Here is a 144,179-nt window from a genome sequence, read left to right on the forward strand (position 1 = left end):
GATTGGAGAAGAGAGAGCATTAGTGAGTATTGGAATAAAAAATATTTATCCTGTGTCTTGTGTTCCACTTTAAATATTAGTGATATAAGATTTACTAAATTTACAATTATAATCCTTATTAATGCGGGGTGGGAATGGGTGTAGGGTGGGGCGGGGCAGGATGGGGATAAAAAGCCTAAATGGCTAAATGCATCCACACCCCACCAACTTTGCGGGATAAGAAAACCAGCACAAGACTAGGCAGATTGAGTTGGCAAACTTGTATTAGTTCTCATTTGGATCTATTACTAACATCATTTATTTACCTACTGTAAGGACGCGTTTCGTGGCGGACCGTAACAGTGTCGGGTTCGCACGTGAAAATGCCCCTAACAATATCATTTGTAGAGCGTGGGTTTGGAAGGCTAGGCCTTGGTTGACAGGCGGTGGGTTTTTCACGGTATTCGTACCAGTTTAAGTTTTCCTACACCCCTGGAGTCTTTCTCCTGGAGGTGGGCTGGGAGGCTCAGGTTTCTGGCCATTTTTCCCAACCCCCCTTTTTAGGTTACTTATTTTTCCTTTTATATTTGCCTGCGTTCATTGTCCTTCGTCCACGTATTGGATCAACCTTTCCTAGATTGATACTTGTCCCATTAGCCCATATTCAAAGTCGTTGGGGGTGGTTGTAAAAGCCAAAGAATGCGGCTTTGTCAGGTTCAGAGCATTGAATGGCAGTAAGGGCAGCTTTCCCTGGATATTTTAGATCTTTTTTCCGAGTTTCAGTTTTATACCATTTTTACCCTTCTTTACGAGGGGGAACTTTGGGTCTGCCGAGGACTGAACTACCCTCGGCGGTACCCAAAGTCTATTTCGTTGAACTTGGGTCATAATCCTCCTCGGTTTGGCCCATAAATCATTTACACCCTACATTAGCCCCTCAAAACCCGGCTGTCCAACCTCTGGGCTGGACAGGGGGGTTTTGGTGACGCCAAACTTCTTCCTGTGGCCCAATCCATTCGGCCTATTAAACACGCTGGCGATTCCTCATATGCCCAAGAGATTCACCGGTCTACGAGATAGTTTTTAATTTCGCGCTTGAGGCGTTCTTATCGCTTGGGGTATCCAAAACGAGCTTTGAATAATCACTATTTACGAGACTACTTTAATTCGACGGTTTATTCTGATGGGGTGGAGAAGTGGAACCGGCGTGTTTGGGTTTGCTGATTCCTTTGGAGATCTGAACCTATTAAATGCCTCCCGCTCCGCCCTCTGTATAAGTAGGACAGGAGGAGGTTATTGTTTTTACCAAAAATCCCTTTTTCATCCCCCTGCGACTCTGGAATACTTAGCCTCCCTTAGGATTCGGTTTACTCGCTGGTTTATACGCTTAATCGTAAAATACTTTACCATAACAACAAGGGATGCAAAAGCCCCACCCCTCCCAAAAACGCCACGTTCCGATAAAGCTTATCATGGCTCGATCGGGACAAGGATGGCGAAGACTCAAAATCAACCTCATCTTTCTTTCAGTCAAAATCCGAAGCAGGGACTCGTCACGTCAAACTTTCGACGTGACGGAGTCGAGAACACCCAAGACCGTTACCACCTGGCTCCTCACGAGCGTACCTAATATGGCACCGGCGTGTTAGGAGTCAGGGCTGAGGCAGGGGCTAAGCGTTTCTGCTTCTCCCTCTTTTGCTCCTTGGTGCCCTCCCCCTCCCTCTTCTTATTGTCTTCCCAGCACCAGTTCCGCCCTGATGCTGTTTCTTTTCTATCTTTTGCTCCTCTCTTTGTCTCTTCATCCCTCTCTCTTCTTCTCCTCCTTCTTTACTCATGTCCTCCATTTTCTTTATTCATCCCCTTCGTCTTCGTCATTGATTTCTTCCTTACTATTTCCTTCTTCTTCATTCATTTTCTTTTTTAAAGTGAGTCCCTCTCTTAGTATGAGCAGCAATAAGGCAAAGATTGGAGAAACTTTGAAGACGAGTTTAAAAGACGCTTGACAGTTTACCTTTCTGTACTACAGATGTAATGGTTGCTTAGGCAGTTTACATTTTGTATAGGCTCGTTTGAGCCCCTTTTTGTATGTTGTAGCAATTTTTCATATCAATAAAGATTGTTGTCTACCTTGTTTCGCATATTATGTCTTTATGTTTTCATAAATTTGCAAGCACTGCTCGGCACAATGATATAATATCTAAATCAATGACGACTAAAACCAAAATACTCGATAATAAATAGATATCGCCATAACTTTAATAGAAATTCTTGGCCTAATAAGGCCGATCAATGAAGAGTAATACTTACCCCATGCTAGCCGAGGTGAAAAACGAAGGCTTGATGTCAGGTAAGGAATAGCCATTTGAAGATATGGCACCCACCAAATGAGCGGCCTTCTTATATGACTAAGCGCTGGGGCGTTCCACCCCTTTCCTTACACCTTTATTGGCCTTAACCCTTTATGGTGTTTAAGCCGTGGATGAAGTGACCTGGCATTTTTATCAAGTAACTCTTCTTATGAGATTCAAACCTTTTCTTATCCAAGTGTTTGGTTTTTCCATTGGCTTGGGTCCGAGGACCATACAAGGCCTTGGTTCTGTCCAAAAACTTGTAATTTTTATAATTCTTCGTGCTTGGTTTCCCCATAGGCTTGAGTCCGAGGACCATACAAGGCCTTGGTTCTGTCCAAAAACTTGTAATTTTTATAATTCTTCGTGTTTGGTTTCCCCATAGGCTTGAGTCCGAGGACCATACAAGGCCTTGGTTCTGTCCAAAAACTTGTAATTTTTATAATTTTTCGTGCTTGGTTTCCCCATAGGCTTGAGTCCGAGGACCATACAAGGCCTTGGTTCTGTCCCTGGGCCCTTGTGCTAAATCGGGCCTGGGCCGTGAGTTGACTGGGCCCAAAATTAGGGGGTATTTCCGTATTCTCAGGCCACGCGATACTTTTTGAGCGTCCCAGTATTCGAGGTGCGCCTTCTCGAGACTCCTCTAACTTCAGGGTTGCAGACGACGTTGGAAATCGAGCCAGAGACATTTTTTCTGTAGCGTTCTTTGGGACGCTGCGTGAATTAAATGCCACTATTTTATCTTTTGATATAAAACAGGAGAGAAAGTTACTTTTCCTACGCACAAATCCTTCAGCTTCCTCCTTTAGGAAATCATGTTTGAGGCGAGGGTTAGGGAAAAAGAACTTTCTCCACCGCGGAGGCGCCGTGTCCTCCCGAGACTCGAAGGAGTGATGCACGGGCCAAGAAAGCATAAATTTAAAGAGAAATTTACACTTCTACGGAGGGGGGAGGGTGTCTCCCCTCCTTTCAGTCAAAATCCGAAGCAGGTTCTGGTCATGCCAGATTTTTGGTATGTCCGAAGAAGGAATTTCCACCATCAGCACTGTCTACCTTGCAACCGGCAAATTCTTGCGGGGGCTTCCCAACTTCCGGCTCCCTGCGCCTTTTCTGTAGACGGTGTTAGCCTGAGGTCAGGTTCTTTTGCTGCCTGAGTTATGGGCATGCAGAAGTGTCGAGGAATAGTTTCCTTAAACAATAACTTGGCGCAGTAGCCAACCTCTCCTCTGAGCTGTCCCCACGGCCTTATCTCCACTCGCTTGTATTTTCCTTTACTTATGTAGTCAGCTTTAATGTAAGCTTGTTTCAGCTTTTCATTGTACACTGTACTGTTCTTTTGTCTTAATAAAATATGTGTCTGTTTCTCCATACATATCTTCCTTCTCCGTAACCACTACTTTATGCATGAATATTAAATGCAAGCTTGCCCTTAAGGATATTCCAGGCAGAAAAAATGCTTTAACACAGGTTCCTTCTAATTTAAACTCACAAATATTATCAAGTATAACAATGACAACTTTCAATAAATTAAATTCCTGGAACTAACCAGGATAAGCGCTGAGTATTACGCGATGCATGCTAGACCGATGTTCGAGAACGATAATCTCTAAATAATTCGTCTGAAAGGGTAGCTAAGTAGCGAGGGACCTTGGTTGTGCTTTTGGGGTAATATGTTGCGCCGTATTGCATCAACCCCTTTGATACTGGGGATCCGAGGGTAGACCGAGGAATCCGCGCAATCAAGGTATTAACCCGTCTGCTAACGCGGAATTCCCTTCGGAGGGATTTCGAGGTTTACGGGCCGTAGTTTTTTTTTTTTTTTTTTTTTTTTTTTTTTTTTTTTTTTTCTTTAAATGGTTGGTTCCTCATCCAAGTAGTTGGTTTCCCCTGAGGCTTGGGTCCGAGGACCATGCAATGCCTTAGTTCTGTCCAAAACCTAGTTTTCCACATCCAGGTAGTTGGTTTCCCCTGAGGCTTGGGTCCGAGGACCATGCAATGCCTTGGTTCTGTCCAAAACCTAGTTTTCAATACATCCAGGTAGTTGGTTTCCCCTGAGGCTTGGGTCCGAGGACCATGCAATGCCTTGGTTCTGTCCAAAACCTAGTTTTCACATCCAGGTAGTTGGTTTCCCCTGAGGCTTGGGTCCGAGGACCATGCAATGCCTTGGTTCTGTCCAAAACCTAGTTTTCATTACATCCAGGTAGTTGGTTTCCCCTAGGCTTGGGTCCGAGGACCATGCAATGCCTTGGTTCTGTCCAAAACCTAGTTTTCCTACATCCAGGTAGTTGGTTTCCCCTGAGGCTTGGGTCCGAGGACATGCAATGCCTTGGTTCTGTCCAAAACCTAGTTTTCCACATCCAGGTAGTTGGTTTCCCCTGAGGCTTGGGTCCGAGGACCATGCAATGCCTTGGTTCTGTCCAAAACCTAGTTTTCCACATCCAGGTAGTTGGTTTCCCCTGAGGCTTGGGTCCGAGGACCATGCAATGCCTTGGTTCTGTCCAAAACCTAGTTTTCTCCTTGTGCGGGATCTTGGCTTTAGGGGAGTTAGCTCCTCAGCCAAGCCCCTAGAGTTTATCCATACGGTTAACGTTGCAAGGTACCTAGTTTACTCTTTACAGGGGACCTTGGCTTTAAGGGAGTTGGCTCCTCAACCAAGCCCCTAATCAAGAAACGTAGTTCCTAACAGAACTTTATACTTAGAACTCTGTAACCAACGGCTAGACATATCGGAGAAACTCTATCGACCCACTTCCTATACCAACACACAAGCCCTTCCCACAGACGGCGCCAATTGTAAGGACGCGTTTCGTGGCGGACCGTAACAGTGTTGGGTTCGCACGTGAAAAGGCCCCTAACAATATCATTTGTAGAGCGTGGGTTTGGAAGGCTAGGCCTTGGTTGACAGGCGGTGGGTTTTTCACGGTATTCGTACCAGTTTAAGTTTTCCTACACCCCTGGAGTCTTTCTCCTGGAGGTGGGCTGGGAGGCTCAGGTTTCTGGCCATTTTTCCCAACCCCCCTTTTTAGGTTACTTATTTTTCCTTTTATATTTGCCTGCGTTCATTGTCCTTCGTCCACGTATTGGATCAACCTTTCCTAGATTGATACTTGTCCCATCAGCCCATATTCAAAGTCGTTGGGGGTGGTTGTAAAAGCCAAAGAATGCGGCTTTGTCAGGTTCAGAGCATTGAATGGCAGTAAGGGCAGCTTTCCCTGAATATTTTAGATCTTTTTTCCGAGTTTCAGTTTTATACCATTTTTACCCTTCTTTACGAGGGGGAACTTTGGGTCTGCCGAGGACTGAACTACCCTCGGCGGTACCCAAAGTCTATTTCGTTGAACTTGGGCCATAATCCTCCTCGGCTTGGCCCATAAATCATTTACACCCTACACCTACTATATTAGCATATGTCAAAAAATTTGTCAATTTTTTTTGTGTTCATAGACTTTCTCATGTCGAGTAAGTCTAGAAACATACCTAAGTATATTCTCAAATTCATAACATGTTTTAAGTGTTATCTTATAATTGCAATCCATAAGCAGGGGCGAAACTACCCTTGCATTGACCCCCCTAATTTTTTTTTTAAAATATATTATTATATATATGTGTATTAATTTTAGCAATTTTGTTCTATAAAATTACAATTTATTTCCCTTTAACAATATCATTGATTCTTTTAAGAGTAATGTTATACTCACAAACTTCTTTATAGCATTTTTACAAACCTTTTTGATAACAAATTCTTATTGGTTTGCATATGGGCACACTACTTAAATCATTTTTTTACTTACTAGTAACCACTTATTACATGAGTAATTTATAAAAAAAAACTTGCAGCTGTAGCATTTTCCTCATTTTCGTGAGTATTAAAAAATTTATAGATCTAAAATCTAAAACAAAATATACAAGCCCAAAAAAAATAGCTCAACAACAAAAATTACGAGTAAAATTAAAAACAAAATTAAGCTCAATTAATTAATTTTATCCAAAATAAATAACCCTACCCTTTAAAAAAAAATTCTAAACAAAAATAATTTTGTTCTTACCTTCAAAAAAAAAAAAAAAAAAAACTCAACAGCCAAGTAGCAGAATTAGAAGTTGAAATCACTATACACAGTTAACAGTAAAACCGTCCCTTCTAACTCAAAGTTCTGACTCCGCCCTTATCCATAAGTGTCTTAAAAAAATGATTAATACAAGGATTCAAATTAAATTAAGGTTTACACATTCTTTGGGACCTAGATTGAAGTCGAAGAGTCACTCAACCTATCCCTTAGCTTATTGCTTCTCTCTGGTGGAAATGAAAAAGACAAGTGCAAAATAGATGTGCCTATAGGAAGACTCGAAATTGACTTGGAAGTTGAAACACCTCAATTGAGACATTAGAGATTCCTGGCGTAAGAGTCAATATGGGTGAAAGTTCAAAATTGTTGGTGTGAATTGGGCCCTGACAGCCTTACAACTTTGACGGTCTGTTTCCCACTTTTTACCACGAATCCTCTCTAGGGAGCTTATGCTATGAGCCTATGAGGGAGGTGAGGACCCTTGGCATGAGTAATTGAGTATCACTTCCATAGAGTCAAAATTGACCCGCAAATCACGAGGATAAGAATGAGAGGCCTATAACAAGACATAACTAAGGTAGGCTGATAATACTTCACGTGCTGGCCCATGTCAGGCCCAGAGGAAACCTGTTGCTGTCTATTGAACAATGATACAAAATTTGACATTTTTTACTGAGTAGGTAAGATTGCACTGATAACTAAGGTAGGCTAATCATTAACACTGCCTCTTTACCTACATTAATAATCTATCATATTTGTAAGTGTCAAAAATTTTATCAAATTTGTTGTGTCTGGACTTTTCTCGTGTTGAGTAAGTCTAGAGAGTAGAGACACCCAAATACACATCTAAATTCATTACATACTTAAGTATTACCTTTGTGATTGGAATTCATAGGTGTCTTTAAAAATAATTAATACAAGTATTTGAATCAAATGAAGGTTTATACATTCTTATGTGCCTAAACTGAAGTCGAAGAAGAGTCACTCAACCTGTCCCTTAGCATTGCTTTTCTCTGGCTGATGTGATTTAATAATTATCTAATGTTAGAGCATTTCCAGCAGATTAGGTAAATTTTTGTACTGTTTGGAGAATGAACAGTAACTTTTACTTTTTAACTACCAACTTTTTCAAATACACTTTCCAACAGATTCTCTATCTCATTTAAATATTATTTCTTCATTCATTATTTATTCTTTTTTTTAACAACTACACATCTTCTAACATTTTTTTATTCAATACTTTATTATTATAATAGAAAAAAATATTTGAAGAATAAACAGTAGCCCATCAGACTTGATGAGCTACTGTTCATGAGCCAAAAAAAATTCAGGATATAAAGAGTCTATTGGAGAATGAACAGTTGTCTATTTTGTGAGTTTACTCTATAAAGTAGAAAGCATTTGGTGTTTAACTCTCCTGTTGGAGATGCTCCTAGTCATGCCAACAATTGGAATTTGGTTTTTGTACTATTTTTTCTTTTTAATGTCCTATGGCTTTGTAAGGAAATGCTCAATCACATACTAAAAAAATGTTTACGTGATATGATACTACTATTTCATTTCCACCCTCACCTACACATTAAAAAAAGGATGGTCAAGCTTATTCATTTTTAAGGTGCACCTATATTTTTACCTTTCTTTGATTATATCTTATGTTCTTTTGTCTTTTTTTATCCACCAAATGACTAAGTTTCTAGTCATCAATCCATCTGACGAACAGGTTAAATTATAACTATTATTGTCCTTTTCATTATAAAAATAAAAAAAAATAAAAAAAAAACTATTATTGTCCTTTCTTTAGCCAATGAAACCAAAAAAGGTTGAAAATATAATTCTAAAGGTCAATGTAGTGCGAGCGCAATACTAATTGAATAGAGAAATACAGAGTTTTTTTATATTAAAAAAAAAATGTGACAGATTTTTATTGCAGAAAAACAATATATACAAGGGGTATAAAAAATTGGTGAAAACTTTTTTTTTTCTGTTTCAAAGAAAAGAATTGCAAGCAATTAAAATTTTAGCAACAACCAAATGAAACAAACCAGAGAACGACAAGGAAGAAGAAAAAAAAAAGAAAAGAAAAGAAGAAGAGAGAAACGTCTAGGAATTAAGGAGATCAATAACAAAGCTACATTCATGCTCTCTGTGTCCCTCCTTCCTAGCTCAGCAGCCGCAAACAAAAACAAAAAGTATCCATACTGTAAGGACTTTGCTGCATTAAATTAATTTCTTTTACATTACTTGGTCAAGGGTTCAGCAAAATTATTATTCAATTATCGAATTACCTCAATTTATGTAATAAAAAATTATTATTATTGACCACAAATCAGGAATTCACCAAATCATAAAGCAAGATGAAAACACATGATTTGGTGATGAAGTGAAAAACTGATAGAGAACGTCTAGGAACAACTATGGGGTAACTCCATGCCTAGACTCTAGGATTAGTAGATAACTCATTGATGTCACCAAAACATATTCAGAAATTTAAACTTCCTATATATTGATCTCACACGAACGACACTCCCACTTCAACAAACCGAAACCTTTTAGTCAACTCCAAGTCACCTCCTTAAAGATTTAATCTACAGTAAACAAATTGGTATAACAATCTTTGTGGTTTCAAAAGCTGAATCACGCATTTGGTTCATGAAATAATATGATTTCTTAACTTAGCACAAGGAGGGTAGGCTATGATTTTTATTTTAATAGCTATGGTTTTTTTTTTTTTTTTTTTCCTCTAAAAAAATGTGTTTAAGGAGCTTAATAGCAATATGGATGGATCTATAATTTTTTCTTCGAGGGGACCTTTTTTTTAGACACACATGCTGCATGCACACACGCATAAGGGAGATAGGAGGAGACCTTTAGGATCATAATGAAATGAAATTGTATGAAACTCAAGTCACACACACACGCGCACTCTTTGTACAATTATGTATATGTTTGCTATTTTCCTTAAAATGTTAGTGAAAATTTCACATTTTGTTCTAAACTAAAATTATAGTGAAATTCTCAATTCAATTCTATTTTAGATTTGTTGACATCATATATTTTGTTTAAATATTGTGTTTAATATAATATAATAAGCCATGTATTATTAAGTAATTGAAATATCTATAAGTTTTTTTTATACAAATTTAAATAAAATTTGAGCATTTATATAGTATCAACTATCGATGATATATTTTAGTCTTTTATATATATATATAGAGAGAGAGAGTTTCAACCTATGACATCTACTTATGATAATTGTGCTCTTTATCATCAAACCAATGCACCGATCAATTTTTGAGAAAGACGCTAGGCGGAGATTGAATCCGAGATCACTTATTCAACCATAAAAAATTTTACCAATAGAACTAATTGGAACTAGTGCCTCCAGGTGGCGCTGGCATCGACAAGTATTTATTTTAGTCTTATTCACATGTTATGAGCTTATTTTTGTTTTATTGAAACTTTTACCCTCTTAAACATTTGATTTTTGATTTTTTTAAAACAAAAATCTTATTTACCACTTACAAATATGGAAATACCAACAAAACTTGTGGATTATACTAGATTCCTAGCATATATAACATTTGTCCCATAAATATCAAAGTATTATCATTCCAGACAATTTAAAAAAAAAAAAAACTTGATTTCATTTCAAGATTGACATCTCACGTAATTTTGCACTCTTTCAAGTTCAAAATCAATATAATACTTGGGAAAGGAAAAAAATTGTGTATTAAAAAAAAGAACAAGAACTAAGCATATTTAACACATAATTTGAAAAGTGCATTGATAGAATTGGGTTGATAAAACTTAAAGGTATGTTTGGTAACTGTTTTTGCTCTTATTTTCTGTTTTTAGAAACAATTTTATATTTTTGAGACTAAAAAACTTATTTGACAACCCAAAATAGACAGAAAACAAAAATGGTTCTCAAAACTCAATTTGTGAAGAAAAACATGTAAAATGCTTTTTTCAATTTATAATTTTCAAAAGTCAATAAAAACACGTATTTAATTTAATAAATCTGTCTCATTTAATGAGTTAGTATTAGAATTCAAATTCTAGTAATAACATATTTTAGTATTTTCTTTTTTTTTTTTCAAAAACTATTTTTTTAATTTCAACTAACCAAACATGTTTTTGATTTCAAAAATACAAGAAAATTGTTTTTTCTTTATATTCCCAAAAACAAGTTTTTGAAAATAGAAAACAAAAACTGTTACCAAACATAACCTAAAACTCTTTAAAAGAGTTTTATAAAAGAATTTTCTATAACAACATCCCTTAAATGGAACTTATTAGAATAACTATAAAATTATAATGAATTATTTTTCACAAAAAAAAAAAAAAAAAAAATTAGTGAGCTTTTATAAAATTTGTAACATTATTTTTTATTACAATCTACAATATTTTTTAAATTTTCTTTTCTTTTAAGTTCTGTAAGGACCAAATTTGAGTCCTAAGCCGAAGAGTCAAAAGAATCTTGGCCCAAAGAGCCCAATACAATGAATTTGTAGAGACCTGAAAGCAATTATGGTGGGTCTAGATGACCTGAAAGCAAAGATAAACAGGTTTTATCCAAAGAAAATCGTCATTGGCACAATCCGAGGAGACGTGTTCTTATATATATATATATATATATCTCTTTTGAATTTGATTACAAGTCTAGTTCCTATTGTTACAGTGTTTTTTCCTTAATTTCTCGATCCCCCCTCCTCAAGGTATTCTTTCTCTTTTATACTGTCTTCCTTCTTTCATCTCCACCCTCCACGTGTAGACTAGGTTTCTGGCGTTGATCCATATCCCATTAGCACCTTCTTGAAGTCTTTGGGAGTAGCTGTAAGGCTAAAAATTACTGTTCAGGTATCACTTCCACATTAATGCGGTCAGAGAGTTAGCTACAGAGTATTCAATGCAGTGATAGTAGCTTTCTCTTAGATATTTCATAGCTCCCCTTTGTCCTATGCTTTCATGATGTGTATCCTTATCAATAGAATCTCCTGGAACGTTACTCTAGATGGCAGACCACACCTTCTGACCTCTGCTTTGCTTAGTCGAGGATGCATTCCTCCTCAAACCACCTTCTTGGACCCTCATGACCAGACCCCATTTCTTCATTCACTAATGCGGACTTCCATGATAACGTTTACTCGTCCTCGAACTACTAGAGGTCCTCGGATTGAGCCCCCAGCCCAACATATATATAGATATATACTAATGGGCCTATCATTCCTACAAGTTCCTTAAAATAAATTTTTTTTTTTAGGAGGAAATTTATATATACATATAGACCAAACTCTTAAATTTTTTGTATTTATATATTTATAAATTATTAACGATTATTTGAATTTGTTGGAGCTAGAGGGCCATGGCCCCTCTAGTCCTAACGTAGTGCCCCCCACAGAGAGAGAGAGAGAGAGAGAGAGAGAGAGAGAGAGAGAGAGAGAGAGAGAGAGAGAGAGAGAGAGAGAGAGAGAGCAACTCGGTCTTATTGGATTTGAGTGTGTGTGCGTGTGTGAATCCAACTTGATTGGTTTTGTTGGATTAAGAATTTTTTGACCAACCAAACTCACATGGATTAGATAAGGTCTACAAGTTAGGCTTACATGTTTTATATCTTATCAGAAAAAGGATTTTATTATCTATTTAATCCATTTTTTTTAAGATTTTAAAATTCTCATAATATGCCAAAATTACTTTTAAAATTCATCCAATCAATCTTTTTTATTTTATTTTTAATAATGATAATAAAAATATAGTTATATATATCGGGTTAAGTTAGGTCAAATGATTTGAAAAACATATTGACTCGAACTTGACCCAGCCCAAGGCTCTAGAAGAATTCTAACTCAATACAACCCACCAACCCATGAAACCTAAGGCGTCAAAATGGGTTGGGTTGGTGATTTACTTTTTGATCCATAAACTTATATTATGTATATAATTATAAAGTTCAAAAAATTGAAATTTTGATATTTGATGGTTTTGATATTTTGTATGCATGTAGGGTATAAGAAGATAATGTGATCTAAGGGTGGATTTGTCAAAAATACACATCTAATAAAATATTATTAAATGATTTTAAATTGATAAAAATTATACTAGATCTAACTCTATCCCCACCCAATATATATACATATATATAGGAAAAGCTCAAAAAAAGTCCAATTAGAATTTCAAATTAGGGTCCAATTTTGTGCCATGTGTCTTAAATTATTTATTTTTAGAGAGTTTTATTCCCTAATTTTAGAATAAAATGTGGGACCATATCATAAATATTCATCTAAGTGAGTTATTGAATACAAAAACCAAAGAGTCTAGAATAAATGAATTGTAGTAAAAAAAAAAAAAGTGTTTCACAATAACAAAAATCAAGAAGTAATAAATAAATATAAACATATATAGTTTACATTTTATACCTAATAACATTCTTATAAGACTTTTTTAAAGAGAGCCTTAAAAAAAGACTTTTTAAAGAGTTAACTAAATATGAAAATGGCTATCAATAGTATTTAAATTATATACTAGCTTCTGAGCACGCGCGTGCTAAGAGGCTCTTCTATTTTTTTAGGTAAATGTTTAATAATTTGCAACAATTATAATTTGAAATTACTTTGCAGGGATAAGGGCCAAAAATTGTGTATTAGGCTTTAGGCTTTGGCCAAGGACGTTGTTTAGTCCGAGAATGAATAAATAATAGTGAGGGTGTTAAGTTCAAAGTCTCATAAGTAACATGCAAGTAGAAAGGTTAGGAATGGTGGTCCGAGGAGTAATGTCTCATCGGATAAACAAAGCACAGGTCAAACATATATTCTATTACTCAAAGTGACCTTCTAGGAAATTTCGCTGAGAAGGACATGCATCATGAACGTATTGGAAGAGTGGAAGTTAGGAAATATCTAAGGAAAAGCTGCTACCACCACATTAAATGCCTTGCAGCTAACTTTTTGGCCGCATTTATATAGAGAAGACCCCTGAACAGTGTTACCTTGGCTACCGCAACTCACAGAAAGCCAAAGAAGGTGTCTGATGGGACATGCACTCAAGTAGTGGCTCAAATGATCAACAAATGTAGGATCAAGATAAAAAGAAATGAACTATATAATGTAAGGGATCCTCCATAAATTAGAGATCGGAAGAAGGGAGAAGAAAGCACTGTAGTAAGCAAAATCATATTTGTAACTGTTTCCAATTAATATACATTAGAACTTACCTCCTCGGACAAGGGCGAGAGTGAATTTATTTAGGTTAATCCTTTTGGTTTTTGTTTGATTATCTTTTCAAATCTATTCTATCTGTTGTCCAACTCATTAGGACCTGATTCTCCAATCCACTCTCTACAAATTTATTGTGTTGGGCTCACTAGGCCCATATCCCTTTATATTTTGGGTTTGGGTTTCAAAACGTGTCCTTACAACTACATTTTTAGGTAAAGGTTTATTTTTTTGTGTTTCTTTTACACAATTTGATACTTGTCCAAATTGCACAGTTTGTGTTCTATATTCATTCAGTGTTCTATTGTAATAGTAATAAAAAAAAAAAATGCACCATACTATTGTAATCAAAGAAAAGCAATGAATAAGCTTTAACACACAAATGCACATTAAAAAAAAAAAAAGGATAATCATAAGAAAATAAAGAAATGAAGAAGATCCAAAGTCCAAATAATTAGAAGGTTGTTGATTTCTTTATAAAGAGCATTGTACATTGACAAACCTGTTGAACCGAAACAATTAGAACTGCACTTTTATTTTTGTAAGCAAAGTTTTCTCTTTTTTGGATTTTGAATTTAGAAAATATGACGATGATAGTGTAGAGAAAGAGAACATAGAACTGAGAAGAATTGAGGAAGAAATAAATTGAAGAAGTTGAGTAACTAATGTGACAGTTGTCCTATTTTGTAGACAGTGTTTTACATGGGAGTTAGAGATTATTTTTAGCATGTTATCCTCAAATTTTATTTCTACTTTTTAATTTTTCTTTCTTCAAAATCAAAACAAAGAGATTTGAGGGGAAAAAAAACCAAATGTGAGATGAGATTAAGGAGCAAGGGAAGCCAAGTATTCAAAAAAAAAAGTTAAGTCTTTTGTTATGCCAAAAAAGAAAAGAAAAGAGAGAGAGAGAGAGAGAGAGAGAGTTAAGTCTTGATAAAGGGAAAAGGGAAAAAGAAAAAAAGAAAAGAAAAGTGAAAACATTGAGTAATGCTTAGTTTGAAAATCAATTGGAGTTAAACGTGAGAGTTAAACATCGCTTATTTTGTAAGCATGGTTACATGTGGGAGTTAAAGATGCATTTTTACTATGTTGTCTTCAAACTTTACCTCCACTTAAATTTAGGCTGTAGGGGTATTTTGGAACAAAAAAAAAATGTCTAGTCCAAACAAGGGAAGCTCCTTAAATAATAGGATAGATAAATATCAAAATTTGATAACATTATGTGAATGCTTTTGTAAAAGTAACGTACAAATATTCAACAAAAACTAACTGTGAATTGCGAAACCCTCACCAAAAGACAAACGGCTAGTAGCTATGATAAAGAAGTCTTTTGCTTTTGTAAATAGAGTTTCTTCTTATTGGATTTTGATGATGGTGTATTGTATTAGACTCCAATGGCAACGCAATCCCACTCACAACCTATTCATAAAAATTAAATTAAAAAAGGAAGGAAAAAAAATCCATAATTAAATACATCAATCACTATTGTAAATTTCACGAGAAAAAAAAAAGAAAAAAAGAGAGAGACAGAGAGAGAGAGAATTTGATTCCTTTTGTAGAACACAATTTTGGCAACAGAGAGAAATGAGGATGGGAACAAATGGAGAGACAATATAAAAAACTATGCAGAGAAACTAACGTATGAGATATTTTCAAATAGATATAGTGTATGCTAATTTTTAGGAAAAAGATGTGTCAAACATGTATGAGATATATTTTTCTTTTTAGAAATTGTGTGAGATATATATAAATTAGAGATAGTGAGTTAGGAGAAGTGGTTAGTAGGCTATTATTTATACATGGGTTTTTTCTAAAGAAAAAAAAAAACTGTAATTAGAGTTTAGGAGAAGTTGTGGTTGGGCTATTAGAATCCTCTGCTAAACAAATTGTAAAAAGAAAAGATTTTAAAAGTTGTGAGTATTTTAAATTTTAAATTTTGAAGAGGTATGCTAAATTTTAGGAAAATGGGGTGAACATGGGATTTGATTTACATTTTTTTTTTTTTTTTAACTAAGATAAGTGAGAAATGTTGGTGGATAATTGAATATTCTTTTAACTACATTGGAAAATCTTATTAAAAAAAATTACATGAGATGATGGGATAATGAATAAGGATAAGGGTTTTTTCCCATAAAAAAATAAGGTATTTTCTATTAAAAAAAAAAAACCCAACTTAATGTGAAGGAGAGGGGGAAAAGGGAGATCTTGCAAAAGATTTTTTTTTTTTTTTTTTTTTTTTTTTGGTATGATGGGATAAAGATAATAATTATATATATATATATATCAAAAAAAATAGGGATAAGGATAAGGGTTTTTTCCCATTAAAAAAAAAAAAAAAAAACCAACTTAACGTGAAGGAGAGAGAAAAAAAAAAGAAAAAAAGGAAATCTTGCAAAAGAAATATATGTTTTTTAAAAAGAAGAATAAAAAAAGAAAAAAGAAGAGGAGTGTTGGTTGCCGTATTTTAATATGAGTGATTGTAGCAATTTTGAATTTTAGTAGTGGTTTAGCAGATATGAAGTTAGAAATGTAATTTTATTGGATTGTCTTCCAATTTTGTCCAAGTATAGGGGTATTTTGGAACAAAAAAAATGTCTAGTCCAAACAGGAGAAGCCCTTTAAATAGTAGTATAGATATAGAAATTATACTATGCATCTTATTGTATATCTTTAAGTGTATTCATGCATATGCACGAGGTTACAAGCTAGTATATATAACACAGAATAAATATACCTATGTTTTCATTGCATAGTTTTGTCAAATTATCAATTCAAAATCCTATAATACGCATTATCATTACATACACAAGAAGGTTTATAATATCTCATTACATAACAAGGGGCACGTTAATTTAAGATGAATCAATAGCTTAGCCAAAATAGGAAAATTTTCATATATCAAATCAAGAAGAAAAATTATGATGAATCAAATCAATTGTTCAAAAATTCCCATGACAATAACATCAAATGAAAAAATCACATTTCATATAAGGAAGATGGAAATTTTAAATATGGAGTAAGGACGAAGGAAAAAAAGTTGATATTTGGTTCATGTTCTAGATCAAAATTTAGCGGAATGGACTGAAAAAAAAAATTGAAATTTAGGATGAAGTGGAATATGAGAGTGATTTATACCCGTTAAGTAACATGTTCAAAATTTACCTTCCATTTCAACCTTAATGAACAAAATTTTAAACTTGGTCATTGTTGAGGGTCATTTGTGAGAATCCAAGTAGAAAGAAGAAAGCCCAATGACAAGGGCAGCAAAGAATTGGCAAACAGATGGCAAAACAATTAGGCCCAAGCAGCAGGAATAATGGATCACAGACCAATGAAATAAACATATGGGCCTTGAAGAGGCAAGTGGGCTTAAAGAAGCCCGGAAAAAGAGAAATAGCATACCCATAGGCAGTATATGATGTAGAAAAGTGAGAAAGGGCCACCGCAGGCCCAAAGTAATGCAAACAAAGAAAGTAAAGGGTTAATGGCAGGCCCTTAAACCCTAATGATGAGAATAAGGTAATTGGGCCAGGGAAGCCCAATAAAGTTAGTAAAAGCCCATGGAAATGCTGAGTTAGTAGAAGGGTCAAGGAAGCCTAAAGAAAGCAAGTGGACCAAGGATGCCCAAGAGGAAGACAAAAGGGACATAGGAGCCCATAAGTAGGAAAACCAATAGTCATACCAAGCCACTGGGGGAAAAGAATAAACGGTTATTGTGCCTCTAATTTTATTTTTTTTCTTTATGTTAAAAGGAATAGATGAGATGATATAGGACACTCATGATTTGACCGGTCTCGCTTCATTGTCTTCCTTGCTCAAGAAGAGATTTTTTTTTGGGGGCTAAATTGCAAACTACACCCCTAAAGTTTGGGACTGTTTGGATTTTACATTTATAAATTTCAAAATTTAAATCTTTTCCCTTGAAGTTCTATTCTATTTACATCAGCATCTCCTTCATCTATATTTTTTGTTAAGTGCCAAATAAGATTGCCACATATGTTTAGTTCATCCAATAAAATGATGTCACCTCATTTTTATTATGTCATGTCATTTTTAATTTTTTAGGCTACGAAAATGATGTAGTATCGTCTTTTTGGAAAAATTAAACACAAATGACAAGTTTATGAGACACTTAACAAAAAATATAGATGGAGGAGTTGCATATGCAAACAAAATAGTGCTTAGAGGCTCTTCTATTTTTTGGGTAAGGGTTAATTTAGGGATTTATTATAATTTAAGATTACTACATTTTCCAATTATTAAAAAAAAAAAAAAAAAAAAAAAACTAAGGGTGTGATAAGTATAGCAAATGTGTTTACAAAGAAACATGTGCTTGTTTTAATTTTAATTTTTTATAAATAGATAAAAGCAATTTGAAAACCATCAGGAGAGTGGTCCTGTTATGTAGGCAACGCTTTTGTAGGAGTTAAAGATGTATCTACTTATCTATTAAAAAAAAAAACTTGTATATATCAGAAACGTAGGTTGTTTAATTTATTTTTCTGTAAAAATAAAAAAATAAAAAAAATAAACGTATAGTTGTTTTGAAGAAGTGGGTTAGTGGGAGAGTGTTTCTATTTTGTAGGCAATATTTTAGTGCAAGTTAGACATGTATTTTTACCAGACTATCCTTTAGTTTTGTCTTTATTTAAATCTAGGAGTGTAGGGGAATTTTGGAACAAAAAAAATCTAGTCCAAACAAGGAAAGACCCTTAAATAGTAGTATAGATCATTTTCATTATGTCATGTCATTTTTAATTTTTTTGGCTACGAAAATGATGTAGTATCATCTTTGTTGAGGGTCATTTTTGAGAATCCAAGTAGAAAGAAGAAAGCCCAACGACAAGGGCAGCAAAGAATTGGCAAACAGATAGCAAAACCATTAGGCCCAAGCAGCAGGAATAATGGATCACAGGCCCATGAAATAAACAAATGGGTCTTGAAGAGACAAGTGGGTTTAAAGGAGCCCGGAAAGAGAGAAATAGCATACCCATGGGCAGTATATGATATAGAAAAGTGAGAAAGGGCCACCGCATGTCCAAAGTAATGCAAACAAAGAAAGTAAGGGATTAGTGGCAGGCCTATGAACCCCAAGGATGAGAATAAGGTAATTGGGTCAGGGAAACCCAATGAAGTTAGTAAAAGGCCATGGGAATGCAGAGTTAGTAAAAGGGTCAAGGAAGCCCAAAGAAAACAAATGGGCCAAGGATGCCCAAGAGAAAGACAAAAGAGACACAGAAGCCCATAAGTAGGAAAACCAATGGCCATGCCAAGCCACTGGGGGAAAGAGTAAATGGCTGACCTAAAGAGGCCCAGCAGGATTGAGTCATTACAGCAGGATTGACAGAGTAATATGGCAGGAAATGAGGGCAATCAAGAAATGGGCCGAAAGAAATGTAAGACCCAGTATCAAATAAAGCCCAGCTCCTAAGGGGAGCGGGAAATCGAAAAGCAGCTCACATAAAAGGTCAAATAAAACGGACGGTATATTATGCAGGCAAGCCTCCAGACTACGGCAGGCGAATGAGCAGCAGATAGATTTTGGACACACATGGAAGGGAGGCATGCGCAAGGCTCAGACACCACCAGCCCATACTTAGCCAATACAAGGCATGGTGAGGTTGTAAGTCAGAGGTAAGAGGGCATGGTTTGGTGGTGGGGAGAGGGGAAAAATCTATTTTTGAGGTTCCAGCTTAGGCTCTTTTGGGGGAAGTGTCTTGTTGGAATGACATACTACCCAAAAGAAGCAAGTTAAGTTGGAACCACTAGGTGCATGCCATGAGGGATAGGGAGAGAGAAAAAACCTAGACCGTAGCAGGAAAGGGTGCCACGGCAAACAAATAAATAAAATACCCTTCTTTGTCTGGTAATGGGGTGGTGGCACACAGATGGACCAGTGGTGGTCGGCTAGTACACCCAGACCAGATAAAGGAGGTTAAGGGCTAAAACAGTAAAATTCGGTCACGACAGGCACTATAAAAAGAGAACCTTGCCGTGAACAAAAAACGGAACAACAACGGGAACCATAACTAAGGAATAGGAATTCGAAAAGATATACTAGGAAATAGAAAGAAACGAGTGTGAGGGAAAGAAAGAAAAGAGAACAACCAAAAAGAAAATAGAGAGTTAGAACGGCAGGCATGCATCAATAAATTGACTCCCTCTCTCTCTCACAAGATCATGCTCTCTGTCAAAACCAAGAGGAGTCCTTTGTGCATCAACCATCCAGGTCCGTTTCCCTCAAGGTAGTTAATTTCCACTACAGGACTTTCCTGGAGATTAATTGCATTGAGAAAAAACGTTCTTTCCTCTCTAGTCTTACTCCTGCAGACCAGATTTTAATCTAACTTCTTTATCTTTTGATTAACCCATATATGTTACCATTTGTTCCCTTTGTTCTTTTCTAAAAGTAATTATTATTACTGTGATTATGTTTCTTAGGGATCAGTTGGTCATTTTCTATTAAAGTAGCCAGGATATTTTATTTTGTTATTATTATGTCTGTCTACCACAACTTATCTGAAACAGCTCTGCCTGCCACAAGCATGTTTTTGGCAAATAAGGTATAGTTTGCGTGCAAGCCGGACCAAATTGAGTTATAGTTGGACCAGTCCCAACTTCCTTACCCAGAAAACTTGGGCCTAGTGCAGCAGGAAGCAGCCCAACACTACAAGCAAGGCCCACCACTTCACAATCTTATTGGACAAACTAAACACGCATAACAAGTTTATGAGACAATTAACAAAAAATATGGATGGAGGAGTTGCATATGCAAACAGAATAAAAATTCACTAGCCTTTGAGCATACGCGCGTGCTCAGAGGCTCTTCTATTTTTTGGGTAAGGGTTAATTTAGAGGATTTATTATAATTTAGGATTACTACATCTTCCAATTATTAAAAAAAAAAAAAAACAAAAAAAACTAGGGGTGTGATGAGTATGACAGATGTGTTTACAAAGAAACGTGTGTTTGTTTTAATTTTATTTATTTTTATAAATAGATAAATCAATTTGAAAACCATCAGGAGAGTGGTCCTATTTTGTAGGCAACACTTTAGTGGGAGTTAAAGATGTATCTACTTATCTAAACAACAACAACAACAACAACAACAACAACAACAAAAAACTTGTATATATCAGAAACGTAGGTTGTTTAATTTATTTTTCTATTAAAAAAACAATAAACGTATAGTTGCTTTGAAGAAATGGGTTAGTGGGAGAGTGTTTCTATTTTGTAAGCAATGTTTTAGTACAAGTTAGACATGTATTTTTACCAAACTATCCTTTAATTTTGTCTCTACTTAAATCTAGGAGTGTATGGGGGTATTTTGGAACAAAAAAATTTTGGTCCAAATAAGGGAAACCCCTTAAAAAGTAGTATAGATGAGGTAAATTTTAAAATTTAAAACTTCAAAGTATAAAATTAAAACAACTCAAAACTATAGAGGTGTAGTATTTGATTTAGTCTTTTATTATCTATATTACTATTTAAAGGGTTTTTCCTGTTTGGACCAGATTTTTTTTTTTTTTTGCTAAAATATCTCTACATCCTTATGTTTAAGTAGAGTCAAAACTAAAGGACAATCCGGTAAAAATACAAACTTAACTTCCACTAAAACATTACCTAAAAAATAGGGTCACTCTTTTGTTGATTTTCAAATTTATTTATCCACTTATAAATTAGATTCTCAAAATAAAAATTATATATAAAAAATAAAAAAACATAGATTTTTTTTTTCTACCACCACTAAAAATTCAAAAGCTTCATTGCACGTGTGATAAGGCTACTTATTATTTATTTATGTAATAAAGGATCTCAATAAATAAATTTTTTTGAGAGTCATCTCAATAAATAAATTAGTTTGTATATCGTGGAAAATGATGAAAAGCGTTTCAGGAAATTAGCCAATTTCGCAACGAGGCCAACAAATCATAAATGGAAAGAAAGAGGCAGTTACCATGCGTTTCATATATCACAGGGTCAGGGTGGGTCCAAAGCTTGGCATGCCAGCCAATTGTCCTCCCATCCCGCAAATAATCCTTACTTTCATTCCACTTTCTTTGTACACATACGTAACCTCCGCCACCACCACGATAAAAATGCCTTGCCAGCAAGCTTAATGGGACCCACACCAAACCCATCCCACATCGTAACGCTCCCATCAAATCCAACGGCTCACCTTACCTCACTCATAAATACTCACTCCTTTCTGTCTCGTCTGAATCCTGATCCATCTAAGATTCTAAATCCAACCCATTATCTTTTTCTTTTCTTTTTTAACAAACTAGTCGCTAACCCGTGCGATGAACGGGATAGTTAAACAAAATTTATACACATTCACTTTTATTGGTACAATCATTTGAAAATAATTCTAACTAATACCCAAATATAAAAGACATATTGACTTACTATTTAAAGTAGCATTCTGAAGAATTTACACATATTGTGCAACTGAGCCTTAATTTCTCATCAACGGTTAGAAATATAAACTGCAAATATATAAATAAAGATCATGACTTGAGAAGGACACATTAAACTTCAAATTAGAGTAGTAATGTTACTTTCTCAATCTTTGCTCAGTTGTAGTAATAATATAGAGGAAATTCAAAACATGGAAAGAAAATAAAAATTACAACAATTAATTCCATTATCTTTCATGCTATACTTTGTAATTGTACGGAATTAATTCAACTCAATTTAAGTAGTTGTAATAAAATTGGCTTCTACTATTCTCTATTCTATAGAGATATGAACATATTGGATTTCTCAAACAATTACCGGTATTGCAATAAAATGATTTATTATTGAGAATAAGAAACAAAGAAAATCTCTCTATAGCTTAAGAAACACAATATACTAAAATTAAAGAGAGAAAATTTTCGGAGGACAAAATATTATAGATAATTTAAAAGAATTTTGGTTTAATTCCTGAACACTGTAACTCCATAAAATTCATACTAATAATAATATTTTATGATAGCGCAGTTAGAATTTTGGTTTAATTCTTGAACACTTTGATTATATGAGTATTCAATGGTGAACAAAAATGAAGTTAAAATTTGAGCATTGTAACTTCTTCACACAGTATTCTACGGGTAGCAATGAATTTAATTTGATTGTGTTACTATATAATCCAAACTTATTAATATATCAGGACTTTGAATTAACTCAATAAAACTATCAAAGCCTTTCCACTACAAGAACATGTGAAGATTCTGTTAATTTGAGCAAACTTAAACCCCTCCATCCACTTAAATTTTAGAAACAGATTATACACTTAAAAGGGTTAGTAATTTATAGCACTTACCCCCCACTATTAGTATACAAACATCAAGTGCGGTCATCGTAACCCTTTGAAAGAACCTTCCCCAATTGGACCCTATCAAAAAAAAAAAAAAAAAAAAAATCCAATTAACAAAATTGATCCAAAAGGGTCTAAAAAGCACACAAAATCAATTCAGAAAACAAAAATATAAGACAAAGTAATTACTTTCCGCTGCCAATGAAATCGTCTTCTGTATTGTTGTTCCAAACTGCAACACTTATCTCTCTAAGGCCTTCAATTAACGAAAACACAAATTTCTCTTGGAATACCAGAGTATTATGACCATCTATACACACACACACAAAAAACAAAATCAACATAACTCACTATAACTCTATAGAAGCCTAAAAAATATAAAGAGAAATTAAAGAGGTTGAATTTGATATTTACATTTGGAGAGAGAGAGTTTGCAGAAACCGTGGCTTTATATTTCTTAACTTGAGAGAGGGGTAAGGTTGTTAGGGTTTTGATGAGTTATAATGTTTTTATTTTTTTATTTTTTTTAAATATTGTGCTAACGTGGAAATTTTGAGAGAGGGGTAAGGTTGCTAGGGTTTTGAAGAGTTATAATGTTTTTATTTTTATTTTTTAAATATTGTGCTGATATATTGAGCTGACATGGAAAATTGTGGTGCCAGCAGAGGCTTCGGTTTTATATATATATATATATATATAGACTAGGTGTCCAGAAGTCTTTGATCCGTTGAGGGTATGCTCTTCTTGTTTCACATACATTAGGTTATTGTAATAAGAAATTTTATAACTTATTATCTTTTTTTTTTTTTAACAAATTAGGTGTCCAGAAATTTTCGCTTCCCACAAGGGTATGTCATTCTTGTTTCACACGTACTAGGTTATTACAAGAAAAAATCTTATAGGAGTAGCCCCAAGATATTGGCTAGATGTTTCAAATCTAAAATCTTATGAATATCATGAGACCTTAGGAACCACTAAGCTAACCTCTTAAGATTAACCTATTATCTTAAATATAAAGTGTTTGGAGAGAAATCTTCTCACTAAAAATAAACTTTTTAAAAAATTGGACTAAAAAATTAACATAGTTATATATTTTGAAAATATAATTATTGGATTGTATTTTTTTTATGTTCTTAATATGCACGTTAAATTTCATTCAAATTAGATGTTATTTACTATTCAACTAATAAACTTATTATGTTTTATCATAATTTAAAACTACAAAAATTTGAAATTTAAACATTTAATTGATGAAATAGTTAATTGATCTTTGTTCTTCTTGAAAATTTTCAAGTATAAAACATATAATAAGAAAATACAATGAGCATTTGCACCCATCTATGTAAAATAGAAGAAGTTCCACATTTTATCCAACCAACCCCGAAAACCTCCTACATCATCCAATATAAAGTTGTGCAAAAATTCATTTTTCCTACCAGGGCAACTCTACATTGTAGCTAGGGTGGTCCACCCTAACCTGGAAAAAATTAATTATTATATATTAATTATAAAAAAATTTATGATTTTTTTACCCTTAAAAAAAATTGTGACCACCCTAAATTTTTTTTTAGGTCCAACATAATTAATCTTTGAATAAAATCTGACAACAGACTTGGTTGTATCAAACTTTGTTGTGGACTATGGCTACAAGTCTACTCAATATATATATATATATATATATATATATATATATATTGGATTTGAATTTTGACAAATCCACCTTTGGATTACATTTTTTTTTCTTATACCCTCCATATTTGCAAAGTTTCAGGAAGATCAAAAATTAATAACAATATCATCAATCAAATATTTAAATTTTGAGTTTTTGTAGTCTAAAATTGTAAATAAAAAATAAGTTTATGGATTGAATAGTAAATAATTTCTAATTGGCAGAATTCAACCGTTAGATTTTCAAAATATGGAGTCATGCCTGTGGGGGCCATTTAATTAGGAGGTACTGTTAAGGTTGTACTAATTAGGCCTATGACCCAATCCGAGGACATTAGACTATCCGAGGATGTTCAGATGAAATTATAAGGGGAATGGAGTAAGGAGAAGATTAGAGATAATAAGAAATTAGTCCAACGAATGTCCGAGGAGAAAAGCCATCTCAATAACAAGTGTCTGAGGTCGGTAAGAGTGTCATATCATCGTGGACCTTCTTCGAAGTTACACCATAACTAAGGGTTGGACATTGGACAAGGGGTAAGAAAAGAAAAGGACAAACAAATATCTTCAAAAGTTACTACCTTCTTATTAAATGCCTCTCAACCAACTCTTTGGCCACATTAATGTGGAAGTGATGCCTGAACAGTGATCAAACAGCCTTACAGCTACTGGTTGATGGTTCTGGGAGTTGCTAGATGGGATAGGAAGGAGTTCCTTGAATCTAACCTACACATGTGTGGTAAGGATGATACTTAGATTGTAGTATATAACATGGGAAGATGTATTAAAAAAGGGATCGGGGAAAAAATCAAGGAATTGGGGAACGAGATTGCGAACTCTTATATAATTTTATTGTTCAACAAGACAAAATAATATAAACTCATTGAGTTACTCCAACGACAAATTTTCTCGTCCTACTTGTGTTTAACAGTCTTAAATTACCAAATTTTATCATTTTTCTTCTGGAGTAGATCTAGTTCTTTCATCCAAGCTCTACAAATTTATTGTTTGAGCCGCTTGGGCTAAAACCCAATCCTATTTTGGGTCCAATCCGATTTCAGTCCTTACAATGCCAATTTGTTTAGTGAGAGTTGCAGTTTAAGTTTGTAGTTAAACTTTGTCCTTAAATTTTGGTCTTCTTAACAATATAATAGACACTTACAAACAAAATGAAAAAGCTAAGATTTCTTAGAACATTCACGTCAATCTGGACATGAGATATGTTTCTCTGTTCTAAAGGAAATAGGGTTTTTGCAACCTTTTCCTGTTAGACTATAGAATTAAAGGTGAGTACTGTTTGGATCCTTAGAGTAACTAGCTTACATCCAAGGCTTGTAGGGCTTTGTTTCTTGGGGGTCTGGGAAACAGTGAGCGCTTTGAGTGTGGTCTGATAGTCTTTTCCATATGGAGGACATCACAAATAGTTGAAATAAGTTTTTCTCTTTCAGAACGAGAAGGAAGGGAGTTTAAATTCCAGGCGCAACACATATCACAGGAATTCTCGATCGTGGCTAAGTTTTTCACGCCTAGAATTCTGTATGTGGAAGTGGTGGCACGCACTTTCACTCCTATTTGGAGGTCTAAGAATGGGTTTCAGATTCAAAACCTTGGGGACCACAGGTTATTGTTCATTTTCGATAATAAATCAGATGTTGATAGGGTCCTGCATAATGAACCTTGGAGCTATGATAAGCACGTCGTGCTACTCCAGTTTTACAATAAAACTCTGCCTTTGCGTGAATTGGTCTTTAGAGAATCGCTTTTTTGAGTCCAAGTACATGACATCCCCATTACCTACATGAACCAAGCTACGGCTGAAGAGCTATGTTTTGTGATTGGTGAGGTGATCCACATGCCAGGAGGACCTACGTTGGGAGGACAAGGATTTATACGAGTACGGGTACGAGTGGATGTTACCCAACCTCTCTGTTGTGGTAGGGTTGTGACGCTGGAGAATGGGAAACAATCCTGGGTGGTGTTTAAGTATGAAAGGTTGCCCAACCTGTGTTACTGGTGCGGTTGTTTAGATCATGCTGATAAGGACTGCGAAGCCTGGATTCATAGCAATGGTACTCTTAAAACGAAGGATAGGAGGTATGATTCTAGCATTAGAGCCCTTCCTTTTTATTCTTCCAACGAAAACATTGTTTGCGTGCTTGGTTACTTTGAATCACAGAAACAAAAACTTAAGGAGAAATCTGCTTCCACGATGAAGTTCAATCGGAGAGGAATGACAGATGCTTCGTGCCATTCGCCGGCGCAGCCCAGTAAAGAAGATGCGGATGTCTCGGCTGATATTAATGCAGAGTTGAATTCGAATAAGGCGGATTCTACGCCTATTTTTCAGAGTTAACAATGGACCAATAAGGACAAAACGTCCAATCCCCTAACTTCGGAGCGCATATTCAGGGATTTGGATACGCGGGAGACTTTTCAAAATGATGGGGCGGGCTGTGATGACATTGAGGAACACGTGGACCCAAATACCTCACATTTTGGGCCAGGCTTGAAAAGCCCAATGAATGATGTACCTATTGTGAAACCAGGCCTAGTAAGGGAGACTGCAGTCAAGTGGGTTAGAGCTACTCATCCCTTTAGTCCATCTGATGATCTTGCTCAAAAAACTAACCTAGGAAAACGCCATGCAGAGGCTTCTGTCTGCGACCATTCAGAAGCAAAACATCGTCCATTAAATTCTGAGAATGCTTGCTCACAAACATGTCCAACGGTGGAGGCTGCCCAGCAGCCCCGCCGAGATCAATGAATTGGTTATGTTGGAACATGCGGGGGCTTGGGAACTAACGCACCGTTCATGAACTTGCATCATTAATGCGGGCGCAAGATCCTGCTGTCATGTTCTTGGCCGAGACATGGGCAAACAAAGATAGGCTGATGAAGTTATGCGACAACTTTCATTTTGATGAGAAGTGGGTTGTTCCAAGAATTACTAGGGCTGGTGGACTGGCTTTGTTTTGGAAACACTCGGTTCAGATTGACATAGATTCATCTTCCCTCAACTATATCGACGTCATCGTCAATAAAGGGAAGGATGACTCTTGGAGATTTACTGGTATATATGGGCTGCTAGAAGCTGGGAGAAAGCAAGACTTGAGATTTGCTGCGAACTCTTCACCAAAAATTCAGCTTGCCATGGATAGTGGCAGGTGACTTTAATGAAATCTTATTTTCACATGAGAAATTGGGAGGAGCACCGAGAAGTGAACCAGCAATGAGAGAATTTAGAGAGGTCGTGGATGAATGTGGCTTTATGGACCTAGGATATGTGGGGAAAAAATTTACTTGGAGGGGTAAACGGGGAGATGGCATGGTTTTGGAGAGGCTTGACCGTGCTCTAGCTACACAAGCATGGCTTGTGTTGAACCCAGCCACACGGGTGCAGTGTCCTAGATCAAATGTCTCTGATCATTATCCTATTATTATCAAACCTGAAGGAATTCTACGCAGGCCATGCAAACCGTTTAGATTCAAACACGTGTGGCTGAAGGAAAGTGGTTACGGTGACACTGTCAGGGAGGCGTGGATGACACACATGCCACACTCCTCCTCTCAGTTAGTGTTTGAGAAAAATAAACTTTGTGGGGACAAGTTAATGGAATGGAGCAAGCGCTCTTTTGGTAGTGTGAAGAAACAGATTGAGGAGAAGTCAAAACTCTTAGAAAGGGCTGAATATGCGACGGCACAGGGGGCAGATTATGAAGCTGTGAGAATTCCTAGATTTGAAATGAATGAGTTGTTGGACAAGGAAAGCTTGATGTGGTAGCAATGGGCAAGGGCTTTGCATCTCAAATCCGGTGATAGTAATACCTAGTTTTTCCATAATAAAGCTTCTCAAAGATTTAGACGCAATAGAATTGTGGGATTGCTTGATGAGTCCAACTCTTGGTGCATAGATAGCTCACAGATTGAAGATATCATTGTTGGTTTTTATTCCAGTTTGTTTACTTCTACTAGACCAGCCGATGCTCAGGCTATTTTGGAGGTAATACAGCCTTTGGTCACTGAAGACATGAATATCAGCTTGACAAGGGAATTTACACGTCAAGAGGTTGACCTTGCCTTGAAGGATATGGCCCCACTTAAGGCTCTAGGTCCTGATGGTATGCCCCCTCTTTTCTTTCAATCCTTTTGGCATTTGATTGGTGATGATGTTTCAAAAGCTGTCTTAGATTGTTTAAATTCATGTCATATCCCTCAGGAGTTTAATTTCACTTACGTTACTCTCATACCCAAAGTGAAGAATCTTGAGAAAATATCTGAATTTCGACCTATAAGCCTTTGCAATGTCATCTATAAATTGATTTCCAAGGTGTTAGCAAATCGTTTGAAACCTTTGCTACCATCTATTGTTTCTAAGAATCAAAGTGCTTTCCAAGCTGGCAGGGTGATTACAGATAATATACTTATGGCTTTCGAAACTTTACATTACATGAAAAACCACCAGACTGGTAATATAGGTTTTATGGCTCTCAAGCTTGACATGAGCAAGGTTTATGATTGAGTCGAATGGTTCTTTGTTGAGTGTTTGTTGAAAAAAATGGGTTTTCATAGTAAATGGGTCGATCTTATGATGGAATGTATCACTACTATCTCGTACTCCATCCTGATTAATGGGGAGCCTTCACACACCATTCACCCTAGTAGAGGATTGAGACAAGGGGATCCTTTATCTCCATATCTCTTCCTTCTTTGCACTGAAGGTTTGCATGGCTTACTTACTAAAGCAGTGGCTTCTGGTGAGATTAGAGGCATATCTATTTGCAGGAATGGACCAAGATTAACCCACTTATTCTTTGCAGATGATAGCTTACTTTTCTGCAGAGCTTCGATTCAGGAATGTTTGCACATCCAAGCCCTTCTCTCTACTTATGAAGAAGCTTCAGGGCAAAAGCTGAATAGAGTCAAAACCACTTTATTTTTCAGTAAAAACACGGATAGTGAGATTCAAGATTCCATTAAAGACCTGCTAGGTGTTCCTGAAATCAAGCAATATGAAAAGTATTTAGGCTTACCATCTTTTGTGGGAAGAAACAGAAAAGCAAGTTTGACCTTCATCAAAGAACGGGTTTGGAAGAAGCTTCAAGGATGGAAAGAGAAACTCCTATCATAAGCTAGGAGGGAAGTTCTTTTAAAGGCGGTGGTGCAAGCCATCCCAACGTATTCTATGAGCTGCTTTAAGCTTCCTATTACACTATGCCATGAGATTGAGGCTATGGTTAGGAAGTTTTGGTGGGGTCAACGAGGTACTAGAAGGCGCATTCATTGGGTTAAATGGAGTACAATGCGTAGGCCTAAATCTCTTGGTGGCATGGGTTTTAGGGAGCTCCAAAAGTTCAATGATGCTATGCTAGGTAAGCAAGTTTGGCGTCTATTACAAAATTAAGACTCTCTATTTTTTAAGTTCTTCAAAACAAAATTTTTCCCTCATGGGACCATTTTTTATGCCAAGGAAAATAAAGGGTCTTTTGCTTGGAAAAGTATTTTGAAAGGAAGAGATGTCATTAGGCAAGGGTTAAAATGGAGGATAGGGAATGGTTCTAAGGTTCGTATTTTTAATGATGCTTGGCTGCCTGGACGTCGGCAAGGCAGAGTTACATCCCTTGTTGTAGATGTCCAAGCTGATGCGATGGTTTCTATGTTGATTAACCATGAAAGTATGTGTTGGAGGAAGACACGATTGATAGGCTTTTTATTCTCGAGGAAGCAGTAGCCATCAAGGCCATTCCCCTTAGTTTGTTCAGTCGGGAAGACTGTCCCTTTTGGTCCCACACTTGTGATGGGGTCTTCTCGGTCAGGTCCGCATACCGCCTATTGTTGGACCAAGCTGAAACAGAGGTTGAAGGCAGCTCAAATGTGGGGGAAAATCTGAAGGTGTGGAAGTTTATTTGGAGCCTACGAGTACCTAACCGGGTTAAATCCCTTATGTGGCGAGCTGGGACGAACTTTTTACCTACGCGGGTTAATCTGGTCAAAAGGCAAGTTTTAAATGATGCTTTATGTCAGGAATGTAAGCTTCATCCAGAGGATACCATGCACGCACTCTGGTCTTGTCAGAAACTGAACGATGCATGGAAAGTCCACTTTAATCAACTGCAGGCAGCCACGGTACACAGTGCCTCCTTCATCGAAATCATTGACAACGCCTCACTTGAAAAATCATCCTTCAATCTTTTTGCCATGATGGTTTCTGCAATTTGGATGCGACGCAATAAAGTCTGTGTGGGTGAAGAGGCAATTCCATTGGGGCAGATACCTTCCTCGGCCTATGATTCTCTTCAGGAGTTTCATCAGTTACGTCCTACACATGCTACAATCCTGAGGACAACTCGTGTTGTGCGCTGGAGGCCACCCCCTACAACCTGTGTAAAAGCAAACTTCGACGGAGCGGTTTTCTCACAGGATGGACTAGCTGGCATCGGCATCATAATCCAAAATGAACAAGGATTAGTTATGGCTGCTCTCTCACAACAAATTCCACTACCTACTTCGGTGAAGATGGTGGAAGTGATAGCGGCTCGCCGGACTTTGGTTTTTGCTAAGGAACTCGGTTTTGACAGGGTGATTGTGGAAGGAGATTCTGCAAGCACTATTTCCGCTATTAATGGAGGTCACATGGTTCACTCGGCTTTGGGACACGTACTGTTGGATATCAAATATTTATTTTCTAGCTTTTCTTACATTTCAGTTCAGCATATTAATAGAGAAGGGAACTGTGTGGCACATAAGCTTGCGCGGCGAGCTGCACGGTTTCCTTTTCTAGTTTGGATGGAGTCTGTTCCACCAGACATTCTTGATGTGTACCAACTCGATTTGCTGAGAATGCAATAATATGATCTCTACCCCTGAGGGGAATTTTTCTCAAAAAAAAAAATGAAAAAGCTAAGAAAAACTTTATTAATTAAAATTTTGAAAGAGATATAATTTGGAGTATTGATAATGAGACTATTAAGTAACAATTTCAAAATAAGTAAACTCATAAAAGAAAATTATAAGACTTTATGTATTTTGTGCGTGTGTGTTTTTTTTTTTATATTATTTTTTTATTAGATTTTGTATAATTTAAGTTTCTTTGACATAAAATTATCTTTTTATTAAATTTTGATAATATTCATGTTCAATAAAAAATATATATATGAAAAGTTTGGTGAGAAATTTTGTTATTATTTGAAATGTCTCATTATTCCAAATTTACCCTCAGCCTACGTGGCACGCTTACTCACTCGCCGAAGCCCAGCCCCAACTCCCAAGTCTCAACAGTCTCACAAATAAAAAGAGACACAACGCAACAACTAAGAGAGCGTTGTAGGACCCTTTGCCTAAGAGAGAGAGCTTCACAGAGATATAGATTACGTAGTGAATCAAAAAATCTCTTATATATTTTTCTCAATGACCAAAACGAAGCGTTTTGGTTCATCTATCCAAACCCTACAACAGTTCCACCACTATCACCATCTCTTTGCAGATTGTCTTTCTCTTCTCTGTCGATTCTACAATAACTAATGGCAACGCAATCCCACTCACAACCTATTCATAAAAATTAAATTAAAAAAGGAAGGAAACAAATCCATAATTAAATACAGCAATCACTATTGTAAATTTCACAAAAAAAAAAAATAAAAGAAAAAGAAAGAGAGAGAATTTGATTCCTTTTGTAGAACACAATTTTGGCAACAGAGAGAAATGAGGATGGGAACAAATGGAGAGACAATATAAAAAACCATGCAGAGAAACTAACGTATGAGATATTTTCAAATAGATATAGTGTATGTTAATTTTTAGGAAAAAGATGTGTCAAACATGTATGAGATATATTTTTCTTTTTAGAAATTGTGTGAGATATATATAAATTAGAGATAGTGAGTTTAGGAGAAGTGGTTAGTAGGCTATTATTTATACATGGGTTTTTTTCTAAAGAAAAAAAAACTGTAATTAGAGTTTAGGAGAAGTTGTGGTTGGGCTATTAGAATCCTCTGCTAAACAAATTGTAAAAAGAAAAGATTTAAAAGTTGTGAGTATTTTAAATTTTAAATTTTGAAGAGGTATGCTAAATTTTAGGAAAATGGGGTGAATATGGGATTTGATTTACATTTTTTTTTTTAACTAAGATAAGTGAGAAATGTTGGTGGATAATTGAATATTCTTTTAACTACATTGGAAAATCTTATTAAAAAAAAAAATTACATGAGATGATGGGATAATGAATAAGGATAAGGGTTTTTTCCCATAAAAAAAAATTAAAAAAAAAAAAAAAAACCAACTTAATGTGAAGGAGAGGGGGAAAAAGGGAGATCTTGCAAAAGATTTTTTTTTTTTTTTTAAATTTTTTTATATAAAAAAAAAAAAAAAGAGGGATAAGGATAAGGGTTTTTTCCCATAAAAAAAAAGTAAGGTTTTTTTTTATTTTTTTTTAAACCAACTTAACGTGAAGGAGAGGGGGAAAAAAAGGAAATCTTGCAAAAGAAATATATGCTTTTTTAAAAGAAGAAAAAAAGAAAAAAAGAAGAGGAGTGTTGGTTGCCGTATTTTAATATGAGTGATTGTAGCAATTTTGAATTTTAGTAGCGGTTTAGCGGATATGAAGTTAGAAATGTAATTTTATTGGATTGTCTTCCAATTTTGTCCAAGTGTAGGGGTATTTTGGAACAAAAAAAAATCCAGTTCAAACAGGAGAAGCCATTTAAATAGTAGTATAGATATAGAAATTATACTATGCATCTTATTGTATATCTTTAAGTGTATTCATGCATATGCACGAGATTACAAGCTTGTATATATAACACAAAATAAATATACCTAAGTCTTCATTGCATAGTTTTATCAAATTATCAAGTAATACGCATTATCATTACATACACAAGAAAGTTTATAATATCTCATTACATAACAAGGAGCACATTAATTTAAGATGAATCAATAGCTTAGCCAAAATAGGAAAATTTTCAAATATCAAATCAAGAAGAAAAATTATGATGAATCAAATCAATTCTTCAAAAATTCCCATGACAATAATATCAAATGAAAAAAATCATATTTCATATAAGGAGGATGGAAATTTTAAATATGGAGTAAGGACCAAGGAAAAAAAGTTGATATTTTGTTCATGTTCTAGATCAAAATTTAGCTGAATGGACTAAAAAAAAAAAATTGAAATTTAGGATGAAGTGGAATATGAGAGTGATTTATATCGGTTAAGTAACATGTTCAAAATTTACCTGCCATTTCAACCTTAATGAACAAAATTTTAAACTTGGTCATACCACCTCGATTTGATTGGCCCCAATTTGTACATTTTTATTTAAGAGTAGAGTTATGAGCACAACATTTTCACAATAAAGTCTAGGTGGTAAGCGGTTATTGGTTTTCATTTGAGTTTATTTTTTGAAACATTTGAGTTTATTATTAACATTCACCTTTTTATCTACCATTAACAATTTTCCTCCTAAGCTTTGTTGTGAAATTATTGTGCCTCTAATTTTATTGTTTTTCTTTATGTTAAAAGGAGTAGATGAGATGATATAGGACACTCATGATTTGACCGGTCTTGCTTCATTATCTTCCTTGCTCAAGAAGAGATTTTTTTTTTGGGGGGCTAAATTGCAAACTACACCCCTAAAGTTTGGGGCTATTTGGATTTTACACTTAGAAATTTCAGAATTTAAATCTTTCCCCTTGAAGTTCTATTCTATTTACATCAGCATCTCCACCATTTATATTTTTTGTTAAATGCCAAATAAGATTGCCACATGTGTTTAGTTCATCCAATAAAATGATACCACATCATTTTTATTATGTCATGTCATTTTTAATTTTTTAGGCTACGAAAATGATGTAATATAGTCTTATTGGACAAACTAAATACACATGACAAGTTTATGAGACACTTAACAAAAAGTATAGATGGAGGAGTTGCATATGCAAACAGAATAAAATTCACTAGACTTTGAGCACGCGCGCGTGCTCAGAGGCTCTTCTATTTTTTGGATAAGGGTTAATTTAGAGGATTTATTATAATTTAGGATTACTACATTTCTAATTATTAAAAAAAAAAGAAAAAAGAAAAAAGAACCTGGGGGTGTGATGAGCATGGCAGATGTGTTTACAAAGAAACATGTGTTTTTTTTTTTTTTAATTTTATTTTATTTTTTTATAAATAGATAAAAGCAATTTGAAAACCATCAGGAGAGTGGTCTTGTTATATAGGCAACGCTTTAGTAGGAGTTAAAGATGTATCTACTTATTTTAAAAAAAAACTTGTATATATCAGAAACGTAGGTTGTTTAATTTATTTTTCTATTAAAAAAAAACAATAAACGTATAATTGTTTTTGAAGAAGTGGGTTAGTGGGAGAGTGTTTCTATTTTGTAGGCAATGTTTTAGTGCAAGTTAGATATGTATTTTTACTAGACTATCCTTTAGTTTTGTCTTTATTTAAATCTAGGAGTGTAGGGGAATTTTGGAACAAAAAAAATCTGGTCCAAACAAGGGAAACCCCTTAAATAGTAGTATAGATTATTTTTATTATGTCATGTAATTTTTAATTTTTTAGGCTACGAAAATGATGTAGTATCGTTTTATTGGACAAACTAAACACGCATGACAAGTTTATGAGACACTTAACAAAAAATATGGATGGAGAAGTTGCATATGCCAACAGAATAAAAATTCACTAGCCTTTGAGCACATAATAAAAATTCACTAGCCTTGGAGCACACACGCATGCTCAGACGCTCTTTTATTTTTTGGGTAATGGTTAATTTAGAGGATTTATTATAATTTAGGATTACTATATTTTCCAATTATAAAAAAAAAATAAAAAAAATAAAAAAAAAACCTAGGGGTGTGATGAGTATGACAGATGTGTTTACAAAGAAACGTGTGTTTGTTTTAATTTTTTTTTTTTATTTTATAAATAGATAAAACAAATTGAAAACCATCAGGAGAGTGGTCCTGTTATGTAGGCAACGCTTTAGTAGGAATTAAAGATGTATCTACTTATCTATTAAAAAAAAAAAACTTGTATATATCAGAAATGTAGGTTGTTTAATTTATTTTTCTGTTAAAAAAAAAATAAATGTATAGTTGCTTTGAAGAAGTGGGTTAGTGGGAGAGTGTTTCTATTTTGTAGACAATGTTTTAGTGCAAGGTAGACATGTATTTTTACCAGACTATCATTTAGTTTTGTCTCTACTTAAATCTAGGAGTGTAGGGGTATTTTGGAACAAAAAAAATTTGGTCCAAACAAAGGAAGTCCCTTAAATAGTAGTATAGATGAGGTAAAATTTAAATTTTGAAATTTTAAAGTATAAAATTTAAACAACTCAAAAATATAGAGGTGTAGTTTTTGATTTAGTCTTTTATTATCTATACTATTATTTAAAGAGCTTCTCCTGTTTGGACCGAATTTTTTTTCTTCTAAAATATCCCTACATCTTTATGTTTAAGTAGAGGCAAAACTAAAAGACAATCCAATAAAATAACAACCTTAACTTCCAGTAAAACATTATCTAAAAGATAGGACCACATTTTTTTTTGATTTTCAAATTTATTTATCCACTTATAAATTATATTTTCAAAATAAATATTATATATAAAAAATAAAAAGACATTGATTTTTTTTTTCTACCACCACTAAAAAATCAAAATAGTACATGTGACGAGACTAATTATTATTTATTTATGTAATAAAGGATCTCAATAAATAAATTTTTTTGAGAGTCATCTCAATAAATAAATTAGTTTGTATATCGTGGAAAATGATGAAAAGCGTTTCAGGAAATTAGCCAATTTCGCAACGAGGCCAACAAATCATAAATGGAAAGAAAGAGGCAGTTACCATGCGTTTCATATATCACAGGGTCAGGGTGGGTCCAAAGCTTGGCATGCCAGCCAATTGTCCTCCCATCCCGCAAATAATCCTTACTTTCATTCCACTTTCTTTGTACACATACGTAACCTCCGCCACCACCACGATAAAAATGCCTTGCCAGCAAGCTTAATGGGACCCACACCAAACCAACCCCACATCGTAACGCTCCCATCAAATCCAACGGCTCACCTTCCCTCACTCATAAATACTCACTCCTTTCTATCCTATCTGAGTCCTGATCCATCTAAGATTCTAAATCCAACCCATTATCTTTTTCTTTTCCTTTTTAACAAACTAGGTGTCCCTTATCCAAAAAAAAAAAAAAACAAACAAACTTAAGTGTCCAGAAGTCTTTGCTTCCCTTGAGGGTATGCTGCTCTTATTTCACACGCACTAGATTATTACAAGAAGAAATTTTATAACTCATTATCTTTTTTTTTTTTTTTTTTTTTTAACAAATTAGGTGTCCAAAAGTCTTCGCTTCTCTTGAGGATATGTTTTTCTTGTTTCACATGCACCGAGATATTACAAGAAGGAATCTTATAGGAGTAGCCCTAAGATATTGGCTAGACATTTCAAACCTAAAATCTCATGAATATCATGAGACCTTATGAACCACTAAGCTAACCTCTTAAGATTAACCTATTATCTTAAATATAAAGTGTTTGGAGAGAAATCCTCTCACTAAAAATAAACTTTTTTAAAAATTGGACTAAAAAATTAACATAGTTATATATTTTGAAAATATAATTATTGGATTGTATGTTTTCTATGTTCTTAATATGCATGTTCAATTTCATTCAAATTATATGTTATTTATTATTCAACTAATAAACTTATTATGTTTTATCATAATTTAAAACTACAAAAATTTGAAATTTAAACATTTAATTGATGAAATAGTTAATTGATCTTTGATCTTCTGGAAGTATAAAAGATATAATAAGAAAATAAAACAAGTGTTTGCACCCTCTATGTAAAATAGAAAAAGTTCCACATTTTATCCAACCAACCCTGAAAACCTCCTACATTATCCAATATAAAGTTGTGCAAAAATTCATTTTTCCTACTAGGGTGACTCCACATTATAGCCAGGGTGGTCACAAGACCACTCTAACATAGAAAAAATTAATTATTATATAATAATTATAAAAAATTTATGATTTTTTTACCCTTAAAAAAAATTGTGACCACCCTAAATTTTTTTTTAGGCCCAACATAATTGAATTTTGGATAAAATTTGACAACAAACTTGGTTGTATCAAACTTTGTTATAGACTAAGGCTACAAGTTCACTCAATATATATATTTTTATTGGATTTGAATTTTGACAAATCCACTTTTGGATTACATTTTTTTTCTTATACCCTCCATGTTTGCAAAGTTTCAAGAAGATTAAAGATTAATAGTTATATCGTCAATTAAATATTTAAATTTTGAGTTTTTGTAGTCTAAAATTGTAAATAAAAAATAAGTTTATGGATAAAATAGTAAATAATATCTAATTGCCATGATTTAACTGTTAAATTTTCAAAATATGTAGTCATGCTAATTTGTTTAATGAGAGTTGCAGTTTAAGTTTGTAGTTAAACTTCGGGCTTCTTAACAACATATTAGGCACTTACAAACAAAATGAAAAAGCTAAGAAAACTTTATTAATTAAAATTTTGAAAGAGATATAATTTGGAGTATTAATAATAAAACTATTATGTAATAATTTCAAAATAAGTAAACTCATAAAAGGAAATTATAAGACTTTATGTATTTTGTATGTTTTTTTTTGTTAACATGGAATTCTTTTTTTATTAGATTTTTTATAATTTAAATTTCTTTAACATAAAATTATATTTTTATTAAATTTTTTTAAAATTCACATTCAATTAAAAAAATATATTTACGAAAAGTTTGATGGAAAATTTTATTATTATCTGAAATGTCTCATTATTCCAAATTTACTCTCAGCCTACGTGGCACGCTTACTTACTCGCCGAAGCCCAGCCCAAACTCCCAAGCCTCCACAGTCTCGCAAATAAAAGGAGACACAACTCAACAACTAAAGAGCGCGTTGTAGGACCCTTTGCCTGAGAGGGAGAGCTTCACAGAGATTATATAGATTACGTAGTGAATCAAAAAATCTCTTATATATTTTTCTCAGTGACCAAAACGAGGCGTTTTGGTTCATCTATCCAAACACTACAACAGTTCCACCACTATCACCATCTCTTTGCAGATCGTCTTTCTCTTCTCCGCCGATTCTACAATAACCAAAAAGGGAAAAAAAAAAAAAATCTTATTCCTCTTAAAGAAAACCCTAATCTGCATCTCTAAATTTATTGTTTTTATCTCATTTCCGATATTGCCCCTTCTCTTCGAAACTCAAACTCAAAGACTCGGTAAACATTATCATTTTTAACATTCGACAACAGTGTTTGGCAACGGGACTGAGAGTAAACCGGAAGCGGGATAAGAGAGCAGGAAAACCAGAATGGTTGGAGGTGGGAGCAGGAGAGATGAGTCGGTGGTGATAAACAGCACGAACGTGTTCGCGGCGCTCGGGAGCTTGAAGAAGAAGAAGAAAGACAAAGATCAAAGCCAGCAAGGTTCTTCGTCCAAGGCCAAGAAGAATGAGGAGAAGAAAGAGAAGGAGCTAATCTGGACCCCAGCCAAGCTCAACGTCAAGTCTTGGGCAGATGTCGATGACGACGACGAAGACGATTACTACGCCACCACCGCCTCCGCCGCCGCTCCTCCCGACTCGCCCTGGGCCGCCGTTGCCGTCAAAGAAAGCGACGCTGAGCCTGTTGATGAGGTAAAACTTTTTTTTTTTCTCATTTCACAATTCGTTTTCTTTCTTTATTTTTTATCTTCTTTTTGGTTCTGATATGTATGTGCATGTAGATTTTGGAAATGGTTTGTGGTGAGTGAGTAATTGGTGTGTTTGGATTCTTCTTCAATTGGTGATTTTTTTGTTTGTTTTGTATTTCTAAATTTGGTTATGGTTTTGATGGTGGTGCTAAAAATGACGATGCTATGTCGGAATTTGTTAATGTTTTTTTTGCTAATTTCAGAAAGGGCATTATGGACAATAATGGATAAGTTTTGTAGAGTTTTGACGAGGAGAGTAATCTATCATATGGACTGGTTTTTTTGTGTTATACTATTTTTAGAAATATTCAAAATTTTTTTTTAATAAAAAAATTGTGATTTAATGGTTAGATAAATTTGATGTTTGTGCGGTTTGATATGATGATTATATATGTTTTGAGGGGTTCTTCTATGGTGCTCACGATGATCAAAATTTAAGTGTTTTAATATTGGCATTTTGTTTATACTCGCGAAGGAATGGTGGAGATTAAAACACTTGAAAATACGTTGTTATTAGGATGGTGGGTATCATATAATTTGCTATGTTCTGAGATGGACATCTTGGGTTTTTTAGAGTGTATTTTCGCTTCCTTTTTTTCCGCTGAGAAGCGTGATGGATGAATTTAGGAATATTGAACTGCTATTGAGCTTAATGGGAACCTAGGATCAAGAATTAAGGTAGCAGATAATGTTGGTTATTGTTGAATATGGCCGTTATTCTCATGGGATACCTGGTTTTCATTTTAAGAAAGAATCAGACTTAACTTTATGAATGTGGAGTAATAAATGTTATATCCTGATCTTTGTTTTGGAATTTTGTAATTTAAAGGATTTTGGTCGGATTGGTGAGGTGAGGATACGGTATCATTACGTGTGCTTTGGTCCATCATTTGATTGTTTAGTTTCACGACAAAGAACTTTGATCCTTCAAAGTGCACGTTTATTGGTCAAGCATTACGTGTGCTTTGGTCAATCATTTGATGTTTAGTTTCATGACAAAGAGCTTTGATCCTTCAAAGTGCACGTGTATTGCTCAATCGTTGCATGTGCTTTGGTCTATCATTTGATCATTTAATTTCACGACAAGGAACTTTGATCCTTCGAAGTGCACATGTATTGGTCAAGCGTTACATGTGATTTGGTCAGTCATTTGATCATTTAATTTCACGACAAGGAACTTTGATCCTTCAAAGTGCACGTGCATTGCTCCCCCGGGTAAAGGGTTGCACAAACATGTTAATAATAGCATTGTTGTTGCCTTAAGAATGTTTGGTGTAGCCTACTTAATTTTGTATTTGTCATTACCTTGAAAATTTTAGGATTAGATTGCTTCTATGCAATGATTATGACAGACATGGAAGATGTCTTGTAGCTTGTCGGGATCCATACTTTATGTCAATTTAACATTTGTTGGTGGCAGCAGCTAATAATGGAAGATATTGTCGGTTGATCAGTAGCTTCTCTTCTGTTGCCTCCGCAATAATAGTATTTTCTTTGTCATCACATGGAGTTTGTCAAAATTAGATTAATAATATATAATGGACACGGGAAATGTAATGTAGTTTGTCGGTATCTAAGGAGTATCCATAGTTTTCGTCAATTAAAAACGTGTTGATGGTGTCAAAGGACATGGTCAGTAGATCCATGTCTTTCCTTTTGTGGTGTTGGCAACCAAGCAACTGCATCTGAATGGATCAAAATGACAGAATGCTCCCTTTATAGTGTATATCTAAAGCTCTTAATTGTGTTATCTCTCAACTTGTGTAATTTATTGCTATGGATATAGATTTAGAATGATGTTCTGTTATCCAAAGTCCAAACATTTGGATGACCTTAATGGCGTGTTTGGATGGCAGGATTTGGGCACATGGATTTGGATTTGGGAGATTAAAATCCAAGTACCTTGTTTGAATAGTTTACAAAGGGTCAAGGATTTGGATTAGAAAAATCTGCCAAGGATTTTAAACCTTAAAATTCTTGAATTCAAAATAACTTCTAAACCCATAGAATTTTAGAAATCCATATGACATACTTAAATATTTATGGATTTGGAATTAAGGCATTTCAAATCCGTCACTTTAAAATTAAAATCCAAATTCAAGTATCCAAATGCAACCTAAATGATAGCCTTACAAGCATTTTAGATGAGGGCCTTACACTGATGACACCCAATGTACATTCATATATAGCCCAAGAAATGGTTGTGGACCACCAAAGTGGGTGGGGCTTTCGAACTAGCCAATCAGGTTGCTAGAGCTGGCAACAACTAGTTTGCTGGGTGTTTGGTGAACCGAGCAACCATAACTTGGCCTTAGATATAAGTAAGAGAGCCTACAGCTCAACTGGTTGGCACATCTTGGTATTTCTAACTGAGACATCCAGAATTCAAATCCTCCCACCCTCAAGTATGGAATTATCAAAAAAAAAAAAAAAAATCTATAGCAACAATTTTTCTACAAATAGTCTAAATCTATTAGAGATAGTAATATATTAGAAATTAATAATGTTAAGGAGATCAGTATTTGGTTTCATATCTGAATGTACAACACAGGAATAGTTATTCTATGTGCCTGATCTTAGCGCCTTACTGGTTTGTAAGAATCTTAATCAGGTCTTGTTTTCATAATCAATTGCGTGTGTAACATACCAATTTATTTAATTATTTTTTTTTATAAAAATAAAAAAATAAAAAAACTGGAATTGGTTGGCTTGTGTGGATAAAATATCACATTTAAACTGTGGGCAACCACTTTTCCCAAATCAGTTATACAGATTATGTTGCCAATATATATATTTTTCCTTCATAGAACTTGAATTGAATTTTTTTATTAGGAAAAAAAATCTAATTTAAATTGAAGATCTCTCTCTCTCTCTCTCTTGATAAGTAAATAGAAGATCTCATAATTAAAAGTACAAAAGAAACAATAATGGAAGGAAAATGACTAGTAGCACTGAAATCCGTCATAAATTGTTGAAAACCAATAGAAAGAACTTGTAGCTTACCGAATATAGTGATCAATCAATCGACCCAATGATATATGAAAATAATCTTAGCCAAAGCAGTCAAAATATTTTAGCGTTTACTCAAATAGCAATTAAATTATACAAAGGCAATAACTATGGTAAGAGTTAAGATATCGATGACACACTTTAACACTTAATGTAGACCAAAGTTTAGAGGAATTAAGGAGTTGCTTATTACAACTAGATTATTCTTGCATTCTACATTTGTATTTATTTTTTTAATTTGTCAACTAGAGCTATCATTTTTCCACCTGAGGTGTGGACCGTGAAATGTGTAATTGCAGTAATTGATTTGTGACTGCCCTATTTTTCATGAAAATTGCATGTTGCTCTAATTACATTAAGTAATTTTTAGATTTACTAATATTTGGATATCAGGAAACTGAAAGTGAGGAAGGTGATGAAGTAGATGATGATGTTGAGGAAGAACATGAAAATGAGCCAGGGGCACCACTTGAAACTGCTGAGCCTGTTATTACAAAGCCTCCTGAGGCTTCTTTGGCTCCTAAAGATGCAGAAAGGCAGCTTTCAAAGAAGGAACTGAAGAAAAAAGAGCTTGAAGAACTCGAAGCTGTTCTTGCTGAATTAGGATATACCAACAAAGAGACCAGTGGCCAAGATGATACCCATGGTAATGTGGCATTTACTGTCATATGTAGGCATAGCATTTGGTTTTTTCTTTTGCTAACGAAGGATGTTCAGGATTATTTATTAGCAATGTACTTAATTTAAATTATGAAATTGATGCATTATCTTCTAAAATTTAAACACCCATGTTAAGAAGTTCAGAAATCCTGAACGATAATAATTTAGTTGTTATTTAAGTAGAATTAATTTTCATGTGATAAATGGGTTATCTATATAATGTTAGCAATCGTGTCTATTTCGGGACTAAGGCCTTGTTGGCTGCTTCTTGTTATTATATTCAACATTATAATTATAGTAGGACAGGAGGCAGTAATTTATTTGTCCTTCAAAATATGAAGTTTGTATCCACTGGCCGTTTTTTGCTATGAACATAAATGCTTTCTTTTGGCTAATAATTAACTTTTGCTAGAACTACTACTGATCAATTTGATTGTTTTATTGGCATGTCTCTCCTAATTACATTTAATCTGTTTGCTTTGTTGATTTAATTTTTTATTTTTCTTTTGGCTGATTACCTCGTGGTTTTTCCTAAATGAAATGATTTTGGCCTAGCAGGTATTTCACAAGAGAAGAAAGCAGAGAATCTAAATGGAGAGTTAGATAAGAAGGAGAATGCTACAGGGGAAAGCAAAAGTGCAAAAAAGAAGAAAAAGAAGGATAAATCTTTAAAGGAGCTAAAAGAATCCCAGGACCAGCCTGATGGCGCTGATGCTGGAAATGCAACAGAAGAAGCTGCTGGGAGTGAGAAGGCAGAAGATGCATCTTCTATTGATGTTAAGGAGCGGCTAAAAAAAGTTACATCTATGAAGAAGAAAAAAACATCAAGCAAAGAGATGGATGCTGCTGCCCGAGCTGCTGCAAGTGAGGCTGCTGCTAGAAATGCAAGGCTTGCTGCAGCAAAGAAAAAGGAGAAGAATCACTACAATCAGCAGCCAGTGCGGTAAGCTGGCGAGATCCTTGGTTTTTGTAATTTCTTTTTCTCATATATGAACATGTACTCTTGGTTCATTTGGTGAATGCAAAATAAACATTGGAAACTGGTTTTGTGAAGTTGAGTTTCATGAAGATACTTCTAGTTTTACTTCAGGCAAAGGGTAAAAAAAAGGTTATTTATATATCTTCAGTTGTTTTGTCATCATTGTTGTTGCTTATGTGTATCACCTGATCTTGAATAATTGTTGCTCCATATTGATTTCAAGTTGGTACTTGGTAGTAGTCTTCTTTGGCTGTTGCTTACATCCAAAGTGTTAGTTTGTGTGTTTATAGGCATGATCAGACAGGTTCCTATGTAGATGTCAAGGTGCGCACAGCTGAAATTTGAGCTAGTAAAGATTTGAGAGATTGGAATATAGGATGATTTGGTTACTAACCTAAGGTCCTTCAAAGAGTTACATCTTAGGGTATGTTGGGAAATTGGAAGTTCATAAAATATATTTTTTCTAAAATTAGGAAGCAAAGAAATATATAATTTAACTATTATATCATTTAGCTTTTATTTCTTTTTCCTTGTAATAGGAATAAAATTAATCTTTTACATCGATTTATTTTTTTTGATAGGTGATCTTTTACATCAATTTCATTAAACGAATATGTGTTTATCCCACTTTTGGGAGGAATTCAGAAGGGTTGGGATGGGATTTGTCTTCCCTCCTAGTCATTTCTTTCTTTCCCACTAAACTTCCAAACATGAGAATGGATAAAATATTCCGTAAATTTCCCTTTCAGTTCAGTGTAGTTCATTCCTTTCCCTCTCTCCTAAGCAAAGTTGTTATTGTTGATCATGGGTATATCTCCAGGTCACTTCAGATCTTTCAAATTATTTTATATTGAATAAGGTTACTACTTGTCAACTTGGTAGTCTTCCAAATTATTTCTTTTTTAATGTGTTTGGCACATGGTAATCTTCATTATAAAATTTGCCTTTTTGGTTTTTTTCTTTGTGGGTGGGTGTTCCATATTTTCTTGATTTCTTCTACTTATTACATGTTGGCATGTTTTTCCCTCACAAGTTTTGGGATTTGTGATCATCTAGTACGTTAAAATAGTTTGGATTTTGGAATTTAGTCATGCACTCATTGACAAGATTAGAGTAATAATTTGGTGAACGTGCAAGGATGATTTTAAGTGAGAAAATGATGCACCTTAAGGAACGGCAGATTCAGGTGATAGAATAAAAAGAACGAGTAAGATATAACTTATTTATAATGATTTGGCAATTTTTATCCAATAAAATTATAATCATTTGGAATGATCTTATTTTTAATTATTTATGAAATTAAATGTTTACAACATTTATGAAATTCATCACCATACAGGATTAATTATTAAAAATTGAGTTATCTTCATGATGAAGTTGCAAATACGTCAAGATTCTGCAGGATTAATTCCATTGTGACCGGATTAATTCCATTGTGACCGGATTAAAATAATACAGTAGTATTATAAAATTTCATAGTTCCTAAACCTCATTTCTTCGTGTAGCTTTATTATGGTTGTGCGAGTAGGTCTGTCAAGAAGGTACGGATTATAGGTTTGTTTGTTAACAACAATTCAATAAAAAGAGAAGCAGGTGAATATCACACAAAGACGCAAATATATTATCAGTGAAATTCAACAGATTAATCAAATTGATAATTTTCAGTTCATGAATGATATCACCACCAACTGCTCTACACCAATATAACTTTATAATCCCCATCTATTTAGCCCAAACATCTTTGTATGTCAAAGCTAAAACTTTCTTCTACAAATGCCACCGGTTGGTGTGGGATCTCTCAGCACTCTCTCATGGATCTTCCGTGGGTTCAAGAGCTCCATTTCACTCACCTGAAAATTGCTATAGCCATTGATCGTATGTTTCCTGTCATGCCCTCAGGGCCTATTCCTGCTCAGCCAGGTGACACCCTTTACCTCTCTAACCTCGATGACATGATTGGAGCACGTGTTTTCACTCCTACAATATATTTTTATGAGCCTGCAGCTGACATGAATTCCAGCCAAAAACCTGTCCTGAAAATACTATGTGATTCTCTTGCTGAAGTACTAGTCCCTTACTATCCTTTATCAGGCAGGCTTAGAGAGACCAAGAATGGTAAGTTAGAAGTGTTTTTTGGACCAAACCAAGGAGTACTCATGGTTGAGGCACACTCTAAAATGGCCTTAGCAGATTTAGGAGACCTCACAGTGCCAAACCCTGGTTGGGAACCCTTGATCTTCAAGTTCCCTGATGAGGAGCCATACAAAGTTCTTGACATGCCATTAGTCATAGCTCAGGTAACCCTTTTTAGTTGTGGTGGCTTTAGCCTAGGATTGAGACTTTGCCATTGTATTTGTGATGGACTTGGTGCCATGCAATTGTTTAGGGCATGGGCTGCCACAGCAAAAGCAGGTACCATAATAGCAAAACCTGAGCCACGTTGGGAAAGGGAAATCTTTCTACCTCGCAACCCTCCACTGGTGAAATTTCCACATGTTGAGTTTATGAGAATTGAAGAGGGCTCAAGCCTGACTATGACTTTGTGGCAAACCAAGCCTGTTCAGAAGTGTTACCGGGTTAGCCAGGAATTCCAGTCTCATCTGAAAACTCTGGCTCAACCAGATGATGTATGCACTACCTTTGATGCTATGGCTGCACATATATGGAGATCATGGGTGAAAGCACTTGATGTCAGACCACTAGACTATGAGCTTAGGCTTACATTTTCTGTCAATGCTCGCCAAAAGCTGCATAACCCACCATTAAAAGAAGGGTTTTACGGCAATGTGGTGTGTGTGGCTTGTGCAACAAGTACTGTCTCAGAGCTTGTGAATGGCCAGATTTCGGACACAACCCGTGTAGTTCGTGAAGCTCGACTCAATGTTTCAGAGGAGTATTTGAGGTCTACAGTGGATTACATTGAGGCAGTCAGGCCAAAAAGGCTTGAATTTGGAGGGAAATTGACAATTACCCAATGGACTAGATTTTCCATTTATGAGTCTGCAGATTTTGGATGGGGAAGGCCAGTATATGCAGGCCCTATAGACCTGACTCCCACACCACAAGTTTGTGTCATCCTCCCAGAAGGAAAGGCTGATCATCATGGGACAGTGGTGGTATGCATTTGCTTGCCAGAGGCCGCTATTGATAAATTTACTGAGTATTTGTGTATGATGGATTCAAGCAATGCAAGTCATATATAAATACTAATAAGCTACTACATTCAGATGATGCATTGAAAATAAAGCATCAAAGCATGATGCATATAGTTCATAATGATAAATACTCGTTCCAGTTGTCTCAACAAGGTTGACGTTTTAATGGCAACATCTTGGAGAATAAAATTCATTTTGATTTACTACCTGGTGCTTGCTCCCCTTCCCATCTGTTTTAGATTTCCTTTCAAAGAAAAGTTGGGAAGGTAAGACGTAGCTACCTTCAAGTTCTATGTTTCGATTAGCATTTGATTGTCAAAGAATCTTATGAGACAAATGTTTGTATGCTTACTTTTCAGTATGTTGAATAGATGTAAAAGACCATTTTGCATAGTTCCCCTCTCCCTTCTCTTTAAGGATTTGAGATTTAAGAGTGTCTATAAACCCCCCAACTAGTAGTTTGGTGGTGTGCTCATTAGTCTAGGGCGTGACGTAAACCCAGTAGTTTTAAGTTCAATCCACCACATTATCGATTTATGGGATTTTTGGAATATCTCATGGATGGGGTGGAATAGTCTAGCAAAAGACACCCCACCACTTTCTTATATATATGAAGTCACAGTCACTTGTAGTAGGTATATGGAAAATTTTAGTCCTAAAAAGCTTTAAAAGATCACCATAATGATGTTTTTAACCAGAAGCAAGACTTACCAAGTTCCAACCATTGTGGATGGTCGGATGGTTGGTCAAAACTCAGAAGTTCTCCAATGGTCCAGTTTTTTTTTTTTTTTTGAAGAGGACACCGTCCTTAGCTTTCATTAAATAGAGCTGGACTCAAAATACAATGCTTCAATCACTGGAGGAGGGGAATCCTCCAGCCAGATAAGTTCCTTAGGTACATTCTTGGCAAACTTAGCTAAAGCATGGGCTGCTGTATTTGCACTCCTTATACAGTGCACTTGCAATCACCTAAAACCACTCAGCAGACAGAGAACATCCTGTATAATATGGCCTACCCCAGACGAAAGCCTTTTCCTCAACTTAAGCGCCGACATGACCATCTGATTATCTCCCTTAACCACCATCTCCGAGAAGCCACACTCCATAGCAAACTCGACGGGCGCGTCGACAGGCAAGAACTTCGGCTTCCTCACTACGTGTCACTGGCGGACCTTTAGCTGATAATGCTGCCATCACTTCTCCATTTTCATTGCGAATAATAGCTCCCGTTCCAGTCGCATCAATCTCCTTAAAAATTGCGGCGTCGAAATTCAGTTTAAGCCGAGATGAGGGTGCCTGAACTGACTTCCCATGGATCATAGCATTACGTTGATGCCATATAAACAAGGCTTGGACAAGAAATAGTTCTAGCTCCTCGGTGGACAGCCTAACGATTAAATCTTCCATTAACTGAACCATCTCATCATATCCCCCCCGACACTTCTGTAGACGTGCTGTACTACCTGCCCAAGTGTCTTGTGCCAGTCCACAATTCCATAAAGCATGAACACCCGTTTCAGGTTCAGTCAAGCACGCTGCAAATCTGTTGTCCTCTATTATCCGCTTCTTTGACAGGTTTACACGTGTTGGCAAAATATTACAGCAGGCTCGCCAACCAAAAATCTTGATTTTATTTGGCACCTGTAGCTGTTCTCCACACACCTCCTCCCACAACACCCTTAAGAGCATTCAACCCAATCCTGCTCTTTAGCCAACCTACATGCCGTATGGTACCCCGTCCTCACTGAATATTCCCCAGATTTTTCAGCTAGCCAAAACAGAGTGTCCGAAGTATACCTGTGACTAAGGGGTACACGCAAAATGGCTTCCCTCTCCATTGAATTTAGAGATTAGGTTAGACATCCCATGTATCTTAGGGAGTCCTTGGAGGATTGGGTGAAAATCGACACCCCTCTAGTCCCTTTGGGTCACAAGACAAATGGCAAAACTTAGATATAATTTTTTATGTACAATATCTTAAGTTTCCAGTTGAATACAACTACATGATTGTATTGGTCAATACAATGTAGTAGTGTGCAGATATAAATAAATAAACAAAAAAATACAATAAAGATAGTGTTAGCTTGTACTTCCAAAAAACAAAAAAACACTGTTAGTTTTTTCAAGGATATTTAAATTCAGTTATATGGTACATTGGTCAATCCAACAAGGAATTGTACCCAAATTTTATCCAAAAACAAATTACCAGTCAAATAACATTAAATACAACTGTGGTAGTTGTCAACAATAAATGTTAAAATGAAAGGGGTTTGTGCTTCCTATGAAAACTAACGTTATCCCCTTGTTCAAATCGGAATAATTCCCTATTTATTCATTTTCCAATTCTTCTCCCATTCTTATCGATCAAGATAAATTCTTTTAGCTATTGCACAATGTAATAGCACTTTTGATGACTAAGATTGAAAGTTGAAAAAAATTACTTTTAATTCAACCCTTGAATCAAAACTTTTAACTTCAAACTTAATACTTTTTTTACTATTTTACTTTCTCAACTTTTCCCTCTCACAATGACAGTGCAATAGCTCACCTAATCCAAATCCGCTGTAGGGACCCTTTCTTTATGCCTAGTGACTATCATTACCATTTTACCTTTGACCACACTCTGCTTAATCAACTGGCCTGTGATCTTAATCTCAAAGTTTTCATCCAACTTAACTTCGAAGTGGTATTGACTATCGCGAAACTTGTGTCCTTCATTAAATACTCATTATATCATACTTACGCGAACGTAGACTTGGCAAAATAGACCCAAATTTTATTTAACTGTAGTACTTATTAGAATATACACAAAAATATTAATATTAATGTTTAAAATCGGGTTTAGACTCAAACTTATTAACCTGACTTGAACCCAACCAGTAAGAAAAACAGTTCACTCTGTACCAACCTGTTTTTTAAAGAAGGTAATTTTTAAAAATAAAAAATAAAAAACCTTTTGTTTTTTGTTTTCTAAATTTCAAAGATGATATGCAAAGTTAGATGTTTTTTCTTTTAGCATTGGTTCGTGGCATTTATTATTTATAGTAATAATATACCGTACCTTAAAAAAATTGTGGTCCAAGATCTTTAGTATATTTTTTTTTGTCGATTATGGTGTTGATATCATTAGTGAATTAAACACTGTGTAAACTTAAGAATTTATATATCATTTAGAATTTATTTTTGAGTACTTTGTTATTTGTTTTCCTATTTGTATTGAAAGGAAGGCAAACACAAAGACAATACGATCGTTGTTATTATCTTTCTTATTGCATGTACAAAAATATGGGTCAACCCGTAACCTGATTAACTTGACAACCCAATAAATCCAACTGACTCACAACTTATTTTTGATGATCCAAAATTAATCTCATCCGTAACATGACCCAACATGAACTGTTTGGTAGGTCTACCCTACACATGTCTACTAAAAATAAAAAGAACGGACTTATTAAAAAAATTGAAAATTTTAATGTTGTCTATAATTCCACTAGTAAATATATATTTCAAAATCTCTTATCTATATCTATATATAAAACCGAAACTTCTGAAATTTTCATAATTTTCCACGTCAGCACAATTATTTTTTTAAGTCCAAACGTAACAAGGAGTGAAACTTTATATCTCTAACAAGTCCAACTTAAACTCAAACTCATCATTATTATTTTTTTAAAACAAAATTATTTTTGTTTAATCAAAACTTAATAAGGAATGAAACTTTATCTCTCTAATTAGTCCAACTTAAACTCAAATTCAAACGTTGATAATCTACATAAAAAACAAAAATTCTGATAGGACAAAAAAAGAAAAAAGAAAAAGAAAAAAAAAAAGAGACTCACATTAGATGTTGAATTTGGTTTGGTTTTGAAATAGAATTTGGGGATTCTATAATTTTTGAAGTTTTATGTCTTGGGGTTTTTGGTATTTGCATCTCAGTAAGTTGATCTTAATTCTTCACCTTAAATACTTTTATTTAGGTTCATGTGATTTTTTGTTTTCTTATTAAAAGTTATGATTTTTGGTTGATTAATTATTTGTTTGGATTAATTTCAATTAATTATTTGTTTGGATTCAACATAAAAGATAATGGAAATAGGTATTATAATTTTGATATTGTTCCATGTTTTTTTTTTTTTTTTTTTTGGGGGGAAAATGTATGAGAAATGTGGGTCTAGATTTTGTGAGAGAAAAATTTGTACGCGTTTATATTGTTCCATGTTTTGAATTGTCTATATTGTTATTATTATGAGAAAGTCATATTGCTATTCAAATTTGAAACTTGGTATGTCTTCCTCATATCATGGTCTTTGTTTATATATTTGCAGTTTATATTAGTTTTGAGTGTGTGTATATATAGCTATTGGGAGTTTTGCTTTATTAATTTAAGAATTATAAATTAGTTTATTCAATAACGTTCAATGTTAGACAACACTTTTAAACTGTGGAAAAGTATATAAGTTAAATATTTCATCATTTTTTTTCAAAGTCAATAACTTTTCCGTACATTGTACGGGTTAGCGACTAATATTTAGTAAAATTGTCTTAAACTTTTTCCAAAATTGTTAATAATGTAAAATAAATAAATATAGATACAAATTATTTTATAATATTATTTACCAAACTATTAATATGGTGAACGGTTATTGACAAGTGAAAAAATTTATATTTCTAGTGACCTTAAATGAGAGCCAATAAAGAGTTTGCAAAAGTGTTTTAAAATATTTTGTGGATTATAAAAAAGAATAGAAAAAGAAAAATCTATAGATAGGCAGACGCGGAGCGCGCGTGAAGCAGTAGGTAAATAGTGCTGGACCCCACACTATATATATCCATCGCCACCAGCCTCGGGATGATCATGACACCACTCAACATCACCTATAAAAATACACGTCATTATTCATTCATTACAAGCTTTTGCCTTTTTCTTCTCTTCGCTCCAATCCAACCCATTCCAATCCAATCACTGTTCAATTTCCCCAATTCAAGTTTCTCACACGTTACTCACACTCTTCTCTCTCTCTCTCTCTCATTCTCTCATCCCAACCGTTCGACTCACTCTGTAACTCGGACGATTCTTGCGGACTCACTCACTGTCTCTGTCCTCTCTTTTCGCTGTTCGATAAAGCTCAAGGGGGCTCAAACTAGGGTTTACGCTGCGATCCTTAGACAAAAAACGCAACGGTTTTCGTGCGCTGCGATCCTTATTACTCCGTTTGATTGCTGAGAAAAAAGAAAAGGTGAAAGTCAATAGCAAGTAAGGAACCTAATTTTTTTATTTATTTACTTTTTCACAGTACTTGAAAGCTACTACGAAGATGGAAGAAATCTCTTCTGAGTTGCACTTTTCACATTTGCTTATTCTCTGTTTTTCTTTCCCCTATTTGCTTATATTTGATTATCATCTGTTTGCTCGCCGAGAAAATGGAAAACAATATTTTAGTCTCTGTGATTTTGCTTTTAATCACTCAACTGCGTTAAGTTTCTTTTAATTTAATTTTTTAATTTATATTCAGGAAGACATGGTAGAGACTAAAACCTTTGAAAATTGATGGCGATGATCATAGTGAGAATTATACCATCAAAAAACGTAGAAGTATTATAGGATTTTCTATATATGTATGTGCGCGTGTGAAAGCAGGGATGAAATTTATGGAGTTGTGAAAGTGAGATTATAAAGTTTATTCTTCATGATAGTTACTTTGAATTCTGGATGTGAATTGTAGAAGATTATAAAATATTTAGTTTGGAATCGTTTGAACTATATATTACTTTTTCTTGCTATCTTTTTGGGTTATTATATTGCTTGTTTGAATACAGAGGGAATTGGTGGAAATATAATAGAAAAAAGAATATAAATTAAAAACTGAAAATTGAAAACTATATTAGTTTATTCATTATTTTTACATTGATTATCACTTTATCAGCCTGGAGCGCACTCAATATAACTTTGGATATTGAGTTGCAAATTTTTAGATATATAAAAATACCTGTGCCTTGCGTTATATACTAATTCTTGCGCGGTTAGTTGAGGAGGGTTGCAACAACAACAATGTCTTAGCACAAAATTTTGGGGTTGGCTATATATATATAAATATGTATTATGCTCTACTGGCAATAGAAATAGATCCATATTTTGTGGTTAAAGTGATAGCCTGGCATCCTTTGTGGTGCCCCATCTCTGTGGCTCGAATGGAAGATAGAGCAATATATATATTTGACCACATTTCTTATGGAAGGAGAAAGTGCCATATGATCTTGACTCATTGGTAGGTACCATATCCACCAAATTAGGGTGGGTTTATAAAGAAACACAGGGTAATGAATCTCTGTATGCACTATCTATTAAACATTTGTAAATGATGATAGTTCTTGAAATACAAATTTATATATGTCCAGTGTTTTAAGAAAATATCAGGAAATTATTAAAATATTTGGCCTTGATATTTTTTTTCAGCAAAAAGTATTTATGCATTGTAGGATAGTGGCACCCAGCAATGCTGATAATTTATTTCCCATATGCTTACCAGATATAGGTGCTGGGTTTTTAAACATACTATTTATTAAGATAATTTTACGGAATCGTTGATGTCTTTGGTTTTCACATATTTTCAATATGCAATCTCATACAGGGATATTTGTATATATTGAAGACCATCTGGACTTTATAGATTGTTATGTGTTATTTTTCTTGGTTGGAGTTTTTATTGTTAGTGACAGTACTAAATTATTCTACTTGTGTTCTTTTCACAGTTTTGAGTTTTTTTAATTGAGAAGATGAAGCCAGGAATGTCATCCTTAAATCCAAATGCAGCATTATACATACCACTTCACAAGCAAGAAACAAAGGATAAGAACCAAGTTTCTGTGTTAACAACAGAAGATTCTTTGAAGAATGTTGGTAAGACTACTTGGTCTAATTGTCCTCCTAATGGCCCTGTTGGAATGAATCAAAGCTATCCCCAAGCTGGTGCTGATTATGACATCCATGACGTAAATGAACTTCTCATTGGCAATGATTTCACAAAGAAGGGTGTGCAGAATTCGAGTGAACTGACAAAAAAACAGTGTGTCGATGAAGATCCTGAGATGGATCTGGCTTATTTGGCAATCATGTTTCCCAATATGTCAGAGCAGTCCCTTGCTGATGTTTACTCTGTTAATGAGGGCGACCTGGAAACCTCTATTGATATGCTGAATGAACTAGAGGTAAAAGTGTATGCTTTGGAAAGCCTTTACTTCAATTTATAACACACCAGTGATTACATATGATGTTGTTTTCAATGCCAATTTGCTTCTTGAACGACTGCATTAATAAAGTGCAGGGAGGACACTCCGGTCCACCATTCCTACCCTTTCAAAAGTAATATATTTGACGGATGGTTAGATGAGTTTCAATCTTTACAACATAGTAACATTAAGTGTATCCAATTGGGTAGAGGTGTTACTTTTTATGCTTATTACTTTGCCACTTTGGTTTTGTTTCTCCTCCTTTCTGTTTTATGTAATTCTATCGTTTATATTAGTAATCAATTAAAACGTTGATTCAAGGTTTGAATAACGGGCATCTTTGTGTGGTGTCTAAGATTATGCTTTTGCCTTCTCTGTTGTTTTGAAATGTGATCATAGAATTTTCTTCTCATTTATTTCTGATCTTTCCTGCTCTGGATTGTTTCAAATTTGCAGTTATCTCCTGTTGATTTCTCTGAACATCTGCCTAGTAGATTGGACATTGGTGATGTGTCAGAATGCAAAGTTACTGAAGGTTCTTCTATGAACCAGAAGATCATTTTCTCTGGGGAAGCCAGTGGGTCTTCTGCTGGTCCTTCAGGTTCAAGCTTCTAATTGCGTAGACAGATAAGATTGATTTTAGAGGGAGAATGGCTGTGCCTTATTCCGAAGTTGTAGATAAATTAAGAAATAGATTGATTTCATAAAGTAAGAAATAGATTGATTGCATATTCAGGCTTCTAAGACATGGATTTTGTTTCGTGATATAGATAATCACATTCACAGTTTGTAGATAAGTAAGAAATATGCATTCCATATTGTTTCCTAGATTTCTTTACTGGTTATCCCTTTATGTTACAACTCAACTTTTTGTTTAGTGCAAAGAAGGATATTTCATATTTTCCTTGTTTTACTTCTTACATGTTAATTGCCGGCGAAAGAGACTTTGATAACCTTGCCCTATTGCTGCATGGCGCCATTGGCTGATTTCCATTGAGGCTGTAATAGAAATAGAGGGAAATCAATTCAACCAAAATCTTGAGACTATAGTTTGGATTTAATTATGTTATAATAAATTTCTCAGGTTGCTTATCTTTTCTTCGTGTGAGATTTCTGTTCACGTGGGTGCGGTGCCTGGTCCATGGGCCCATTATTTATCATTTTTCAGCAAGTAATGTATTGCAGCACTTAAATGGCGTTGGGGGATTTAATCGTGTGCATGTTTCATGTGAAGCATGATTAGTGATCTATACGTTTATAAATGGTAAACTTTTTTAATTAAGGGTCGTGCTGGCCTTTAGGACAATGGTTAACAATTCATTTTAAGAAAGTTTAGACATCACTTTTATGGGAAATAAAAAAGCTGTAAAAACATTAATTGTTTTTTTTTCTTTTTCTATAAAAATTTTCTTAAAATGTATTATTAACTATTATCCTAAGGGCACCCGTTAGTATTTCACTTTAATTAAAGAATAACTACCATCCGTCAGTAGCTTAATATAGCTTAGTGGCATCTATTCCTTCAAGGGAGTTTAGCTTAGTGTCAAATCTCCTCATCCTTAATCAAATTGGTTATGTTTAGTGTTAAATCTCCTTAACTAAAAATTTTTCTCCAAAAAAAAAAAAAAATGGACGGTGTTGTTGAGCCATTAAACTTCTGGCTAATCAGTAAGAACAAAAAAAAAAAGAAATATTCATCATGAAAATTGTTATATATATATTTTTTAAAGATTTGGAATAGAAATTCTACTATAATTTAATCTCGGTCAGATATTGTATTCCAAGAATAAAAATAATTACTCATCCATGGTAATGAAAATTTCTAACAAGAATTAATTATGGGCTGGGTTTGGGAAGAGTAGAGATACGCAATTAAAAATATGAATCAATTCTCAATTCAATTCCATTCCAATATTCCATATCTTGTAAGTCTGGTTTGGTATCACGCGCGAAAGCGATCGGACTGGATTCGGTTTGCAGTGCCTGGTCCATGGGCCCAGTATGACCCGTTCCATTCTAGCGACGCTATAGAGTTTAGATGGTTCAGATCTTGCTTAACCCGTAAGTAGCCACATCATCAGTTATAAGTCACCCGCAGGTGATGATATCCTCACAGAATTGTTTTGGCCCAACCGAAAATTGCTTTGAGCATTTGACAGTATGGTACCTCACAGCGAAGCCTCCTAGCTGTTCACTCTCTCACTCTCTCTCTAGTCTCTAAATTGCCAATTCTCAATTCGATCTCTCTTTCTCTCTCTCTATCTCCGATTCAATTCGAACACATTTCGCGATCTTATCTATTTTTATCAGTTCCCAAATCAAAATCACAGATTCAAAAAGCATTTTTCAAAAGCACACTTTTCCTTTTCCTCTTATAAATTAGATGAAGAACTTTAGGTCTAATTAGGTTGTGATTCTGCGAATCGAAGATTGGATAAATTCGTAAATAAAGATCAGAACTGGGGGCGAATCAGTCTGGGCCTCACCGAAGCCCGGCGGGGTCGGCATCCGGTGCGGGACTCTGGTTCTTTCTCCGTTCTCAACATGCGCCACATCACCACTCCCTTGCCTACCTCGATTCCCTGAGCCGCCCCGCACCCAATCACCCCCAACCACCACCGCCGCCGCCGCCTCGGCGAAAAGCCACCACCATGGACTCCTCCGTCCACAGTTCCCATTCTGCCCCTACCCTCGTCGAAGAGCCCGAGTACTTAGCGCGCTACCTCGTCATCAAACACTCCTGGCGCGGCCGTTACAAGCGTATACTGTGCATTTCCAGCGTCTCTATAATCACCTTGGACCCCAACACTCTCTCTGTCACCAACTCCTACGACGTCGCTTCCGATTTCGAGGCCGCCGCGCCGATTATCGGCCGTGATGACAATTCGAACGAGTTTAATTTGAGTGTGAGGACCGACGGGCGTGGTAAATTCAAGGGGATGAAGTTCTCGTCAAGGTATAGGGCTAGTATTTTGACCGAATTGCATAGAATTCGGTGGAATAGGTTGAGTGCAGTGGCCGAGTTTCCGGTTCTACATCTCCGGCGCCGGACCTCAGAGTGGGCCCCTTTTGTAAGTTGCTGCTTTACTTCTCTCCCTTTTAATTGTGCGTGCATTGTGCAATGTGGTTATTTACTGTGTTAACTGTTTAAAGTTGATTGTAAAATTCAAGTTTGTTCGGATTTTAGTGTGGTTTTAGGTTTATTTTTGATTTTATGGTATCGTGAAGGTTCGGTTATACGAGGCATTTGTAGTGTGAATCAAATGTTAAGAGTTGTTGAGACTGTGTGAAGGCACAAAAAAGTGTGTCTTGCTGCTTTAGTAGACAGCAAATTTGATATAAGCGTAGAAATGAAAAATTTTGTAACCAATTGTGAGTAGTGCTTGTTAGTTAGGATAGAAACTTAGGTGCTAATAGACATGAAAGTAACTAATCGAAAAGGAAAAAAAAAAAAAAAAGACATGAAAGTAACTTCACCAAGTATTTTGTACTAATTTTGGAATGGTTAAGACTATATGAAAGACAAAGATATGTTCAACTACATATTGCGGAGTAATCCATATGCATGATTACTTTTATTTATTTATTTTTTAAGTAATAAACTTGTTTGTTAACTCTACTATCCAGCGAGTAAGTTTAAGTTGGAAAGACAATTACTAAAAGGATATAGTTTGCTTGACAAGAGCTTGATTACTATTTTTCTTCCAATTTAGCTGTGACCCAATAAAATCTCTGCAACATTCATGGTTGAAGGCCATTGATACAAATAGGTTAAACTTGGCAGCCAATTTGATACATCTGGGCTTTTGCTGAAGTGAATGTATGTAGCACAGAGGTCTTGGATTTCTTCTAATATATTTTTTTTAAACTTTTATGATTGGTTGTTAAATCATAGGGGCACTAGTTACAATAACCAAGCTTATTGAAATTGGTATGACTATATATACAATGTACCTCACTATTCTTAAATTGTACTTTTCAAACTACTAAACCTTTTGTATTTACAACTGGTGACTTATACAGAAACTGAAAGTTACATATGTTGGTGTTGAACTTATCGACTTAAAATCTGGAGACCTTCGCTGGTGCTTGGATTTTAGAGATATGAATTCCCCTGCCATTATTCTCCTCTCCGATGCGTATGGGAAGAAAAATGTTGAATATGGAGGTTTTGTTCTTTGCCCTTTATATGGAAGAAAATCTAAAGCTTTCCAGGCTGCCTCGGGGACCACGACTTCTTCTATCATCTCAAATTTGGTATGGCTGGCGTCTAAAACAGTTATATATATGTGTGTAATTTACTGACATTTTGCCCAAGGTTTCCTTTTACCTCTGAAGTGCCCCCTATGCAAATAACTCAGACTTTACTTGAATGCTTTGTTTATCCCTTTTGGATTGAGTTGATGCACTGGGAAATATTTTGCATCAAGACTTATATAGTTGTACCTTTTTGGCAGACTAAAACTGCAAAATCAATGGTTGGCTTGTCACTATCCGTGGATAGTTCTCAATCCCTCAATGTGGCAGAGTATTTGAAGAGAAGGGGTAGTGCATTAGTTCCTGCTCTTTTTAGCCATAGTCATTTTCTTTTGTGTTTCAGCTTTTGATCCTTCTTAGTTTTTGGAAACTTGTCAAATACAGCAAAAGAGGCAGTAGGAGCAGAAGAAACCCCTTGTGGCGGTTGGTCTGTGACAAGGTTGCGGTCTGGTGCCCATGGAACTCTTAATGTTCCTGGATTGAGTTTGGGAGTTGGACCAAAGGGAGGACTTGGGGAGCATGGTGATGCTGTATCTCGTCAACTTATTCTTACAAAGGTTTCACTTGTTGAGAGGCGGCCAGAGAACTATGAAGTAAGCTGACCAAATTTTAGTTTTTTGAATTTTATATTTTGAGCTTTTGGTAGATGTTAGAGTTGGAGTAATTACTCCTTGTGTTAGGCTTGACGTCATAGACTTTTGGCCATGTTTTCAAAATTAAGGGAATGAGCTGTTAGTTCTTTACCCTCTTCACAATGATTGCTCAATCAATGCATTTATAAATAAGTGGTTCTTATTATGGATTTTTATTTTTTGATCAATGAATTTGTAACATGTTTTGTCTAAATTCTTTTATTTTTATTTTAATAATTGAAATATTGAAGAAACTGAAAAAATTACAAAAGATAAAGGAAATAGCTTAAGTATATAGGCTATATACTCTACTTATCACGGCTATATACACAACTGTCCCCCCCAAAGAAATCAAGCATACAATGAATACATAAAGTCTATAAGATTAGAGGGTTTACACTTATCTCCCCTTCTTTTTATTTGTAAGTTTTGGCCCTAAGGGTAGAGGAAATGGGAGATTTGATGTAGTGACCTCTGTTTCATGAGGCTCTCCAATTGATTGCGTAACCCCTTAAGGTTTGGGTCTAAACTTATTGAATGGCATCTAGTGAAATTAAGGATCTAACATACATTCACTTAATTCTCTCAACTGAAAGCTCACGCACGTCAAAAATTGTAACAGGATTCTCTTCATTTCACTTTAAATGGAGAGAGTTCGTTCACAAATAAGATTTTATTTTGTGGATATGACAGTGTACAGAGTGCAACATCATTTAAAATTTTAATTGATGTGGCATTGGATACACCTTTAGATTTGTAATATTTAATCTGAACCATGAAATAAATCCATTTTAAATGGAGAGGATCACAATACTCAAAAAAGTCATCCTATATCTTTCCTTCCATAATTGCCACAAGCCACATAACACATGAGAGCCCTACATTGCAGGCTCCATATCTGAATGAATTAGGTCAATTTGTCCAACATTGAAGTAACATATACAGTGATTTAGGCATCACCCATCTAACCCCAAACAACAAAAAGACAAAGTATAGAACTCCGCAGCAATCGGGGAATGTGGCAAATGATCCATGTTCTCACCACTTCATTTACACATACAACACCATTCCATAATGGTCATCATTCGTTTAATAAAATCATCTACTATTAAGTGTTTTCACAGAGATGTAGTCCATATAGAAAATGCATCCCTTATATAACTGTCACCAAACCTCTTCACATATGATCGTTCTCTTAAGTTAAACCTTAACCATTTCCCCAAGAACGAATTGTTAAAAGTACTACATAACTCTTTGATACCTAGGCCTTGTATGTGAAGTGGTGAACACAAAATCTTCCACTCCACTAGATGAAGTTTCGTCTCCTACACAATACCTCCCCTAAATTCTTAATTATTGTCATGATCATTTTGAAGAAAATTAATATCCTATTTATAAAAAAAGAAAAAAAATCAGTTTTTTTTATAGGTAAAAATAATTTTATTGAAACAAGACTACGTCATGAAAATAGACATGAAATAGCCTAAAGAATTATATTTGGAAAATATCTACGTATGGATTGACTCTATGAAAGAGTGAACTTACTGTTTGTGAGACCCGATACAAAAGACCTCTCATAAAGAGAACTAATGAAAATAAAGAGAATTAATGAAGGATGTTTTTAATTGAGTTGACGTACACTCCACATCTGCAAAAGTACAACGATTTTTTTTCCCCTCCATATAATCCACAAAACATAAAGGAGTAAGGTTCTAGATATCTGAATTAGTTCCCATACTCGGCCGCTCACATAATAAATCAAGAACCTACTTTGGTAATACACACTGAACCCCAAACATCCTAAATATCAAACTCCACAACTCAAAGGCCACACTACAATGAATCAAGAGGTGGTCCCACTACAACGGCACATATAACATCAACTCACTATTGAGTAGCCCTTCTTGATGAGGTTCTCACATCATATGGCAAAGCATTGCAGATTTTTATACAAATCTTATAATTCTGATTAAGAGAAAAGCACATGCAAGTAGAAGAATGATCACATGCATTTAAAAATGGGAATAATGTTCATGTATTTAACACTCTTTTCGGATTATATTTACGTAGTTTGGTGTGTGTTTATTGGAGTAATATGAAATGTTGAGAATCATCACTAGATGTGTGCAGGCTGTTAGCGTTCGTCCTTTATCTGCAGTAAGCTCTCTAGTTCGATTTGCCGAGGAGCCCCAGATGTTTGCAATTGAATTTAATGATGGATGCCCGATCCATGTGAGCATTTATTAGCTTCACTCTTAATTATTGTTTCACTTAGGGGTAATTTTCTGATGTCTATGGCATGAATTGTAGGTTTATGCAAGCACGTCTCGAGATAGCTTACTTGCAGCAGTTCGGGATGTGTTGCAAACAGAAGTAGGTAGATGTGTTCTCTATTGGATGGTGAAATGATTTTATTTTAGATTTTGTAATATGAAGCTTTAAATCCTTATATTTTATTTTAGATGTGCTCTCTTGGATGGTATTTCCAATGGAGACACCAGGGTTCAAATCCCCCACCCCATAGTAACTATTAAATTATATAAAAAAAATCCTTATATTTTTTACCATGATTCTAATTAATTGCAACTAGATGATTTTTTTTTTTTCCCTTATGAATAATTGCAGCTAAAATTTTATTTTCATGTGGTGTGGTTGACCCTTGAACTAAATTGTGTAGGGTCAGTGCCCAGTGCCCATATTACCGAGGCTGACTATGCCTGGTCATCGCATTGATCCGCCTTGCGGAAGAGTTCGTATACAATTTGGACAACAAAGCCCAGGCACTGATATGGAAAGCGCTTCCATGCATTTGAAACACTTAGCAACAACTGCAAAAGATGCTGTTGCTGAAGGCGGTTCTATTCCTGGATCAAGAGCTAAGCTTTGGCGTAGAATAAGGGAGTTCAATGCATGTATACCATATAGTGGACTTCCACCTAACATTGAAGTACCTGAAGTGACTTTGATGGCCTTAATTACAATGCTTCCAGCTACTCCAAATCTTCCTCCAGAGGCTCCTCCCTTACCGCCCCCTTCACCTAAAGCAGCTGCAACAGTAATTGGCTTTGTTGGATGTTTACGTAGATTGCTGGCATCAAGAAGTGCAGCGTCTCATGTGATGTCATTTCCTGCAGCTGTTGGAAGAATAATGGGTTTACTCAGAAACGGTTCAGAGGGTGTAGCTGCTGAAGCTGCAGGCCTTGTTGCAGTACTTATTGGTGGTGGTCCTGGGGATTCAAACATATTAACAGATTCTAAAGGAGAGCAGCATGCTACAATTATGCACACTAAGTCAGTACTGTTTGCTCATCATGGTTATGTTATTATTCTTGTCAACAGGCTGAAGCCTATGTCTGTATCACCTTTATTGTCAATGACTGTTGTTGAAGTTCTTGAAGCTATGATATGCGAACCACATAGCGAAACTACTCAATTAACAGTTTTTGTTGAACTATTACGCCAAGTAGCTGGATTGAAGCGTCGTTTGTTTGCACTGTTTGGACATCCTGCTGAAAGTGTTAGGGAAGCTGTAGCTGTGATTATGCGTACAATTGCAGAGGAAGATGCAATTGCTGCAGAGTCCATGCGTGATGCTGCTTTGCGTGATGGTGCGTTGCTGAGGCATTTATTGCATGCATTTTTCCTTCCAGCTGGTGAGAGGCGAGAGGTTAGTCGACAACTTGTTGCTCTCTGGGCAGATTCCTACCAGCCAGCTCTAGATTTACTGTCCAGAGTTCTGCCCCCTGGGCTTGTTGCTTATTTGCATACGCGTTCTGATGGAATTGCTACTGAAGATATCAATCAAGAAGGATCACTAACCAGTGGAAGAAAGAGACGTTTACTTCAACAGAGGAAAGGTCGTATAGGAAGAGGACTTGCACCTCAAGAACAGCCCTCACCTTCTGTCAATACTTTTGAAGTTGGTGATTTGGTGAGGCAGACAGTTGCTGGTGCATTTAAAGGGTCAGATGGCTACCAAAAATCTGCTCTAGATTCAAATCTTGGACAGACTACAACCGATCAGTCTTCCATTGCTCCCACTGATGATAACTCGAGTGGTGAAACTCCGTTTCCCAGTGTTCCACAAAACGATCAGTCAGCTGTTGCTGGTTCAGCTGATGCTCCATCAGTGAGTCTTCATGAGGCATCAGAACCAAATGGTTCAAATATGGTTGATTCTGATGCCAGCATAGCTGGTTTACAAAACACAGGCCTTCCAGCTCCTGCTCAGGTTGTTGTGGAGAACACACCTGTGGGCTCTGGAAGGCTACTTTGCAATTGGCCTGAATTTTGGAGAGCTTTCAGTCTCGACCATAATCGTGCAGATTTGATCTGGAATGAGCGTACCAGGCAAGAATTACGAGAAGCTTTGCAGGCTGAGGTTCATAAACTAGATGTTGAGAAGGAGCGCACTGAAGATATTGTTCCAGGAGGCACCGCGGTAGAGATTATGACTGGGCAAGATAGTGTGCCACAAATATCTTGGAACTACTCTGAGTTCTCAGTTAGTTATCCTAGCTTGTCCAAGGAAGTTTGCGTGGGTCAATATTATCTGCGTTTGCTGCTTGAGAGTGGCAGCAGTGGCAGGGCTCAGGATTTTCCACTGCGTGATCCAGTTGCTTTCTTTAGAGCACTCTATCATCGGTTCTTATGTGATGCTGACATAGGGCTTACAGTAGATGGTACAGTTCCTGATGAAATGGGTGCATCTGATGATTGGTGTGATTTGGGAAGATTAGATGGTTTTGGAGGAGGAGGAGGTTCTTCAGTTAGAGAGCTTTGTGCAAGGGCAATGGCAATTGTGTATGAGCAGCATTATAAAACGATAGGCCCTTTTGAGGGAACTGCTCACATCACAGTTCTCTTGGATAGAACAGATGATAGAGCTTTGAGGCACCGTCTTCTTCTCCTTTTGAAGGTATCTTCAGATTGTTTCCTGTGATTTTATATTTTCAATTTTTCTCTTCATGAGTGAGTTGACTTGATGCCTACTTGCTACTCTGTTGGGCATACTGGTGTGAGTGATATATGTTATCTTTTGTTTCTTTCTGCTGAAATTATTCTTGACTCTGTTCCTTTATAATTTGCATTACAACCTTTTGTTGACTAGGATTTGCTTGTGCAAATTGAAGTTATTGATCATGTTTCAGATTGATTGCTCTTCTCTCTCATGTTAATGTGTGTTGTAGTGGAATGATCACCATTTACTAGGAATTCAACAATGAACTCATTTTTATAGTGTTAACTGATAACCCTTAGAGACATTCTCATTGTCCTTATAACATTGTTGAGGTCTATTTTTGCTGTCTTTAACCCTGTTCTACCATTTTGCTAGTTGCCAGAGATGAAACTCTGAATGTTCTGCATTGGAAATCAGTGTTTTCTGATTTTGATTATCTGAAACCAACCTGGTACATGGAAAGGGCCTGAGATCTAGGCAAAGCCTGAATTGAAGTTTGCGTTTGTCATCATGATTTTAACGTAGTATGATGAGGTAACAATTACTCTATTGTATGTATGTGCAGGCTTTGATGAAGGTTCTATCAAATGTGGAGGCTTGTGTTTTGGTTGGAGGGTGTGTTTTAGCTGTGGATCTTCTGACAGTGGTTTATGAGGCTTCAGAAAGGACTTCTATCCCGTTGCAGTCAAATTTGATTGCTGCTACTGCTTTCATGGAGCCACTTAAGGAGTGGTTGTTTTTTGACAAGGATGGTGCACAAGTTGGACCCGTGGAGAAAGATGCTATTAGGAGGTTCTGGTCAAAAAAAGCCATTGATTGGACGACAAGGTGCTGGGCTTCTGGGATGCTAGACTGGAAGAGATTGCGTGATATCCGTGAGCTTCGTTGGGCGCTAGCTATTAGGGTTCCAGTTCTCACTCCTACTCAGGTATTATCCTATCACACATGGACATAATGCTGATCTGTTTTTTGGTTGCTAGTGTCCTTGATGTTTCAGGAAACTTTCCCAAGTTGTTTGACTGTACTTGCAGTTCTATCTCATTTAATTGATTTTAGCTTAATACTAATTATGTTGTATCTATTGGTTGTTATTTGATTTGTTTCTTACTGTCCAACTTTGAAGTATTCTTCAATCCTTTGTACAATTGATTGTCCTTAGTCTTTTGGAACCTGTAAACTCTACTTGATTATTTGTTTTGTTATCAATTTTTGAATTTGCTGCAAGTAAATCAGTGCTGCTCTTGTCTAGAGCATTTTGCCCTTAATGGAATCAAGCCTGCAGTGCTGAAGTGTCATACTTAACTTATAATTGAAGTACTGTATAAAGGGGGTGCTGGAGAAATTGCATATCATTGATTTTACTTGTTTATATTTCTTGAAATCAGTACTCTCTCAAAATATTTTTCGGTGTGGGAAAGGGGCCATTATTTACACTCTGTTTGTTTTATTGGAGAGCCTTATGTGAAGATAGTTTTCCATATTATTCGGTGTTTGGTAGCATATATAAAAAAAATAGGTCAAAGAAAAACTATCTTTAGTTAGTAGAAAACCTTATTAAAAATATGACTTATTTTTCAGAGGTGGTTTTTGACGAAATTTTTTCAAAAAACAACTCTTATCTCACCAAAAAATGTTATCAAGCTGATTTTCAAGGTCGCTATGAAACACAGGTAAACAAGATAGTTTTCCAGAAAATGCTTTTTTAAGAATGACTCATTTTCCATAAAACTTTAACGTTGAAACAAACGGAGTGCAATGGTAAAAGTCTTGAATTATCAACTGTAGTATTTGGGTTAAATTCTTGACAGCAGCCACTTCTTGTAAATATGCTGAAGTTTGGACTGTATCTAATCTCCTCCCAGAAGTTGCGTAGGCTCTTACATGGGCTGGTGGCCATTTTTATTTTCAATGTGCAAAAGACTCGTATGTTGCGGATTTTCATATAGAATATTTGCAATTGGTAGCTATACAATTGTATTTCTGGTTCTTCTACCATCTTAGAAATTGTGTCTGTAACTTTTTCCTTGTCTTATTTCATTTTCAGGTAGGAGAGGCAGCATTGTCCATATTACATAGCATGGTATCTGCTCATTCAGATCTAGATGATGCTGGAGAGATAGTTACCCCAACTCCTAGAGTAAAACGGATCTTGTCCAGTCCACGCTGTCTTCCACATATTGCACAGGTATAAAATTCAGTTTGTAATGCTAAATGAGTCCTGGGTGGCAGCCTGATTGTTTCCTTGGACTTGGAATGATTGTCCGTATGTGAGAGAGAGAAAGAGAGTCACTACTCCTAGAGTAAAATGAATCTTCTCTTATCCACTTTGCCTTCAGATTTTACACCGGTGAATTTTGATTCTTTTTAAAAAATAAAAATAAATGCTAAATGAGTCCTAGGTTGTAGTATAATGGTCCCTTTGGACCTGGAATAATTGTCAGTGTGTGTGTGTGTGATGATCTCTTTTTAATTGTTTTTACTTAATGAGACCTAGGTGGCATTCTGATGCTCTTTTTGGACCTGGAAAAATTATGTGTTTATGTCAAGTGTGTCTTTATTGTGAAACCTATGGTTCCTAGTTTTCAACTGTGTCTACATTATAAAATCTTGATTCGTAGTTATTAATTGAACATGTGTGGATAATTAGGTGTTTGTTTTTGGAGGTGCTTGCCTCTTAATTACTTATGAAACCTGGATGGTTGTATAGCACTCATTATCCTCGATTCTGTTTGCCAAATTAATTTAGGCTATGCTTTCTGGGGAACCAAGTATTGTAGAGGGTGCTGCTGCTTTGCTGAAAGCTGTTGTTACCAGAAATCCCAAGGCTATGATACGTCTATACAGCACAGGCACATTTTATTTTGCCCTGGCATACCCTGGATCTAATCTCCTTTCAATTGCGCAACTTTTCTCAGTGACCCATGTCCATCAAGCCTTTCATGGTGGGGAAGAAGCTGCTCTTTCCTCATCATTGCCTCTGGCAAAACGTAGTGTATTGGGTGGACTTCTTCCTGAATCCTTGCTGTATGTCCTGGACCGTAGTGGTCCAGCTGCCTTTGCTGCTGCAATGGTTTCTGATTCTGATACTCCTGAGATTATATGGACACACAAAATGCGAGCAGAAAATTTGATTCGCCAGGTATTCCAAACCTTCAAGTGGGGTGCATGCATTATGTGTTTCATTTGCTTAAGGAAATTTTATCTTTAAACTACAACTGAATCTATGCTTCATTCCTTTTCACCAGGTTTTGCAGCATCTTGGAGATTTTCCTCAGAAGTTGTCACAGCATTGCCACTCTTTGTATGAGTATGCTCCTATGCCACCAGTGACATACCCAGAGCTAAGAGACGAAATGTGGTGTCACCGTTATTACCTTAGGAATTTATGTGATGAGATTCGGTTTCGAGATTGGCCAATTGTTGAACATGTTGAATTTCTTCAGTCATTACTGGCAATGTGGCGTGAAGAGTTGACACGAAGGCCCATGGATCTTTCTGAAGAAGAAGCTTGCAAAATTTTAGAGATATCTCTGGAAGATGTGTCAAGTGATGATGCCAATAAGAAGCGTACTTTTGAGGGGGTTGAGGAGATATCTAGCATATCCAAGCAGATTGAGAACATTGATGAAGAAAAACTCAAGAGACAATATAGGAAACTTGCAATGAAATACCATCCAGACAAAAATCCTGAAGGACGTGAGAAGTTTCTTGCTGTACAGAAAGCTTATGAGCGCTTGCAGGTACACTTGGTCTAGATGTAGTAATATCAATCTTAAAATGATCGAAATCATGAAAATGCCCATGATTATCTATAAAAGTTCAGTGATATTCCCATGGCCATTGGTACTTTTAGATAATGGAAGTTATATAAGAGGCCAGTTATTTCATAATATGGGTCTGACAACATAAATCTGCACATAACTGTATCTGGTACCTTGAGTCCTTAATTTGACAACATTTATCTTCCAACAAAGATCAAGAGTTCTACTTAATATCGTTTTGAAGTCTTCTCAATGTTGAAAGATTTGAATCATCAATATTCATTTATCAAAAAAGAAAGATTTGAATCATCAATGTTCAACTTCGTCTCACTGTTTTAAGTTTGCTAAGCCTTTACTCAATATGACTGTTTGTAGGCCACCATGCAAGGGTTGCAAGGTCCTCAACCTTGGAGGTTGTTACTTCTACTGAAAGGACAGTGTATATTATACCGACGATATGGATATCTACTGGAGCCATTTAAATATGCTGGCTATCCCATGTTACTCAATGCAGTTACCGTGGACCAAGATGATAACAATTTTCTTTCTTCTGATAGGGCACCCCTCCTTGTTGCCGCATCAGAGCTTATTTGGCTGACGTAAATCCCAATATTCAATTTAATGATTTCAGTATAATAATTGAACTTCAACATGCACATGTTTGATTACTCATGATTTTCTCATGTTTAGGTGTGCATCATCTTCATTGAATGGTGAAGAACTTGTGAGGGATGGTGGGATACAACTTCTTGCAGTTCTTCTTTCCCGTTGCATGTGTGTAGTTCAGCCATCTACTCCTGCAAGTGAACCATCGGCCATTATTGTTACAAACATTATGCGAACCTTTTCTGTTTTGAGTCAATTTCAGAGTGCCAGGGATGAGATGCTTGAATTTTCTGGACTAGTTGAGGACATTGTTCACGGCACTGAACTTGAGCTTGTGCCTGCAGCTGTTGATTCTGCCCTCCAGACAATTGCCCATGTTTCTGTGTCCTCTGAATTGCAGAATGCCTTACTAAATGCTGGGGTTTTATGGTAAGTCAGCTTACGTTATGTTTGTAAACCCATTGACCAGAAATTACTCTTAGGGTTAATAATATCATTTGCCCTAACATACATTTTATTTACAGTTTTGAGAATAATGATAGCTTGACCAATTTACCCTTTCAACTAATACAATATTACTCGTAAAACTCCCCCTTAAGTTGGTTTATAATTATATATTTATAGTCCCAAACTTGTTACATAACAAATCTAGTTGAGCCTTGCACAATGCTTTTGTGAACACCTCAGCAACATGGGCCCTTGTAGAGATATATTGGGTAGCAATCACACCCCTCTACACTCTTTATCAGACAAGATAACAATTTACCTCTATATGTTAAGTTTGCTCGTGGAACACTGGGTTGCACTCAATATGAATTGATACTACCATGTAAATCCATTGACCAAAAATATCTCTTAGGGTTAATGAATGAATATCATTAGCTCTAATATATATATATATATATATATATAGTTTTGAGAATAATGAAACTATGGTATGGAAATTACAAGGGAATGTCGTCTTTTTTGTCTGTTCTTATTATGAGGCTATTTGTGGTGCATCAACAAACTCTTTCCCCTAGAAAAGCATTTGGTGTTCTAAGGTCTTGTTCTTTGTTTGGACAGCTACCTGGGGGAAGATCCTTACATGTGATAATAATATTAAGCAGGGTCTTACCTTTGTTGGGTGGTGTTCTATGTGCTGGTTTAGTGGGGAGACAGTAGATCACTTGTTGATCCATTGTGAGGTTGCTTTTGTGAAATGAGTTTGGTTGCTAGATTGTTTGGGATCCATTGGGTGCTACCAGGGAGGGTAGATGATCTTTTATCTAGGTGGAGAAATTGGTTTGGGAAGCACTATTTGGCAATTTGGAAGTTTACACAGTTATGTCTGATGTAGCTATTGTGGAAGGAGCGCAATAATCAGGTCTTTGAGGATAAAGTCAATTCAAAGAACCAACTCAAAGACTTGCTACTTCTATCTTTGTTTGATTGGTCTCGTGTGTGGGGTTTCACAAATAGTACCTCTTTTCTAGATTTCAAAGAATCACTCTTTTTGGGCATAATTTTGTATTTCTTTTAAGTTATAGAGTGCTTATCATCGTGAGCCGGTCGTAACCTTTTTCATTAATAAATTATTTTACTAATAAAAAAATAATGATACCACGACCGATTTACCCTTACAACTAATAATATTACATATAACCATATTTTTCAACATATCTATCTGCCACATTGCTTAATCCCACCCTTTTTGTTAGTCCAAAGGGGTAGCACAATCAGCTTGGGACCATGCCTTCATGAAGTGAAGTCACTAATTAGAATCTCCCCCTCCCTCTCCCCTTGGGGCCAAAACTCTCTTATCAAAAAATTTCCACCCTTGAGTTGGCTGCTTTATTGCTTTGCTACTAAATTTTATGGCATATCTAGATAAGGTGTCTTCTTACTTAATGGGGAAAGGAAAAAAAATTAGATATACTTGAAAAAAAAAAAAAAAAACAATTTACATAGTTTTTGGCATTGATGAAATAATGGTTAAGTCATTAAATACATCATGTTCTACTAGCTTAAGCTTTTGGGACTAGTGGTAATTTATCATTGTATCAAAGTAGGTGGTCCTAAGTTTGAACCCTATCCCCACTCTACCTCTCATTTAAAAAGCTATAAATTTCAAATGTTGGTCCCCATATATTAAGAGTGAGTTTGGGTCACACATAGAAGTGTGAGAATAATGGTTAAGCAGTTTCAAAATTTCCTATTAGTTTAAGCTTTTACTGTAATTTATTAGAATCCTGTTCATTCCATCCCTTTTTGGCTGTGGGTATAATCAATGGTTTATATTGTGAAAAGATTTTTTTATTTTCTATTTTTTTTGGGGTCATTAAGTATATGAGTTTTTCTTGTTGAAACTTGAATATAATTGTCATAATACTTATAATTTGGTTGAATTAGGTACCTTTTGCCACTTCTGCTTCAGTATGATTCAACTGCAGAGGAATCTGATGCGACTGAGTCACATGGGGTTGGTGCTAGCGTGCAGATTGCAAAAAATTTGCATGCTGTGCGAGCTTCTCAAGCCCTATCAAGGCTTAGTGGTTTATGTGCTGATGATAATTCAACACCTTACAATAAGGGGGCAGCTGTTGCCCTCAGAGCTTTGCTAACTCCTAAACTTTCCAGTATGTTAAAAGATCAACTGCCAAAAGACCTACTGTCTAGATTAAATTCAAACTTGGAGACACCAGAGGTAAATTCTTTGAATTTTTCTGTTTCACCTGTTTATTAGAACAAATGTTTAAGTGTGGGCTTTTGATGCTGATGAATGATAGGCTAAACATTCATCTGCGTTTTAGACAAATACTAAACTTGTAATTTTTTTTTGTGACGTCATGAATAAAATAATTAAAGTTCAAATAAATGCCTTCGCCTGGTAACTAGTTTAATATAGAGAAACCAGAGTAAGAGCTCAGATGACAGGTTTTGATAAATAAAAATAAAATAAAATAAAATGGTGATGATGAACCAGCAAACCTCTTGCACAGAGGTTGCAATGCCAAAGGCATATCCTTATGGTCTTGTATTCCTTTTTTGGGGTCTGACTATTTTCTTGAGCCTTCAAGCCTGTCCTCTTTAGACTGTGTAACTAATTGTGGGTTTCAATGAGACAATCTTGCAAAAAGTTGCAGTTCAATATTTGTGGAATAGAAAATGGAGGGTTCAGAAGGCTCATAGAAAATCAAGGGATCCAAAGGCTTGTATGCTCTATTTGCATGTGGAGTTATTTAATCAATGGCTTTTTTTATCATTAATTATTGTCTTCCTTAGGCATTTTGTTGCTAGTGTGATTCTTAATTTGTTTTGATTATATTGTTCACAACACTAACTGCTTGTGGTTTTAGATTATCTGGAACTCTTTGACCAGAGCAGAACTACTGAAATATGTGGATCAGCAACGAGAAAGCCAGGGTCCTGATGGTTCTTATGACCTAAAAGATTCACAGGTCTTTGTGTATGAAGCGCTATCTAAAGAACTTTTTGTTGGCAATGTTTACTTGAGGGTCTACAATGATCAGCCAGACTTTGAGATCAGTGAACCAGAAGCATTTTGTGTTGCTCTGATTGAGTTTATATCACATCAAGTGCATAACAGGTGTGCTACAAGTTTTGGTTCTCAAGATGAAGTTAATGACAGTGGCTCATCCCCTGAAGCATCTAAGCATCCAAATGAGACGGCTCATGTATCAGTTAATGAACAGCATGAAACATCTGAGAACCAAAGTGAAGTGGCTGCTGCATCGCTTGATGAACAGAAAATTTCTGATGATTCTTTGGAAGTATCTGATGGACAAGTGGCAAACAAGGAAAAATTTGATGTGTTTAAGAACCTTCAATCTGGATTGATCTCACTTAAGGTGCATATCTCATTAATTTTTTTTTTTTTTTTTTTTTTTTTTGGGTGGCTAAATAAAACTGGGGAGGGGGGAGGGGGAACCAGCCAACACAACCTTACCTAGGTGTGGCCAATAGTCGCTTCCTACAGTGCTTGAGGGGCCTAGACTGGCCGACAAGGTGTGGGATCCAAGTGGGTAATCCACAGGTGCCCTTCAAGTGGGATGAGCCATAGCCTAACCTCAACCCCACTCAGGGATCCAGTGGTTTCAGGCAATGGGAAGCAATAGTCCCTGATCTGAATCAACATCATATTTTCACCCCTGTGGGTTTGAACTCAGGACCTACCCATACTAAGGCTAACCTCAGGGTCACACCCCTTGCCTGGGTGGTTTGCCATATTGAGTTGTTATTCAGGTGGTGTCTGACCCATTCTTATACTTGCAGAACTTACTGACAAACAATCCTGGTTTGGCGTCAATATTTTCTACTAAAGACAAGCTGTTGCCTCTTTTTGAATGCTTTTCCGTGCCCGTTGCATCAGAAAGCAACATTCCTCAACTTTGCCTTAGCGTACTATCACTCTTGACTGCATACGCTCCCTGCTTGGAGGCTATGGTTGCAGATGGATCTAGTCTTCTTCTTTTACTACAAATGCTTCACTCTGCACCAAACTGTCGGGAAGGGGCTCTTCATGTTCTTTATTCCTTGGCAAGCACACCAGAACTTGCTTGGGCTGCTGCCAAGCACGGTGGAGTGGTCTATATTCTTGAACTTCTTTTGCCCTCGCAGGGTAATGAATTTTCCTTTGTCCTTTTTTGCACCTCTTAAATCTATTAAGATTATAAATTATTAATAAGAACAACTATGATGTGCAGAAGAGATTCCCTTACAGCAAAGAGCAGCGGCAGCCTCTTTGTTGGGGAAACTTGTTGGGCAGCCAATGCATGGGCCTAGAGTTGCAATAACATTGGCAAGATTCCTTCCAGATGGTCTAGTATCAGCTATTAGGGATGGTCCAGGTGAGGCTGTTGTAGCTGCCCTTGAAATGACTACAGAGACACCTGAACTTGTATGGACACCAGCAATGGCAGCTTCTTTGTCTGCACAAATTGCAACTATGGCATCAGACCTTTACCGTGAACAGATAAAAGGTCGTGTTGTTGATTGGGATGTACCTGAGCAGGCATCTGGGCAGCAGGAAATGAGAGATGAGCCACAGGTATCACCTTATATTTGCTATGATTAGCCATATAGTTTTCATACTATTGAATGAACTAAAAGTTCATGTTCATCCAGGTTGGTGGAATCTATGTCAGGCTGTTCTTAAAAGATCCCAAATTTCCCCTAAGAAATCCAAAAAGATTCTTGGAAGGACTGCTAGATCAGTATTTGTCATCCATTGCTGCCACACATTATGACACACAACCTTTTGACCCTGAGCTTCCTTTGCTTCTTTCGGCTGCTTTGGTTTCATTGTTGCGGGTGCACCCTGCCCTTGCAGATCATGTTGGATATCTTGGATATGTGCCCAAACTTGTAGCTGCTGTCGCTTATGAGGCAAGACGAGAAACAATGGCATCGGAGGAGGTGAATAATGGCAACTACGCAGATAAAAAATATGAATCTGATGATGGGTCAGCACAGCCCTCACAAACTCCACAAGAACGTGTTCGTCTTAGTTGTTTACGTGTACTACATCAACTTGCAGCTAGTACTACTTGTGCTGAGGCCATGGCAGCAACTAGTGTTGGAACTCCCCAGGTACTCGTCGATCTATCTGTTTTTCTACCTTTAAAATGGTTGTCTTGTGGATTCTATTAACTTGGTTTTGTGACAACCATAGCTGCTCAGGTTTAAAGGGATGGACATCTAAACAAGTCTGCAAAAAGGCATTTGGAATGTTGTTTTCTAAGAATAAATTATTTTAAACTGCAAATCCTCATCCTGGTCTTGTCAATTGTACAGTATTGGACTTTTTTCTTCCACCTCTTTTCTTTTTCTTTTTTTAGATAGAATTTTGTTTAGGTTTTAATTGCATTGGGAAATTTCAAATTTTAGGAAATTTTAAAGTTTTATTAGATAGTAAATGATCTGTTTTTCATTTTATAGATAGTATGACTACCTTGTTGATTCTGATTTTTGTTCACGAGTTGATTAGTTTCTGGATTGTGGTGAAAGGGTCCTCTATCAGATTGGTTTGAAACACAATATTGTTGGTGATGTATTGTACTCTGCATTTGTTCCTTAATCTTTATCCCTGGTTTACTCCTGTTTATCTTGTTGTTCCCAGGTTGTTCCTCTTCTAATGAAAGCCATAGGATGGCAAGGCGGAAGCATACTAGCTCTTGAGACACTAAAACGTGTTGTCGTTGCCGGAAACCGAGCTAGGGATGCTCTCGTTGCACAAGGTCTTAAGTGAGTAAATTCCATTGTCTGTTTCCATTAATTACTCCATAGGTTTGCTTCAGTTTTCAATTGTGGTGTGGTCTGTACATCGCAGATCGTTATTTGTTTTAAGATATGCTAAAACATGCGCTCACATGCTAGAAGAGTTACATGTGTATGTGTAGTATATCAATTATATTTATAATCATATAGAGAGTGCTCATGAATTCTGTTCATTCTACTAAAAGGCATTATGCGTTTTTCGAAATTTTATCTTACTATTAAACTTGATATAACTACTCAAAATTTTAATGATTCTAGAGTCCATTTGTGAACTCATTTATTTTAAGCTAATAATAAATAAATAAATACATAAATTGCATATGTTGTTGATATGGTTGAATGAGAATACATTGGCTGACACTGATCATAGTTTCCCTTTTATCAAAAATATTATCAGGAAACAAGGAATGAATAAGAGAAATAGTAAAATTTCCCTAATTTACTATACTATTTACTAATATGGCTTACAAGCTAATTTATTTCTCGATAGCTGAGTAGGTGACCAACACTGTTTGGTATGATATAATTATTGGTTGTGAGACTTCCATTGACCTAAAACTAAATTATATCATGTACAAATGTTATATAAATAAATGTGATGCCAATGTAACCGGGTCAGGCTTTACCTGTGCCAACTTAAAGATAATGTCATTGCCCTCTGACTAATTTTTCCTACTACAGTGGACACTCTTACTGCAATTGTACTTATCTTTCTGGCTGTAATATTCATCATACATTAATTTAGCCTTTTTGAGGCAAACCTTCTCAAAGGATTTTCAATCTCTTGTGGTAATATGTACATTTATGGGTGCCCCAGATGCTTAATCAGTCTGCATGTGGATATCAAATATTTTTGGTTGGTTCCCTGTGTGTGAACGGACATAGAAAGAGTTTGTGATGTGTTTCCTATATCAAATTCACACTCTCTGTGCTTTCTGATATTGGAACTAATTGTGAATAATGCAGGGTTGGTCTTGTTGAAGTGCTTCTTGGCCTTCTTGATTGGAGGGCTGGAGGAAGGAATGGACTTTGCTCTCAGATGAAGTGGAATGAATCTGAAGCATCTATTGGCAGAGTGCTTGCAGTTGAGGTTAGAATTTTTATCATTGTAGATATTTTTTGAGTTTTGTTTTTATTTGGGCTTTGTCAATTTTATGAAGTTTTGCACAACTCTCTACCTAGTGTAAAACCATTCTTAAATTTTTACTATACCACTGGCCTTCATAGCCTATGTTACCTCTCCTAAATTAGAGTGAGGTTTTGGGTTGCACAACTCTCTACCTAGTATTCCAATATAATGTTGTTAGTTGACAAGAAAAAAAGAGAGGTTATTATGATGTCATTGCTTCTGTTCTAGTGTCATTGCCCATTCTAGTTCCTCTTATCCATTTAAGGCTGTAATTGATCCTTGCCTTTTAGATATACCTAAGACTTGATAAACTTTTCTGTTACATGCATTTAAAATTTGGTTGTATACTTACCAGCATTGGTAAAAGTGTGGGGCACACTTAAAAGGGCAAAGGCCCCCCAGAGCTGAGGTGGAAAGCACAAGTGTGCGCTTGATTTAAGTGAAGGACACATTTAAAAAAAAAAAAAAAAAATTTGTAAATAATTATTAATGGGAAATACGACAATCAAGTGATCAAATAATTATATAAATTGAAATATAAAATTTTATATAATTCTCTTGTGCTTAAAAAATATGTGCAACCATTAATTTATTTACTTAATGCGTATAGGTCTATATGAATTAATTAATATAAGTCTAAATGCCATGTTCTACATCAACTGGTAAAGTAAATAAACAATTGCCACAAATAAAAAATATCATTTTTTTTTTTTTTCATGAATGAACTAGGAGTTCCAGGATATAGCAGTTTTGGTACCAAGCAGAAAATCCAAGAGGGGAAGTGGGGGATAAAAATTAAGAGGCATGGGTTGTGCACTGTGCTTGTGGGTTACTGTTTCAGGAAGAAAAATCAAGAAGTAAAGAAAACTGAAAACCTAAGAGAATAAGAAGAAGAATTAGGGGGTGGGAGTATCAGGACAACTTACAGGATGAAACCCCAAAAGAGATAAGTGGGGTTTGGGTGTTGGTGGGTTTCAGGATGTCACAGTAAAATAGTAGAGAGCGAGAGAAAGACATACCTGGTAAAGGACTGTGGGTAGAGTGACTCTGGTTTCCAACTGGGGTCTTCTAGAATTTGTAAAGGGAGGGAGTAGGCTTAAGTGTGTAACAGCATACCATGCATTGACTTTAATATAAAAAAGCTCCAGAAAGGCTTCTTTGAATCTGCCTCGCTTTAAAGGCAAAAACACTGGGGCCATGGCACTTTGTGCATAAGCGTGCTTTGACATCCTCACTATAAAAAAATAGTTGAGTTGCATACCATGTAGTTGGTGAGACAGTATTGCTGGCTATTCACAAGTCACACACCTTTGGATTTGATTTTATTTTCCTGTTCTTCTGAAACATTCTAAGAAAGATTATTAACTTATATTATCTTTGGAACATTCTTTGTTTTTTTAAACTACATCTGCTTATTTGGTACTGGTTAGGAATTGTTAACATGTTTTATGCATTTTCCATCTTATCATGTGCTTGCAAAGACGAAACATGTGAGTCATTTTTGTTAATTTGCTCTGAATTAGAGAGAGCTTTGGGTATCCTGAAGGATCTCTCTCATCTTTTTGTGAGGATTGTTCACATAACCAGAAGAGAAAGTTTTTCAGACTTTTTTGAATTTATTCAAATGCTTTCTAACTCATGGAAATCCTTTTTGTTTTTCTGTTTTTCCCTTCTTTTTCTTCTCTCTGGGGGCGAAATTGGCTCAAGATGCATGGTTTACACCTGCAAAGCTAAATTTGTGCCATTTATTTTGGTGGCTTAAAACTATCTGGTTTGAATGTGTTCATACAGGTTTTGCATGCATTCGCCACGGAAGGGGCCCATTGTACCAAAGTGCGTGACATATTGGATGCATCTGATGTAAGCCTTTACACACCTTTTTATTTTCCAAATCTTTATGTTTGTGGTGTAATTTGTTTGCGGGTTAGTATCTTTTAACTATATTGTGCAACCCATAAACTTGATTTTCTGGAGAAAGTTCTTGAATTGTGCCTCCTGAACTGTTCTCTGATACCCTGATATCTTACACTTCGTCTTGCTTATTAACAGAAAACAAACATATTTTGTGATGAGATTCTATTGCATTTTATTTCAACTGTATAAACCTTAAAAGAGTGTTTAGACAAACCTGACTACCTCAGGCCTCAAGGTCGTCCTTGTAGGACAAATAATTGTCCTTTTCTGTTGTTGTACTTGCCTGCTAATGCTGGGTTACTAAAAGAAGCTTTTTTTGGAAAAATAAGTAATATAAATTTATTGAGAAAGAGGAGATACCTTATGCACACAGGATATGTACACACAGTATTCCTAGAAATTACAAGCTCTAATCATTACAAAAAAAGAAAAAAAAAGAAAAAAAAAAAAAGAGTGAATTAATAAAATAGTAGTTAATAACTGAGAAGTTTTTTTAACTCATATCAAAACCCATAGCAGTATTTTGCATTATATATAATTTAATCTCTACAGAAGCTTTAGGAATGACTGATTGGAAGAGTGGTTAGTTTGCAAATTTAATAATTAGATTGTCATTCATTTGATGGTCATGCTGCCAATTTTGCAGGTTTGGAGTGCTTATAAAGATCAGAAACATGATCTTTTCCTGCCTTCAAATGCCCAATCTGCTGCTGCAGGGGTGGCTGGTCTAATTGAGAACTCATCATCCAGGCTCACTTATGCCCTTCCAGCTCCCCAACCACATTCCGCTCCATCAAGACCTGCTTCAACACCATACGACTCAAATGGGAATCAGGATCACCCATCATAGTACAAAAATCTGAAGACAGACAGCCTTGATCATGAAGCATATTGAACCTCACAATTTACTCATTGTATAGCACACTGTACAGTTTAATCTTTTTTGTTTTTTGGCCTACTAATCTTTCTCAGGGTAGATAATCAGAGGCAGTGTGTGCAATTTTCTAAGTGAAAAGTGGAAGGGGTTAATCTATTTGTTTTCCCGTGTAAAGAGGACCTGATACCTTCTGTATATCGAGTTGGTTTACTGCCCAATTTGTTATTTATAGATGAGAGGGGATTTTGTGTGAAATTTATAAATGCAAATTTTCTTTAAATTTTTTTTCTACTTAATCAATATTATGCCCCTTTTCATATTTCTACCCATTGAGACGTTTAAGAGTGGTTACAAATAATTAAAATTGGAAAGAGAGAATGTTGCATGCTTCTAGCAATTTACATGAAAGTAGAATGGAGAAATATGAATTCCTCTGCTTTGGATGAGTAATAGGATTCTATTCAAATTCATGGAAGAATCCACCATAAATATATATATTGATAATGTGCGTAGTAGGGTTAGGAATATCATTTGCCAGAAGCTAAGTTTTGATATCAAAACTATAGTGGGTTAGGAGTTTTGTGTCATGGGAGTACAGAATTGCCTCTCTTTTTCAACATGATAGTCTAGGCCAACATCTGGATTGAGCGTAAAATGTTTTCAAGGGCACTAAGAATTTGGTGTTCCAAATCTCTGCATGACAATCCTAGTTTTAGTTTAGTGCTGGAAATGGACAAATCCTCAACTGGTTGCTTTGTTCCACGTACCTGATATCAAATGGTTGCTTCCCAAACATGATCGGCTTCAGAAATCGAAGTGTTAAGGCTCCATTATGTGGTATCAAAGCTTCAGTTATATCAGAAGGGCCCTCTCGAAATCTAGTCCCCTAGATAGAATTTTCTTACCCTACACTGCAATAGTGACAATTACTGGTGGTGCATTAGATATAAGTTATGGGAATTCCCTTGGGATTGGCAAGCTTGAGAAATTTAACTTGAATTCTTTGGAAAATGGAATTCCATTTCTCAAGGCATCCCTGCAAGTAAATTCAGCTATTGCCCTCCCCCTATCCATATATTGCATTGAATGTTGGCTTAACCATGACTTAGGCCTGAACAATGCCATTAACTATTGGGAAGTGTTAGCTTCATCATGTGTAAGTATTCAACTAGCGAGTATCACATTCACATCACACGCACCACAACGAAGAATGGTTAGGCATTCTAATCCTATCAAACAAGCCTGAAAAGCCAAGAACGAAACAGCCAACAAAAAGAGGGAAATGAGAGCGAGAAGCACAACTTGAAGTAAATACTAAGAACACCCCACCTGTCAAGTGCAAAGGAGAAAGCCAAGAACCTCGTAACTTAATTAGAACTTTCAACAGCGATATTCAAGATGCAAATCCCTCCACCTCAATTATTGAATTATCAAAGAAAAGAAAAGAAGAAGAAATAAAAAAAAAAAAGCCTAGGGCCCTATGATCGGGGAAAAGATGGCGTGAGTCGTGTGATTATCATCAAATGAGTCTTAAAAAGGTCAAAAACTCATAATAAAAAAAAAAACAGGTCAAAAGGGCGTGGTCCATATTATATAGCCCAACCTATTGACCTCCATACTCTGGCCCAAAATGTTTTAAGCAGAAAAACTAAGTCCCGTTTGGGTGCCTATTTCCGTTACCACTAATGATGGGCATTGGGCTCCAATATAGTAGAAGTGAGATACAATTAAGGTCGATATTAGACTAAGAAGACGTTTGGTTTGTAGTGATGTCATAATACAACGTAATATAATTTATATTATTGTAATCTTACATTAATGTAATTTTAATACAAAAATATAACATTACATTTTTTAGGAATGTGATGTGATATATTTTGTAATTTTAGATTATGATAATATTAAAAAAAAAATAAATCAAAAACCTTAATACCACATTATCGTAATGTGCATTATACTAAGGACACATTATAGCGAACCAAACGCCCTTTAAGAGTGTTTAGGTATTGGTTTTTAAAATAATGTGAAAAATATAATTTAAAAAGTTTTGTAAAAACAAGTGTTTAAAATACTTATAATGTAATAAAAAAAAAAAAAACCAATGTTTGGTACCATGTTTCTAATAGCATATTTTTTCAAAAGTGAAAAAACACAATTGAGTGTTTGATATGAGTATCTATTTTTAAGAAAATGTGTGTTTATGCGTTGTCAACATCATATGAGTCTCACAGTTTTCAAAGTAATTATGCAAAATTATTACTTAAAAACTAAAAAGACCCTTGAAGTGTTCTCAAAACACATTTTAGCACTAGCGTTGGTGGTGCTAAATAGCTATATAGCTATTTAGCACCACCAATTCTAAAAAGTGAGCTACAATGGTGGAGCTAAACTTAAAAATTTTCGCTCCTCATCTATTCCTCATCTACAATGGTTGTGCACTATAATAAGAAGCTAAAACAAAAAATATATATATATATATATATTTTTTTTTTTATTAAACTTCCCATTAAAATAATGTTTCTTCCCCCCCCCCTCCTCTCTTTTTTTTCTCTATTCCCGTTACACGGACTCTCTTCAATTCCCCCAAATGAGTTTTGTTCTCTCTTCCTCCATCCCTGCTCAGCTCCGACCATCTTTTTTCCTCAACTCATCGCTGATACAAGCCCCAAGCCCTAAGCCCTAAGCCTCTATCGCTGACCCATTTTCGGCTTTGTGTTTGTGTTTCGGTATGGATTTTGGCGTTTGTGTTTGTGTTTCGGCGTCGATTTCAGGCTGAGCTTGTGTTTCAGGTTGGGTTTGTGTTTCGAGCATGGGTTTCGGTTTGGGCTTATATTTCGAGAGTGGGTTTCGGCCTCTCGGTTTGTGTTTCGGGCTGGGTTGTGGGTTCTGGCCTCTCGATTTGTGCTTTTGATTTGGGTTGGTTTTTGCCCATAACTTTGCTAGTGTTTTTGTTGTTTTTGTTTTTTGTTTTTTTTCCTGCTCTTTAGATGGTCGTTGTATTGTTTTTTTAGCTGTTTTTTTTTTGGTTTTTCTGCTCTCTTTTCTTGTTCTTCTTCTCTGGTTCTTCCATGGCTTTAGACGGTGGTTGTGATGTTTTTTTGGTTGTTGAACAAAATATTATTTTATTATAGTGTTTATATTATTTTATTGTGTAAAAAATTAAAATAAAATCACTGATGTTGAATGTTTTGTAAAGTGATAAAGTAAAATAAATAAAGTAATTTTTTGTGATGTCAAATAACTAAAAAATAGTTCCACCAATGTGGATGCTCTTATTTGAACATTTTAAACTGAGAACGGTGACTTAAACACTTTTATTAAACACTCTTATCAAATGCATTTTCAAATGTTCCCTAACCACCTCCTAGTTATAAATCACCAAAACAAACACCTGTCGCATCTCTCCCTAATTAAGGAAATTTTTGAGCCTTGTTCAATTGATAAACATTGTTTCTCTTTTAAGTGACAACCACCTTACCATATTTACTTATATTAGGAAAGGTCTATTCTTTTTGCTACAAATAGGAAAATCTCATCAATCCGAACGACGTTTACTAATTTCTAAAAATTGACGTTCACTGGCCTTTTTATACGATTTAATGGTGCCGAATTAGTAGATGATAACAAATATAGCACTTAGCACATCACATACGCTTGAACATGGTAGTACAATTGGCTCAAACATAGCGGCCATTGATGCTATTTAGTCTAACCTTCCTAATTCCTAATTTCCTATGCACGAGAAGATATATTAGTGTTATATTAACATAGATAGAGCACTAGTATCAGGTATTCTAAATGTTAAAACCAAACATATAAAAACACCTTCATGAGGTGTGTCAAATTGCAAATAAATTTGGCATTTGTTACATTGAGATTCTAATAACGGGATGGTATGGGCAGATGTTGGCTATTTTTTTATTCAAAAATTTCTCTCTTCAGTACTGTTGGGAACTTGAGGTTATTAATAATTATCGAAACATTCTCTCTCTTCTATCTCTTCACCGAACTTTGGGAACAACAAAAAAGAAAGCAAATAATAATAATAATAATAAAAGTAAAGAAAGGATAAATTAAGATTATTTAAATAAAGTGGTAAAAAATAGAATATATAATATAAGGTGTATTGTGAAGTGATGTGTTAAAATAGATAAAGTAACTTTTTGATATGTCAAATTTTTTTTTTTTTTTTTTTAAGAACCTTGATACTAAATGCTCTAATAGGAGGGTTGTATGGATAAGTTGCATAAAATGATTTTTATATATACATTTACACCTTATTATTGCACCCATTTATAGGGCCACCTCGGGACCTTATCACCATCTTCCCTCATCTGCTTGAATCAAGCTGGCCAAGAAATGATAGGCAATAAAGTTTGCATTTTATTTTTCTTAATAATAATTTTAACCATTATAATGGAGGAGGAGGAATTTGAACTATGAGCGTTTTAATTGTAAATATTAAAATGTGCCAATGGAGTTACAAAATGCATGACAATAAAACTTGTGTTATCAGTAATGTACACCTCACTAATCTCCAAAATCATAATATGAAAAAGAAATTGGTTTTTTTTTTTTTTAGGTTTAAAACTTGTGCTGTATATTCAAGAGTTAGGATCTTTTGGATATATACTAATGTCAACTTCTTTAAGACTTTCTTCTCTCTTTTCATGTGTGTGTTAAAACCAAAGGAGTCAATACCATACCGAAAGCTGTACCGGTTTGACCAGCGATACGATATATTTCGGATATCGGTCAATACCGGTGTACCATTTCGGATTTACCGATATTTTTTATATTTATAAATAAATAAATATATATATATATATATATGTATGTATGTATGTATGTATGTATGTGTGTGTATATATATATTATAATAAATATAAAGTTTACCATAAAACATTTCCTCAATTCAGAACTAATTATTCATGATTTTAGACTTTAGTATCAATTAAAATAAAATAAAAAACACAATATAAAAAATATAAAACTTAAAAATTACCATTGCATACTAAGAAAACAAATAATACTAATAAGTTAATGGAAATAAGTTACCATTCTACCCTAACAAAAGTTCAAAAATTACAAAACTTAAAAAAAAAAAAGAAAAAAAAACTTTTTTCCTGTACCGGTCAGTATTGCCCGAAATTGGTTGGTACGGCCGGTATTTTTTCCGGTATGAAATAGGGGGGTTATATATACCGGTTTGCTTGCTGGTACAGTACAGAATGGACTCCCTTAAAACACTTAGTATTATATATATATATATATATATATATATATATGTATAAAATAAATAAATAAAAACTTCAAGAGGAAGCCAACTTTCAAAGTGAAAATTTTTATATGATAATAGGATGTTTCACTCCATCTATACAAATTGTAACAATTGATTTTTTTTTTTTTTTTAAATGTTCTATAAAATAAACGTAACATTCCAGTTCAACAAGAAACTCATCCTCTCTATTGCAACTAGATAGGATTTATTAAAGAACTAACCTAAAAAAATTTAATAATATAATCCACCATTATCTGCAAGAATTGGAACCTGGTAGGCTCTCATAGTGACTCTATCCCCACAGTTTAATTCTCATTAAAATCTAAGCAATTAGATTGATCCTTACTAAATTGATTACTTTTTGTTCCTCCACACCACCCCTTTATGTGAGAACAACTCTTTGTGGTTGGGTTGGCTCCAACAGGTTGAGAGTGGCAAAACTGAGACTAGAACTGATGAGGAGCAAGCTTCATTGCACAAACTTGTTGTCGACTACAGTGGTGCTCAGATCGGATAGCCACTGGTCAGACGATCCCGATGGGTCTAGCAAATCCTGAACAACCCTATTTATTGGGTTTTTTTTAAGCCTCCATTTTTTTTTTTAATCTATACTTTTACCAATTCTTAATAAATAAACTTTTCAATAAAAAAAAATATAATCCAAATTCATGCTAAATCACCTCATCATGATTAATACCTTAATGGTACTTATGGGAGAGGAGAAGGGGTTTTAAGACTTCTAAGTTTTAACACAAAGGCATACTATAAACTCTATTCAAAACTCATGGTAACTTTAAAAAAAGAGTATAGCAAGTTATACCTCATTACCACACACAATATACTCTTTTTAAGTAATGTAAGATAATATTTATAGTGTGATGTCATATTTGCGTAGCATTGGTGTGTGCATATATATATTGGTAAACTGTAGCATTGGTATTTGCCCCATATAATTAGCCATCTCCTATTGGCTTTTCTTGTAAGATAGATGTTGCCATAAATAAGTAGTCTTTCCCAGAGATATTAGAAGCAGTTGGGAAGCCTTTACAGTCAATGGGATATCGTCCTTAAATGGGCTTTATACAAATTGTCAATCTATAATACTACTGCTTTTACAATTAACGTTAGGTGCATTATAATTTTTAGCAAAAAAAAAAAGTCAGGTGCATTATAATTGTCAAAACCTCATCAGGCATCAACTTCCTCATGTAAAATTGGACGGGGACTGTTATAAACTTATGGGTTAATTTTATGTGTGCTCATAGGGTAATTGTTAGTAAACCATTTAAAAAAAAAGCTTTGACACAACTTTTATTGAAAATATTAAAAGCCACCAAAAAAATTAATTAATTTATTCTTTTCCCATAATATATTCTAAAATTTTTTCTAAATCAATAACTTTGTAGCATTCGTTAACTTTTCCCTTTAACTTCTTACCAAATTTGCCACACTGTCTTCTCTTCTCATCAGAATTTTATTTGATGCAAGATTCTATATAAGCTGCCTTTGACAATGCCAAGTGGGGAAATAGAGGTTTGAATCCTATTTTTTCTTTCATTGAAAAACCGATACTTATTAAGCTACAAACACTCTTAACCATTTCATTGTCCACTTTTTGCTTCCCCTACTGATCTTATGTATTACAAATAACATAATGAGGATGACCCCATCGAGTAATATATGGCTGGGAAGATGCTTGGTTGCTTCCTATAAGTTCTTATCCAACAAAATATGCTATTTTATGACTAAATGACCAATAAAATCTTTTATCATTCCCCACTCTCTAAACATACCAAAGATTTTGTGACTAATTTACTTTTATAATCAATGTTTACGCATCTTTTCAAATTTCTCCTCCCATTTTTGGAACTATATTATGAAAATGGAAACACATGGACTAGTTTGATTTTGACTTAAAGTTCATGGGATATTTTTTTGCATTTTTCCTTTAAAAAAAGAAAAAGAAGAAGAAGAAGAAGGTAATTTATCAGCTTATTCACTGTTAAATATTAACATTGATGTATATCGTATTGTATATAGTAGAGTAGTTGTAGAAGAGGTAGCATAGAATAAGAACACAAGAACACGAGTTAGGTGATTCAGCCTTTTCGACTTATGTCCATGGAAGACATCCTTAAAGGTTACATCTTTATTATGTAAAAGTGTAGTACATAACCTGTATTACAATAAACCATAACATGTGTATATATAGTAGACTAAACCCTAGTCTTCTAGTATAAATAGGAGACTTGCCTTGCACACAAAGTAGGTGGGCTTGGGCCTATTATATTGGGCTAATATGTCTAATATATCTCTAACACTCCTCTTCAAACTTAAGGTGGAAGCTCGATGAAGGATTGAGATTTGATAAACTTGAGAAGATGCCTTGAAGAAAGTCTTTAAGAAACCACAATGATAAATTGGCCAATTGAGAGATTTTACAGCTTCAAATGAAAAAAATGATGTCCAAAATTGGAATTTACGCGAAAAACTAAGCAAGATAGACCTTTTCCATAAATTTTTACTTTTGGTCAAAGTCAATGTAAAAGTCAACAGTCAATTATTGGTCAAAATCAACATAGGAAGTCAAATCTCCAAAGGTCAACAGGTCATATGTCATGTTGACATCATTAATCGGTTTCGGATCCAAGAAACTAGGTTGAGTAACCCGTGGTGATGCTGACGTGGCATCCGGATGCTAACATGGCAATGACTAGATTATAACATGGTAGTGACGTCATCTAGGGCTTTCATGGCATGCTTGCAGGGCCACTGATGTGGATAGGATGACGTCAACAGAGTTTTTCGGTGTGTGTGTTACTTATCGGTGCGTGGAATGTATGGAAAATCCAAGAAGGTGCATGAGAGTATGTGTGACGTCATATGAGGACTAGATTCCTGTGTTTTGTAGATCGGTGGACGACAAGGCCTACATGGCAGTGCGTGTGCACAAAAAGATGATCTAGGAGTCAAGAATCTGAAGAGGTGCGTGGAAGATTTGCCAGAGCTAGTGACTATGCGTGGTGATGCGTGCAACTGTTGATGGAGACAGAATTTCAGAGTTTTTCTCACAGGATGCCAGGGAGCAAGACCATGTGAATGGTTTTATTTGATGAAGGCTTGATTTGCACAAATCTGAGATTGGACAAACACGGCTTGAATGTGTCTATGGATCCTTGACACAATGACGAGCAACAGTAACCACGTGATGCCGTGGAGTTTAGATTCAAGAGGTAGCAAGGCAAGTGGCTGTGATGGAGGTAGATTTGTTCACACATGTGGGAATCTTCTTTGCTTGATAGAGATATTTTGCTTAATACCAAGAACAAAGTTTGGCTCTACATGTATTGTATACACTAGAGTAGATGTGGAAGAGGTAGTATAGAATAAGAATACAAGAACATGATAATTATATGGTTCAGCTTTGTTGGCCTACGACTACGGAGGAAACCCTTAAGGGCTACATTTTTATTATGTAAGAATGTAGTACGTAACATGTATTACAATAAACCATAACATATGTATATACAATGAAACTAAACTCTAGACTTCTAATATAAGTAGGAGATTTCCTTTGCACACAAAATAGGTGGGTTTGGATCTATTACATTGAGCTAATATGCCTAATATTTCTCTAACATTTACGATGAGTGTTTTTTTTTTTCCTTAATATTATTTTTCAATGTATACATTTTTCAAAGGGTAAATTTAAGGATGGACCCAGGAATCTAAGTTAGTGGGGGCCGGAGTATAAAGAAAAAAAAACTCCAAATAGGTGTCTGTAGGGACACGGTTCTTTCGCGGCCCAATAATGATGTTGGGCTCGCACATGAAAGATCCCTCACAATATGATTTGTAGAGAGTGGGCTTGAAAAGCTTGCCTTTGGTCACGGGGCGATGTTCCGGTCTTGATTTTAGAGGAACTCATATAGAAAAAGGAGTTGAGTTTGAACATTTAAGCCCTACAGCGTCGCATCCTATGGGGTTGGACTCCTCGGACTTGATCCGAGGATCATTGAGGTCTTCCCCCGGTTACCCAACGGTGGATTTTTTCTGTGATGTGCATGTGTTGTTCAGGTGTTTTCACCCATGGAGTCTTTTTTCTAGAGGTGGGATGGGAGGCTCTCCCCTTTCCAGATTTGCTTACTTTTTCTTTTATACTAGCCTGCGTTCGCTGTCCTTCGTCCACGTGTAGGGTCAACCTTTACAAGACTGATATTTGTCCCATCAGTCTAATCCCAGAATTGTTGGGGATGGTTGATAAAGCTGAAGAATGCGGCTCTATTAGGTGCAGAGTCTTATCTGGGAAGGGTAGTAAGGGTAACTTTCCCAAGATATTTTAGATCTCCTCACAAATTTGTTCCTATACTTCTTTTTTACCCCTCTTCTCAATGGAGCTTTGGGTCTGCCGAGGACTAAACTGTCCTCGGCCGCATCTCCAGACCATTTCTTGCCTTATATTTTTGAGCTCGGGCCATAACCTTTTTTCGGCTTGGGCTTTGGACTCCCCATGAGCAAGTGGGCCTGGTCCATAAATTATTGGGCCCCACAATAGCCCCTCAAAACCCTGCTGTCCAACATCCTGGTTGGAGTGGGGGGTTTTGGTAATACCAAGCCTTTATTATGACTCACTTAATTCAGCCTCTGACTGACGCTGGCAACTCTTCACCTGCCCAGGAAGTGTACCGGTCTACAAGATGTTCCTCTTAATTTCTTCACGATGCGCCTATGCCGTTTGGTTATCCGAAGCGCGTCTTTAATATCTTCCCTTTACGAGACCTCCCAGATTTAACGGTTATTGATGGCGTGGGGGAACGAAACGGGCGTATTCTTGTTTGCAGATTTCCTTGGAGATCTGAACACATTAAGTACTCCCCTCTTCGTCCCCTATATAAAGAGGAGAAGCAAGAGTTGTTTCTCCCACAGATGAATCCCTTTAATCCCCCCAAAATTTGAAACCCTTAGATTCCTTCCGGAGTTTACTTTTACTCTCCGGTTATACCTCAACCTGAAATACACTCACCATAGTAGTAAGCAATGAAAAAACCATTCCTCTCCCAAAAACACCATGTCCTAACGAAGCTCGAAATGGCTCGGTCAGGGCAAGGATGGCGGAGACTCAAGACTTGTCTCGCCTTCCTTTCAGCCAAAATCCGAAGCAGGGACTCGTCACGTCACACTTTCGGTGTGACTGAGCCGAGGACACACATTATCAGTACCACCCGCTCCCTTATGAGCATATCTAACATGGCGCCAATGTGTTAGGAGTCAGGACTGGGGCAGGGACTAAGTGCCCCTGCTTCTTCCTCTCTTCGTTCACTGGCACCTCCCTTTGCCTCTCTTTCTTCTTCTTTCCACCACCAGATTCATCCTGGTGCTTTTCCTTTTCCCTCTTTTGCTCATTTCTCTTTCTTTTCATCTCTTCCCTCTTCTTCTCCTCCTTCTTTTACTCATGTCCTCCATCTTCCTCATTCATCTCCTCCATCTTCTTCTTCCTTCTCCTTCATCTTTTTCCAAAGAAGGTTCTTCTCTCAATATGAGCAATACTGAGGCAGAGATTGGAGAGACTTTGAAGACGAGTTTGAAAGACACCTGACTGTTTACTTATCTGTACTGCGGATGTTATCGTTGCTTCGGCAGTTCACCTTTTGTATAGGCTTGTTTGAGCCCCTCTTTGTACGTTGTAATAATTTTTCATATTAATAAAAATTGTTGTTATTTTACTTCGTATGTTCTGTCTCTATGTTTTTACAAATTTGCAAGCGCTGCTCGGCACAATAATATAGCATTTGAATCAATGACAACTAAGACCAAAATATTTGCTAATAAAATGATGTCACCATAACTTTAATAGAATTGTTTGACATAGCAATGCGTACCCGTGAATAACGATACTTGCCCGAAACAATGCCGAGATTAGAATTGGATGCTCTATGCGGTGTAGGAAGTAATCATTCGAAGACATATCACCCGCAAAAATGAACAGCCCCCTTAGGCTACCGAATAGTGGAGCGTCCCGCCATCATCCTAACACTCTTATGGGCCTTAACATTTTACAGTATTTGAGCCGAGGACTTTCCCCATCCGAGTAGTTGGCTTCCCCATAGGCTTGGGTCCGAGGACCATGCAAGGCCTTAGTTCTGTCCAAAACCCTTTTTTTTGAGTACTCGGTTTCTCCATAGGCTTGAGTCCGAGGACCATGCAAGGCCTTGGTTCTGTCCAAAACTTTTTTCCCTTTCCTCAGGTATTTCACAAGGTGCCAAACAGGAGGTTGTCCTCGGCAACGGCTACTTCTCGGCGTGGGCCGTAGTCCCTAGGCCCCCATGTAGAACGGGCCTGGGCCGCGAATTTACTAGGCCCACAAATTAAGAGGTATTTCCGTAGTCTTTGGTCACGCGGTACTTTTTGGGGTCCCAGTGTTCGAGGTGCGCCTTCACGAGACTCCTTTAATCTCATGGTTGCAGATGGCGTTGGAAATCGAGCCGGAGACATTTTGTCTGTAGCGTTCCTTGGGACGCTGCGTGAATTAAATGCCACCACCTTATCTTTTTAAATAAATAGGAGAGAAAGTTGCTTTACCTACGCACAAATCCTTCAGTTTCCTCCCTTAGTATATCATGTTTGAGGCGAGGGTTGAGGAAAAGGAACTCTCTCCGCCACAGAGGCGCCGTGTCCTCCTGAGACTCAAAATAGTGAGGTACGGGCAAAGGAGGCATAAATTCAAGAGAATATTCCGTTTCGACAGAGGGGAAAGGGTGTTTCTCCCTCTTTTAGTCAAAATCCGAAGCAGGTTACGTTCATACCAGAATTTTGGTGTGTCAGAAGAAAGATTCTCCGCCATCATCGCCTCTGCCTTGTTGCAGGCAAATTTTTGGTGAAGGCTCCTCAACTTCCGGCTCCCTGCACCTTTCCTTCAGCGGTGTGGGGCTCAAGTTGGGTTTCATGCACCTTTTCTTCAGCTACGCTAGCCTGAAGCTGGGCTCTCTCTGCACCTTTTCTTCGACGGTGCAGGCCCCAAGCTGGGTTCTTTTGCTACCTGAGCTATGGGCATGCAAAAGCATTGAGGAAGAACAAGGTCTTGAAGCAGTAGCCAACCTCTCCTCCGTGCTACCTCATCGGCTTTATCTTATTCTCTTGTATCTTTCCTTTTGATTATGTGGTTAGCTTTAGAAGCCAACCTCTCATCTGTACTGCCTCCTCGGCTTTGTCTTATTCTCTTGTATCTTCCTTTTCAATTATGTAGTGAGTTTTGACATAAGCTGATTCCAGCTTTTCATTGTACGCTGTACTATTTCTTTGTTTTAGTAAAAAGGGAAATTTATTTACTTGTTTTGAATACTATTCTTTTGCAACACTACTTCGTGAAAAGGTGTGCTCCATGTGTGTGTTTCTTTAATGATACTTAGAGCGGGAAACCTTGAAACATAATCCAACTAATTCTGATTTACCAACACTACCAGGCATTATGACGATAATTCATAGTAAGTTAAACTTAGGAAACTAACCGAGGTAACAATTGAATATTCTGTGATAAGTGCGAGAATACCGTCCGAGAATGATAATCTCTAAATAATCCATCCGAGGAGTTGACTGAGCAGTAGAGAACTCAGATTGTTTTTCAGGCGACATATTGCTCTATATTGCATCAATCCCTTTGGTATTGAGGATCCAAGGGTAGATTCTAAGGTCCATGTAACGTAATTTTTCTTTTAAGTACCCGGTTTCTCCATGGGCTTGAGTCCGAGGACCATGCAAGGCCTTGGTTCTGTCCAATACTTGTGATTTTTTTTTTCTTTACTTGGTTTCCCCATAGGCTTGAGTTCGAGGACCATGCAAGGCCTTGGTTCTGTCAGAAACTTGTAAGATTTCTTTTTTGTACTTGGTTTCCCCATAGGCTTGAGTCCGAGGACCATGCAAGGCCTTGGTTCTGTCCAAAACTTTTGATTTTTCTTTTTTGTACTTGGTTTCCCCATAGGCTTGAGTCCGAGGACCATGCAAGGCCTTGGTTCTGTCCAAAACTTTGATTTTTCTTTTCTGTACTTGGTTTCCCCATAGGCTTGAGTCCGAGGACCATGCAAGGCCTTGGTTCTGTCCAAAACTTTTGATTTTTCTTTTCTGTACTTGGTTTCCCCATAGGCTTGAGTCTGAGGACCATGCAAGGCCTTGGTTCTGTCCAAAACTTTTGATATTTCTTTTCTGTACTTGGTTTCCCCATAGGCTTGAGTCCGAGGACCATGCAAGGCCTTGGTTCTGTCCAAAACTTTTGATATTTCTTTTCTGTACTTGGTTTCCCCATAGGCTTGAGTCCGAGGACCATGCAAGGCCTTGGTTCTGTCCAAAACTTTTGATATTTCTTTTCTGTACTTGGTTTCCCCATAGGCTTGAGTCCGAGGACCATGCAAGGCCTTGGTTCTGTCCAAAACTTTGAGATTTCTTTTCTGTACTTGGTTTCCCCATAGGCTTGAGTCCGAGGACCATGCAAGGCCTTGGTTCTGTCCAAAACTTTGATTTTTCTTTTCTGTACTTGGTTTCCCCATAGGCTTGAGTCCGAGGACCATGCAAGGCCTTGGTTCTGTCCAAAACTTTTGATTTTTCTTTTTTGTACTTGGTTTCCCCATAGGCTTGAGTCCGAGGACCATGCAAGGCCTTGGTTCTGTCCAAAACTTGTGATTTTTCTTTTCTGTACTTGGTTTCCCCATAGGCTTGAGTCCGAGGACCATGCAAGGCCTTGGTTCTGTCCAAAACTTTTGATATTTCTTTTCTGTACTTGGTTTCCCCATAGGCTTGAGTCCGAGGACCATGCAAGGCCTTGGCTCTGTCCAAAACTTTTGATTTTTCTTTTCTGTACTTGGTTTCCCCATAGGCTTGAGTCCGAGGACCATGCAAGGCTTTGGTTCTGTCCAAAACTTTTGATTTTTCTTTTTTGTACTTGGTTTCCCCATAGGCTTGAGTCCGAGGACCATGCAAGGCCTTGGTTCTGTCCAAAACTTGTGAGATTTCTTTTCTGTACTTGGTTTCCCCATAGGCTTGAGTCCGAGGACCATGCAAGGCCTTGGTTCTGTCCAAAACTTTTGATATTTCTTTTCTGTACTTGGTTTCCCCATAGGCTTGAGTCCGAGGACCATGCAAGGCCTTGGTTCTGTCCAAAACTTGTGAGATTTCTTTTCTGTACTTGGTTTCCCCATAGGCTTGAGTCCGAGGACCATGCAAGGCCTTGGTTCTGTCCAAAACTTTTGATTTTTCTTTTCTGTACTTGGTTTCCCCATAGGCTTGAGTCCGAGGACCATGCAAGGCCTTGGTTCTGTCCAAAACTTGTGATTTTTCTTTTCTGTACTTGGTTTCCCCATAGGCTTGAGTCCGAGGACCATGCAAGGCCTTGGTTCTGTCCAAAACTTGTGAGATTTCTTTTCTGTACTTGGTTTCCCCATAGGCTTGAGTCCGAGGACCATGCAAGGCCTTGGTTCTGTCCAAAACTTGTGAGATTTCTTTTCTGTACTTGGTTTCCCCATAGGCTTGAGTCCGAGGACCATGCAAGGCCTTGGTTCTGTCCAAAACTTTTGATATTTCTTTTCTGTACTTGGTTTCCCCATAGGCTTGAGTCCGAGGACCATGCAAGGCCTTGGTTCTGTCCAAAACTTGTGACTTTTCTTTTCTGTACTTGGTTTCCCCATAGGCTTGAGTCCGAGGACCATGCAAGGCCTTGGTTCTATCCAAAACTTGTGAGATTTCTTTTCTGTACTTGGTTTCCCCATAGGCTTGAGTCCGAGGACCATGCAAGGCCTTGGTTCTGTCCAAAACTTGTAAGATTTCTTTTTTATTTATTTATTTTTCGAACGTAAGCCCCTAGACCAGGGCGGGGAGAGCTGGCTTGAGGCCAAAAGCCCCTAGAGCTACCCGCGCCATTGGTACTGCAAGGCGTAGCCCCTAGCAGAAGTTTATGTCGGAGCAACAACTGCATGTCGCCGGAGACGGAGGAAACTCCGCGAACCTCTGCTTGCTAGAGAGTTGACTCCACCGCCACCTGCGCCAACGCGCATGCCTTTTCCACAGACGGCGCCAATTGTAGGGACACGGTTCTTTCGCGGCCCAATAATGATGCTGGGCTCGTACATGAAAGATCCCTCACAATATGATTTGTAGAGAGTGGGCTTGAAAAGCTTGCCTTTGGTCACGGGGCGATGTTCCGGTCTTGATTTTAGAGGAACTCATATAGAAAAAGGAGTTGGGTTTGAACATTTAAGCCCTACAGCGTCGCATCCTATGGGGTTGGACTCCTCGGACTTGATCCGAGGATCATTGAGGTCTTCCCCCGGTTACCCAACGGTGGATTTTTTCTGTGATGTGCATGTGTTGTTTAGGTGTTTTCACCCATGGAGTCTTTTTTCTGGAGGTGGGATGGGAGGCTCTCCCCTTTCCAGATTTGCTTACTTTTTCTTTTATACTAGCCTGCATTCGCTGTCCTTCGTCCACATGTAGGGTCAACCTTTACAAGACTGATATTTGTCCCATCAGTCTAATCCCAGAATTGTTGGGGATGGTTGATAAAGCTGAAGAATGCGGCTCTGTTAGGTGCAGAGTCTTATCTGGGAAGGGTACTAAGGGTAACTTTCCCAAGATATTTTAGATCTCCTCACAAATTTGTTCCTATACTTCTTTTTTACCCCTCTTCTCAATGGAGCTTTGGGTCTGCCGAGGACTAAACTGTCCTCGGCTGCATCTCCGGACCATTTCTTGCCTTATATTTTTGAGCTCGGGCCATAACCTTTTTTCGGCTTGGGCTTTGGACTCCCCATGAGCAAGTGGGCCTGGCCCATAAATTATTGGGCCCCACAGTGTCCATATATAGTATTAAAAAATTATAAATACACAATCGTCATTTCTAAATACATTAAGATGCAATCATTTATCAACAAATACAAAAACAAAAACAAAATGAATTTTTTTTTTTTTTTTGAAGTTAGAGCATTCACAGTGGTATTGCTAAAAATTTTAGCTTTTAACACCTTAAAAAACTACTTTATCTATTTAACCACCTTAAAAAGCTACTTTATCTATTTTACTACCTCACTTTACAATACAACCAATATAAAATGTTCTCTTTTTTTATTTTTTATTTTTTTTTATCACTTCATTTAAAATAATAAAAACAATTCATTAAAATAATAAAGGAAGAGAGAGAATTTGAGTTTTTAATTGAAGGAAGGGATATAATCTTAATAAAATATTGTATTTTATTTTTAACAACTTACTACTGTCAATTGGTATTTATGTCATTTTATTATAGTTGCAAAAAATTTAGTTTTAATTTCTTCAATAACACATAATTTTTTTTTTTTGGGTGGTAAAATAGTTTTTTTTTTTTTTGCTAAAATATAATCACCATTGTGAATGTTTTTATTTTTTTTTATTTTGTTAAGTTTTTGGGTTGGATAGCTGTTATTTGGGTGAGGCTAGCTATGCTTATTGAGGGAAATTGGGGCGTAAGGTTTTGTAAGGGGGGCTTACCTACAAAATAAAATATATAAAAACTATTAAAAAAAATTGGACCCTGCGCAGGTGGGGGGGAGCTCGGCACCCTTGGGCCCTTACTTGGGTTTGGGTAAATTACAACTTACCAACTTGTGGTTTAATCGAAATTTAAATTGTCTACCTATGATTTGAAATTTGACATTTTACTCTTTCGTGATTTAACCAAAATTTAAATTGTTTACCAGTGGTTTGAAATCTTATAATGCAAGTGTTCCGTTGGATTCTTTTTTATCTTATTTGATCTTGTATTTTTATGTTTTTTTTTTGTGTTTTTGGAGGAGAGAGACGTAAAAGCTAACCTCATGTGAGTTAAATGTAAAATATTAAACTACAAGCAGACAACTTTTGAAAATGAACAATCAATTAGAGCATTAAAAAAAAATTCATACCAATTATACATGAAATAATAATCAATAAACCCATGATTCTTCAAAACTTTTTGACTATTTAAAAAATACACATCATCATCATCATCATCATTATTATTATTTTAGAAACAAATTAATGTAAAAGAGTTCATTTACTTAGATTTTCACGTACTAACTTACATATGGCAATTGACAACTACAATAATGGAATGAATACCGAATTAAAGCTGTGGGGATAAGTGAGCTGAGCAGAAGTGTTGGGCCATGAGTCATGCCCGAAGACATATAGGAATCTAAGGATAGTCGAACGGTGAAATGAGTATGGGGTCAATGGGTCGAGGACAAGGACAATTAATAACGAACAGATGGTGTCTCCCGAGGATCCAAACTTCCTTGAGAAAGCATTGTGGAAGGTTGGAAGCCGGTTGCCTAGAGAATACCTTGCAAAGGGTAACCATACTTATTAGGATAAGTTTCAGGGAAAGGAGCCATCAGTAACTTAAGAAATATTTGAGAAAAAGGTTGCTATCACCGCATTAAATGCTCTGCATCTAATCAATTAACCGCATTTATGTGGAAATGACCCCTAAGTAGAAATATTTCAGTTCACAGCTACTCACAAAACTTACAGAAGGTTTCTGATGCGACAAGCATCCAAGAGATCACTTACGTGATCAACAAATGGAAGGCTAGAAATGAAAAGAATAGGACTATGTAAGGAAAAGGCCTTCCGTGAAAAATGGGGCATGTAATCTAAGAAGGAAAAAAGAAAGAGATAAAGAAAAAGAACACCTTGTATTAGATAACTTGAGTAATATAAGAACACTTTATCCTTGGATATAACCAAGGAGAGCTTTCCTTAACATTGTGTTTGTCTTCTTGGCTTGAATCCGAACAATTAAGGTCCATACTTGATTTATTGAGCTACTCTCTTATATAATCCATTTTCTAACAAATATATTGTGTTGGGCATATTGGGCGATCATTCACTGTTAGTGGACTGGAGGTCAAATCTGGTCCTTACAAAAGCCATTTTAACATATGAGGTGTGAGGGTAAGGGTTAGAATTCAAGTTTTCAAGAGTGAACTTCACATACAAACATATAATATATATATATATATATACAGTGACGGAACAATAGTTGGACTTGGGGGGCAGTGCCCCGCCCCCCCCCCCCCAAAAAAAATTTCGAATTTTTTTTTAATATATATGTGTGTGTATTAATTTTAGCAATTTGTTTCAATAAATTTGCACTTTGTCCTCTCAACAATATTATTGATCTTTAAAGGTTATAACAATTTTTATTGATCTAAAATTTGAAATAGATTTAACAAGCTTAACAAAAAAATTTACCAAAAACAAACTTAAGCCCAAACAACACCCCAAAACAAACCCACGCAAGACACAAACAAAAAATAAAATAAAATAAAAAATTCCTAAGCCAATTCTAACTAGTCTAAGTGAACACCCACACACATTTGACAACACAAAAGACACCCCAAAAAAGAAAAAGAAAAAAAGAAAGCTTAACTTTCTAAATTGAGAAGTGCTACTATGTCCATAATATTTTCACAACAAATCACATGCGGCAGAGCCAGCCTTAGACATTTCGAGGCCTAAGGCAAGAATTAAAATAGGGCATTTTTTATACTTATGTATTAATTAAATTAATGTTTATTTAATATTTTTATATTATAATATATTTAATTTAAAATCTATTTTTCTTTCATTTTGAGATGCAAATTGACTAATTAAATTTTTGTATTCAAGTTCTTCTAACATCTCATTTTCAATCGATAATATAGCTAATTGGACCTCTTTCTACTAATAAATCTCTTAATTTTGTGTCAATATTTTTTCAATTACCTGGATCATAAATATCTGAAGGAATATAATTCAACATATCATTATTATTTTCATTTTCTTCTAAATTCTTTTGAAGTTCATTATCAAGATTTGTTGTATTGTAAAATTGAACATCATTGTTATCTTGCAATTGTATCATTTCATTATCTTCTAACTCTTTTTGTTGAATTTCTTGCTCATTTGTGATATTTTCATCTAAATTTTGTGTTATATTTTGTTTATTACTAATAACAAATTTATCAATTGATCATTTTTGAGACTCAATTAATTTTTCTTCTTTTTTTCTTTTTTTAGGTTTTTCATATCCCAATGCATATTTTCTTGTAGACATTTCTAATCAAACAATATATTTATAAAGACTAAAAATAAAAAATAACTTTCAAGTGTAGAGAAAATGAGAAATAGAACTTGATTTATATAAAAAGTATTGTTGTAGTTTCACCGAACAATAACAAGTTTTTAGCAATCTCAACTTGCATAAATAAAGATTTATTCATTATATTACCAATAACTATTTATATATATATATATATATATATAAACACAAGATTAAAATTTAAAAAGCAGAGCCATAACAAAACTACAAGCCCAGCCCAGCCAAGAAGATGCCAAGATGGCCATACAAGTCTTATTAATAAGACCCACCTACAAAAAACACAAAACAAATCCTATTACACCTATAACCCAAAAAAAAATTGAAGGCCCAAACGTCCAGCCATAACTCAATATAAACAGGCCAAGTCTTAACAAATAAAAAGTAGAGAAAGCCAAGTCTTATACCTCAAAAGTCAAAACCCATTCATCTGTAGAATCAAAATGCTGCAACGAAAAGGAAAAAAAAAAAAGACAATCAGCAGTCCTCACTCCTCAATCAGTTCAGAGTTTTCAGATCATATGTGATCGGATCATTTAGATTGGAGGAAGCTTGAGCCAAGAAGCCAGCAACAATGGAGAGAAAGAATGAGAGAGGTGGAGAGCAAGAGCTTAGAGAAAGAAGCAGAGCAAGAATGAGAAAGAGAAACAGTAAAAATTTTATGGATTTGAGGTTTTTTATTTGTTTTGATTTGTGATTGTTTTGTGGTTAATTTCTTAGACCGGATTTGTAGTTTATTTTGTTGAATTTTGGTTTTTCTAGAGGATAATAATGTTATTTTTGGGATAATTGATTTTGTTTAGACCCAAAAGTTTTTTTGTGCTACCAATGTTTAACCGGATATACCAGAACTTTTGTTTTTTGGTCAAAGGGATGTGTCGAATTTTTTAGATTCATCTAAAACCAAAATTTTTTTTCCCTATTACCCTAAAATTTTGGGGTCTCTCTTCCACTTGGGAGCCTTAGGCAATTGCTTAATTGGCCTAGTAGAAGAGCCAATCCTGACATGCGGTAAATTGTTATTAGTTCTAATTTGAATTCACAATTTAAATTACTTTTTTACTCACTCATAATAACCAATAATAACTTACTACTTACGATTTGTTGTGAAAATATAATGAAAATATTGTGGACATAGTATTTCTTTTCTAAATGAATGGTTACTTAGAGTTTCACAAAATAAAATTATTTATAGTTTTGCCCTCCCTTACTCCAAGTTCTAGCTTCATCCCTGTATATAAATAAATAAATAAATATATATATATATATATATATTTACATATACATACACACACGCTTATATTATATTAGAATAATATATATATATACGAAAACCAAACTGCAACTTGAACGAAATAAATTCGAAGGAAGCAAAACCGATTTTACAAAAATTCTCTTCGTATGGACAGTAGCAGAACACGTTCAAAAACGGTGCTTAACCAAACTGCAACTTGAACGAAATAAATTCGAAGGAAGCAAAACCGATTTTACAAAAATTCTCTTCGTATGGACGGTAGCAGAACAAGTACAAAAATATTAATGGTGGTTAACCAAACTGCAACTTGAACGAAATAAATTCGAAGGAAGCAAAACCGATTTTACAAAAATTCTCTTCGTATGGACAGTAGCAGAACACGTACAAAAATGGTGCTTAACCAAACTGCAACTTGAACGAAATAAATTCGAAGGAAGCAAAACCGATTTTACAAAAATTCTCTTCATATATGGACAATAGCAGAACACGTACAAAAAAGGTGCTTATTAAATATTTAAGCACATCAAATAACTCAACTGCACCAGGTTGGCCCAGGTATACCCAACTTCTCTGTTTTGCGAGCTTTAAAAGAACTAGCTAGCAGGGTTGCCACTGATGACACTGAACAGAAATACGGCTAATGATTGATCCTAGTCGGACCCTACGATATCTTAGTTGTATTCTTTTTTTCTTTTTTTTCTTTTTTTGAGAATCTGGTTGAATTCACTATTCACCTATATAGCAAAAGGCTGTGTGCATGTGATGCAATTTTTCCTTCTCTGTCTACGTGTTCACACACACGCTATATTTATGGTCCAATTTAAATTTTATAATTATAAATATGTACGTGATATGATATCCTATCCACACAAAAAATTGATGTGCTGTAATGTAGGCTATTAAATAAAATAAATTTTTTTTAACATTAATTGATTGTGAAATTGACACTCCATTAAACATGAAAAATGAAGATAATACTAATTTTGTAATTTGTAGATTAAAACAACAATTCTTTATTCAAAGTAATAGAGAAAAGATTTTCTGGTTAGAATCCATGCAGTAAGATATACGAATTATTGTACACTGCAAATCTCGTGCATTATTGTTAGTTTGTTAGGTAAACGTGTTTTAAAGGTTTTTGAATTAAAAATTTGTGGTCAAATCTAGTATTAATTGAAAAGGTGTATGTCGAATAGTCGACAGCTTCTTCTTTAGCCCATCATTGTTACACAGCTTCTATATGCTGACTCTATTATGGTCACACCATCAAGGGGAGTGGTCCGCGACGATATATTTTTTTTATGATTTTGTTAATTAGGGGCTAACATTCTGATTTTGAACCGCAATATTAGTTCACTTATGAAATGCCCACTAACAGAAAATCTGATATTATTTGGACTTCATTGAGAATATTGAAGTTAGTTTATGGCTAAACTCACCTAGAGAATGCTTACAACTTCTTTAACTGTTTAGGCTTAAATAAAAACCCTCCATCATGGTTGTAGATAAAAAGTGTCATATCTCATGCTCTACTAATACTACTAGCACAAGTTAAGAGTTTTATAATTCAACTCATTCGCATTTTTTGAGATATTCAACTGTACATCCACAATTTAAATCTCCCTCTCTTATTATAGCTTACGAATTATCAATAATATATATATATTACTGTCACAAAGTAAACAAGAGAAGGGGAAATAAAAAAAGGTTTTGGGTTGTACGTAGGTCAACAAACTCTAACCTACTACATTAACCCGAAGCATGGATTTTATGGACACATTTGGGATTTCACTCTCAAATATGAAAGCGAAAGAAGACTCAATGAGAAGCCAAGTTAGCTGCGGCATTACCATATAAATTGGGTATGCAGCACGTGGCTCATGAATCTCTCAACCATTGGGAATTATTGCAACCATAACGAGTTCTGAACAATAATGTCCAGTCAAATATTTAAGAAAGGCATCACAAATTAAGTGAAGCAACGTTTATAAGGCTCTTTTTTTGCTTTTGGATTTTTTACTATTTAATGCACCGCTCAGTTGGTCCGATTAATTAGGAATGCGTGTTTCAATCCATGAGGTGACAATGACTTGTTTGTTTGAATTATATATATTTTCTTTTAGAAAAAACAATTGCTGTTTAAATTCATGTTATCTACTTTGATGTGATTGTGAATTATTGCACGACTATGTTAACTTTTTTTTTAGAACAAGGACTATCGACTATGTGTGTGAACTCTTTAACTGTATTTAGAGCAATTTCTTTTTACAAAAAAAAAAAAAAAATCATATGTTTTCTCAAAAGTAGAAATAGATATATTAACAATTTTAAATGATAACTGGATACAATCTTCAAACTGTATTAGGAGTTTTCTCAACCAAAAAAAAAAAAAAAAACTGTATTAGGAGTTAAATTTCAATTGGACTCCTTCAAAAAAACAATAGTTTTGAGATAAATCTTCTTATATATTGTTTGAGTGGATTTTTATGTGAGATCAACACTAGATAATGGTATTTTAACAAAATCACGTATAGTGGATTCTTTTTGGGCACATTTTTGTCTTTTTCATCCCAACCCTAATCTTATTTCACTTTCATAATCATGTCCCGTTTTGGGCTAGATCTCTTAAGTCATATCTCTCCTGCGGGTAACAAATAAACAATATTTGAGATGCCAATCAGCTCATTAGCTTGATCTAATGGAATCATTTTCCTTCACTAAATTAAATGAACAAGTACTTTTGGACAGAGTCACCAACTTCGATTTTGACACTAATTGGATTGATTTTTGGTAATGGTAGTAACTTTTGTACTCAAAGTCACTAGGCCATGACACTCCAAAACAATCAAAGTGCAACTTTTGCTCAAGTTTGCTAGTGGTGTTTATTGCATATACCTTTACGCAACTAAAAAGGTATTTGAAATTGTGAAACAATTCTCATGGTTTTAAAAATTGGTACGACTAAAGAACCTGTAAAGAGACTAATTATCGGCTTTATAGTCCGACCGAGGTCAAACCGATGGTTGAATCAATGATGTCATTAATAATTTAATTTAAAATATTTAAATAAATTTTATGTGAATTTTTATTTTTCATAAATTATATTAAAAAAATATCTAAAAAAATGAAAGATTTTCTTTATTCTTCATTTTTTTCCCTACTTAATAATTGTTGACAAAGTATAGTTTGCTATATAAAAATTATATAAATATATATAATAGTTTGATATTTTGACTTTCAACTTTTAACAATTTATTAAAAAAAATAAAAACCGAAAACCAAAGTTCTTAATGTCAAAATGACTAGACAAGCATTCAAATCAGATTACTCTTGTTTTCTTTCATAGCAATAGTCACACTCACACACGTTTACTCTTGTTTTCTTTTTTGTTTTTTCCTTCTTTTTTTTATTTCCCTTAAATCTATAACCAAACATTACCACCTACTCCAAGGCCTCAAATCAGATTCAAACTCCTTTTTAAATTTTACTCTTCAGTTTTCTTTCCACACTTTTTCGGTAATGCAGTAGACATTTTCTCAGATTTTTTATACGTATCATCCAATAAAAGTATCTCTTTTATTTTATTTTCACTCACAAATATGAAAATTTTCCTCAATTTTACTTTGGTGCAAATCTAAGAAGTTTGTTCCATTTTATTTTAGTTTTTCTTCTTATTCTACTTCAGATTCAAGAACCAGTTTAACCATAGCGGTTCTTGGTTTTCCTAGTTGAACCGGCGGTTTTTAAATTTTCTTTGGTTTTCGGTTTTTAATGATAACCGGATCAAATTGGTGTCTGGTTCCCCGTTGAATTGACCAATCCGGTTTAATTTTTAACTTTTTTTTTTTGAGAACAAGGACTATGTGTGTGAACTCTTTTACTATATTTAGAGCAATTTTAGCCCATTTTTTGGTATATATGTTTAAATACATGTTTTCAGTTTTTAAACAATATTACACGTATTTTTATAAAGTTTTTCACTCACACGTATTTTCAAAAAAACTAAAAACTGTTATTTAAATACACGTACCAAACAGACTTTTTTTTTCCCAAAAAAAAAAAAAAATCATATGTTTTCTCAAAAGTAGAAATAGATATATTAACAATTTTAAATGATAAGTGGATACAACCTTCAAACTGTACTATGAGTTTCCTCAACGAAAAAAAAATTGTATTAGGAGTTAAATTTCAATTGGACTCCTTCGAAAAAACCATAGTTTTGAGATAAATCTTCTTATATATTTTTTGAGTGGATGTTTATGTGAGATCAACACTAGATAATGGTATTTTAACAAAATCATGTATAGTGGATTCTTTTTCTTCTTTTTGGGCACATTTTTGTCTTTTTCATCCCAACCCTAATCTTATTTCACTTTCATAATCATGTCCCGTTTTGGGCTAGATCTCTTAAGTCTTATCTCTCCTGCGGATAACAAATAAACAATATTTGAGATGCCAATCAGCTCATTAGCTTGATCTAATGGAATCATTTTCCTTCACTGAATTAAATGAACAAGTACTTTTGGACACAGTCACCAACTTCGATTTTGACACTAATTGGATTGGTTTTTGGTAATGGTAGTAACTTTTGTACTCAAAGTCACTAGGTCATGACACTCCAAAACAATCAAAGTGCAACTTTTGCTAAAGTTTGCTAGTAGTGTTTATTGCATATACTTTCACGCAACTAAAAAAGTATTTGAAATTGTGAAACAATTCCTATAATTTTAAAAATTGGTACGACTAAAGAACCGGTAAAGGGACTAATTACTGATTTTATAGTCCAACCGAGATTGAATTGATGGTCAAATCGATGATGTCATTAATAATTTAATTTAAAATATTTAAATAATTTTATGTGAATTTTTATTTTTCATAAATTATATTAAGAAAATATTTTTTTTTAAATGAAAGATTTTCTTTATTCTTCATTTTTTTCCCTACTTAATAATTGTTAACAAAGTATAATTTGCTATATATAAATTATATATATGTAATAGTTTTTTTTTTTGGCTGAATTATATAAATAATAGTTTGATATTTTGACTTTCAACTTTTAACAATTTATTAAAAAAAAAAAAACCGAAAACCAAAGTTCTAAATGAATGACAAGACAAGCATTCAAATCGGATTACTCTTGTTTTCTTTCATAGCAATAGTCACACACACACGTTTACTCTTGTTTTCTTTTTTGTTTTTTCCTTCTTTTTTTTATTTCCCATAAATCTATAACCACGCATTACTACCTACTCCAACGCCTCAAATAAGATTCAAACTCCTTTTTAAATTTTACTCTTCAGTTTTCTTTCCACACTTTTTCGGTAATGTAGTAGACATCTTCTCAGCCCCTCTCTCTCAAATCTCACAACTCACAAGTCTTTTTCTATCTCAAGATAAGTTTTTGACAGTCTTCCTCCACATTTTATTCCAGTCAAAGCCCAAATTTTTTATACATATCATCCAATAAAAGTATCTCTTTTATTTTATTTTCACTCACAAATCTGAAAATTTTCCCCAATTTTACTTTAGTGCAAATTTAAGAAGTTTGTTCCATTTTATTCCAGTTTTTCTTCTTATTCTCCTTTAGATTCAAGAACCGGTTTAACCATAGCGATTCTTGGTTTTTTTGGTTGAACCGGCAGTTTTTTATTTTTCTTTGGTTTTTGGTTTTTAAAGATAACTAGACTAAATTGGTGTCCAGTTCCCGGTTGAATTGGTCAATCCGGTTCGATTTTTAAAACCATAACAATTTTATAGTCAGAAATCGTGATTTCAAATCATGATTTCAATTACTTTTTCAACTGTGTGGAAAGTGTGTGCAACAATATTTACCCTTTGTTCAATTAGTATAACTCTGACCTTCAATGGAGCTTATGAACTCTACATAACCCACGAAAGTGCCCCGTGGAAAGGTACTACAAACAATGTCTGAATTTATTTTCTTTAATGAAAACATAAAATTGTATTTAGAACCCCTTAAGTAATCAGTGCAACTTTAACCTACTTGATGTTGACAATCTACCTCACAATTTTAAATAAATTTTTTGCTTGATCTATTCCAACATTATAATTTAAAGGTTTTTTAATTATCAGAAAAGTATAAATATATAATTTTTTATTATCGAAAGTACATTTTACATATACTTCATCTAAACAGTCAAAATGTAGTTTTCTTTTTTAATTAAAAAATTATAGGTAATTATAAACATATTTTAAAATTGAACTATTGAAAGAATAAAAAAATATAGAGGTATAAGGTTTGAGGTTTCAATTAGGGTTCGACTAGGAGTCGATGTCATAATTAATTTAATAATCAATTAAAATACTAATCAATATATCATAGGATTCATATTTATAAAAATAAAATGAAATAAAATAAATATCAAATTGTTTATAACTTTTAAATATACTCTTAAAAATTTTTAAGACAATAATAATTGATGAACCAGAAGGCATCATTCGTCCAGACGTAGCTATGGATGAAGAACAAGCCATAAATGAAGCCATTACTAACTGAGTCGTTACAATTGGACGAAGTAAATAGAGAGGCAACTCAGAGGTCTCCATATCTGTGCATTAAGTATCAGAAGGCTCCACATCCCTACATTAAGTGTTAGGGGCGTTACCCAGATAGAAAATTAAACCACCATTAATGGTGGTTCCAACGGCTAGGAGAGTAGAGGCCTATATATGGCACATTCCACCAAAGGTAAAGCACATGATCAGAATTATATTCCCATCAGCTAGAATTTCCCAATTATCTCTCTATCATTCTAACTTTGTCATTGGAGGTTCATCAGCTGGCACCACGCCGGTGACCTATTTGTTACATTTTCTTGCTATCTTGCAGGTTACGCCGAAGTCATCTAGATGATCTCAACTACTGATGATTTTGGCATCATCAATAATAATAATAATAATAATAATATGATGCGAGATTTATTTATTTATTTAAAGTATAAACAAATATAAATAAATCTTTCTCTCTCATTTGCATAATTGCATTGGAAATTTGGAATTCATGGAAGGAAGGAGAGAGAAAGATTGCACCGAAGTTAGTGGGAGAGAGAATACACTAAAGAAGGGAAGGGCTTGTGTCCAGTGAAAACTTTCACTGGACACAAGCCGCACCCACTAAAGAATGGGTACTTATTCATAATAGAAACTAATACAATATAAGCAATTCTAGATGCAAATTTCAAAACAAAAAGCTATCACGACAAAATATTAGGTAAGAAATGAAAAAACAACTCTCAAAAAATAAAAATAAAAGAAAAACAATAACACTAACGTTGGATACGTGACTTAAATGTATCTCAACTTGAATAAAAATTCTCTATCTCTTTTTTTGTAAATAAAATAAAAATAAAACTGGCAAATTTTATTGAAGTAAAAAAAGAAAGAGAACAAAGTGTTTTTAGAGGACTCTCCTCCATTCATACAAATGCATCTTTCTAATCGCATACTGAGGAGCTAACACGTTTCTTGTGCGCGCAAGATATCCACGATATAGAACTCAATTTTACATTGGATAGTCCCAAATCACATTAAAACTCCGTTGTATAATGCAAATTTAACGGGTCTAAATCTGTCCAAAGGAAATGAGTCACCACCAAAATTAGTACAACACCAATACTTTGAGAAAGATAGCGTTACCGAATAACAGAAAGGGAAAAAAATGGAGTGAGATAGAGCCAGTTGGAGAGAGAGAGAAAGTGGAATTCAAATGTTTAAATTGGAAAAAAAATTAGAAAAAAAATCCATACGTTTGACATATAATTCATTTTAGGAGGCAAAAATTAAAAAGTTGGAATTAGGTAAACATCCAGATTCACTTTTGAAAATTAAAAAAAAAAAAAATAGAATCCAAAGATTCCTCACATCTATAATTTGTTCCTTTCAAATTTCAAAATGTTAATTATTTTGCCATTAACAATAATTTGTCAATTGCCTCGGCAATAGTTTGTCCCAACTTCCAAGTTTTAAAGTTACATGCTACTATCTTCATTCTTTTGAATTAACAACATGTTGTCCCATATCATTTAAACAATATTAATTATAATTTTTATTTAATGAATTATACATGGATAATATATGAATCATCTAGACTTTTAGATTTAGATAAAATTTAGGTACAATTTATTAGAAATTGTATTTAGGGTTCTTCAATTAACTTTAAACATGTAACTGCATACTTCTTAAACCATAAAAGGATTTCCGTCCACTTCACAATAAATTAAGAGAGACATAAAATCATAATTGGCTGCTTTTACAGTGATTTTCCCCTTTCTTATTTGTTTGGTTGAAAAAATTCATCAACTTAGTTGGGTTCTTTTTTGTGTCTATATTGCTACAAGGTCAGCCGCATTCAATTACATGCATGTTTGAGTAGAGAAGTCGAGATAACATGGGTCAAACCTAGTTTTAGAAGTTAGCTTCCTCATATATAATTTTAAATAATTTAATTTGCATATAAAAAGTACGTGTAAATCAAACTTATAAACAACAATCGTCGGTGGACAACTTATTGCTATTGGCCACTTGTCTCTTCAAAAGCCGAACACCACTCCCATCAAACAAGTCGGCGAGACTACGTAAGTGAAGCAGAAAGCCCCTAGTTGCAACTTGCAAATAGCGTGCAGAGTATTTTAAACCTAAAAGTGGTAAAGCATACCGCGCAAAGAAAAAAAAGGTAGGTCTGAACTATTTGAATATGTAACATAAATGAAAAGTATCTAATTACTGATATGTATGTGTTTTATTTATGCAGTGGATATCTCACAATATGGGATCTCCACGAGTGTGTTAAGTCTTTTAGATAGATTCAAAGGCAATCCATTTTGTTAAATGTCACTAAGAAGCCATTAGTTTCTTTGTTAGCCCAAAAAGAATGGTTTCTTAGGATTCATTTGGATACAGCTTATTTTATTGAAAACTGAAAAAAAAAAAATATATATATATATATTTTGAGTACTGTTCATTAATGAATTTACTGTTCATGGCACTAGTCCAAAAAAAAAAAAAAGAAGGTTTGAAAACGCGCAAAACGCAAACGTGAGAAGCACAAACACGCTTCCCAAAGGCACCATTAGTTAACCTTATTGAAGCCAAATTAGAGCATCCACAATGGTGGTGCCAAAAAGCTATTTTTAGCACCACCATATACAAAAAGGGTGCTACATTGGTGGTAGTATAGGTAAAATTTTTACCTACACAGCTACAGCGCACAGTTATATATGGCTGTGCATTGTAGTTGAAAATTAAACTCACAATTAATTTTTTTTATTCCCACCTCCTATTAAAATATATATATATATATATTTTTTTTTTTTCCTATTTCTTTATCTTCTACCCGATTCTCAGTTCAGATCTCTCACCTCTCTCTTAACTCTCAACTCTCACATCTCTCTCTCAACTCTCACCTCTGCCAAGATTCATCATCCTCTCACCGCCACCAGCCCACCACCGAAGCTCAACTCTCACCAGTCCACTCCCTTGCCCCACGCTGCCGACCCATCTCACCCATGCCATCGACCCATCTCTTTTGTTTGACCCATCTTGGCCTTTCTTCTCTATTTGGGTACTGATTTCTTCAAAGCTTGCTTGTTGATTTACAGGTGAGTTGTCTCTATCTTCTTCATGTAATGCTTAGGGTTTTTGATTTAGGTAATTTTAATGATACGTTTTTCATGTCAGTTGGAAATTTTTTGTTTGTAGGGAATTAATATTTGTTGATTCTAATGATAAATTTGCAAAGAATTGGAATGATAAATTTTCTGATTGTTGATTTTAATTTATTACAATAAATGTCATGTTGGGAAATTTTTTTTGGGAATAATCTAATTGCAAGGAAGTTTATGTTTTTGTTTCTAATGTATTGGTGTAAATGTTAGTTTGAGAATTTTCTGTGTGCAGGGAAGGCTACATTTTTTTTTATTTCTAATTTATTGCAGTTGATAGGCCACAAACTGAATGACCACTTGTGATAGAAATTAATTAATTAATTAGCCAAATTATTAATTAATCAATTTATCATGCAAATGCGTGGTAGCACAAACAAATCACTAATAAACTAATTATGCAGCGGAAAATAAATAACACGTTGATTTGTTTACGAATGGGGAAAACCTAACGGCAAAAACCCCACCGGGTGATTTTCAGGTCACCACTCCCGAAACTCCACTATTATCACAACAAGCGGTTACAAGTAAAGGAATCCAAGTACCTTACCAACCTACAGTTGAACCCTTACCCCAATACCCAATTGGACTTGTTCTGTAGTGACAGTTCCCTTTTCAAATGCACGACTCCCAGTACGTGACTAACCAATTGCGCGGATCCCAGTACGCGACTTCAATCACCAACTAAGAAGGTTGTTGGTTGCAAAGTTCTTCAGTTCATCCAAACGATGAAGATCAAGAAGATGCTTGGTCACAAAACCCTACGGTGCACATACACAGCAACTTCTTCAAGAGAAAGAGATGAACTAGGATAAGAACTTCGTCTCCGGTCACAATTTGCTTGAATAGAGTTTGCTCAATGCTTGTGCAACTTGTGAACCCTTTGACGGCCCTTAAACTGGTCCTTTTATATGTCTAGGTTTAGGAGAAAAGAAGGCCCAAAGACACATTCACGGATCCTAAGAAAATCATATTGAAATTCTGAAAATCTTAAATCTCGACAAATAGCAGCTGTCGAGCAGCTGTCGAGAAGGTGTCGAGCACACCGAATGAAGAATAGCTTCCTTAAGCTCGATAGATGCAGCTGTCAACCAACTGTCGAGTTTTAATGATTTTGCACTATGAACTTGTTTCCTTGAACAGACTTGAAAGTTTCAATACGTGATTTTGAAACAAGGTTTCTTGAAGTATTTAAAACATCCTAAATCTATCCAAATACAAGTAAAGTGCGTTTTGTCAAAGGATAAGCCAATTACATAAAATCAAGACATATGTTCTTAACATGTGAAACACATATGTCCTAACAGTAATATAAATTTGCAGCGAATTGGAATGATAAATTTTTTGTTTTTGTTTTGGCTTCTTGCTGATTTTCTATTTGTTGATTCTAATTTATTACAATAAATGTCATGTTGGAAATTGTTTTGGGAATTTTCTGGTTGCAGGGAAGTTTATGCTTTTGCAAGGTGAGTCATAGGAACTTTTTTTTTTTATATGTTAAGAAGCATGAGTCATAGGAACTTGTGCGAGTGTGTGAGTTTTATTATAATTTGGTTTGAGTTATGTATGTGAGTAATCTATGGATTACATTGTTCCAACTATAATATGTGTTCTATTTTATATGTTTTCTTATATGATTCCTCCATTTCATAGTTCACATTGTTCCAAGATTGCTTCTAGACAATTGAGATAATTGTTTTAGTAAAATAAAATAAAATTTATATATATAATTTGGGGTTAAAAGAAATAATATTGTTACACTAGATGATTATTTGCTATCATGATGATTGAGAAATTTTTTAAGTAAAAAAAAAAAAATTGTATATATATAATTTGGGGTTAAAAAAAATATTATTGTTACACTAGATGATTATTTGCTATCATGACAATTAAGAAATTTTTTTAGTAAAAAAAAAAAAAAATTGTATAAGTACAATTTGGGGTTAAAAAAATTACTTGTTACACTAGACGATTATTTGCTATCATGTGGCGATGGCGGTGACGGTAGCAGCAGCAGTAGCGGTTGCGGTGGTTGTGATTGTTGTTTATTGTAGTTGATATATTATTTTATTGTAGTAGATATATTAATTTATTGTAATGTTTATATTATTTTACTATGTTGAAAGCTAAAATAGATCCACTAATGCTGGATGTTTTGTAAAGTGAGTAGATAAAATAGATAAAGTAACTTTTTGTGGTGCCAAATAGCTAAAAAAATAGCTCCACCAATGTGGATGCTCTTACATGTTGAAATTTTCAATGGGATTTGGTGTCCTCTTACATGGCTCAATCTCAATAGAAAAGGAAAATATGTATGACATCAGGTTCTTCCATATCTCAAGCCAAATGAAATGCACTCCCATTTTCCAATTAACTTTACCATCTTTCTTTCCCACAAAGTAATTGACTTTGCAAACTTGTTCTTTTCTAAGCCTTTTTTGTTTGGTGTGTTGTTGAACATATTACATATTGACACTTGATAAATCGGAATATGATTCGTCCAAACAACAGTAAATGGACATTAATGCTAATTTATGCGCACTAGTAACTGACAGAATCTCCAGCAGGTTTTGTAACCGACGATCATTAAAGGTGACCAATTTAATCACCTAATACGTTACAAAAGCAGTAAAGCCCAATTAATGACGTAATGAAAACAGGTTACAAGGTCCAGCTCCTATAAAAGGAATCAGACAAATAAAGGAAAGGTACACACAAAAAACACTTGGAAAACCCAAAAGAAGCTCTGATTATTCTGTTATTAGCTATCATCAGAGGAGCATATGCCAGAAGTTGAAGTGTGACTTTCTTATCCTTCACCCATATTATATATACTCTCATTACCCACAGAAATTGTAAGAAAGCCATTCAGAGAGAAAAACACTAGATAGGTTTTCTATAACACACACCCCCATCTTTTTAGAGAGAGAGCTACTTATCCTTAGTGAAGAAATCATTCTAGCCTCTTCTCATTCCCTCTCCCATTGTCACGCCCAAACCCAAAGGGGTCCAAAGCATGAGAAATACATCCCAAAGGTATCTGTAGATTTTTCCTTTTTGGAAAACCAAACTATAGGAGATCTTTGTTTTCCTTTCATTTCCATAGGATAAGAATATATAACCATAAATCTCTACATTACAAGTCAGAGCTCTATAACACATTTACAAATAATAACTAAAAATCATGTGCCTCCACATAATACATGAATATATATTACAAAGCTCTTGGATTACACAAAGTCACAATCTTATCAAGAATAAGGAATCTTAATATCAAGTCTATGCCTACCATGCCTAAGGTTAACAAACCTCAAGTAACCAACCTCCAATAGAGTTAATTAAGGTCTCGTTGAACATAGCAAGATCGAGTCACCAACCATTTACAACAAGGGTCTCCAAATTTAAGATAGCACTCTAATCATCACCAAGGAAGTAAGCTCCATACCCAAGGTATAGCTAAGAAATCTGAAAAACTGTTAGAAGGTGGGATGAGCTAACGCCCAGTAAGTAGCATAATTAATGGGGGTGGAGGGAATGCAAGTTTCATGATAATGAATAGTTTACAAAACATGTTTTAGTTTGAGAAATTGCTAACTGAATACTGCAATATCATTTGCAATAATAATGTAACAAGAATGATTAAATGATGAAATACAAAATTTCTCAAAATAATACCATGAAACTATATATCATAATTTGTGAGCATCAACAATATAATTTCCAAAACCATAATATCTAACATAAGGTAAATTATTACAAATATACCACACTACCACATAGACCGGTCAGGGGATCCACCCATTCACAACTGGCATGATATTATCCTCTATGGTATGCAGACTCTTGGCCCATGGACGGCAACCTTACCCATACCCTCAAGGTTTTTCTCTCCCCCCATGGGCAGCAGAGAGAACGCGTCAAATAGGACCTCTCTTGCATGTGGTCTCTTGGCCCCATAGACAGCAGCCTCACCTGCACACAATCAAGGAACCTCTTCCCCCCATGGGTAGCAGGGAAGAACGCGTCATCCAAAGTGAAAGGGCACTGACCTGGATTTGATTCCATTGTCACAAAGACTACGGAGACCAAATCGGGTGATCACCGGGAAATCACACATGGCATGGTGTTAAAACCACATAAAACTCACATGTTACATATACTTTGAAACACATAGTTTATATCTAGGTAGTTTCAGAAAAACCTTAAATAATATAACTTCCACAAAGTTTGTAAGGTTTTCAACTTCATTCTTGTTAATCGATTTTCTAACAATTTCCCACATAACAAGACAAGATAAGCATCTTTAAATTTTCTTATATAGCATAACATCCAAGATTTCCTTATCAAAGATTAAATAAAAGATGCTCATTTTTCCATATCAACAATTCATGCATTTCCCCAAATGCAATACCAAATATGATGCATTTTCATATATATAATCATATATATATATATATATATCTATATATATATTAAGGTTACGACACAATAGTTTTTAGGAAAATATATTTTCCATAGGTAGTTTCCAAAAGCGTGTCTAACCCAAAAACAACGTTTATACAACATGGTTATTTTTCAAAATCCCATTAAAAAGCTACTTACCTTGCAACCCGCAAAAAGCCTAATTCTCCAAGTTCCAAAGGAAATTAGCAAGAACCTCAACAATATCAAGCAAACCTAACACAATAAGCATAAAGCTTAAAATTGTATTTAGCTACAATTTAGGAATTGCCAAATATGCACATAATTAGGCAAGTCTAGTATTTAACCTCATCAATAATAATACATCCCACTTCCAAAGTTTCTCAACAATTTGATTCATAGGGCCTAAACTCCAATTTATAAAGTTAACCCATTTAATATCATCTCCAACATTATGACTAGCTTCCAAAAATTTACACTACATCATTAAGAGACCCATTAAAGCAAAATCAAAATATCCTCCAAGACAAAGAATTTAGAACTTCAACTAACTCCAAATAAACCCAATGGTAATGGAAAAATTAAATTTACCAACCATCACATGTTATAAATCAAAACCCCCAAATTTTCCACCATACATAAACCTTAGGTAGTCATCATTAGCACAAACCATAAACCCACTCATCAAATAATTCCACCAATACAAAACCCATACATATAAACACATAAATATTACTTCCATTGCTCATAAATCACTTGGGTATCATTATTAAAGCTTAGATAAAAATAACCTCGAGCAAAAGCATAGAAACCCACCAAAAAGATTAGAAACTTTTACCTCAAATAAAAGATGAAGATGCTTAGAGGTTCCTAAGGATTTTCCGGTGACATTACCAGAAAAATGATGGTGAAGATGGTGGTATGGAGGTACCGGTGGGAGAGGATGAGCAAGTGATAGAGAGGAGTGTATGAGAGAAAAGAAAATAAGTGAGGGATGGCCGGCCAAGGATAAGAGCAAATGAGTGAGATGCGTGGTGGGGGTTAGTGTGTTAGGTGGGGCACATCTGGTCCCAAAAAAATCTGACCATTACTTTTTTCTTTTTGACTTGCTGGGACGTTACACCCATTGTCATACATTGAGAGGAGATTTGTACCTAAACACAATCCACACATTTTCAAAGTGTAGAGAGTATTTTGGAGCTTGGGAAGCTTTGGAGATTTGCCAAAAGAAGCCGGTGAGGCTTGGTGGATGCAATCGGTCATATTGCAAGATCTAAAAAGCTAGAGAAAACATGACTCTGTGAAGTTCGTTGGTAGAAGGAGCTTGGAGGGCTCAAGTACCTTGGGTAGACTAGGCTTGGAGGGTCTTTTGTTATTCGTGTACTCCAATTTTATTCTCTAGTGGATCAATTTACTGCTTGGAAGACGGCGGAGAGGTTTTTTGCTGAGTTCTTCGGTTTCTTCTTGGATAACACATCTTGGTGTTATCTTGTGGTTGCATCTTTTTTCCCTTACTCTCGTGCTTTACTTTTATTGTTTGTTATTCATGTTTATGCACTAGAGTAGTTATCAGTTTATTGCGCTTCATTTGCTCTTGTTCCGCACTTAGATAAGTTAGAGTAAAAGCAACCGAGCTGTAATTTTTTAATTGGGGGTATAAACAAGCTCTTGTGTTTTCACACGCATTCGAGCTTTCACATCTCTTGGGTAATGGTTTTTTCACTAGAGGATAAACCAATTTCTAAATCACTAGACCTCACCCTATCCTCAGACATTACTCTCCTTTCTAAAGATTGAGCGAAACCAATTGAAAAGTGAACTAAGGTGTACAACGACAACAAAACTTCCCTCAAAGGAGTTTCTCGAGTAACATACACACCCACTTGAGGTTTCCTCCTATCAGAAGTTTGAAGGAAAAAAACATAGCCCAGTGAAGAAAAAAGAAATTGAAGGGGAATCAAACTAGACAAGAAAATAATCAACCATTAATTACCAAGAAGAAGAAGGAACTCACCTGGAACTAGAGGAGTACAGTGCTCGGAATTAAAAACCAAACGAATAAGTAAGGAAAGAAAGAGAAATGGAAGTTTAAAAGGGTAGAAGAAAAATCAGGACGCGGGAAGATCACGAATTCCTAATGCACGAACAACCAATCGGAGCACGACACGTGGCAGAAATTCGACCAAAAAAGTCGCGCCTCATAAATGTGACAAGAACGGAATTCGAAGCGACACAGATGAACGAAATTCATTCCTACAAATTGTCTCCTTCTAAACGAACAATTTTGGAATGAGGGGGCAATTGATAAATTGGAATATGATTCGTCCAAACAACAATAAATGAACATTAATGCTAATTTATGCACACCAGTAATTGACGGAATCTCCAACAGGTTTTGTAACCGACGATCATTAAAGGTGACCAATTTAATCACCTAATATGTTACAAAGGCAGTAAAGCCCAATCAATAATGTAATGAAAGGAGGTTACAAGGTCCAGCTCCTATAAAAGGAATCAGACAAATAAAGGAAAGGTATGCACAAAAAACACTTCAAAAACCCAAAAGAAGATCTAATTATTCTATTATCAGCCGTCATTCTGACTTTATCATCGAAGGGTTTTAAGGAAACACCCACTGGTGTTTTCTCCACCAAAATCTCTCTTCTGTTTTGCAAGCACACATGGAAGACGTTGGCTCCGTTGGACAAACAACATACTGGCAATTTTAGGCAACATCAGTGGTAGCAGCGGCAACGGCAGTGGCTGCGGTGGTTGTGATTGTTGTTTATTGTAATGAATATATTATTTTATTGTAGTGAATATATTATTTTATTATAGTGAATATATTATTTTATTGTGATGTTTATATCAAAGTTATTAATTCCATTCCATTCTAGCCGGAATGGCTGGAAAATACAATTCCAGCAAGTAAACTGGAATGGTATACCCCCTTGTTTCACCTCAGAACAAATTCCGAGTCATTTTGGGGTGTTCCGGCTATTTCGGGTGATTTCGGGAAATACCGGCCGAAATTATGGATTCGGCCGGAATGAGTTTCATGTGAAAAAAAAAAAATTTGACAGAATACAAGGAAAAATCTTATGAGCCATGGTGAGGGGGAAAAATAAAAGGAAGGATGAGGAAGTGAGAAGAAAAAAATCAAGAGAAAAAAAACAAAAGGAAAAAGAAGATAAGAAAGAAAAAAAAAATCAAGAAAAGCTCACGGTAATGAGATTTATCATTTATGTATGGCTGTATGCTTACTCTTAGAAGTTAGAACCCATGTCTTTGCAAAGACTCCACTAGAACCCAACTGAGATGATCTTTGAGAAGTGAACTTGAGATGGCGTTTCAGACTTTTAGCAAAGTAAGGGGTAGTGTTTTATTTGCTTTATTGAGTTGATCACCACACAATCCAAGTAAAAAGTAAAAAAAGATGAAATATTATAAAAAGTAGAAATAGGAAGTCATTGAAAAGACAATCACTTGGGGTTGGTAATTTTACAATACCCAACTTCCATGTTTATTTATAAATAAAAAAAAAAACCTAATTATTCTGATTTAATATTGTTTTTTTTTAAACCATCTAACTACTTGGATAAGTTGATTAAGATTTCTTTTCAAACCTCTCTATTGAGTTCATTAGTTAATGTCAAAATAATTGTAATTTTATATATATATATATATATAAATATATATTAGCGGGAAATTCCGAAACAATATAAAACGGTACGCCGAAATAGGCCGGTATCGAAATATTCCATTCCAATAGACAAACTGAAACGGTCACCAAAACAGTATTCATAACATTAGTTTATATTATTTTATTGTGTTGAAAGTTAAAATAAATCTAATGATGTTGGATGTTTTATAAAATGAGTAGATAAAATAGATAAACTAATTTTTTATGGTGCTAAAAATGCTAAAAAAATAGTTCCACAAACGTGGATGCCCTTACTTGTTGAAATTTACAATGGAATTTGGTGTTTGGTGTCCTCTTAGGTGGCTCAGTCTCAATAAAAAAGGAAAATATGCATGACATCAGATTCTTCCATATATCAAGCCAAATGAAATGCACTCCCATTTCCCAATTAACTTTACCATCTTTCTTTCCCGCAAAGTAATTGACTTCGCAAACTTGTTCTTTTCTAAGCGTATTTTGTTTGGTGTGTTGTTGAACATATTACATATTGACACTCATACGAAGTTGAAAATGCCAGTTTTGTGACAGCTGCTAATTCGCTTTAAAGTACGAACTCCTAAGCAACTCAGCCCATAGGTAAAAATACGAGTCTCTCAACAAGGAGTTCTAAGTTCTAACAAAACAAATAGCGCCCATAGGACCTGCTATCTCTTCAGTTACACGCCTCACTGCAGCTTCGCCTGTCTTGCTTGCTTGCTTAGGCTTTGTCGTGCAGGCATTCTCTAGAGGTTGTTTGGTAAAACGATTTAACTATAGTTTTTTTCTTTTGTAAATTAAAATGGTGAGTCTTACACTTGAATCTATTGTTTGGATGATGTCCTTTAAATATAGTTTTCAGAAAATTGTATTATATTTTTCTTGTTCAAAATAGGATTTTGAAAATGGATGAGATGACATTTTCAAGATAAAGAAAATGTTTTTAATAGCATAATTGTAAATATATTGAAAATAATAGGCCTCACAGGCTTATCCAGGTTCTTCTTTCTTCTATCTTTTAAATTAAGGAACTTATCTTTATTACAAAAAAATTCTCACACTTCAAATTTGAAACTTATCATTATAAAAAATGGTGCATGAACTCTATTCCCTAATCATTATCCAAAAAATAATATAATCTACAAATTCTACATGTTACTTTTTGTAAATTGTTTTTTTTTTTTTTAAATCTCAAAAAATAAAAATGGTCTCCCAAACATCTTTTTTTTGTTTTCAACATTTTGAGAATTGTTCTTAAAAGTATGAACTAAATATGTATAATGTAAAAATTATTATCTGAAAATTAGTTTCAATTTCAATTTTTTGAAAACTGTTTTCATACTATTTTGAAAACAAAAACAAAATCTGCATCGAAAATGGTAACACTATTACAAATTTTACTATAAAAAAAAATTATAAACTAAGAAAAATGTGATGTAAATGATATACTGTAATAAATAAATGTTTGAATTACTTTTTTATGATTGGTAACATATTAATTTGTAAGATTTATATAGTAAAATTTGTATTATTTATAATCACTTATGCATAAAATATATGTGTGTAAAGTTGTGATTTATAACTATATTTTATGTTGGCTTTATTCCATGACAAAAAGTATTGTAATTGTTTTAATTTTATTTCCTTGTATTTTTGTGGTATTTATTTGTAATGGGTTTAGTATTAAGTGGCGGAGATTTGATCAAGACAGCTAAAAGTCACATGAGAAGCACATGACTGGAAGCTGAAGAGTCATGCTAGGCTGTCAGTTTCGCGAGTATTTCGCAAGTAAGACCTTCCCGCTAGATACTCACGAAACATTATGCCTGGAGGATTTTAAGTGTGACTTTCTTACACTTCACCCATACTATATATACTCTCATTACCTACAAAAGTATGAGAGATCATTCAGAGAGAAAAACCTTAGATAGGTTTTCTACAACACACACACGCCCATTTTTTAAAGAGAGAGCTACTTATTTTTAAAGAGAAATCATTATAGCCTCTTCTTCTTTTCTTTCCCATTGTCATAACTTGAGAGAAGATTTGTACCCAAACACATCCTACACCTTTTCAGAGTGTAGAGAATGTTTTGGAGTTTGGGAAACTTTGGGGATTTGCCAAAAGAAGCCGGTGGGGCTTGGTGGATGCAATCGGGTGTATTGCGAGATCCGGAAAGTTAGAGAAGACATGACTCCAAGAAGTCCATTGGTAGCAGGAGCTTGGAAAGCTCAAGTACATTGGGTAGACTAAACTTAGAGGGTCTTTTGTTATTCGTGTACTCCAATTTTATGCTCTAGTGGATCGATTTACTGCTTGAAGGGCGGCGGAGAGATTTTTCGCCAAGTTTTTTGGTTTCCTCTTCGATGACACGTCTTGGTGTTATCTTGTGGTTGCATCTATCTTCCCTTACTCTTGTATTTTACTTTTATTGTTTGTTATTCATGTTTATGCACTAGAGTAGTTATCGGTTTGTTACACTTCATTTACTCTTGTTCCGCACTTAGATAAGTTAGAGTAAAAGCAATCTAGCCGTATTTTTTAATTGGGGGTCTAAACAAGCTCTTGTGTATTCACACAATTTCGAGCTTTCAATGTGGACCATCTATGTTTTAATTTAATTAAAAAAAAAAATTGGGAAGGGGTTGGGGGTTGTTTCGATATTTTAGCTTAGACAAAGATACAAATTATTGCAATGAGACTAGCAAGTTCATTATTTATGCATGGCATTGATGCAATTGTGTCACGCAGTTACCTTTGCCCCATATTTTTGTACGAGTGTCGAGTGATATCCCTCTCTTCCACGCTAGTGATATGTATTGACAAGGTGTTTGGTCTGGGTTCATTTTTTAGAACTTCTAGGATTCCTCGAGAATTTTGGGATATATATATATATATATATTTTTTTTTAAAAGAATGATATGATTTTTATGTTTAGTTGTAAATAACTTTTTAAGGGAATTCTGATGCTTTTGGGCATCTAGATACCCAAATACCCACTAAGATCTTACTTTCGTAGAAATATGGATTAACTTTTCAAATCGTGGGTATCAACGTTCCTTGCTTAGTATGTTAAATAGTGATCGGATAGTTAAGTACAGAACTCATCGTAAACAATAAGGTAATGGAATCAATAAATGAAAAGATAAGAAGTGGTATAGCTATGACATAAAGCATCCAGTAGCAACACTAAAATTAATTGTAAAATTTTCACCTAAAAAAAAATGTAAAATAATCTCATACCATTATAGGTTGTTATGTAGAGATTTGTAGTGGTGATAAGTTAGATCCACATGTAAATAATGTCATAACTCATAAGAAGTGAAGAATCACTGTCGGTTTGCTTCTAGTAGGGATAGCAAAACAAGATCCGTTTGTTTAGCAAGATTGAGATTGAAATACTAGTATGTTTGACCAGGTTAAAAACTTAAAATAATATGATTAACGAAATATTTATGACTAAGTTGTAGGGATGGCAATGGGGCGGGACGGGACGGGAGGATGAACGTAACAACATAATTCAAAATTTCTTATAACAAAATAAACATTGTCTTTGCATGAACAGAATCATCAAGGATAATCGACTAGTTCTTTAACAAAATAAACATAAAAAAAAAAAATAAAAATTGACTAGTTCTTTAAGAATAAGTTTTGCTTTCTCCCAATGTAGTGACACCACTTTCTTCTTCATCATCAGAATCATCAAGGATGTTTTGGAATGTATTAGCTTCAATTCCATCTACAATAGATGAAATGCCTAAAAAAAGTAAAACAAATTCAATCAAACAATTGAAAAATACAGTGAAAAATGCAGCAACATAAATCATTAAATAGATTAACTAGTAAATTTGATTACCTTTGATTTCAGCCCATAACCAATTTTGAGCACACATCAAGGCCTCCACAGTCTTTGCATGAAGTTTACAACGATGTGGACTTAGCAGCCTACCACTTGTGCTAAATGCTGACTTCGAAGCAACAATTGACATTGGAATGGCTAGGATATCCCTTGCAATACATTGCAAAGTAGGATACTTAGGCCCATTAGATTTCCACCATGCCAAAATATCAAACTCCAAAGTTTTTGGCATTAGATCATCCTCAAGGTAATGCTCCAACTCTAATTTAATATTCTCACCCTTTTTTTTTTCTGACTAAGATATCTTTCAAAGTCCATAAGGGAGTCATCAACTTGTGGATCCTCACATACACAAGTGCCAGGAGCACCTTCCCTACCCATTCTCCCAGAAGTATAGTCATGAATCATTTCATAACAAGTATCTCTAATTCTTTGAATTTTATTTTCAGTCACCATAAATAAGAGGAAAATAATATTCCAACAATTCAATCTTATATCTTGGGTCTAAAATGGTTGCCACAGCCATAACTGCATGAATCACATTCCAATAATAGTCAAACTTTTCTAACATTTTAAATGTCATACTTCTAATTATATCACTTGGGCTTGTGAACCAAGAATTCAAAGCAATTTTTATTTCACACACATTAGGAAAAAAAAGATTAGCTGTAGGATATGAGGTACCTGAGAATAGCTTTGTAACCTTGTAAAACAATGCCAATCTCTCACATATACTACTTGCCATCTCCCATTCTTCCTATTTTGGAATGCACTTATAAGATGACTCCCTTTGGCTCAATCGAAAAAAGACATCTCAATACTCTATAGCAGTAGAAAACATAAGATAGGTAGAATTCCAGCGAGTCTTACAATCAAGGGCTAGTTCTTTGGTACATTCAACATGTAATTGTCGAGCCGTATCTGTAAACCGTTGCCTTCTTTTTGTTGATCCAGTCCAAAATCCCACACTCTCATGAACCTTCTCAATGCATGATCCAATAACATTCAAACCATCCTGAACAATCAAATTAAGAACATGTGCTGCACAACGCATATGCAACATTGATCCACAGATAACAAGGGTACTACATTGAAGCTTGTCTAGTATAATATTTATAACTGCATCATTGGTACTACAATTGTCCACTATCATAGTAGATAACTTCCTATCAATGTTCCATTCCAACAAGGTTTGTAAAAGGACATCAGAAAATACTTCTTTTGTATGTGGAGATGATACATAAATAAACCTAAAATAAGAAATTTAAATTATTATAACTATCAGTGAAATAAGTTCATACAATATTTGAAAAAAAATTAAATAAAAAAAATGAATATATACTTAAAAAAATGTACCTCATAACTCGACTTTGTAATCTCCAGAAATCATCAATAAAGTGTGTTGTTACAACCATAAACCCTTACTTTTTGTTTTGTGAAGTCCACATATCAGTGGTAATAGCAATTTTACTTCGATTCTTTTCTATTTCATGCATTGATTTTTCCCTTTCATGATCATAGATGCTCATAATGTCCTTGATTGTGTTCCTACAAACCATCTTGAACAATGGTTGAAGAGAAGTTGAATATCTTCTAAAGCCAATGTGATCAACTATAGAAAGGGGATACTCATGCAAGATGATCATACGTGCGAGTTCTTTCTTGATTCATCTTGATCAAAATGATAAGCATTCACACCTACCATTGAGTCCACATTATGTTGATCCCTCACCAAAATTTTTTGTTTCATATCCCTATTATCCTTAAACTTTTTCCTAGGACATATTTTTATGTGGTCATGCAAATGTTTAGTACCATTTTTAGACCCCCCTACAAGCAATCTTGTACAATAGTTGCACTCAGCTTTGTCTTTCCCATCAACTTTCCTTTTCTTAAAATGATTCCACACAACTGATTTCAACCTCCCTCGTTCCTCAGTTTTCTCATTGTTAGGTTGGGTTTGGGCATCTTCTGGCCTATCCAACGAAGTTGAACAGGGAGTTGTATTATCTTCATCTACCATCATTGGAGATTGTTGGTTGCCAATGGGTGTGATAGATGGATTGGAGCTACCATTGTTTTCACTTGAAGTCATTTCTAAAAAAATTGTTTATGATAATTTAGTAACTTAACAATCATAAAAAAGTAATATAAATATACCAAACCTAAGCCAAAAGTCTCCAACACAAACAATATAGAACAATGTAAAAGATAAACTTATATCACTTATGAAAAAATTCTAGTAAATTAAACCGTGTGTAATGCTTTCACACATTTCAAGGAAAAATATTGTCGATAGAAAGATATAGATATAAGTATTTAACCACATTGACAAAGATAAAGTCTTTAAGATTATCAATCAAATAATATTTAAAAACTATGACTCTATCACATAGTAAAGAAAAAAATAAGTTGGATATAAAAATATAAATATAACCGAATAGCAGATCTCTCCCCTCCTGTACTGTATCACTGCTAAGGCAAGGGTAGTATCAGGAATCGGGAAAGGCCTGGCACAATCAAATCAATACATGATTTCCTTCTTTATAGATACAGTTTCAGTACGATTACAATTGCCCCTGCTTGTTTACTTACTATAATAGTGATTAGGATAGCTTACTAAGAGCGAGTGTGGGGCCGAACATATAGCTTCAAGCTGCCTAATACATAATGAAACAATGTGCAAAAACATGAAACAATGTGGGGCCAAATATATCAACAAACCTACTGCCTACTATAGTCAAATATATGAAACAATGTGCAAAAAAATGTGCAAAAAACATGAAACAAACCTACTGGCTACTGGAAGTCTGGAAGCACTACGTAACGTGATCAGCCTTTTTTTCTTTTCAACTGTGCTTCTTCAATAGCTATAAACAAAAATACCAAGTTTAGGTAGAGAAAAAGAACCAAAATTTAAATTGAAAAAAACTGATTTAAGAAACACTAAAACAAAAGGAAGATAGTGAATGAGATGAACCTTGAAAAACATGTATGGACTATAGAGAAGAGGGATGGGTCAGAGGTGGCAATAGCAATAGGGTTTTATAATAAAAAATATTTTATCTCATGTCTTGCACTCTTGCGTTTCACTTTAAATATTAGTGATTTAAGGTTTACTAAATTTACAATTGTAATTCTTATTAGTGCGGGGTGGGGGCAGGCAGGTTGGGGATAAAAATACTAAACCCATTCCCGCCCCGCCCTAGAGTGCGGGGACAAAATATTGTCCCATCCCTACCCCACCACCATTGCTGGGCGGGGAAAACCGGCATAGAGTGGGGTGGGGTGGGGCGGGGAAAAATTATCATCCCTACTAAGTTGGGATGATGTGTTTAGTGAAGTCAAAGTGATGTTTCTAATCAAGTTAAAGCAAAACTATCTAGCAATGGTGATGAAATATTTTTAACAAAACTCATTTAAATATGTTCAATAATGTAATAAAAATATGTCCAGCAATGACAATGCTATTAAATAAATTTAGCAAAGTAATGTAAAAAAGTTCGGCAAAGTTAAGTATAAATGTCCAACAATGACAATATATATTTATAGCAAGTGAGATCAACACAGCAACTTAAATAGTTATAGCATAGTAACATAAACAGGTACAGTGGAATTACATAAACAATAACATTATGATGAATATCAAAGTAATGCTAATGAGCTAAATTTAAACTATAAAGCATGGAGGAAAGTGAGTTTAAGAGGGGGAGAACATAGCTTTGGGAGGTGCATGTCAATCTCTCAATCATAGTAAAGTTGCCTACTAATCGTGAAATTATACATGGAGTTGCTGGAACATTTTAATGGTGCTACTAGAGACATAAGAAAATGTTCAGAAGTGAAATAAATAAACTGAAGCTTTTGGTGATATATAAAAAAATCTTAGAAAGAAGAGTGAAATTAAGGGATTCAAAGTCTGAGATTTGCTAGCTTGATTTGGGTCTCCTACTCCCTCTTGTAAAGCAGAGATGGCTACCCTTTTGTAATCATGAAAAGTTACTGCGCGCTGCTGGAGTCAGCTTGCATATGGAAAATGAAGATCATAGGGCTTTTTTGTCATGGATAATAAATTTGTATGGGTGTACGAGCTAGCTAGTTATGGTTTTTGCTATGTTTAGAGGTTTTGTTATGTTGATCTGATTTGGTTTTATCCTCAAGGAAGAAGGCTATTGCTGGATAGGTGCCACAATGCTTCACATGATATTCTTGGAACTAAATAATTAATCAAGGTTATTAGCTATTAAAATCTAGAAATGCATAACTAACTTGTACGTAATTTGTATTGAAAAGAATAAATATTTTTTAAAGGATTCATAAATATTTTTAGCTATTGGATATCTTCTATTTTTTTTTCTAAAGAACAAAATTTTTCTTATATACTAATTCGGGATTAATGCATAATCACCATAATTCCTAGGAGTGTGATGAGATTTATGCACGTTTGTGAATGAAATAAATTTATAAAAGTTTGGATGTTGAGTATGTTGTAAAGTAGTATGGTATAATAAATAATGTAGCTTTTGAGACGGTAAAATAAGATATTTTGTAAAAACTAGATGCTAATGCTAACACTCAATAACACCCGCATTTGGAAGGCATCTCCCTACCCTATATAATGAGTATATTTTCTAGTGGACGATCAAAAGAGTATCTCTATCTTTTTCTTTCATCCGATATAATCCTAATCTTGTTATTTTTTCTTTTTAATTCAAATTGGGGATTTCATTTTACATCCTTTAGTTTTAGAGAGAATAGGGGTAGTACAGCTTGGAGAAGCCAACTAGTCAATATAAGATGCAAATTACTAAGAAAATCAATGTAAGTTACAAGAAAAAAAAAATAGTAGTAGTTCTGTTAATTTGGTTACTAAGAAAATCAATGCATAATCCAAAATAGAACTGGGTTTGATTGGGAAACCCAAGCTGATGTGTAATTTTTTAATAATAAAAAAATGACACATCGTTAAAAAAATTGCCACATTATTATTCTGTTAGACACATATACAAAGAAAATAACAAAAGTTAATAGAAGGACCACTGACGACCATTGTTAAAACTTTAGGGACCATTAGCACTCACTTAAAACTTCAGGGATTAAAAGCGCTCTGTAGGTAAACTTTAGGGATTGACAATGTAGTTTTGCCTTTAAAAAAAACATATAAAAAAGGTGGGTAAGAGGTGTTTTATTTGGATGAAAAAGAAAAGGAAAAAAAAAAGCTAAAATTTAGGGAAAATAAAAAGATCAATGTGAAGATGAATAAAAAAAGGGCTAAATTTTGGGGAAAAAATGAACGTGAAAAAAAACCTAGGTTTCAGAACTTCTCTTCTTGAAATGTGTGTTTTAAATTTGGTATTTGACATTTTTTTTTTTTTTTGAGAAGATGGTATTTGACATTGCTATCCCTTTTTCTAAATAAAGTCATTGCAGATTGATTATGAAATTTTTTGAATAACATAAAAGTTCAGTTAAAATAAAAGATTTGGTGTGACGTTATTAACCTTATTCTTAAAACATTTGTAAGAGAAGTTATTAGATACTGGATGAAAGTATTTTCGACCTTAAAAAAAATATAGATCAAGGAGGAGAATCCTCTTATCTATATTACTATTTAGGGAGTTTCTTTTGTTTGGGATGGACATTTCATTGGTACAAAAATACCCCTACATCTCTAGATTTAAGTAGAGACAAAACTAAACCATGATAAATGTAAGGACTCGATTTGTAACGACCCAAAATGATACTGGGTTCGCATGTAAATAGGCCCAAACAATATAATTTGTAGAGCGTGGGTGTTAAGAACTAGATTAACTTTTGTAGAATGAAAAGATTCACCCTCACGTATATTAAAGGCTCAGAGCTGGCACAACGATCGTTTTGTTTTGGTAATCGATACAGTTCTTTTGGTTTTTACGTTCTTCTTCTTCAGTCTATGCTTTCTTTCTTTCTTTTTTGTTCCGATCCCCCTCTTGCATGTTCTTCTTTCAGTTTATATACCATCTTCTGTGTTCCATTCTCACCACACACGTGTAGGTTGGGTTCTGAGGATTTCTTTCTGTCCCATCTAACACCTCCTGGAACTTCCTATGGGCAGCTGTAAGGCTGCCTCCTTACTGTTCAGGTATCACCTCCACATTAATGCGGCCAGAGAGTTGGTTGAGAGGTAATTAATGTGGAGGCAGCTGTAGTTATAGATATTTGTTTGCCTTTTCTTTCTTACCCTTGGTCTGTTATCCCATCTTCAGTGGTGACATAATTCCGAGGTAGGGTTGTAACAAGACCGCGTCCTGATCGTCCTCGGACGCATACTGCCGAGGAGTATGGTGTCCTCGGACGAATACGGAACTCTACTTTCGTGATATTGACTACCACCCCCCCTCGGTAATTGCCTTATGACCTTGGCCTCCTCAGACGGATTTGCATCCTCGAATGGGCCACAGGCCCAACGATCCTGACCTTAATAGGCCTGTTGATTGACTGGCCCCCACAATAAAAATACATCTTTAACTCCCACTAAAATATTACCTACAAAACAGGATTACTCTCCAATGGTTTTCAAATTACTTTATCCACTTTGATGTTTACAACATATTAATTAGGCTCAAAATCTACGAGACTTACATAGCGAATGTGTTATCTAACTACTACTTTGGTAAATTTGTCACTTAATTTTTCTCAAAAGTTAATAATTTTTATTTATTTTAATTTGGGTTATTGCATTTTTCATTATTTGAAAAAACCTAAGGGTGGTGAGATTTCTGCATTTATGGGTGTGATTGTTTTTGTACTACATCTCATCACACCCCTTAGGATTTTCAAAAAACAAAAAAATTAGCAACCCCAAATTAAAATAAATAAAAATTATTAAATTTTAAGAAAAATTAGAAAAGCCTCTACGCGTGCTCAGAGACAAGTAGATAGTATAGATTCATGAACTTCATATTCTTAAATATTAACAGTTTGAATGGCAAGAGCATATTACCCCAATCAAAATGTTGGTCACACAAGAGGACCGGGGTAAAGGCGAGACCTAACCCGTGAAAAAGAATTCTCCTCCCCTTTTCAAATTATTTAAGTTTTTCAATTCACGAAATAGTAGGTTCTAGTCAGTTTAACTAGTTTAGCCTTTCATCGTCGAATAAAAGATACGTGGTTCTAATCTTGCTTACACCAAAAATCAATTGGTGTCTAATAATACATAGTAATCATCATAGAAAAAACACCATAGATAAATTTTCTATTATATCTATAAAAATAATAATAATAATAATATTAATGTATTTCCCTATTTACTTGTTCTTTTTTTATTTGAAAATTGCAAATTTTCTAGCCATATTGTATTTTCAAAATATATCATTTTTAATCCTATAATTATTCTCTTCATCTATCTCCAATATCTTTGTAATCCGTTTCATTGCTGGGTAGGATTCAAGAGAGAGAGAGAGAGAATAGCTCAAATGTCTATCTATGTTTAGAATAATTTCAATCCAAATCAACTAAAAATAAGTTTAAATTAGTTTAAAATTAAATTCATTCTGATTGCAAACATTCAAACTAGTTCAAAGTTGATTTGTTTTAAAGGATTAATTCTAGATAAAACTAATATCACTTCTAATAATTAAATTTGTCTTCTCAACAAAATCCTTCTTCCAAAATCTTTTACCCCACTCTGCCATTATTTGAACATCTTACACTAAACATCTCAAAAACAATTTCTTAAGATAGTATACAATAAGAAAATCCCAATCTAATTGGCAACTCTATCCCCGATTTTGATTATTGACTTCTTTTTTTATTATTACAAAGTTCCCTTTTTTTTGGCTGTCTAGGATTGCATATGATTGATCATCTAAGGGTGCAGTCTTGCCATCCCACATACACTAAATAAGTACAGGAAATAATTTTTTGAAGGTGGCCCCATAATATTAGTTAGCAAACTAAAATAATGTAACTACTAACTAACTATAAGACTCTTGGCTTCGTTATCAAATCGATTGCACCTTCTTTTGACAATGTCTATTTGAGTTTCACATCGTATTGCTTAATCAAGTTCAAGAACATGCAGATTTTTTTTTTTTTTTTGAGATAATATAGACAAAAGACACAGGGAATGGGGAAGGAGGGTGGTGAGATTTCTACATTTGTGGGTGTGATTGTTTTTGTACTACATCTCATCACACCCCTTGGGTTTTTCAAAGAACAAAAAAATTAGCAACCCCAAATTAAAATAAACAAAAATTATTAACTTTTAAGAAAAATTAGAAGAGCCTCTACAGGTGCTCAGAGACTAGTAGATAGTATAGATTCTTGAACTTCATATTCTTAAGTCTTAACTATCTAAATGGCGAGAGCATATTATGTCAATCAAAATTCAAATAATAATGAATTATGAGACATGTTGGTCACACAAGAGGACTGGGGTAGAGGCAAGACCCAACCCCTAAAAAGGAATTCCCCTCCTCTTTTCAAATTATTTAAGTTTTTAAATTTATGAAAAAGTAGGTTCTAATAAGTTTAACTAGTAAAACCTTTCATTGTCGAATAAAAGATATGTAGTTCTAATCTTGCTTACACCAAAAATCAATTTGTGTCTAATAATATATAGCAATCATCATAAAGAGAACACCACAGATAAATTTTCTATTATATCTATAAATAATAATAATAATAAAATGTATTTCCCTATTTACTTTTTTTTTAATTGCAAATTTTCTAGCCATATTGTATTTTCAAAATATATAATTTTTAATCCTATAATTATTCCCTTTGTCTATCTCCTCCAATGTCTTTGTAATTTGTTTCATTGCTGGGTAGGATTCAAGAGTCATATTAATGTATTTCCCTATTTACTCTTCTTTTTTTTCTTTTTTTTGAAAATTGCAAATTTCCTAGCCATATTGTATTTTAAAAATATATAATTCTTAATCCTATAATTATTCTCTTCGTCTATCTCCTCCAATGTCTTTGTAATCCGTTTCATTGCTGGGTAGGATGCAAGAGAGAGAGAGAATAACTCAAATGTATATCTATGTTTACAATAATTTCAATCCACATCAACTAAAAAATAAGTTTAAATTAGTTTAAAATTAAATTCATTCAGATTGCATAAACATACAAACTAGTTCAAAGTTGATTTGTTTTAAATGATTAGTTCTAGATAAAACTGATCACTTCTAATAATTAAATTTGTCTTCTCAACAAAATCCTCCTGCCAAAATCTTTTACCCCACTCTGCCACTATTTGGACATCTTACACAAAACATCTCAAAAAATAATTCCTTAACATAGTATACAATAAGAAAATCCCAATCTAATTGGCAACTCTATCCCCTATCTTGATTACCAACTTCTTTTTTATTATTATAAGTGCCCTTTTTTTTTGGTGTCTAGGATTGCATATAATTGATCATCCAATGGTATAGTTTTGTCATCCCACATACACTGAATAAGTATGGGAAATAATTTTTTGAGGGGTGGCCCCATAATATTATGTGGGGCCCAATAATTTGTGGCCCTGGCCCATTTATTCATCGGGGCCCAAGGCCCGAGCCGAGGAAGGTTATAGCCCAAGATCGGTGATACAAGTACAAAATAGTCTTGGGACACAGCCGAGGACGATTCAGTTCTCGGCATATCCGAGGTCCCCTTGGAAGAAAGGGCAAAAACGGTATAGGAACAGTTTGGAAAAAATCTAAAAATATCTATGTCAATAAGAAAGGATACGCTGTATCGTTTAAACGACCAAGGACCAAGGGAAAGCTGCCCTTACTGCCATTCAATACTCTGCACCTGACAGAGCCATATTTTTCAGCTTTTACAACCGCCCCCAACCACTCTGGGTATGGGTTGATGGGACAAGTATCAGTCCTAAAAAGTCGATCCTACACGTGGACGAAGGATAAGGAACACATGCTAGTATAAAAGGAAAAGTAAACAATCCAGGCCAGTGGCTGGGAAAAATGGCCAAAAACCAGAGCCTCCCAGCCCGCCTCCAGGAGAAAAACTCCTAGGGTGAGCATGATTTAATTACGTATGCCCACCACGAAAAACCACCGTCTTGTGACTAAAGCCTAACCTTTCAATCCCACGCTCTATAAATGACATTGTTTGGGCCTTTTTATGTACGAACCCAACACTGTTACGGGTCGTTACAAATCGCGTCCTTACATATTAGTTAGCAAACTAAAATAATGTAACTACTAACTAACTATAAGACTCTCGGCCTCGTTATTAAATCGGTTGCACCTTCTTTTGACAATATCTATTTGAGTTTCACATTGTATTGCTTAATCAAGTTCAAGAACATGCAGATTTTTTTATTTTTTTGAGATAATATAAACAAAAAACACAGGGAATAGGGAGGGAAAAAGGGTGGTGATATTTCTGCATTTGTGGGTGTGATTGTTTTTGTACTACATCTCATCACACCCCTTGGGTTTTTCAAAGACCAAAAAAATTAGCAGCCCCAAATTAAATCAAATAAAAGTATTAACTTTTAAGAAAAATTAGAAGAGCCTCTATGCTTGCTCAGAGACTAGTAGATAGTATAGATTCTTGAACTTTATATTCTTAAGTCTTAACAGTCTAAATGGCAAGAGCATATTACCTCAATCAAAATTCATATAATAATTTTATCAAAAAAAAAATTCATATAATAATGAATTATGAGACATGTTGGTCACATAAGAGGACCGGGGTAGAGGCAAGACCCAACCCCTGAAAAAGAATTCCCCTCCTCTTTTCAAATTATTTAAGTTTTTAAATTCTCGAAAAAGTAGGTTCTAGTTAGTTTAACTAGTAAAGTCTTTCATTGTCGAATAAAATATATGTGGTTCTAATCTTGTTTACACCAAAAATCAATTGGTGTCTAATAATACATAGCAATCATCATAGAAAGAACACCATAGATAATTAATTTGAAAATTGCAAATTTTCTAGCCATATTGTATTTTCAACATATATAATTCTTAATCCTATAATTATTCTCTTCATCTATCTCCTCCAATGTCTTTGTAATCCGTTTCATTGCTGGGTAGGATTCAAGAGAGAGAGAGAGAGAATAGCTCAAATGTATATCTATGTTTACAATAATTTCAATCCACTTCAACTAAAAATAAGTTTAAATTAGTTTAAAATTAAATTCATTCAGATTGCATAAACATTCAAACTAGTTCAAAGTTGATTTGTTTTAAAGGATTAATTCTAGATAAAACTAATATCACTTCTAATAATTAAATTTGTCTTCTCAACAAAATCCTCCCAAAATCTTTTACCCCATTCTGCCACTATTTGGACATCTTACACAAAATATCTCAAAAAACAATTTCTTAACATAGTACACAATAAGAAAATCCCAATCTTTTTTTTTGAGAAACCACCCTCGAAACAGAGGGGAGAAGTGTCATTTAATAACTTCAGAAACATATACATCAAACACTCCTGGAGGAACATCCTCCATCCAGGATTGAAACTGAGCAAAATTACATGCCAACCTAGCCATTTCATGAGCAACTCTGTTGCCTTGTCTTCGAGTATGGCAGAAAAGCACATTCCTAAGCGATGAAGCCAGCACCTTGATATCCTTGATGATGTGACCGAAGCTTGAAGAAGAAAGACTACCCGAATTTAGAGCTCTAATGATGATCTCAGAGTCTCCTTCCAGGATTACTTTGTTAAAGCCGAGGTCCTTCGCGAAGCAAAGGGCACCCCGAGCCGCCAACACTTCCACCATCTCTACAGAGGTAGGCAGTGGAATAGGTTGTGTATAGGCAGCCATGACTAGACCCAAGTCATTCCGAATTATCGCTCCCAAGCCCGCAGAGCTAAAGGAATCGAAGATTGCGCCGTCAAAATTGATTTTCACCCAACTTTGAGGGGGAGGCAACCATTTTGAGACTTTTGGATGGGAGGGAGATTTTGGAGGGTTAAGGCAGGACCGATGGAACTCCTGCAGGGAAGTAGCAGCTAACTGATTGATCATGACCAACGGAGCAACCTTTTCACCCATCCGATGTCTGTTTCGCCTAGACCAGATTTGATGGACTGTCATGGCAAGCAGCTCCAGTTGGCCGTTATGCTCAACACATTGTTGCCAAACATCCAAAAAAGAATGAGCCTTACCCGGGTCTTTCATCAACCAGGCAAAGTGAGTATTCCATATCTGCAGTAGGACTGGACACGACCAGATGGCATGAAGAGAAGTTTCAGGAGCCAAACCGCAAAGTGAGCATGTTGTATCGACTGGAATTTTCCGCTTGCTCAGGTTAGACTTCGAAGGTAGTGAGTCCGACGCTGCCCGCCAAATTAAATTCTTCACTCTGTTAGGGACCTTTAAATCCCATATGGCCTTCCATAGTCTTTTCGAGGTGGATAGGTCCGAGGGTCTAGGCTGCTCATTCAATTCCATGTCTAGTAGGAGAAGGTAACCTAATCTTACAGAATAAACTCCCTCCCTGTTCAACGGCCAAATTAACAAATCCACACAATCGCCCAAACTGAGGGGAATGGACTTGATGATGGAAGCATCCTGAGGAAGGAAGTTAGAATCAATTGTCTCAATGGACCAGCTGAGCCTCTCTTTGTCAATGAGGCTTGAGACCTTTGCATTACTGTCCAGCAGGAAAGGGGTAGAAAGAACTTTCTTCCGGCTGGGATCCGGCAGCCAGTTGTCATGGAAAATCCGGATGGAAGAGCCATTGCCCACTCTCCAAAGCATGCCCTTTTGGATAATCTCCCTGCCCTTAAGGATGCTCTTCCACGCGAAGGAACCACTTCCTTCTTTCGCCTCCAAAATGCTGCTCGTTGGGAAGAATTTTGATTTGAAGAACTTATAGAAAAGGGAATCCTCATTTGTCATCAAACGCCATACTTGTTTTGCTAGCATCGCATCATTAAATTTTTGAAGGTCTCTAAACCCCATGCCTCCTAAGCTCTTAGGTTTACAAAGATTGCTCCATTTCGCCCAATGGATTTTCCTTTGCTCACCTCGTTGACCCCACCAGAATTTCTTAATCAATGATTCAATCTCGTTGCACAGAGTGACGGGGAGCTTGAAGCAACTCATGGCATACGTCGGGATTGCTTGTATGACCGCTTTGAGAAGTACTTCACGCCCCGCTTGGGAGAGGATTTGTTCTTTCCACCCTAGGAGTTTAGCCCAAACTTTTTCTTTTATGTATCGGAAGCTAGCATTCTTTTTCTTCCCAATTAAGGTAGGAAGCCCCAAGTATTTTTCGCATTGCTTTACTTCTTGGACTCCGAGAGAGGCTTTGATTTGATTAAGGGTATCCGGGGGGGTAGATTTACTAAAGAAGAGGCTCGTTTTGTGCATATTCAGTAGCTGACCCGAAGCTTTCTCATAGCAAGCAAGTAGAGACTGAATTGTTTGACATTCTTGCATGGAGGCACGGCAGAAAACTAGGCTATCATCGGCAAAAAACAAGTGAGTAAGCCTAGGACCATTCCTGCAAATGGAGACCCCACGGATCTGCCCTGAAGTTTCTGCTTGGCGTAATAAGCTGTGAAGACCCTCCGTGCATAGGAGAAATAGGTAAGGGGATAGCGGGTCCCCCTGTCTTATGCCTCTCGAAGGGTGAATCACTCTTGTAGGTTCCCCGTTAATAAGAATGGAGTAACTCACCGATGAGATGCATTCCATAATAAGAGCCACCCATTTATCATCAAAGCCCATTCTTCTCATAATCCTCTCAAGATATGACCATTCCACGCGATCGTAGGCCTTACTCATGTCCAACTTCAAAGCCATGAACCCTGACTTACCGGATTGGTGGTTTTTCATATAATGAAGGGTTTCAAAGGCCATGAGAACGTTATCAGTAATGACTCGGCCCGCTTGAAAGGCACTTTGGTTTTCTGAAATTACAACCGGCAACACAACCTTGAGCCTGTTAGCTAGAACTTTAGAAATTATCTTATAGATCACGTTGCATAGGCTGATTGGCCTGAATTCAGTAATATTTTCTGGAGATTTGACTTTTGGGATCAAGGTTATATTGGTATGATTAATCTCTACAGGGATCTTGCAACTATTTAAACAGTTTAGTACAGCAGAGCATACTTCATCACCAATAAAAGACCAAAAGGATTGATAGAAAATAGGGGGCATACCGTCGGGGCCGGGGGCTGTGATAGGTTCCATTTGATTGATGGTTGTCACTACTTCCTCTTTCTCAAACGGCTTCATAAGAAGGTCATTCAAATCCTGAGTAACAGAAGGCTGGACTGCCTCCAAAACCGCATCAAGATCAGTGGGATGGGATGAAGAGAACAAAGCTTGGTAATACTGAATAGCAATTTCTTTAATCTGGGAGTCATCCGAGCACCAAACATTAGCCTCATTTCTTAAGCCCAAAATTCTGTTTCTTCTAAACCTCTGTGAGGCTTTACTGTGGAAATATCTTGTATTACGGTCACCGTCCTTCAAAAAAAGGGTCCTGGATCTTTGCTGCCACATTTGGCATTCTTTATCTAGGAGGGTATTGAGCTCTGCCTGCAATGAATGGATTAAGTTAGCATCTCCATGTCCGTTAGCCTCCTCTAATTCGACTCTGTTCAATCTCTTAGATTTTATCTCGATAGATTTCTTGATGCTACCAAAGGAATGCCTACTCCACGAGATGAGTTTCTCCCCACAGTATTTGATTTTGCCAGCAACCAGAGACATAGAGGCTTCGGGACTGGTTTGACCCCAAGCATCCTTCACTGTCTTGGTGCATCCCCCATCACTTAGCCACATTTTTTCAAACTTGAAAGGCCTCGTCAATTTTGGAATAATGCCCTCCGGGTTGATAATTACAGGTTTGTGATCCGATGCATGAGTTTGGAGATGGTGAACTGAGGAGCCAGGGTTAAGGAATAGCCATTGATTATTGGCTACTGCTCTGTCCAGCCTTTCGAACACCAAACCCCCCTGTCTTCTACCTTTCCAAGTAAACTTATCACCCACATAACCCAGGTCTTTAAGCCCACATTCATCCAGAACATCCCGAAAGGCCTTCATGCTCCCTTCCTGCCTCGGCCCAAGACCCAACTTTTCATGAGACCATAAAATTTCATTGAAGTCCCCTGCAACCAGCCAAGGAAGGGAAGCATTACAATGGAGAGACCTGATCCTAGACCACGTTTCATGTTTTCGAGCTGCATCCGCAAAGCCATAAATTCCAGTAAAATGCCATTGTAAATTCGGGTTACGACCAACAATCGTATCAATATGGTTGGGGGAGGAGGAGGTTACCTCTATGTGCACTGATTTTTTCCAAAAGAGAGCTAAACAACCTGTTTTATTCACTTGGGGAACAATCCAAAAACAATCAAACAAAAGTTCCCTACAAAGCCTTTTCAAACGAATTTCATCTACCCAAGTCTCAGACAAGAAAAGAGCAGTGGGATCTTGCGCTCGAACTAATGATCCGAGCTCACGAACGGTACGCCGGTTCCCAAGCCCGCGCACGTTCCAGCATAGCCAACTCATTTGATTTGGCGGGGCTGGAAGGCAGCCGCCACCGTTGGAGAAAGGTTCTCATCTTGTAAAGAGTCTTGATGAGCTCTGCGTTTGGAAGGTGCAACTCTAATTGGCAACTCTACCCCCTTTCTTGATTATCATTTCTCTTTTTATTATTACAAAGTGTCCTTTTTTTTTTTGGTGTCTAGGATTGCATATGATTGATCATCCAAGGGTATAGTCTTGTCATCCCACATACACTGAATAAGTGCGGGAAATAATTTTTTGATGGTGGCCCCATAATATTAATTAGCAAACTAAAATAATGTAACTACTGTCATCTTAAAGACTTTTTTTTTTTTTTTTTTTTGAGGAAGATCATCTTAAAGACTTCTGTCACAAATTTTATATAATCCAAATATGGAAGAAAACAATTAATGTTATGGAAAACGATTGTGATTTGGTGTTAAATGTCTGTTTGAGTTTCGCACGGTACTGCTTAATCTCATTCAAGAACATGGAGATTTGGAAGAGTAAAAGCTCTACCATCTAACCCCTAACTAGTGCGGGCTAGGATAGCGATCCAAGGGGCCACAAAAAAAAGAAAAAGAAAAAAAAAAGTATCGTCACCAACGTATTTAAAGCCAAATTGTATATAATCCACATATAGAAGAAAACAATTAATGTTATGGAAAACGATTGAGATTTAGTGGTAAATGTCCATTTGAGTTTCACATTGTATTGCTTAATCTCGTTCAAGAACATGGAGATTTGGAAGCGTAAAAGCTCTACCATCTAACCTCTAACTGGTGCGGGCTAGGATAGCGATCCATGGGGCCACAAAATAAAAAAAGTTTCGTCACCAACGTATTTAAAGCCTTCTTAACGGTTCTTAGTCCAACTGTTCCCTATTTTACAATGTTGTCCTTGGAAAACTTCAATAACAACGAGATTGCCATTCCCTTGGCTGCTTGTTGGAAATGTCTAGATTGAAGTTCTGTTTAACTATGCTTCCTGGAAATGGAAGACAAATTGGTCAAAACTCAAACACCACACAATGACAAGTTTTAGCTTACCAACCATCCTTCAAAAAAGTACTACTATTAAATTTCTCAAACCCAAAATAAATAAATAAATAAAAATTACGTGCACTTTGGAATATCCTAGCCTAATTTTTCATATTTATTATACATTTATTATAACTTTATAATGTATATAATTTATAATTTTACAATTGGTCCTGCGTGACTTCTAGATGAAGATTGTGAATAAATGAATTCCTGTTAAAGTGGATAAGGCACACGACAAGTCAATTTAAATAATCAAATCTCCATAAAAATTCAATTACTTTATTGTAGGTAATAGAGACTTTTGCTTCAACAACATATCAAGCAGTTTAAGCAACCAATTTGATGTCAATGAAAATATTAAAGACCATTAGGTCAAATGAAAATATTTATTTTCTTTTAGGAAAAAAAGTAGAGCACAAATATAGTTGAGCTACTCTAATTGTGAATATTGTGGGAGCAATTTTCTAGTCAAAATCAACTGCAAACCTATTCCATCCATAAATCGACCTGTATAAATCTACCTTGGTAGTAGTAGGAAGAATTTAATCTGAAAGCGACTCCCTTTGTACGAGAAACAATCGTGCAAACTAGCTCTTTTTTTTTTCTTTTTTTTTTTTGTGGTTGATGAAATAGCTCTAAATAATTGTGATACAACTTTTATATTTGTTGTTAAAAGTCTTACGGGTTAAAAGTACTAGTAATACGTTAAAAGATTTGGAACAAAGTCTTCTCTTCTTTATCCATTTGGAACTTTCTAGTTATCCAAATAATAATAATAATAATAATTTTTTTTTTCTAGAAGAAAATTCTCTTTCTCCTCAAAAAAAAAAAAAAAAAAAGTTTTCTGTCAAAAGGCGTTCCCCATTTCCTGGAGAAAAGGAAAAGAATTTGCTGGCAAGCATAGTTCCCAAAAGCCAAAGGCATCGCCTTGACTCTTGACTTCTAGGTTTGTGGTAGACTGGTACTGGTAGCTTCCAAATGCTAACAGATAATTCTACGACTCATACACTAATAAATTTTTTTACTGTCCAATTTTTATTTTTGAGAAATTTACTGTAAACTTATTTACTTAAAATGACTTTTTTTTCTTATCTATATTATAAATGACAAGATTTCTGTTTTTTTTTTTTTTTTTAATTAATAGGATTCCTATTTGATTTTTAACATTTTGCATACTAAAATATTCTTACACAAATTCTCATACTCTTTAAAATACTCTTATCTTTTAGTTAAATTATTTTAAATTAAAAAACACAAACTAGTTAAAATAGTAATTTATTGTTCATAATTTTAGGTTTTTTCCTTTGTCTTCTCTATTCGGCCTAAGACTTAAGACACTATCTCAATCTAATTTTTAAACATTATTCCACGTTACCTTGCATCTTTCTTTTTTAAAAAAATACACAATTATTTATATATTATTTATATATCACTTTTAACCATTATAAGTTTATAACACTAAACCAAAAAAAAAAAAAAAAAACTAAAAACTATATTGCATGCGTAAAACACGTGTAATGAGTCTTGTATTTAAATAAATAAGTTAATCAAATACACATTTAACTTATGTGTGAAATCTCTGGCTAGCATCATGCACCCACCTCCAAGAAATTTTTCTTTGTTATAATCTGATGAATGCGGAGTAAAGGTATTACACAAACCCAAGAGAATATCCTCTTTTTTTTTTTTTAAACTACTAACATTTGATTTTTTTTTTTTTTCAATTTTATTATTATTTATGTATGACCAGTGAGATACCTTAACTTTATTGATAAATAAATTTAAACATAAGTTGAATAAAAATATAATTATACCTAAAAAGAATAAAACTTTAAAAATATATATATATTTTTTAAAAGGTCAAGACAATTGGTGGATAAACGGTTTTGACATCTAAATGGGCTTTCTACCAAATATTATTTGATCGATCAATAAAGTCCAATTCAATGGTTAGCCAATTACATGGTGCATTACCACCACATGGTGTATTACCACCACCAATGTTGGTGGAGTGGTACCTCTCCCATGCCATGAGGATTTGGGTGTTTTCCATGGGCTCGCTAGTTCTAGCCCCAGAAGGTGGGTTTGGGGTGGGGTTAGGTATTAGGATTTTTAAACTAGTTCCAAAAAAAAATTTTACATATTGCATGGATAATCACAAAGAACAAAAATTCTCAAACTCAGACACACAAACACAAGATGTGTCTACAGAGAAAAAACGTGCAACGGAAAAAAAAACTCTTGGCAACCTAGCCTAGCAAATGAAATTCATAAGAAGGTAGTTGTGATACAATATACTTCCAAACCCTTCTAGTATATAGATCTACTTGTATTCTAGCTTCCTATTCCTGCTAGCAACCGGTAATTCCGCAAGTTGAGACGCCAACCACAAATCCAAACCAATGGATACGCCAAAGCCACTTGAAGGTTCTGGGATGGTCTCTACAATTTCCAGTACCAATCACTCATTCCATAACTCACAAGTGTAATTAGAGTATGTGTTTGGATATGACTGAAACCTGCATTTACGTTTTCATTTCAAGTTTCCTTCCTTTTTTTTTTTCTTTTTTTTCCAGCGCATGAACAGTGAATTTATTGTGCAGAGACAAAAATCACTGTTCATGTACTGTAGCAGCACTGTTCACGCATTTAAAAATATTAAAAATAGGTCCCACGATACTTTTCACACATTTAAAAATTATTTTGCTACAGTGTTTTCAGTTTTCGGTTTTCAATTTCAGCAACAATAAGTTCAATTCAAACGGACCCAAAATGTTTACAATTTGGAGAAGGTGAGGGTAAAGAGTACTATGATTTCTCTCTAAGGTAATGGGTAGCTCTTCTTCTCTCTTCTTTAATTTAGGGTGTGATATTGTGGTTTTATTAGACACAAAAGGGGGGGGGGGGGGGGGGGGGGGGTAATTGGATAGAGGAATAGCATAGAAAAAAGCTAAAAATTTTCTCTCATATACCAACTTGCTCAAGCAAGTTATTGGCAAGAGATAGGTGAAAGTTTCTGACTATTGGAATTTTAAAAACTAGCAATCTCACTCAAAAATTCGCCTGAAATGGAGATTTCACGCAAGAAAATTATATTTTCTATAAAGCTATGATTTTCAATTCTGTTTTGTTGGATTTAATTTTGTGTCAAATTTGATTGTATTTTATTCAATCATTTACCTGTATGTTTGTGGGATTGAAAGTAATGGGTAAAGTGTTCTGTTTGGTGAAGAATTGTGAAGACGGGGGATTTCGTGACTTGATCGTGACTACTGCAACTCACAAAAGGCCACATGAGGAGCACATGACGGAAGTTCAAACGTTTGTTACATCAAAGATACTTCACGACTAGCTAGCGAAACACACTGACAACTGGAATTCATGTGTGAAACATTTCTTTCTTTACCAACACTATAAAAACCTACATTACCCATGAAATTATAAGGAGAGTTATAGAGATAAAACCCTAAAAATCCATTGGAGAATTAGAGATTGTCATCCATCAATCATCTACACATTTCTCTTAGTTTTCTTCATTCTTTTCTCTCTCAATTTTCATATCCTATGAGAGAAACTTAGCCCAAACACAATCCACACCCATTTTGAGTGTAGAGAGTTGATTTGGAGCTTTTGGGAAGCATTGGATTCATGCCAATCATTGGTAGGAGCAACTGGTAATAATTGCAGGATCCAGGAAGCTAGCAAAGACAAGATTCGAAGAAAACTGTTGGCAGTTGGAGTTTGGAGGGCTCATGTACAATGGGTAGATTAAGTTTGGAGAGTCTCTTTGTATTCATGTATTCTAATTGATTTGCTAGTGGATCATTTCATATTGTAGGGCTGTGGAAAGATTTTTCTATCCAGTTCTCCGGTTTTCCTCTTTGATAACACATCGCATGTTATTGTGTGTTTGCTCTCTTCTTCCCTATTACTTGTGCTTTTACTTAATTGTTTATTATGTTTATCCATGCACTTGTTAGTATTCTTGGTTGATTAGGTTGTTTATCTTTCTTATTCTGCATTATTTAGAGTAGATTAAAACTAATCCAGCCATAATTTAAAATTTGGGAGTCTTAATTAATACTAGTAATTAGACTAGTGAGCTTTCATCTTCATCAATTCTAACTGTAACTCCTAGTCCTCTTTTGTCTCCAATTCAAATACAACTAAAATGAAATTCAATATAAAAAATTTGACACGGAATTAGCCTAACGCTAAAAATTCTAACATAATATATATAATTTGGGTTAGAAATAAATTCAACTTATAAGTTTTTAAAAAGTGACTTTTATGTAAACAAATTAAACATCAATTGAGATCGATGATTAGGAACTAACATGGCTAACAACTACAAACTTGAATCAAATTGAAAAGAACTTGAATATAATCAAGAGATTCAAGACTAACATGGCAATGAGTTACAAGTAAACTACCTACCTGCATGAACATCTTCCTAAATGCTATGAACTAAGAGGAATCTACAAAGGAAAATACAATATCAAGAGAGTAATTTATGTATCAACAGTTTTGACAATGGATAGTTGTGTTATTCACCTTAAAAATGAGACTTCTATTTATACCTGAGGCTCTTGATAATTATTGACAATTACTCAGGAAAAAATTGGCTTTTGTCCCTTTCAAAAAAACAATCCAGCATTTTGCCCTCTTTCCCAAATTAATTAGGGAAATACCCCTCTTTTGAAACTCGATTTTCTCAAAATCGAGTTAAGCCCTATAGTAACGTTTTTAAGGATCCTATAGTGACGTTTTAAGGACCTATAGTGGCGTTTTGTAATCCGATTTCCATGAAGTCGAGTTATAGGTAAAAAATAAAATAAAATAAAATTGCGTGTAACTCGATTTCATGGAGACCGAATTACAAAACGTCACTATAGGCTCCTTAAAACGCCATTATAGGCCTCCAGAATTTTTTTTTTTTTTTTTTTATAACTCGATTTTGAGAAAATCAAGTTTCAAAAGAGGGGTATTTCCCTAATTAGTTTGGGAAAGGGGGCAAAATACTAGGTTTTTTTTTTTTGAAAGGGGCATTTGCCCATTTTCTCCCGGTTACTCTATCCACGTGGCTTTCTATTCTTAGGCTTTGACGCGACTTGTCACTCTTTCAAGCATTGCTTGTAACTTCCATTACTATTTTGACATCAATTGTCGTTACTCCATCTTATTATCAAAATAAAAATAAAATAAAGTGACTGCACACCACACCTTTGGTGCGATAGTCATTCCACAAGTATAAATACTCGTGGGGTGTGGAAGGAGGGGGAGGCAAGGACCGAGGTTCAAGTCTCCAAGAGGGAGTTTCACACACATATACACTTAGATTAGACTAGAGTAGAATTTCTATCTTGTATCAAAATAATAATAATAAATAAAATAAAAGGTAAATTGCAAATTACATACTAAAGTTTTGGGGTGTTTGGATTTTACACCCTAAAATTTCAGAATTTGAATTTTACCCCTTAAAGTTTGGAGATGTTTGGATTTTACACCATGACATTTTAGAATTTAGATTTTACCCCCTAAAATTTTAGGGGTATTTGAATTTTACTCTTTAAAGTTTGAGAGTGCTTAGATTTTACACTCTAAAGTTTTAGAATTTGAAGGGGTAAAATCCAAACACTTTCAAACTTGTAAAATCCAAATTCTAAAATGTCGGGGTGTAAAATCCAAACACCTTAAACTTCAGGAGGTAAAATCCAAATTTTGAAATGTCGGGGTATAAAATCCAAACTCCCCAAATTTCAGGAGGTAAAATCCAAATTCTGAAATTTTAGGGTGTAAAATCCAAACACTCTCAAATTTTAGGGGTGTAATTTACAATTTAACCTAAAATAAAATGAAAATGTTGCGTAAATAACTACCACATCTGCGTTTCCCATATTTTCTTCATGCCAATTGTTTTACAAAGGTCATGTTCCTATTCTGCCATTTGTCACACCGATGGCAAAGCTGAATCTTATTATTTTATCCAACAAATATCATTGGGTTTGTTTCGGTAAAAACCAAAAACAGGGAATAAAGGGTGAATGTATCTCACTTAAATTATTTTGAACAATATTAGGCTAAGAGATGGGAACGCCAAAGCAAAGTACTTAAAATATTTGAAAACTTCCTTCAAAATGTGAAATTAAAGTAAATGCGGATGTTCTACCCTTTCAGTCAAAAAAAGTAAATGCGGATGGTGTAAAGTGTAATCTCCAATGACAAGCTTTAGGTAGGAATTAAGATTATCGTGTTAGATTGGGTGGAAGAGCTATGGTAGCTATGACTATGAAGAAAGGGAAAATTACGAATACCAAACATGTAGAAACTATTTCTTCAATTTCAAAAGAGTTTTGCCTCCAAAGTATTGGTTGAAAGGGAAATCTATATACAAAAATTAGCCTCATTACATGCACTTTGCCTATGCGATGAGGCTTCTTTTTTTTTTTTAAGTATGATAACTTTCTATTCATTCATCTCCTCTAATGTCATAAATTTTAGAGGCTCACCAATCAAAGAATTTCCAATGGTGAAAAATTAGCAATTTAGGATGGACATCTAGGCCATCCTA

At 35.2% G+C, this 144,179-nt stretch overlaps 4 protein-coding genes and 1 long non-coding RNA gene across 8 annotated transcripts; 4 read left to right on the plus strand and 1 right to left on the minus strand.

Annotated features, from left to right (window-relative positions):
- Positions 1-38,502: 38,502 nt before the first annotated feature.
- On the plus strand, positions 38,503-44,127 carry LOC115976979 (nucleolin-like). The gene is made up of 3 exons (XM_031098580.1): positions 38,503-39,264; positions 42,723-42,975; positions 43,548-44,127. The coding sequence occupies exons 1-3, from the start codon at positions 38,941-38,943 to the stop codon at positions 43,934-43,936; spliced, it is 966 nt and encodes a 321-aa protein (XP_030954440.1). The 5' UTR covers positions 38,503-38,940; the 3' UTR covers positions 43,937-44,127.
- A 1,538-nt stretch (positions 44,128-45,665) lies between these two features.
- Positions 45,666-47,416, plus strand: LOC115956669 (omega-hydroxypalmitate O-feruloyl transferase). Its single transcript, XM_031074981.1, has one exon. It carries the CDS (start codon positions 45,714-45,716, stop codon positions 47,169-47,171), a length of 1,458 nt encoding a protein of 485 aa, XP_030930841.1. The 5' UTR covers positions 45,666-45,713; the 3' UTR covers positions 47,172-47,416.
- Positions 47,417-52,004: 4,588 nt separating this feature from the next.
- LOC115976980 (polyadenylate-binding protein-interacting protein 5-like) lies at positions 52,005-55,258 on the plus strand. 2 transcript variants are annotated; one of them, XM_031098581.1, is made up of 3 exons: positions 52,005-52,377; positions 53,874-54,329; positions 54,807-55,258. In XM_031098581.1, exons 2-3 carry the CDS (start codon positions 53,898-53,900, stop codon positions 54,963-54,965), a joined length of 591 nt encoding a protein of 196 aa, XP_030954441.1. In that variant the 5' UTR covers positions 52,005-52,377; positions 53,874-53,897; the 3' UTR covers positions 54,966-55,258. The 2 variants fall into 2 exon arrangements, with proteins under 2 accessions (XP_030954441.1, XP_030954442.1); XM_031098582.1 differs by having other exon boundaries at positions 52,005-52,360.
- Positions 55,259-56,459: 1,201 nt separating this feature from the next.
- LOC115976981 (dnaJ homolog subfamily C GRV2) lies at positions 56,460-79,049 on the plus strand. Of its 2 annotated transcripts, XM_031098583.1 has the most exons (22): positions 56,460-57,421; positions 58,374-58,607; positions 58,808-58,895; positions 58,992-59,200; positions 61,370-61,471; positions 61,550-61,612; positions 61,917-64,157; positions 64,765-65,127; positions 66,244-66,384; positions 66,946-67,338; positions 67,445-67,939; positions 68,336-68,559; positions 68,651-68,995; positions 70,958-71,252; positions 71,905-72,417; positions 72,842-73,187; positions 73,273-73,616; positions 73,694-74,158; positions 74,688-74,812; positions 75,812-75,935; positions 77,766-77,834; positions 78,535-79,049. In XM_031098583.1, exons 1-22 carry the CDS (start codon positions 57,002-57,004, stop codon positions 78,736-78,738), a joined length of 7,803 nt encoding a protein of 2,600 aa, XP_030954443.1. In that variant the 5' UTR covers positions 56,460-57,001; the 3' UTR covers positions 78,739-79,049. The 2 variants fall into 2 exon arrangements, with proteins under 2 accessions (XP_030954443.1, XP_030954444.1); XM_031098584.1 differs by lacking the exons at positions 56,460-57,421; positions 58,374-58,607; positions 58,808-58,895; positions 58,992-59,200; positions 61,370-61,471 and having other exon boundaries at positions 61,566-61,616.
- A 33,240-nt stretch (positions 79,050-112,289) lies between these two features.
- On the minus strand, positions 112,290-114,521 carry LOC115956694. Of its 2 annotated transcripts, none has more exons than XR_004084302.1 (2): positions 114,379-114,521; positions 112,290-112,574 (listed from the first exon to the last, which is right to left on the minus strand). It is a non-coding gene; the product is annotated as an uncharacterized LOC115956694 (long non-coding RNA). The 2 variants fall into 2 exon arrangements; XR_004084301.1 differs by having other exon boundaries at positions 112,290-112,591.
- Between the last annotated feature and the right edge of the window lie 29,658 nt (positions 114,522-144,179).

The sequence above is a fragment of the Quercus lobata genome, chromosome 2 (assembly GCF_001633185.2).
Source record: "Quercus lobata isolate SW786 chromosome 2, ValleyOak3.0 Primary Assembly, whole genome shotgun sequence".
Taxonomy (NCBI): domain Eukaryota; kingdom Viridiplantae; phylum Streptophyta; class Magnoliopsida; order Fagales; family Fagaceae; genus Quercus; species Quercus lobata.

Bases quoted from the DNA above. Each gene is read 5' to 3' on its own strand.
- LOC115976980 (XM_031098581.1), top strand. From the start codon at position 53,898: ATGAAGCCAGGAATGTCATCCTTAAATCCAAATGCAGCATTATACATA. The intron at 54,330-54,806 runs GTAAAAGTGTAT...TCAAATTTGCAG, and splicing joins ATATGCTGAATGAACTAGAG to TTATCTCCTGTTGATTTCTC.
- LOC115956669 (XM_031074981.1), top strand. From the start codon at position 45,714: ATGTCAAAGCTAAAACTTTCTTCTACAAATGCCACCGGTTGGTGTGGG.
- LOC115976979 (XM_031098580.1), top strand. From the start codon at position 38,941: ATGGTTGGAGGTGGGAGCAGGAGAGATGAGTCGGTGGTGATAAACAGC. The intron at 39,265-42,722 runs GTAAAACTTTTT...TTTGGATATCAG, and splicing joins ACGCTGAGCCTGTTGATGAG to GAAACTGAAAGTGAGGAAGG. The intron at 42,976-43,547 runs GTAATGTGGCAT...TTGGCCTAGCAG, and splicing joins TGGCCAAGATGATACCCATG to GTATTTCACAAGAGAAGAAA.
- LOC115976981 (XM_031098583.1), top strand. From the start codon at position 57,002: ATGGACTCCTCCGTCCACAGTTCCCATTCTGCCCCTACCCTCGTCGAA. The intron at 58,608-58,807 runs GTATGGCTGGCG...CCTTTTTGGCAG, and splicing joins CTTCTATCATCTCAAATTTG to ACTAAAACTGCAAAATCAAT. The intron at 73,617-73,693 runs GTATCACCTTAT...ATGTTCATCCAG, and splicing joins AAATGAGAGATGAGCCACAG to GTTGGTGGAATCTATGTCAG.